The following is a 144,179-nucleotide window of genomic DNA, read 5'->3' as shown; positions in this document are numbered from 1 at the left end:
TGCAGGAGTGGCTTCGGGACAAGGCTATGACTGTCCATGAGTGGCCCAGCCAGAGCCCGGACTTGAACCCAAATGAACATCGCTGGAGAGACCTGAAAAGAGCTGTGCAGCAACACTCCCCATGCAACCAGACAGAACTTGTGAGGATCTGCAGAGAAGAAAGGGAGAAACTCCCCAAATAGAGGTAGGCCAAGCTTGTAGCGTCATACCCAAGAAGAGTTGAGGTTGTAATCACTGCCAAAGGTGCTTCAACAAAGTACTGCGAAAAGGAAATGAATACTTATGTAAAAGTGATATTTATGTTTTTATATTTTATAAATTAGCAAACATTTATAAAATCCTGTTTTTGTTTTGTCATTATGGGGTATTGTGTGTAGATTCATGAGGGGGAAAAACAATTTAATATATTTTAGAATAAGGCTGTAACCTACTGTACCAAAATGTGGAAAACGTGAAGGGGTCTGAATACTTTCTGAAGCCACTGTATATTGTAAAAACAAAGAAGGCTATTTAAATAAATACAAATGTTCTAGCATAATGTGTGACCCTCAGTTTTATGGCTTTGGTGTTATCACATTGAAAATCACTGATTACAAAGATATACAAGGACCTAGAACATTCTCTGCAGTGGCAACCTGTTATCGGGGTAGGGGTCTTCATTAAAGAAAATAGTTAGCCAATAATTTAGTATGTCATCATTTTAGCATGTCGTCAATTTGATGATTCCATTGATAATTTGTTGAGTCTAAATCCAACTTGTAAATTGGTCTTAATTCATTTAATGAAGGGAAATAACATTGTGAGCAAATTATTAATAATCACTTTAGTAAAATATTTAAAAATTATTGACTACCTTAGATTTGAACATCAGTTCCCTCCATTTGAGAAAATCCTGAAATAGGGGTTTAAGAACAATGTGGCATGTAAATGTAAAGTTATGCATTGGTTTATTTGAAGACTGCTCTCACCTTAAAGTCTGGCATCTTGTGATATCTTAACCTGTTTATATTTCTGCACCTGATTATCATAATGTCAATATTAGTACTGTACACATTTCAGTGAGGGTATTTTTCTTTATCTTGACGTGACCTTTCCTCGTGATATTGTACCATAGACATACTTTAATCTTATTGTGCGATACGTGGCATAGCCTATATATTTGAGGAGTTTCATTCCAAAATGCTCTGTGTTAATTTTCTGAAATGTTGATAAATTAACTTTAATTGTTTAAAGAAATTATGTGTTTTTTCACTATCTTCTGAGGCAGGGTAGCTTAGTGGTTAGAGCGTTGGACTAGTAACCGGAAGGTTGCAAATTAAAATCCCAGAGCTGACAAGGTACAAATCTGTCGTTCGGCCCCTGAACAGGCAGTTAACCCACTATTCCTAGGCCATCATTGAAAATAAGAATTTGTTTTTAACTGACTTGCCTAGTTAAATAAAGGTTCAAATATATATATATATATAATAATCATGGTATGGGGTTGTTAAATATGTTTGTTTGAAACATATCACTTGATGGTTTCATTTCAGAGAATCAAATAATCATGTGTTTTGCTAGATGCTACATATCCACATGACTCTCAGAGAAATACGTAGTAGTGCCAGGTATTACACTATCATCTGGTGAACAGCAGGAAATCATCCAGATAGTACCACAGCACACGGACTACACTCTGACTATATACTGACTACACAAAACATTAAGAACACCTGCTCTTTCCATGACAAAGACTGATCAGGTGAATCCAGGTGAAAGCTATGATCCCTTATTGATGTTACTTGTTAAATCTACTTCAATCAGTATAGATGAAGGGAAGGAGACAGGTTAAAGAAGGATTTTCCTGAGACAATTGAGACATGTATTGCGTATGTGTGCCACTTAGAAGGTGAATGGGCAAGACAAAAGATTAAAGTGCCTTTGAACAGGGTATGGTAGTAGATGCCAGGCGCACCGGTTTGTATGGGTCAAGAACTGCAACGCTGCTGTTTTTTTCATGCTCAACTGTGTCCTGTGTGTATCAAGAATGGTCCACCACCCAAAGGACATTCAGCCAACTTGACACAACTGTGGGAAGCATAAGAGTCAACTTGCAACACCTTGTAGAGTCCATGCCCCCCAACGAATTGAGGATGTTCTGAGGGTAAAAGAGGGTGCAACTCAATATTAGGAAGGTGTTCCTTATGTTTTGTACACTCAGTGTATAGCATTTTGCAAGAAAACACATTTTCATACACATCTAAAATCTATGAATAAAAAATCTAAGAACAGTAATATTTTACACATACATGAAGGTACGCATAAGCAATCATTTCTGATGAAAAAACAAATGTGAAAAATGTGTGGATACAGCGTGTTGGAAATAAACTTTTCATTTACCGGTGGTGCATAATTAGTATTCAAGAAAGATGAATATTGTATGATGTATAACACACTTCATAGATCTTGGTATTGACTTTTCTCATCCAAGTGATTATACTAATTGCAGAATCACTCAAGTAGTGTGTAGATCGGAGTCTAACATGGTCCTGCAAATGCAGTGTTGGTGTTGCTAAGCAATGGGGGGGCCACATCTGTGTGAATAATGCATCTGCTCCTATTCATATTGTAATTGCACAGTTAGAAATGTACTGTAGCAACAGTCTTCGCACAATTTACAAGTGAAAGAGCACTGTCTGGGGAAGGACACAGAAGTCCAATCCTACACTACCATTCAAAGGTTTGGGGTCACTTAGAAATATCCTTGATTTTGAAAGAAAAGCACATTTTTGGTCCATTAAAATAACATCAATTGATCAGAAGTACAGTGTAGACGTTGTTAATGTTGTAAATTAGTATTGTAGCTGGAAACGGCAGATTTTTTATGGAATATCTAAATATCACACAGAGGCCCTTTATCAGCAACTATCACTCCTGTGTTCCAATGGCACATTGTGTTAGCTAATCCAAGTTTATCATTTTAAAAAGTCTAATTGATCATTAGAAAAACCTTTTGCAATTATGTTAGCACAGCTGAAAACTGTTGGTCTGATTAAAGAAGCAATAAAACTGGCCTTCCTGAGACGAGTTGAGTATCTGGAGCATCAGCATTTGTGTGTTTGATTTCAGGCTCAAAAGGGCCAGAAACAAAGAACTTTCCTCTGAAACTCGTCAGTCTATTCTTGTTTTGTGAAATTACGGATATTCCATGTGAGAAATTGCCAAGAAACTGAAGAACTCGTACAACGCTGTGTACTACTCCCTTCACAGAACAGCGCAAACTGGCTCTAACCAGAATCGAAAGAGGAGTGGGAGGCCCCGGTGCACAACTGAGCAAGAGGACAAGTACATTAGTTTCTAGTTTGAGAAACAGACCCATAACAGGTCCTCAACTGGCATCTTCATTAAATAGTACCCACAAAACACCAGTCTCAACATCAACAGTGAAGAGGTGACTCCGGGATGCTGGCCTTCTAGGCAGAGTTCCTCTGTCCAGCGTCTGTGTTCTTTTGCCCATCTTAATCTTTTTTTTTATTGGCCAGTCTGAGATATGGCTTTTTCTTTGCAACTCTGCCTAGAATGCCAGAATCCCGGAGTCACCTCTTCACTGTTGATGTTGACACTGGTGTTTTGCGGGTAACGTGCCATTGGAACACAGGAGTGATGGATTCTGATAATGGGCCTCTGTACACCTATATACATATTACATTTTAAAAATCTGCCTTTTCCAGCTACAATAGTCATTTACAACATGAACAATGTCTACACTTTATTTATTATTATTGTTTATTTATTAATTATTTATTACTGATCGATTTGTTGTTATTTTAATGGACTCAAAAATGTGCTTTTCTTTCAAAAACAAGGACATTTCTAAGTGACCCCAAACTTTTGAAAGGTAGTGTACAGTGGGGCAAAAAAAGTATTTAGTCAGCCACTAATTGTGCAAGTTCTCCCGCTTAAAAAGATGAGAGAGGCCTGTAATTTTCATCATAGGTACACTTCAACTATGACAGACAAAATTAGAAAAAAAATCCAGAAAATGACATAGGATTTTTAATGAATTTATTTGCAAATGATGGTGGAAAATAAGTATTTGGTCAATAACAAAAGTTTATCTTAATACTTTGTTATATACCCTTTGTTGGCAATGACAGAGGTCAAATGTTTTCTGTAAGTCTTCACAAGTTTTTCACACACTGTTGCTGGTATTTTGGCCCATTCTTCCATGCAGATCTCCTCTAGAGCAGTGATGTTTGGGGGCTGTTGCTGGGCAACACAGACTTTCAACTCCCTCCAAAGATTTTCTATGGGGTTGAGATCTGGAGACTGGCTAGGCCACTCCAGGACCTTGAAATGCTTCTTACGAAGCCACTCCTTTGTTGCCCGGGCGGTGTGTTTGGGATCATTGTCATGCTGAAGGACCCAGCCACATTTCATCTCCAATGCCCTTGTTGATGGAAGGAGGTTTTCACTCAAAATCTCACGATACATGGCCCCATTCATTCTTTCCTTTACACATTTCAGTCGTCCTGGTCTCTTTGCAGAAAAACAGCCCCAAAGCATGATGTTTCCACCCGCATGCTTCACAGTAGGTATAATGGTCTTTGGATGCAACTCAGCATTCTTTGTCCTCCAAACACGACGAGTTGAGTTTTTACCAAAGAGTTATATTTTGGTTTCATCTGACCATATGACATTCTCCCAATCTTCTTCTGGATCATCCAAATGCTCTCTAACAAACTTCAGATGGGCTTGGACATGTACCTGCTTAAGCAGGGGGACACATCTGGCACTGCAGGATTTGAGTCCCTGGCGGCGTAGTGTGTTACTGATGGTAGGCTTTGTTACTTTGGTCCCAGCTCTCTGCAGGTCATTCACTAGGTCCCCCCGTGTGGTTCTGGGATTTTTGCTCACCGTTCTTGTGATCATTTTGACCCCACAGGGTGAGAACTTGCGTGGAGCCCCAGATCGAGGGAGATTATCAGTGGTCTTGTATGTCTTCCATTTCCTAATAATTGCTCCCACAGATTTCTCCAAACCAAGCTGCTTACCTATTGCAGATTCAGTCTTCCCAGCCTGGTGCAGGTCTACAATTTTGTTTCTGGTGTCCTTTGACAGTTCTTCAGTCTTGGCCACAGTGGAGTTTGGAGTGTGACTGTTTGAGGTTGTGGACAGGTGTCTTTTATACTGATAACAAGTTCAAACAGGTGCCATTAATACAGGTAATGAGTGGAGGACAGAGGAGCCTCTTGAAGAAGAAGTTACAGGTCTGTGAGAGCCAGAAATCTTCCTTGTTTGTAGGTGACCAAATACTTATTTTCCACCATAATTTGCAAATAAATAAATTAAGAATCCTACAATGTGATTTTCTGGATTTCTTTCTCATTTTGTCTGTCATAGTTGAAGTGTACCTATGATGAAAATTACAGGCCTCTCTCATCTTTTTAAGTGGGAGAACTTGCACAATTGGTGGATGACTAAACACCTTTTTGCCCCACTGTATATGTAAGTGGATACCTCTTAAAAATGGACGCTCTGTGTACCAGACGGGTGCACATGTCTCATTGATGACATGTATCGGTGTGAGCAAGAGAGGAATAAATGAAAGAGAGAGGAGAGAAAGGAAAGGAAGAGAAAGACAGCGAAGGCCCATGTCCATAATGTTTGATCGGTAGATAGTGTGCCACAGGGCTACAGTTGTTTGCATGGCCACTGCAGGATAACACACCCAACATGGGGGAAGTGGGTGAGGAGTGTGTGGTGGTCTGTCTGACTGAGGGAAACCTTACATGTCCACACGTAGCCCCTGTATCCTGAACTCGCAGTCTGCTGGCCTGCCCTTTGTGGCCTTGTCTATGGGATCAGTTTATGTAACAAGGATGTCTCAACGTTATCTTGAATTCACATACTAATGTTAACCCACTCCCATATCCAGGGTTGCCACCCATGGGGCATGAGCGATGGTGTCATTAACTAACTTTCAATGACAGCCTAGGAACAGTGGGTTAACTGCCTGTTCAGGGGCAGAATGACAGATTTGTACCTTGTCGGCTCGGAGATTTGAACTAGTCCAACGCTCTAACCACTAGGCTACCCTGCCGCCCCGTCATAATGAAACAATGAGTATATATTTGGCGGATCTCTTAAAGTTATTGTGCCACTTGGCAAGAAGAGATATTATGGAATAAATAGGACATGAATGCATTTTCTTAGAGTACATATCAGATTGACTCTATCTTTTACATTCAAAGTTAAGTAAAATGCCAGACTAATCTTGAAAAAGTAAAACCTTTGAACACAGGACAAGCCATTTTAGGGAACTTTTCTCTCCTTTGTTAACTCAATTTCTGATAGTAAAATACATAATACTCTTGAGACCTAGAACTGACCTCTTTAAAGGCCCAGTGCAGTCAACGACATGATTTTGCTGTGTTTTATATACATTTCCACACTATGGAATAATACTGTGAAATTGTGAAAATGCAGCTAGCTCTCACAGACTCACGTCAGAATTAGACGTTCATATAGATATATATATCTCAAACATCACATATCGAAGTTGTTGGAAATGTCAAATTTCAAAGTGTATAACGTTACGGTCATGCATTAACTCCGAATGGTTAAGGTAAGGGTTAAGGTTTGGGGTAGGCTTACAACAAAAATCTCAACATATACTTTCTATCGCTTGATTTGAACTTGCAGCCTTTGGTATCAGAGGCAGACTGTGCACAGTAACTCCGAAGGGTTAAGGTTTGGGATAGGCTTACAAAATATATATTTTTAAATCATTTCTATCCCTCGATTCAAATTTGCAGCCTTTAGAATCAGAGGCAGATGGTTAAGGTTTGGGATAGGCTTAAAACAATAATCTCCAAAACAACTTTCTATTGCTCAATTCGAATTTGCAACCTTTGGAATCAGAGGCAGACTGTTAACAGTAACTCCGAAGGGTTAAGGTTTGGGATAAGCTTAAAACAAAAATCAAAATAACAACTTAATATCGCTCGTTTCGAAATTGCAACCTTTTGAATCAGAGGCAGATGGTTACGTCCCTAGTGGCTGGTTTCCACGTCATCTCCCGACGTCCTCAGAAAATTATGCTAATGCCCTTTAATGTAAAAGTTGCTTGGAAAGACCAACATTTCAGTCTGTTGTGGTGGGATGGAGTTTTGGCCTGCTTGGTTACATCATCAGGCGGTAAATTAGTTAATAGACCAATAAGAAAGACGGTTCCTCTGCCAACAACAGCTAGTTTTCAGTTTTCACCTCCCCACTCAAGACCACTCCCAGACAGTCCTAGCAAAATTCTTGTTTGTCAAATAACTCTTTGTTAGGGAACCATTTTAGTTCATGAAATGCATTAACTACCTCTTAGAGGCTGCATGGTTATGTAATATGTAGAATATGCTATTAATCTCTATTACCTTTTGGGCTCTAGATGAATTTCATCGTGAGAACCCCTAAAACACATCTACTTTAGATACAGCACCCTTACAGTATATTCCAAATTACAGCTACTCCTATAGGAAAGCTGACCTCTCTCAATGACGGATGATCTTCCCCTGTTTTCACTGTACTGTAACGTATTTTAGCTCCCTTGGTGAGGAGGTGCTTACAGTCAGTGCAATGCTTTCATAACAGTTTATATTTCTGACATCGTAAAAGCTACAGATCACACTACTGGGTCTAGGGAGACATAGTTGAGATAGATTGTAAACCATCAACTGCCAGTCTGGAACAACAGTAAGGTCACTGAGAGGTCATTGAGAGGTAGAATATGTTTGAACATTGTTTTAGCTGGAGTATATCATCTCTGGACAGCCAAGGGAATACATTTCCCAGAACATGGGGCAATTACAGTACGATCACACAGAAATTACTTGGCTTCTAAGTGTCAGCCCCATGTTACATAATGGCCTCCAATTTAGGCCTTATTATGTTGATAAATCAGAACTATTACCAGATACGCTTCTTCTTCATCTGTTTCTGCATGGATGGATCACTTGATGTGAAAGATAAGAAAGATTACTTCACAGTAATTCACGGTATCTGATCAATCCAACCCAGTACCACTCTTCAAATTTCTGCCCGTGTACAGTAGCATATGTCATCTTCGCAACCATGTGTGTGGATCAACCTCTTGTATTAACATTGGCTGATTTATTGTCGTTACCTGCTAATGTCATCACCTTCAAAAGCACTCAGAGCAGGTGATGATTTCCCCAAGGTTGTAGGGTTCAACTCAACTAGCCTAATTAATTTCACAATTAATATCTGCATGAACAACTAGGATTAATATGGTTTATGGTGCATGTTGGAACAAGCCCTGTAAGCTTTTATAGTGGGGACACGTAATGTTTACATTCTGTCAAGGTTGTTGATAGTAGGAATAACATCATGTAAAGATGACAGAATAGAGTAGAATGTTGAAGCCGATTGAGTTCTGTAGAAAGGAACATTATGGGTGACCACTGGTCAGAGGCAGTAAATCACAGGAAGTCTCCAGCTGTATAGGCTCAGAGTAATATTCGTGTCTGGTGATCTGGTGAGCGGCCCAACCAGGAACAGATGTGTGGACCCTGACCCCTATCAAACCCATACCACACCCCCTCATCAGCTGCACACTGCAGCCTCTGCCACCAGCGTCACATTCATGGGCCCTGTGAGATTGCAGCACAACAATCCAATTTCCTGTGAAATCACAAGAGGATAATGGTTTAAAGGACTGTATAGTAGGAACTGAGAAATGGTTGAAAAGAACAAAAAAGCACTTAATCAAGTTTAAAGTAGATCATATTCATTTTCTGTGAATTGATCATCTGTTCCGCCATGCACAGAATACAGAATGAATAATACAGCTGCAAGAGACAACTGGGATCCAAGGTAAACACATGCAAAAACCACAGGCTGTTTGTGACTAACTGTACTCTTCAAGTCTTCGTTACCCAGTATGTTTACTTGGCAACCAGGTCCAATGGGTCTGTGAATGATGATCATATTAGAATACATTTACTTGCCTTAACTGAGATCTGATGCTGTAAAAAAATATATAGTACTATTATCTAGCAGACCTACTATAGTCCCAGCTAACTGTTGTGCTGTAAAGCTATTAAGTTATGTCTTTAAACTGGTCATCTGTAAAGCAGGTCACAACCATGCCTCTGGAGAACGCCTGGCATGTATCCTAGAATGAAGATAGAACGGATAGAAATGAACATACGCATTCATAAAGATGTATGAAGTCACTAAGAATTGGTGAGAAACACAGGAATATGATGAGGAGAGGAATGGGTGATTACTAGTCCACAACTGGGAATCTTGATAGGGATGAATGGTTGATTATAACTAGATATTGGATAGACATGTCTGTAAAATTAGGGTACAAAACCAGTGTTAAGTTTATAAATTACATTGCAGCTATACCTGCAAGCTACACCACAAATCTGTTGTTTACAGTGGAACAATAATCCTGTTATTGCAGGTCCTGTGAAAAGTTTTTTCCCACTTCTTCGACTCATGATGAAATATGAACCTGCAGTTGCCATAGCTACCATCTTCACTGAGCCATGTTGGTGAAAGTGTGTGATTGATAGAGAGAGGGGGGGGGGAGAAAGAGAGAGAACGAGAGAGGGAGAGAAAGAGAGAGAGAGAGAGAGAGAGAGAGAGAGAGAGAGAGAGAGAGAGAGAGAGAGAGAGAGAGAGAGATAAAGAGCGAGAGCACAGCGGGGAGGGGTTATGGAGGGCATTTGTCATCTGCCTTGCTCGGGGGTCTTTCTTGTCCATCAATCCATCCATCATGCTGAATGTGGTCAAGTGTGTTGATTTACAGTGACACTCTCAGGGCATCCCAGTGCCAGCCAGGCTTGGAGAGCAGGGCAGACAGACAGAATGACAGAGGCCCCATCAATGCTCCTTTTATTGTCTGACAAAGGCTCACACAACCACAGTGTTCTTCTAATGAGGGATCCTCTCCTTCTGGGCCATCCAAAGGGAATTCTTCCTGAGCACCCTGCCAACTCTAAAGAGAGAGAGACTATAATTCACATACTGTAGAGCAAGGGAACTCTCTCAGCTCCCCACCAAAACTCCAAATGGTTTGCTATTCCAAAAGGTCCCTATCATCTTGAAGATAATGCAGAATTTGTATTATTAGGATAATACCTTATGATGTTATTGGACGGTGCTACAATAATGTGTGCTGTTGTGTAGGATAATGTAATGATGACGCTTGCACATGCATTACACAACAACAAGTAGAATACACATCACCTAACCCTCCCCTGTGTCCAGGCACAGAGGGATTTCGGTTAAAAACAATTCAGTTTCAAACCCCACGGAAGCTTATTAGCTAAAACACAGTCTTTTGCTTGTTGTCTATGTTGTTGATTTGGTATGTTTATTTGTAAAAAAGACAAATCTTGTGGTTCATTAGAAGCTAATTTTGAGTACAGGACCAGGTGTGAAGTGATGTTTGTCAGCGTTTCAAACACACCTCTCTCAGGGGCATGCATGAAGTCAATGGCTGCAGTGGAAAATAAAGGGAATGACATTTCCATTCCAATGGGCTAACTATGTGCCTGTTTCAGTGTCGTTACTTCTGATAATCTAACATTTTGACATGAAATCAGAGCTTGTTCGTTTTGTTAAAAATATATTCAAACCAGTTGCATTTGGCAGAGTTTGGTAGAGTTTGGTAGAGTTAAAGTACTAGTCTCACTAGCCATGCTCCCTCTCCCCATGCTCCCACTCCCCATGCTCCCTCTCCCCATGCTCCCACTCCCCATGCTCCCTCTCCCCATGCTCCCTCTCCCCATGCTCCCTCTCCCCATGCTCCCTCTCCCCATGCTCCCACTCCCCATGCTTCCTCTCCCCATGCTCCCTCTCCCCAATGCTCCCGCTCCCCATGCTCCCTCTCCTCATGCTCCCTCTCCCCATGCTCCCACTCCCCATGCTCCCTCTCCCCATGCTCCCTCTCCCCATGCTCCCACTCCCCATGCTCCCTCTCCCCATGCTCCCTCTCCCCATGCTCCCACTCCCCATGCTCCCTCTCCCCATGCTCCCTCTCCCCATGCTCCCACTCCCCATGCTCCCTCTCCCCATGCTCCCTCTCCCCAGGCTCCCACTCCCCATGCTCCCACTCCCCATGCTCCCTCTCCCCATGCTCCCTCTCCCCATGCTCCCACTCCCCATGCTCCCTCTCCCCATGCTCCCTCTCCCCATGCTCCCACTCCCCATGCTCCCTCTCCCCATGCTCCCTCTCCCCATGCTCCCACTCCCCATGCTCCCTCTCCCCATGCTCCCTCTCCCCATGCTCCCTCTCCCCAGGCTCCCACTCCCCATGCTCCCACTCCCCATGCTCCCTCTCCCCATGCTCCCTCTCCCCATGCTCCCACTCCCCCAGTCAGCTGATAACACTGGCTTCTCTGTAATAATGTTCTAAGAACCTCCCTCTCTTTACACCATGGCAGAGAGGAGATTAGAGTAGAGAGGAGACCCCACCCTCTGACTCAGCCAGACCTGATAGACTGAGAGGCAGGCAGACTGAGGTCAGGTCTAAAGGGTCAGGGGAGGAGAGATGCCATCTTCACCATGTATTGCATTTTTCAAAAATGTACACTTGTTAACTCTGCATGGGAATGGAGGTAGGCATGTCCTCAGGTAGTCAGGAAATAGCAATGAACTTAAACTTAGAATATTGAGTCATGAGTTGTCACTTTTTAATGCATCTCATACACAAAAATACTTGTTAGTTGAAAGAGTTACATGTGGTATGTGACTTTAGGAGGCTGTGCTCAAGACAGTGACTGTGACCTCTAAATAAGAGAGTAAGCCACTTTCAGCTATACACAAAACAGTAAGGTCCTGCATTTGTTTATTTTCTAAATAGGGAATTTATATGGCCCCTTTAGAGCTGCATTTTACTTCCCTTCAAAGTTGATGACCTTCATCCAAAGGACACACAATATTGTAACATTTCTCCAAGGGTTCTTTGTATTCCAAGCTCAGCACATTGGTGAAGCTTGAATAAGCGTATAAGCTTAAGACAGGAAAACCTGTAATATATTGTCAATGTGTTCTGACTTATCCCACATATGATTTCTGATGACTGTTGAAACAGGCTGCAGCGGCAATATTTCTGTAACCAATTTGTGTAGTAGACATCTGGACCAGGGCCGCCAGCAAACGTATGGCGAGCAGGCATTTGCCTCAGTACTTTTCAGCAGGGATGTTTTTTTTTATTTGATTTTATTGTCACAAAAACATTAAAAAGATAGTCAAAGTACTGTTTTTTTTTGACGGACTTGTCTTGCCTCATGATTCGTTAGCTTGTGCAAAATTAGTAGCCTATGTCATTCTCATCGGCGTGCTGCAGGGTTTTGGTTAGATGGAGTACAGTTACGGTCAATAGTGATTTTACGTAGCAGGTTAGGAGAATTAACGAAATAGATGAGGCTAATTAGGTTAAGGTTAGGAAAGTGGTAGGTGAGCTAAAATGCCACATGCTAAAAATCTACTGCTTTTGCAACGGCCCAGTGTAGCTCTTATGTTAGCCTACTGGAATTCTTTGCAGTTTGGATGTTTTTAGTTTAAAAAATCCCCTGCCTAATGGGGAAACCACAGACAGAGCAGACTCAACTTGCCAGGCTGCCATAAATGCTATGAATTGTCTGTCTTACACTTAAACAATGGGGGTGTAAAATATCAGTTTTAGGCTCACTGGAATTCTTTACAATTTAATTGTAAAACCCGACTGCTCAGTTCACTTGCACCAGACAGTAGGTAAACAATTATGGTCCCATCAGGAGAAAAAAAAGTCACCCACCACTTTGGGACCTGGTGTGCCAGCCTAATATTGTAAATGTAAATCTGGTACAGGCCCAAATCCCCATCATTTGCATGAAGAAAAGAAAGAAGGGAAAGAGAATGCAGATCGAATCTGTAGGCTAGCGAGTAAACTCCCACTGCCATCCGTCCTACTTGCAAACATGCAATCATTGGAAAATAAAATTGACGACGTCGTCCCCACAGTGACCGTACATACATATCCCAACCAGAAGCCATGCAACATCCTCATCGAGCTAAAGGCTAGAGCTGCCGCTTTCAAGGAACGGGACACTAACCTGGACTCTTATAAGAAATCTCACTATGCCCTCAGACGAACCATTAAACAAGCAGTGTGTCAATACAGGATTAAGATTGAATCCTACTACACCGGCTCTGACGCTCATTGGATGTGGCAGGGAAAGAGAATGCAGAGAGAATATTTTCCAATGATTGCATTTTCGCAAGTAGGACGGATGGCAGTGGGAGTTTACTCGCTAGCCTACAGATTCTCAGGACGGATGGCAGGGGGAGTTTACTGGCTAGCCTACAGATTCTCAGGACGGATGGCAGTGGGAGTTTACTCGCTAGCCTACAGATTCTCAGGACGGATGGCAGGGGGAGTTTACTCGCTAGCCTACAGATTCTCAGGACGGATGGCAGGGGGAGTTTACTCGCTAGCCTACAGATTCTCAGGACGGATGGCAGGGGGAGTTTACTCGCTAGCCTACAGATTCTCAGAAGGCAGCCCGATCTGCATTCTCTTTTCCTTCTTTCTTCTCTTCTTGCAAATGATGGGGATTTGGGCCTGGTCCCGGGAGAGCAGTATATCCTTCTTGTCGGACTCGTTAAAAGAAAAAGCTTCTTCCAGTTCGTGGTAAGTAATCGCTGTTCTGATGTCCAGAAGTTATTTTTGGTCATAATAGACGGTAGCAGCAACATTATGTGCAAAATAAGTTAAAAAATAGATTACAAACAATGGAAAAAAAATAACAAAATAGCACAATTGGTAAGGAGCATGTAAAACGTTAGCCATCTTCTCCGGCGCCATCTTGACAATGCACCTTTTCCTCTCTACCCTGATTTCATGAGGGCAATAAAGACAGAAACAGCTTGAGAGGCGGAATCTCTATACTATCTCAACTTTCAGTGCTTACTACCCACATGTAACGGTTCTCTTGTGGTGAAGGAGAGTCGGACCAAAATGCAGCGTGTAGATTGCGATCCATGTTTTAATAAACAAACGTAACACGAATCTAAATACAAACACTGCAAAAAACAATAAACGTAACGAAAACCGAAACAGCCTATACTTGTGTACACTAACACATAGACAGGAACAAGGACACTAAGGACAATCACCCACGACAAACTCAAAGAATATGGCTGCCTAAATATGGTTCCCAATCAGAGACAACGATAAACACCTGCTTCTGATTGAGAACCACTCCAGACAGCCATAGACTTTGCTAGATCACCCCACTGGCTACAATCCCAATATATACACACCACATACAAAAACCCATGCCACACCCTGGCCTGACCCAATACATGAAGATAAACACAAAATACTTCGACCAGGGCGTGACACCACAAACTTGAGCCTCAGTTTAGATACAACGGCTCTGACGCTCATTGGATGTGGCAGGGTTTGAAAACTATTACGGATTACAAACATAAACGCAGATGCGAGCTGCCCTGTGACACGAGCCAACCAGACGAGCTAAATGCCTTTTATTTAAAAAAAAATGTGAGGTAAGCAAGACTGAAGCATGCACGAGAGCACCAGCTATTCTGAATGACTGTGTGATAATGCTCTCAGTAGCCGATGTAAGCAAGACCTTTAAACTTTCACAAAATCGCAAGGCCAGATGGGTTACCAGGACATGTACTCAAAGCATGCGCGGACCAACTGGCAAATGTCTTCAATGATATCTTCAACCTCTCCCGGACTGAGTCTGTAATACCTACATGTTTCAAGCAGACCACCATAGTCCCTGTGCCCAAGGAAGTGAAGGTAACCTGCCTAAATGATTACCGCCCCGTAGCACTCATGTGAGTAGCCATATTTAATTTTTATTTACATTTTTTTTATTTCACCTTTATTTAACCAGGTAGGCTAGTTGAGAACAAGTTCTCATTTGCAACTGCAACCTGGCCAAGATAAAGCATAGCAGTGTGAACAGACAACACAGAGTTACACATGGAGTAAACAATTAACAAGTCAATAACACAGTAGAAAAAAGGGGGAGTCTATATACAATGTGTGCAAAAGGCATGAGGTAGGCGAATAATTACAATTTTGCAGATTAGCACTGGAGTGATAAATGATCAGATGGTCATGTACAGGTAGAGATATTGGTGTGCAAAAGAGCAGAAAAGTAAATAAATAAAAACAGTATAAAAACAGTATGGGAATGAGGTAGGTGAAAATGGGTGGGCTATTTACCAATAGACTATGTACAGCAGCAGCGATCGGTTAGCTGCTCAGATAGCTGATGTTTGAAGTTGGTGAGGGAGATAAAAGTCTCCAACTTCAGCGATTTTTGCAATTCGTTCCAGTCACAGGCAGCAGAGTACTGAACGAAAGGCGGCCAAATGAGGTATTGGCTTTAGGGATGATCAGTGAGATACACCTGCTGGAGCGCGTGCTACGGATGGGTGTTGCCATCGTGACCAGTGAACTGAGATAAGGCGGAGCTTTACCTAGCATGGACTTGTAGATGACCTGGAGCCAGTGGGTCTGGCGACGAATATGTAGCGAGGGCCAGCCGACTAGAGCATACAAGTCGCAGTGGTGGGTGGTATAAGGTGCTTTAGTGACAAAATGGATGGCACTGTGATAGACTGCATCCAGTTTGCTGAGTAGAGTGTTGGAAGCCATTTTGTAGATGACCTCGCCAAAGTCGGGGATCGGTAGGATAGTCAGTTTTACTAGGGTAAGCTTGGCGGCGTGAGTGAAGGAGGCTTTGTTGTGGAATAGAAAGCCGACTCTTGATTTGATTTTCGATTGGAGATGTTTGATATGAGTCTGGAAGGAGAGTTTGCAGTCGAGCCAGACACCTAGGTACTTATAGATGTCCACATATTCAAGGTCGGAACCATCCAGGGTGGTGATGCTAGTCGGGCATGCGGGTGCAGGCAGCGATCGGTTGAAAAGCATGCATTTGGTTTTACTAGCGTTTAAGAGCAGTTGGAGGCCACGGAAGGAGTGTTGTATGGCATTGAAGCTCGTTTGGAGGTTAGATAGCACAGTGTCCAATGACGGGCCGAAAGTATATAGAATGGTGTCGTCTGCGTAGAGGTGGATCAGGGAATCGCCCGCAGCAAGAGCAACATCATTGATATATACAGAGAAAAGAGTCGGCCCGAGAATTGAACCCTGTGGCACCCCATAGAGACTGCCAGAGGACCGGACAGCATGCCCTCCGATTTGACACACTGAACTCTGTCTGCAAAGTAATTGGTGAACCAGGCAAGGCAGTCATCCGAAAAACCGAGGCTACTGAGTCTGCCGATAAGAATATGGTGATTGACAGAGTCGAAGGCCTTGGCAAGGTCGATGAAGACGGCTGCACAGTACTGTCTTTTATCGATGGCGGTTATGATATCGTTTAGTACCTTGACTGTGGCTGAGGTGCACCCGTGACCGGCTCGGAAACCAGATTGCACAGCGGAGAAGGTACAGTGGGATTCGAGATGGTCAGTGACCTGTTTGTTGACTTGGCTTTCGAAGACCTTAGATAGGCAGGGCAGGATGGATATAGGTCTGTAACAGTTTGGGTCCAGGGTGTCCCCCATTTGAAGAGGGGGATGACTGCGGCAGCTTTCCAATCCTTGGGGATCTCAGACGATATGAAAGAGAGGTTGAACAGGCTGGTAATAGGGGTTGCGACAATGGCGGCGGATAGTTTCAGAAATAGAGGGTCCAGATTGTCAAGCCCAGCTGATTTGTACGGGTCCAGGTTTTGCAGCTCTTTCAGAACGTCTGCTATCTGGATTTGGGTAAAGGAGAACCTGGAGAGGCTTGGGCGAGGAGCTGCGGGGGGGGGGGCGGAGCTGTTGGCCGAGGTTGGAGTAGCCAGGCGGAAGGCATGGCCAGCCGTTGAGAAATGCTTATTGAAGTTTTCGATAATCATGGATTTATCGGTGGTGACCGTGTTACCTAGCCTCAGTGCAGTGGGCAGCTGGGAGTAGGTGCTCTTGTTCTCCATGGACTTCACAGTGTCCCAGAACATTTTGGAGTTGGAGCTACAGGATGCAAACTTCTGCCTGAAGTAGCTGGCCTTAGCGTTCCTGACTTCCCTGAACAGTTGCATATCGCGGGGACTATTCGATGCTATTGTAGTCCGCCACAGGATGTTTTTGTGCTGGTCGAGGGCAGTCAGGTCTGGAGTGAACCAAGGGCTGTATCTGTTCTTGGTTCTGTATTTTTTGAACGGAGCATGCTTATCTAAAATGGTGAGGAAGTTACTTTTAAAGAATGACCAGGCATCCTTACCTGATGGGATGAGGTCAATGTCCTTCCAGGATACCCGGGCCAGGTCGATTAGAAAGGCCTGCTCACAGAAGTGTTTTAGGGAGCGTTTGACAGTGATGAGGGGTGGTCGTTTGACTGCGGCTCCGTGGGCGGATACAGGCAATGAGGCAGTGATCGCTGAGATCCTGGTTGAAGACAGCGGAGGTGTATTTGGAGGGCCAGTTGGTCAGGATGACGTCTATGAGGGTACCCTTGTTTACAGAGTTAGGGTTGTACCTGGTGGGTTCCTTGATGATTTGTGTGAGATTGAGGGCATCTAGCTTAGATTGTAGGACTGCCGGGGTGTTAAGCATATCCCAGTTTAGGTCACCTAACAGAACAAACTCTGAAGCTAGATGGGGGGGCGATCAATTCACAAATGGTGTCCAGGGCACAGCTGGGAGCTGAGGGGGGTCGGTAGCAGGCGGCAACAGTGAGAGACTTATTTCTGGAGAGAGTAATTTTCAAAATTAGTAGTTCGAACTGTTTGGGTATGGACCTGGAAAGTATGACATTACTTTGCAGGCTATCTCTGCAGTAGACTGCAACTCCCCCCCTTTGGCAGTTCTATCTTGACGGAAGATGTTATAGTTGGGTATGGAAATCTCAGAATTTTTGGTGGCCTTCCTGAGCCAGGATTCAGACACGGCAAGGACATCAGGGTTAGCAGAGTGTGCTAAAGCAGTGAGTAAAACAAACTTAGGGAGGAGGCTTCTGATGTTGACATGCATGAAACCAAGGCTTTTTCGATCACAGAAGTCAACAAATGAGGGTGCCTGGGGACATGCAGGGCCTGGGTTTACCTCCACATTACCCGCGGAGCAGAGAAGGAGTAGTATGAGGGTGTGGCTGAAGTCTATCAAAACTGGTCGCCTAGAGCGTTGGGGACAGAGAATAAGAGGAGCAGGTTTCTGGGCATGGTAGAATATATTCAGGGCATAATGCGCAGACAGGGGTATGGTGGGGTGCGGGTACAGCGGAGGTAAGCCCAGGCACTGGGTGATGATGAGAGAGGTTGTGTCTCTGGACATGCTGGTTGTAATGGGTGAGGTCACCGCATAATATAATAATAATAATAATATATGCCATTTAGCAGACGCTTTTATCCAAAGCGACTTACAGTCATGTGTGCATACATGTGTGGGAGGTGGGACAAAGGAGGTAACAGGGGTATGAAGAGTGGAACTAGGGGCTCCATTGTGAACTAAAACAATGATCACTAAACTGAACAACAGTATACAAGGCATATTGACATATGAGAGAGACATACAGCGAGGCATACAGTAATCACAGGTGTTGAATTGGGAAAGCTAGCTAAAACAGTAGGTGAGACAGCAACAGCTAGTCAGCTAGCGGGAACAAACAGCAGGTAAAATGGCGTTGACTAGGCAACGGGGCCGACAGATAAAACAAACAAGCAGAATGGAGTACCGTGATTAATGGACAGTCCAGCGTGCATCAGCTATGTAGCCAAGAGATCAGTGTCCAGGGGGCAGCGGTGGATGGGCAGGGAAGCTGGACTGGCGAGTGTTATCCAGGTTTAAAAAAAACTAACAATGACTAAATAGCTTGTAGCTAGTTAGCTGGTAAGCGTCTGGAGGTTCTTGAGTGTGTTCTAAAAAATTAAAAATAATAACGATTCCGTATCACAATGGGTGAGGCAGGTTTCCGGAACGTATAAACAATTTAAAAATCAAAAAGGGATAGAAAGTAAATATGGGTCCAGAGAGTGTTTGGGACGCGGCGATTCAGACGGTTAGCGGGCCTGTGCTAACATGCTAACAGTTCGTAGGCCCAGGCTAGACAGGGCAGCAGGGGTGTGCTACAGGTGCTCTGACCGGGCTAGCTTCAAGCTAAGTGGGTGGAAACGCTAGCCAGGGGTAATCATCCGGGGTTGCAGTTTAGCTAGATAGCTAGTTGTGAAGATCCAGCTGAAAAATGTTCCGTTTGCGGTGGGAATCCGGGGATGAAAAATAAATAGGTCCGTTATGCTCTGGTTAGAGTCGCGTTGTTCGAACTGGCGAGAGCTTTCCGGGCTAAAGGTTAGCTGATGACCGGTTAGCTGAAGACCGCTAGCATAGCTGGTGGATTAGCTGGCTAGCTTCAGTTGAGGGGTTTCGGTTCCGAAGTAAATATAAATACTTTAGGAAAAATAGCTACATTGGGTGAGGCGGGTTGCAGGAGAGTATTTGGTAGCTTAGATTTAGCAAAATGTTTTTAAAGAGGTATGCAAAGAAAAATATGTAAAAAAACTAAAAAGACGCGATATATACAGGGGACAGGACGACAAGGCGACTTACTGCTACGCCATCTTGGAAATATAGTGCTTTGAAAGGCTGGTCATGGCTCACATCAACAGCGTCCTCCCGGATACCCTAGACCCACTCTAATTCGCATACCACCCCAACAGATCCACAGATGATGCAATCTCAATCGCACTCCACACTGCCCTTTCCCACCTGGACAAAAGGAACACCTATGTGAGAATGCTGTTCATTGACTACAGCTCAGCGTTCAACACCATAGTGCCCTCGAAGCTCATGCCTAAGCTAAGGACCCTCCCTCTGCAACTGGATCCTGAATTTCCTGACGGGCCACCCCCAGGTGGTAAGGGTAGGCAACAACATGTCTGCCACACTGATGCTCAACACAGGGGCCCCTCAGGGGTATGTACATATTCCCCTCCTGTACTCCCTGTTCACCCATGACTGCATGGCCAGACACGACTCCAACACCATCATTAAGTTTGCTGATGACACAACAGTGGTAGGCCTGATCACCAACAATGATGAGACAGCCTATAGGGAGGAGGTCAGAGACCTGGCCAGGACAACAACCTCTCCCTCAATGTGAGCAATACAACGGAGCTGATTGTGGACTAACGGAAGAGGCGGGCCGATCATGCCCCTATTAATATCGACGCAGATGTAGTGGAGCAGGTCAAGAGTTTCAAGTTCCTTGATGTTCACAATACCAACTAATTATCATGGTCCAAACACTCCTGCATCCAGGACCTATATAATAGGAGGTGTCAGAGGGAAGCCCATAAAATTGCCAGAGACTCCAGTCACCAAAGTCATAGACTGTTTTCTCTGCTACCGCACGGCAAGCGGTACAGGAGGGCCACTTTAGGACCAAAAGGCTCCTTAACAGCTTCTACCCCCAAGCCATAAGACTGCTGGACAATTAATCAAATGGCCACCAGACTACTACATTGACCCCCTACGCGCTATTCATTATCTATGCATAGTCACTTCACCCCTACCTACTGTACATGTACAAATTACCTCAACTAACCTGTATCCCCGCATACTGACTCAGTACCGGTACCTCCTGTATATAGCCTCGTTATTGTTTACTTTTTATTATTTTGTATTATTTTATATTTAGTTTATTTGGTAAATATTTGCTTAACTCTTCTTGAACTGCACTGTTGGTTAGGGCTTAGATCCCACTACCGGGATCGATATGACAACAGCCAGTGAAAGTGCAGGGCACCAAATTCAAAAATCAGAGATCTCATAATTAAAATTTCTCAAACATACAAGTATTTTACACCATTTGAAAGAACCCACTACATAAATAGTCATATTAAACATTCATGAAAATACAAGTGTCTCACATGATTCGAAAGCCTAGAATCTTGCTAATCCAACTGCGTTGTCAGATTTTAAAAAGGATTTACTGCGAAAGAATACGACGCGATTATCTGAGGATAGAGCCCCATAAAAAACAACTATTTCAACCAGCACAGGCGTAACAAAATAACAAACTGCAATGAATGGTATTTTGTTGAGGGGAGGGCAGGCCCACAACAATGGCCAAAGTGAAATGGAGACAGTAGATACAGCTGGTCTGTTGTAATATAATAGAGACAGTAGATCTAGCTGAAATGTCATAATATAAAATAGACAGTAGATCTAGCTGGTCTGTCATAATATAAATGAGACTGTAGATCTAGCAAGTCTATAATAATATATTCAACATTATGTTCCCTGTACTCTATAGATATCTGTTTATCATACCTGTTGATACAGGGCTCATATGTGAAACATTTTCTTTCACAGTGACACGGACTCCGAATGGGAGCCCCCAGTTCCAAGGTGTCCATCCCCCACTGAAGCTGGTTCATCCAGATCCTGCCAGAAGTGGTGTTCATCTGCCCAAATCTATTTCTACAGGCATGGATGTGCCTCAGAGCCAAAAGGGCACAGCATGGAGGTGTTGCTGTGTTCTTTGCTAAATGAAGTCCCCCATTACCTGCACCACATGCTTGGTGACCCTCTGCTTTACAGCAGAAAGAGACTGCTATGGCACCTGGCATCAGCAGCACACTATTGAATAGAGGACTGAGGGTCTTCCAAATATTGAAAGTGTTATTTTATAAATGTATATATTTTTTTCATGTTTTTTCTCCATTTTTTGGGGGGGTGGGTGTGTTAGAATACCATTTTGGTATTTTGTATATAGTTATTCCATTCAAAATGTATAACTTCACCAATTTGGCCACTTGGGTACATTTGGGCAACTTGTGTGGGACACCTGGGTGACTTCATGATAAATGTCATGTAGCACACTCATTTTGAAAGTTATCATTCTGAAACTTTGCACAAGTACTGTTGCCCTCTTATGTGTTTCACTGAAATTGCCCCCATCATTCTATCTGAATGTTTGTGTTGTCTTGTTCATTTTAAAAATGATGATACAACAATAAAAATGAAAAAAACGTATGTTTTTTTCATTGTATTATCTAAACCAGATCTATTGTGTTATATTCTCCTACATTCAATTCACATTTACACAAACGTCAGAGTGTTGTCAAATTTCAAATTAAATCAAGAATATGCATATCCTTGGTTCTGAGCCTGAGCTACAGGCAGTTAGATTTGGGTATGTCTTCAGGCGGAAATTGTAAAAAGGTGTGGGTAGCTGTAAGAGGTTAATCCCACCACAGTGACCGATTTCAAAAAGGCTTTACGACGAAAGCACACCAAACGATTATGTTAGGTCAGTACCTAGTCACAGAAAAACACAGCCATTTTTCCAGCCAAAAAGAGGAGTCACAAAAAGCAGAAATAGAGATAAAATGACACACTAACCTTTGCTGATCTTCATCAGATGACACTCATAGGACTTCATGTTACACAATACATGTATGTTTTGTTCAATAAAGTTCATATTTATATCTAAAAATCTCAGTTTACATTGGCGCTGTCAGAGTCGTGTGTATAGGTGGCAGGGAAGTCAGGTGCAGGATAATCAAACTGAGTCTAATGGAGTATTTAATAACAAATAAACTAAACATACTCCAAACATTAAATGTAACAATAAACAAAGTGGGTACGACGACCCGTCGCACACCACTACAAAAACACCAGAACACTGAAAAACAAACAATCTCTGACAAAGACATGAGGAGAAACAGAGGGTTAAATACACAACAGGTAATGAATGGGATTGAAACCAGGTGTGTAGGAAGACAAGACAAAACCAATGGAAAATGAAAAATGGATCAATGATGGCTAGAAGACCGGTGACGTCGACAGCCGAGTACCGCCCGAACAAGGAGAGGCTTCGACTTCGGCAGGCGCATTACGTTCAGTAATTTTGGTGATTTTGCAGAGAGCCACATCAATTTACAGAAATACTCATCATAAATGTTGATGAAAATACAAGTGTTATGAATGGAACTTTAGATAAACTTCTCCTTAATGCAACCTCTGTATCGGATTTCAAAAAAGCTTTTCCCGAAAAAGCACACCATGCTTTTTCTGAGTACGGCGCTCAGACACAAAAACAAGCCATACAGATATCCGCCATGTTGTGGAGTCAGTGAAAGTCATAAATAGCTTTATAAATATTCACTTACCTTTGATGATCTTCGTCAGAATGCACTCCCAGGAATCCCAATCTTCAATAATGTTTCAACCGGAGAATTCCTTTTGTCTTTAGAAATGCAATGGAACGTAGCTACCTCTCACGGAAGCACACCTGATTGAGCTCATGGCACTCTGCCAGACACCTGACTCAATCAGCTCTCATTCCCCCCTCCTTCACAGTAGAAGCCTCAAACAAGGTACTAAAGACTGTTGACATCTATTGGAAGCCTTAGGAAGTGCAATCGGACCAAATTTACACTGTATCTCGGATAGGCAAAGAGTTGAAAAACTACAAACCTCAGATTTCCCACTTCCTGGTTGGATTTTTTTCTCAGGTTTTTGCCTGCCATATGAGTTATGTTATACTCACAGACATCATTCAAACAGTTTTAGAAACTTCAGAGTGTTTATATCCAAATCATATACTAATACAAATTATATACTTATATAATTATATAATTAATTATATTATTATTATAATTATATACATTTATTATATTAATTATTATATTATATATACAAAATTATATACTAATAATATGCATATATTAGCAACTGGGCCTGAGTAGCAGGCAGTTTACTCTGGGCACCTTATTCATCCAAGCTACTCAATACTGCCACCCAGACATAACAAGTTTTTAAGGGCTTCACGTTAAGGTCTACACTTGTATTCGGCACAAGTGACAAATAATGTTTGATTTGAAAACCTTGAAATCTCTTTTTATCTGCCAATTCCTATTTTAGGTTCTGCATTCACACTTACCCAATTTTCTCATTTTATCCATACTGTCTGACACTCTTCTATCTCTTGATTTCAAATATATTCTCTACGCTTTATTCTCTCAATGATTCCATTTACTCTCTCTCCTCTATTCCTTCTATTCCCCCCCTCCTCCTCCCTTCCCCAACACCACTCCTCTTATCTCTACATTTCTGTTCTCTGGGAAGCATTCTCATCCTCATTCCTCTACACAGAGACAGATTTAATTTCACCAGCTCGAATGTTGTAAACGAATCAATGTGGAGACAGGTACATTACTAGTAATAAACCATGATGCAATTGGTGCACACAGATCATTTCCGTTATGGACGGTCAAAAATAATTTGTATATTCATTGCATATATTATTTTGTTGTGGTTGTACCAGTCAAAAATGTGGACACACCTACTCATTCAAGGGTTTTTCTTTATTCTTACAATTTTCTATATTGTAAAATAAAAGTGAATCAAATCAAATCTAATCACATTTATTTATATAGCCTTTCGTACATCAGCTGATATCTCAAAGTGCTGTACAGAAACCCAGCCTAAAACACCAAACAGCACGCAATGAAGCACGTTGGCTAGGAAAAACTCCCTAGAAAGGCCAAAACCAAGGAAGAAACCTAGAGAGGAACCAGGCTATGAGGGGTGGCCAGTCCTCTTCTGGCTGTGCCGGGTGGAGATTATAACAGAACATGGCCAAGATGTTCAAATGTTCATAAATGACCAGCATTGTCAAATAATAGGTCTGGGACAGGTAGCATATCAAAACTATGAAATACCACATGTGGAATCATGTATTAAGCAAAAAAGTGTTCAATAAATCAAAATATATTTTATATTTGATATTCTTCAAAGTAGCCACCATTTGCCTTGATGACAGCTTTGCACACTCTTGGCATTATACAGCTTTACCTGGAATGCTTTTCCAACAATCGTGAAGTTCTTTCGTGAAGTTCGTGAAGTTTTTTTTTCTTTTTGGTATCCTTTAGTAGTGGTTTCTTTGCAGCAATATGACCATTGAAGCCTGATTCACGCAGTCTCCTCTGAACAGTTGATGTTGAGATGTGTATGTTACTTGAACTCTGTGAAGCATTTATTTGGGCTGCAAGTTAACTTGCAGTTAACTCTAATGAACTTATCTTCTGCAGCAGAGGTAACTCTGGGTCTTCCTTTCCTGTGGCGGTCCTCATGAGAGCTAGTTTCAAAGTTCTTGACATTTTCTGTATTGACTGACCTTCATGTCTTAAAGTAATGATGGACTGTAATTTCTCTTTGCTTATTTGAGCTGTTCTTGCCATAATATGGGCTTGATCTTTTACCAAATCGGTTATCTTCTGTGTACCAACCATACCTTGACACAACACAATTGATTGGCTCAAATGCATTAAGAAGGAAAGACATTTCGCAAATTAACTTTTAACAAGGCACACCTGTTAATTGAAATGCATTCTAGATGACTACCTCATGAAGCTGGTTGAGAGAATGTCAAGAGTGTGCAAAGCTGTCATCAGGGCAAAGGGTGGCTACTTTGAAGAATCTCAAATATAAAATATATTTTGATTTGTTTAACACTTTTTTGGTTACTACATGATTCCATATGTGTAATTTCATAGTTATGATGTCTTCACTATTATTCTACAATGCAGAAAATAGTACAAATAAAGAAAAACTCTTGAATGAGTAGGTGTGTCCAAACTTTTGACTGGTACTGTAATTATTAACTGATATTGAATTACCAACCTGAAACTTGGTCTCAAAAATGATTTACAGAAATGGCGTTACCAGAGCTCCACAATCTTAAAGTGGGCTTTTGCACCTTCCATCAGAGCATGGATGGGGCGATGAGCTGACTGTACCTATAATGATCCAGAGAAATTCACTGACAAAGGGTGCCTGCCTGGCAAAGGCACCCACAAACACAGAACGGCTTACATAAGCATGAACATAGACAACAAGCAATCAGCCATGACTCAAAGCAGTAATGAGATGTGAACTGGCATCCAACTCTTCTGTCATCGCTGCGGCAGTGGCAGACAAAGAAGTGTTTACTTCTTTTCCTTTTTTCTTTCCTTCGAATTTGAGTTTGACTATAACCCTCACTCGGACAGTATTGACGTAAAATACAAAAGAACAGAGGAAATAGTCATTATATAGGTCTCTTATTGACATAAAGGCATTCATTTTGAAGTGAATGTTGTTTGTACCACACAACTTGATTGATGAACCAAAGGTAAATAGTCCCATGTTAAGGGCACATGACTGCAAAAGAGACCTGCTATCTGTACTTAAAATAGGGATGTCTGACCATCAACAGTGGGGTCTCTGTCTCCCTATCTGGATAAGGCTGATCCCACACAGCTTACATTTCTGTAGTGTGGTCATTCAATATATCTAAAATATTGCAAATAAACACAGGATGCACATGTAGGTACAGGTATGCCATTTATTTCACTGCTCAAATTCCCATCCATCAAATTTGACATGAACGAATCACACAAACCTTACATTCCCATTTTTACAATAATTATACGCAAGGCTTAAAAATCATTCCAGGTATTTCCAAAAACATTTAAAACATACTTCAAGATTTAATTTTTCAAGATAACATTTATTTAAAAAAAAATAAAACACACATTACTCTAGTCCTTCAGTCAATGATTTCTTTCAATGGATGGACTTGGATGATATGACATCTCACACAACATCTTCTTTCACTCTCATGATTTTAAGACACAATGTTAATGCACTGGGGTAGGTAGTAAGTTATGAGTCTTTAAAAAAATAATCACTTGAATTGGATCTCTTCTTTTCAGTATTGACCTGTAATCTAAAGTAAAAACACTGATGACGATTTAGAGACACAATCCAAAAATGGAAGGCATGTAAATTCAAGATTCCATCTCTCCTTGTGCGTATTGAGAGTAGAAGCCCAGTAGTATTATACTATAAAAGGCCTCTATCTCTGACTGGCTGACTGACTGAGTCAGTCGTCTGTTATTGCAGTGACAGGCAGCTAAATGACGTTAATCTGGGGTGATCCTGAGGTTTATCGTCAGGGATTACAGGAGGGGCAGGCAGGCCAGGCGTATAAAGTGCTGTCCATCCATATCGGCGCAATAATCTCATCTACACTGGCTCTTGTTATTAAACTGCATTGGTTTAGGTTTAGGTTTCCTTTCTGTTTTCTGATTACTGATTGTATTGTCTATAGGGTTAACAATCTGCAGATTCTGATAGCAATGCATATAAAATGGCACACAATATATATATAATCTAGGGGAAAGGTTGGGGATCGGCAATTGTGGGATGGGGGATGGCGTGATGCATAGCTGTTTACTTGAAGGACCGGCGGACCTTGCGTCCCTTGAGAGGCTGAGGGGGCCGGTAGTTGTCCTGCATGCAGCAAGGTGCCTCTCCATCACCACTGAACATTAAGCTGCGGAATTTACCCATCTGTCAGGAGACAGAGAGAGAGAGAGAGAGAGAGAGAGAGAGAGAGAGAGAGAGAGATAAAGAGAGAGAGAAAGAGAGAAAGAGAGAGTGAGAGAGACAGAGAGAGAGAGAGAGAGACAGAGAGACCAAAAATAGAATGGTTAGAATCATAGTGTCTCGGTGCAACTGTGGTCTGTGGCTCATGTTAAAGGAGTGTCTGTGACCTACTGTGTTCCAGTATTTACATCCCATATTTAGATCACTCAATGAGCAGGATGTGAACTGTTATCCCTAAAGCAATACCAATTTAGTACCAATGTTAATATAGAGGTCTAACTGATCATAATGTAGAGTGAAGTTTTAAATGAATTAATATAGAGAGTACAGGACACAATCAGAGAGAGGAGAAGGTAATGGTGTGTGCAACAACACAGGCGTGTAGCGGGTGCATACCTCTCTGGTCAGTAATTCACCTGAGCCTCGTTGTAAACCATGTGGTTCTCGCATTGTCCTGCACAGCCACATGCAATGGCATAAGAACAACCCCCCACAATACCCACAATTGGGAGCAATGGCTCCCCATCAACATCGATGGTCAGCCATAAGCAAGCATAGAGAGTGTAAATGACTGTTGCTATAATAAGCATGAAACATGTCTTCTCTAATTTACTATTAATATGCATGACCGGCTCCATCATTTCAGTGATCTTTAGACATTCAAGACGCTGTACAGTCTTATTTCCAAAGTTCAAAATAGGTTTAGAGTAACAGTATCAATTGACACACTGTTCAACTTAGTTCTCATATTTAACGTGAGAACTGAAACACTTCATTTCCTTCATTCTATAATCTCACAATCTGCAAAAGAACAACCACAAAGGCTTTCTGAGGTTGCTAACACTCACAGATCTATACATGGGTCCTACTGCATGTAGGTGAAAGGCTTTTCCAACACAACATTGCATCAGTTCTCAGTCAGAACAGTAAACTCTCTCCACCCACTTTATTGCTGCCTTGCACTACTGCTTAACTTATCTTAACAATGCATATGGTTGGAGGTAGCCCTCCCTAAATTGACACTTTCTTTTCGTCATGACATATAGGGGACAGTGCCTTCGACTGCAGCTTTCACTAAACAAGCATCCTTGGGGTCCCATTTAAACGCTGGCTGGTGAAATTGGACTCGGGGATTTGATATCCCCAAAGGCTCAGCATGGAAAATCAATAATAAGGGGATGTGTCAGCTGTGTACAGTAGCTTATAATAGCTATGTACTGTTGTTTGTGTACGTTTGGTTGTTATTTTATGGTAGGACAAATCATTTTCTGTGTGAATTATTTACAGACAGTCACAGAAACTTCTGAGACAACATAGAGAAATAAAAACGTATTTAGTCCATGACCTATACTTAAGTAACAAGAACGTTTCCCAGGACATAGACATATCTGGTATTGACAGATATCTTAAATTCTTGTTAATCTAACTGCACTAATTTACAGTAGCTATTACAGTGAAAGAATGCCATGCTATTGCTTGAGGAGAGTGCACAGTTATGAACTTGAAAAGGTATTAATAAACTAATTAGGCACATTTGGGCAGTCTTGATACAAAGTTTTGAACAGAAATGCAATGGTTAATTGGATCAGTCTAAAACGTTGCACATACACTGCAAAATATAAATTGCGCCTGGGCTGGAATAATACATTATAGCCTTTCTCTTGCATTTCAAAGATGATGGCAAAAAAAACATGTTTTTTTCTTTGTATTATCTTTTACCAGATCTAACGTGTTGTATTGTCCTACATTAATTTCACATTACCACAAAATGCAAAGTGTTTCCTTTCAAATGGTATCAAGATTATGCATATCCTTGCTTCAGGTCCTGAGCTACAGGCAGTTAGATTTGGGTATGTAATTTTAGGCGAAAAAGTGAAGAAAAGGGGGCGGATCCAAAAGAGGTTAATGTGGGTGTAGGCTGCTTTCGTTGGAAGAGACAAGCTTCCCAAATATGATACTAGCAGGAGTTACTAAATAAGCGTTATGGGCCACTCAGATAATGTAATCTAAAGTGACAGGCAACAGTCTTGACCCTCCCTGTTTTGAGTGAATGGCTGAAACTTCTACTAAAAAACGTGGTTGGTACTTGCTTGGTAAACACAAACTTTGTAGCAATGCTCACCAAGACTAGATGGAAAGCAGAAACCTACTGTACCCACAAACATGTCATTTCTACTGTATTCTACTGCCAAGAAAGCATTTTATTTTTAGTACCCGCACATACAGTACTTCTAGCTTCATAAAAATTGTATTATTTTCCAAAAGATGTCCTATAACGTCTGACCTCAAACTGACCTCTTTCAATTAACTGGGCCTGATGAAACTGATTAGTGAAAGGAGAACACATTTCCTTGTTATGAAGATACTGTATAAAATGATTGTACCTGGGTAGGGCTGACACTGATTGGTTCCTTCAGGACGATCCAGGTGACACTCTCCAGCAGAGGGGGAGTGGTCAGGGAGCCATCATATGTCCAGTAGTCCAGTGAGCAAGGCAACAGAGTTTTGGCATCAAAGTTGGAAAATGTAGTTTGCTTTCCCTAAAGAACGCACAAATTGTGATTGAATACACAATAAATCAACAAAGTCTTACTTCAACATTCCCAACCAATTCTAGTCGAGGCAAGATTTCTAAATACCATTTAAGATCAATTTGATTTCACCTTTGATTTGATGGCCCCCAGAGCATCGAGAACCTTCTGCAGTCTGGGGTTTGCAGCACCAATCTATAAAGAAACAAGAATTCACACAGCCATCCAAGGGAATCAGGCTACTTTCAGAATGCACTTAGAGGGAAACAAATAAACAGTGTATGAACAAACATATAAATCATATTAGATCTGCACCTTCAGAAACACTCCAACCACAGCGAGTCCATCGGGTTCACTAGCGGCCTCGCCAAAGCTAGGGTACTTGGTGTTCCAGTGCACCAGATGGAGCTTGAAAAAACAAAGTCAGGTTTAACTCAGGTAGCCAATGAAAAGTCTGATCTGAATCCATAGGGCTTGTCCCGTTGCATAATCTAGGTCTAGGACTGCCTACCTCACAGGGGAACTTGATTCCATTGACGGTGTGCTCAGAGCCCCTGTCGTCACTGGCGCCCCAGTGGAAGTGGAACTGCTTCAGCCTGTATATGCCGGTGATGGGGCCTCCGGTCAGTGCTGTGGATAGGAACACGCACACACAAACTTTTAATGTTGCTTTTCAAAATGAACTACGTTTATGAGCATCTGCGTGTGTCCAAATGCAGTCAAATGACATGATTACTGCCATCACGTAATGATAGGGTAGGGTAGGAAACATTCATGTTTAACAATGTAGTCTGCAGATTGATGTGCTTGCTCCCAGCACCACAACAAAAGACAACGACCTGACAACTAGCGTACTTCAGCCCAACGATAGTAAAACCTTCAGAATGAACACCTACCAGCCTGCTCTAACGTCACCTATCATCAATGTTATCTACTGTACAGCAGCCTATGTGCACAATGGACAAAGACAGTGCATCAAGGAAATTAATTCACCACTGTGTTTGATATTTGTTTTAAGCAAAGCCACTGAAGTTAACATGTAACCAGTTTGCCGCAACACTCGTTCTCTTGTTGACGCTTCCCCTTTCTATTTCACTCCTCCCTTTACTAAATGCTCAGCTCAGAACCTATGTGAGAAATGGAGATGATAATGTATTGACATATTAGCTGTATATCATTATATATTAATTAAAAGGCTTACTTGAACTGTCAACATCATCCACAAAGCCAACTTGGAAGGAATGGCCATTGTTCAGAATGTCTGTGGAGTTGGATGGGTTATAGTTCAGTTTGAGGGGCTTCAAGGTAGAATCGTAGGAGGTTTGACCAGGAATGATATCAATAGGAGACTGCCTGGGTCCATTAGCAACAGGAAAGCCATCACACCACTTGTCAGGTCCTATGATGGAAAAAGACCACGGGACAGAGTCAAACAGAACAAAAACACAAATGTATCATATTCACTCTATTCCAAACAGTCCGGTGATATCTGTGTTCTCACAGATACATGTATAAATGTATGATAATAACCTAATAATGTAGGGCTAATTATGCATTCCTTAACAGTAGCATATCAGAAAATATTAACACTTATTTACAGAAGTTATTTTGATCCGATAAGAAATGTAGTGAGTTATTCATGCAACAAAATCACGCAACTGTTGAAATGTACAGTTTCAACTAGTAGTTCCAAAAGTGGAGTCAGCATCAGATGACAATGTAGAATAGATTCTAGAATGCCTCACCATCAGATGGTCCATATCCCCAGCTGTGAGACATGATTATTGACTTGTGTTCCTATGCGAATATAATCCCTTTCAATTGTAAAACCAAGATACAAGGATCCAGTTTGTGCTAACCTTGAAATAACAATTGTCAGGGTTTATATAGACTTCCCCTCCTGACCGTAGCGGCCTACATCAAGTGGGTGGGTTTGGCCTCTTGGTTTTAGCGCAGTCCAGTCATCACAGCAGGAGGTGTTCAAGCACCCATCAATAGACGATCCGAGTCACACCTCCATGTTCATATGGTCCCATTCACTGTGGAGCGCATCGCTCTATCGGTCGACCTTCTATCCGGTGGTGAGAATGAAGCAGACCCTGCTGAGAGCTCCAAAACGTGTGCATTCCAGACAATATAGTCTTGCCAGAAGATTTGGCGTTCGTAGACTAACATTACACACATGTTAGGTACGGTTTCTTCACCATGGTGTCCCTTAACGTTTTATAGTGACATCCCGAAATATATGTTTTTTTCTTCTGAGAGCAAGGCATGCCAGATTCACTGACCTTGGGTTCTTCCAACGTAGCCTGCGTCTGTAGTAGAAGTAGGCTACTGTATAGCATGTGTGATGTGCAAATGGAAACTGTGTTTCGTTCTAGGAACAGAATGGACAAGAATGGACAAGAAGGAAAGCAAGGATACAAATCCAAACGTGATGCATTGTAGGCTATATTTTTCCTTGAACTGCCCATGTCACTTTGCAGCCTGCGTCAGCGTAAAAACCTAATATTTTAAACGCAATCGCCCCTTCCTCTCGATTGCATAATTTTAAAGGGGCCACGACAATAGACTGCACTGTGCTGTTAGTCACCAGCAGGGTAGTACAGCTGACTAGATTTGCCCAGATTGCATGAATAAATAGGAAAAGCGTTTTATTATGCACCGACCAGTTTATTGGTCACTTTAGGCTAATAAGAGATGTGGTTTGGAATGAGTGGATTTAAATCAAACATGTGCTGATGAATTATGGATTACATTTTGTTGCTAATGTGATGCATAGTTTTTGGTAATACAAAATATTCCTTAGAATTCTATTTTTCAAGGTTTGGATATTTAATTCATTAATGGATGTGGATAATGGCATAAAGCAAACTGCTACAAGTCCAAGAAAATGCTATGTGCATCTGCTTCCATCTACTGGTACAATGAAGAAAGCTAACACAGACATTTACATTTTTTTAAATTTTACCAGGCAAGTCAGTTAAGAACAAATTCTTATTTTCAATGACGGCCTAGGAACAGTGGGTTAACTGCCTGTTCAGGGGCAGGATGACAGATTTGTACCTTGTCAGCTCGGGGATTCGAACTTGCAACCTTTCGGTTACTAGTCCAACGCTCTAAACACTAGGCTACCCTGCCGCTTGCATCTACTGGTACAATGAAGAAAGCTAACACAGACATTTGCTTCCATCTACTGGTACAATGAAGGAAGCTAACACAGACATTTGCTTCAATCTACTGGTACAATGAAGAAAGCTAACACAGTCATTTGCTTCCGTCTACTGGTACAATGAAGGAAGCTAACACAGACATTTGCTTCCATCTACTGGTACAATGAAGGAAGCTAACACAGACATTTGCTTCCATCTACTGGTACAATGAAGAAAGCTAACACAGACATTTGCTTCCATCTACTGGTACAATGAAGGAAGCTGACACAGACATTTGCTTCCATCTACTGGTACAATGAAGGAAGCTAACACAGACATTTGCTTCCATCTACTGGTACAATGAAGGAAGCTGACACAGACATTTGCTTCCATCTACTGGTACAATGAAGGAAGCTAACACAGACATTTGCTTCCATCTACTGGTACAATGAAGGAAGCTAACACAGACATTTGCTTTCATCTACTGGTACAATGAAGAAAGCTTACACAGACATTTGCTTCCATCTACTGGTACAATGAAGGAAGCTGACACAGACATTTGCTTCCATCTACTGGTACAATGAAGGAAGCTAACACAGACATTTGCTTCCATCTACTGGTACAATGAAGGAAGCTAACACAGACATTTGCTTCCATCTACTGGTACAATGAAGGAAGCTGACACAGACATTTGCTTCCATCTACTGGTACAATGAAGGAAGCTAACACAGACATTTGCTTCCATCTACTGGTACAATGAAGGAAGCTAACACAGACATTTGCCTCCATCTACTGGTACAATGAAGGAAGCTAACACAGACATTTGCTTTCCAATACCATTTTCTTACAAATGACTACACCATGTGGCAGTTGGTGGGTATTGATTCTTGATTCAGATAATTCCTCCCAAACTTGAACAAGATGGTGCGGGTAAATTAAATAGTCATGAATAGGCTATATGGGATAATGTTTGGGATTTTACCAGTTGTGCAGTAAGCATATAGATTGGAGATGTACCTCTCCGTGTCATTTCTATACCAGAAAAACTCAATCAGAAAGTAAATAAAGCATTGCATATAATTTTAATAATAACCAATTTACTTAAATGAGCATTTTCATCATATTTTGACAAAATCATACATCTGCCCAGCTAGTTCTTTATTTATAAACACATTGATGTGTTTTATGTAAGCCCTGATTGGATCCCCATATTTGACAGTTGCTTCTCAACATTTTATGTAAGCCCTGATTGGATCCCCATATTTGACAGTTGCTTCTCAACATTTTATGTAAGCCCTGATTGGATCCCCATATTTGACAGTTGCTTCTCAACATTTTATGTAAGCCCTGATTGGATCCCCATATTTGACAGTTGCTTCTCAACATTTATATCGTTTTTCATTACTGGCCCACACATCCCTTTGTGCATTGTGATTTGCAAAGGCTGGATGAGATGATCCATGATTCACACAGTACAGAACATCTTGGAAGGAGGAAGTAGAATGTATATTTTAAGATCATACTATTTTAATTATGCTTCAGTATTCTTCAACTGTTTTTTTTGCCACACTTTTTCACTGCAAAGGGCACATAATACAGACACTTCTGTTGGAGTGCGGCACAGAGGAGTAGAAGGTTCAGCAATTGTCGATATTTTTAATTGTACAGTCAGTATCATGTACATCGTTAAGTCATAATACGTGCAAATCATACTGCGACTCATCTTCTTCAGACAAATAAACAAAAGGCCTGCATAAGGCCTAACCTTCCGTCCTAAGAAAGGCAGCAGTAGTCAAAGGCTGAGTGAATACATTAACATACAAGAGAGACTCTCCTCTGTAATTAGTTGTACTTGTATTGATATGACCTCCACACACTTCAGCCCTCCAGTTGAGTAAATGCCCTGAAGCTACTCAGAACTATTAGACAAAGTCTCAGTGAAAAGAAGATAACTCATTATCGCCACAGAAAGAATGGCTTAATTTCGAATTATATACTCCACATTGATTTAGGGAAGTATTCACAACTATTAGCAAGGGGTCAAATGACAATGCTTTATTGGCTTTATAGTGGGAGAGAGGATGGGGTAGCATCAATCAGATAACTAAAATAAAATAAATGTGATTTTCAGATGACTGGGACAAAGATCTTACTATGCAGGTGCCCATAGACTGTAAAGATAACATAGTAAACAAAACCTAGTTAAGGTTGAATAGAATGAAAATAAAATGGCATAAAATGGCATTGCAGAGTGAGTGCACCTATAACTGCAAATACAATATTCAGTAGTGAGTATAGCCTACTTCTCTTTCCATTTTTCATGCAGCCATTTGATGATACAATTTTACTTACACTGAATGAGCATGATTTCATTTTAAGGATATCAAATACATATTTATCTTCATTTCATCCATTCAGCTACTGCATGCTTTTTTTTATCTTACCAAAAAACACCTAATCTGAGGAACAAAATCGTTCAGGAAGAATGTCAGCTCTGACCGGGGTGTGAATTAGCCTCTTTTCATGCCAGATGTGTGTTTTTGTCCACAGTTTCAGATGGAAGAGTAAGCCTGCGTATGGAAAATGGAGCAGGAGGCACGGTGGGGTGGGATGGTGAGCTTTAGGGATCCCCATACCAATATAAAGGTATTATCATTAGATAGTATGTGAATGTGTCATAAGCCATGGCAACATGTTTAGAATTAAAGGAAACTAGCTTTATTACAAACAGAATATTTTGCTCTCTGACCCACGGCAAAAGGTGTAGCGCTGCAAGAAGTGAGCGGTTTTCCCCAAAATATATTCGATTCCTACTCTGATTTCTCTGACTTGCAAGAAATGGCATCAGCAGTCTAACAAAAGATGAATAGTTTGACCTTCACAGACAGCTAAGTGGAACGCTTTCCCTCTCATGTTTTAAGTTTCTTTACAACGATCCCAAAAAATACAGTTCCAGTCAAAAGTTTGGACACACCTACTCATTCAAGGGTTTTTCTTTATTTTTACTATTTTCTACATTGTAGAATAATAGTGAAGACATGAAAACTATGAAATAACACATAATCATGCAGTAACCTTGATGACAGCTTTGCACACTTGGCATTCTCTCAACTAGCTTCATCAGAAATGCTTTTCCAACAGTCTTGAAGGAGTTCTCACATATACTAAGCACTTGTTGGCTGCTTTTCCTTCACTCTGCAGTCCAACTCATCCCAAACCATCTCAATTGGGTTGAGGTCAGGTGATTGTGGAGGCCAGGTAATCTGATGCAGCCCTCCATCACTCTCCTTCTTGGTCAAATAGAGCTTACACATCCTGGAGGTGTGTTGCGTCATTGTTCAAAACCAGATGGGATGGTGTATCGCTGGAGAATGCTGTGGTAGCCATGCTGGTTAAGTGTGCCTTGAATTCTAAATAAATCACAGACAGTGTCACCAGCAAAGCACCCCCACGCCATCACACCTCTTCCTCCATGCTTCAATGGTAGGAACCACACATGCAGAGACAATCCGTTCACCTACTCTGCGTCTCACAAAGACAAGGCGGTTGGAAACATAAATCTCAAATTTGGACTCACCACACCAAAGGACAGATTTCCACTGGTCTAATGTCCATTGCTCGTGTTTCTTGGCACAAGCCAGTATCTTATTATTATTGGTGTCCTTTAGTAGTGGTTTCGTCACAGCAGTTTGACCATGAAGGCCTGATTCATGCAGTCTCCTCTGAACAGATGATGCTACGATGTGTCTGTTACTTGAACTCTGTGAAGCATTTATTTGGGCTGTAATTTCTGAGGCTGGTAACTCTAATGAACTTATCCTCTGCAGCAGAGGTAACTCTGGGTCTTCCTTTCCTGTGGCGGTCCTCATGAGAGACAGTTTCATCATAGCGCTTGATGGTTTTTGTGACTGCACTTGAAGAAACTTTCAACTTGACATTTTCCCATTGACTGACCTTCAAGTAATGATGGACTGTCATTTCTCTTTGCTTATTTTAGCTGTCATTGCCATAATATATATATATATATGTTAATATATATATATATATATATATATATATATATATATATATATATTAACATTTATTTAACTAAAGTCAGTTAAGAATAAATTCTTATTTTCAATGATGGCCTAGGAACAGTGGGTTAACTGGCTGTTCAGGGGCAGAACGACAAATGTGTACCTTGTCAGCTCAGGGGTTTGAATTTGCAACCTTCCAGTTACTAGTCCAATGCTCTAACCACTAGGCTACCCTAATATGGACTTGATCTTTTACCAAATAGGGCTATCTTCTGTATACCCCCCCTACCTTATAACAACACAACTGATTGGCTCAAATGCATTCAGAAGGAAAGAAACTCCACAAATTAACTTTTAACAAGGCATACCTGTTAAATGAAATGCATTCCAGGTGACTACCTCATGAAACTGGTTGAGAGAGTACCAAGAGTGTGCAAAGCTGTCATCAAGGCAAAGGGTGGCTACTTTTTGGTTACTACATGATTCCATATGTGTTATTTCATCGTTTTGATGTCTTCACTATTATTCTACAATGTTGAAAATAGTCAAAATAAAGAAAAACCCTTGAATGAGTAGGTGTGTACAAACTTTTGACTGGTACTGTGGATCCATGTCATTTATTTTTATATCAGGACATTTTTAGATCCAAAGTGCATTATAGCATAATCTGTCAGTTCATACAAAATGAACACCCATCTCTCGAAAAAGCAAGATTTTATTTCACTGTCTTCAGGCCCAAACTTAAAAACTTTATTACATCATCTTCACAAACTAGTTTGCTGTCGTTCCTCACAGTTTTGGCTGATCAGCAGATTTTTTTGGCAAACTAAATTGCATCTGTCATGGGTTTTCTTCATGTCCCCCTCTGTTTGTTGTGACAGCAGCGTAGCTAATGAGCCACAGTTGTGGACAAGACCACTCTGTTTTCAAAGCAGATGCCAGTTCTCATTTGATCTTCACTGAATAACCTGCATTCTCCTCTCCTCCACTCCTCCACTCCACTCCCCCACAATCCCTACAATACCTCACAGGATGGGAGAGTCTCTTATTGTTTAGTATTGCTATGATAGGCCAACCCACAGTAGGTTGAGCTGTGTGAGCATAGTAAAGTTATAGTATGTGATGTTTCTTTATAAAAATGTGTGAGATATAAGACAGGTAAAGATATAGCACAGATTGTACATTAACACTAAAGAATGTTTGTATTATACTTTTATGTCAGTATTTCTCTACTTTCAATACTGTAAAACATTTAGGGCTGGAGGACACTGAGTTTAGTATTCCTGAATTGTCCTGATAGTCCTGAACGTAATCCATCTCTGCATTTCACTTTAGCAAGTTAAAATGACTTTCAATAACACAATCATTGCCACATTAGTTACTAACACAGCTACACGGTGTGTGAGATAATTCGAATATTGATATGAAAAATTAGACACAATTGTTTGGAATTATTTTATTTTATAAGGGCCCCTAACACGCAATATACTGCTCCTCTCTTCCTGTAATGCTGGATTATTGGCAATGAAGGGAAAAATCTGTTGTTGCTTTTTAGGGATCATGTTGACCAAAACTCTAGGAATTGCTGAATAATTAGGCTATTAATAGCCCGTACCCAATTGCATTTGTTATGTGTATATGTATGCTGTACATAAACCTGTTTTGGCACAAGTATTTATATCTCTGACTTCAAATGCCATTTTTTTTACCAGTTCAAAAATAACGTTTGAAAATATGACAGAGCAAATAATTGTTATTAAGTCTGTTTTATGTCTCTTGTTATGCACTGAAGGAGAATGCACATTTTATAATGACATATTTTAATTTATAATATATAACTATATTCTATTCTATAAAATTATAGTCTATTCCTAACGCAATCGTCTCTATTGCAACAGAGCACCAGCTTAAATTGTTTCCCTCTCCTTAGTCCTTATCCACGCCGGGTCTTATTGGCATCCTCATTTTTCCAGTATGTGGGTTTTCGTCCTCTCTGCGCTGCAGCAACAGAGCGAGCTGTCATGTGCATGGAACAGAGGCTCGTGCGGTTTGATACCCAGCTATACAGCCACCACCAGTCGCTCTTTCTTATTATTTCTCATAAAAAAATATCGTTTCATTTAGGATTTATCGAATGTCACTCCACTCATGAATTCTGACTTGAGAAGACTGAAGGTAAGCTTTCAATATTTTCCCTACATGCTGCATGTTTTCCTCCATAGCAATAGCGAGTGGTTGATTGGTACATTTTTCCAATACTGATGCTGAGGAACGAACCACATCATTAGCCTACTATTATCTGCCTTATTTGATAATTGTTTGTTGACCGAAAGCCATTGTTTTCAATGAGCCTACATTGTAACCACCCAGATGACGGTTGTCTCAGACAGACTTGCATCACACTAGATGTGAAATAACATCAATCTATCGCCGATACAGCAGCCCACATCAGTTGCACACAGCATCGCACCATAGGACGCTTGATGAAGACAAAAGACAATCCCTACTTACTGCTCTTTCACATGTCGTGAATAGTCTGTGTGCTATTCGAGATCAACCTATTGATGAATGCAGTCCTATTTTCCTTAATACAGTATTATATTATTTCCTGGTGATGGAATGCGGTGCATGATGCGGTCAATATATCGTGAATCATCTAAGTTCAAACAAGTTGTAGCAGATTTAGCTATTGTCATTGTAGTGTTTTCAATTAAACGACAGTTTCTGCCATGAGCACATATCAAATAACCTACCATTCATATGACACATTTAGTATTAAATAAACGGATACTGTTGCTCAATGTGCGCAGCAGTGTTCAATGTTATAGAGAGATAGACGTTTATCATCATTCTGACAAAGAGAGAAGAGAACATGTTGCAGATATATCTATTTAACTAAGCAGGTATCGGGGGTTTTTGCCTTCCGAATTTTACATTTTAGTAGTCAGGGTTAAGTGCCTTGCTCAAAGATATATCTGAATATTTCTTCACCTAGTTTGCTCAGGGATTTAAACCAGCAACTTTCCAGTTACTGGCCCAACACTTAACTGCTAGGCTACCTGCGGTTACCTAAATATTTAGTACCTAAATACTAAATACTATTGATGTTTTTCATGGAGCTAAGCTGATATTATTGGAATCATAGGTACAGTTGGCTATATGTTGTTACATATGTTACATATTCCACTTGCAGAACTTTAAAAAATATTTTATTTGAACCTTATCCTCTTTGTTAAACTTAAGAAAGTATGACAAAGCACTGTCACTACAATAGCCTACACTCCTTTTACTGTGACAGGACAAAATAAGTATGCTATTTAGATTTGTGCATCTCACTCATCGGCTGTATGTCACAGTGCCTTTATCTTTGCTCAGAAATGTACTTTCTCTCGATTTCTCTCTCTCTCTCTCTCTCAGAGGCATTGGAGCAATAATTTGTCATACAGTAACTGGAATGTATTGTCTGAGACGGTCCTCTTCCAGTCTTGGATTGGTGTTTGTTTGAGAGGTGACAAAAGGCACTAAATCTGATTAAAGGTCCAAATTGGTCCAGACACAAATACTTCATATCGATGTTGACTTAACTACCTTCTGTCAGACTGCCATTTTCTGCCATTTTCTTTATAGTTTGTACATCTACCAAGATGTCACAATTATTTTATGTTGAAAGAAAGACCTTAAATATGTTAGGCTTGGCTACTATCATCCTCGGTCACTTTTGAGCCCTTTATCAATTTCACTGGATCAGTATGCCCATTTATGTCTTGTTATTTGGCAGCAGCAGTAGTAAACACTGGGTTAATTAATTTAGAGACATTTTTAGAGACTTCGTTGTGCCACACACTCTGGGGGGAGATACTGTATTTCAATTGAGTTAGGACCAAAAATATACTGTTTGTATTCCTAAACATTTGTTTTATATAGTTTGTAGATAAAGTAGCAGTGTCAATGTGTCTTAACATCAAGGGCTGCAGTATCACAGTATCACATAGTGGAACCAGTCGTCAAGTGCCAAGCATCCTCCGCATCACAGTCCCCCCTCTCACTGTGTCAGAACTATAACAGGATTACAGAGATGTCATTTCTATGTAAAAGATAGAGCATATGTATGTACATACTCTACCCCCACAACAAATATGCTCTTTTAGATGTTGCTTCATCCTACCACAGACTGCCACTGCTGAAAATGAGATGTTTCGATGTTTCATTCAGATAAACTTGAAGGAAATGTGACATCTATAAATATAGCACGTCTGACTTGTACTCTCTCTAATGTCATCACAATTGCGTACAAAGGAGAGGAGGTTTAGGCTAACATTTAGTCTGACTAGTACTCTGACGTCATCACCATGGGTAAAAGATAGAGGAGGCTTAACATTTGGTCTGGCTGCCGAATGCCTGTCAGTGTAGGCTGGTCAGTTTGTTTCAGCCAGTGGTTCGTCATCATCATGCAGTGGGGATAGATGACAACCGAGTCCTGAGGAGGAGGGAGGAGAGAGGCCAGTCCAACTGCGGAGGAGGGTGCATAATCAGATTCATTAGAGCACAGCTAGTCCACTGTGTCAAGTGAACTGGCGCTATGTCATTTCATCTCTGAACAGCGTCAGCTCCACACAGCCAGAAATAGCCTCCAGCCGTGGCTTTGCTTTTAGAACTGCAGCCAGCTCTGTCTCTACCACTATAAAATACATGGGATTCTATTATATAGGGCTGGAGCAGAAACGGAAAATAGTCTAAATCAGGAGTTGAATCAGTGTGGTGTTTTATGTTGTCATTTGTTATTGAGACAATACATTTCCTCTGATTAAAGCTGAGGTTCAATTGGAATGAGGCGTGATAGCTAACAGGAAGCTGGGTACTCTGTAGTAGACTCTGTGGTAGACCTTTGTCTGGGACTGAGTGACACTATCTGCGGTCTTCCAGACAGATTTCTGTATGGATCTAAAGGACAAACACTCCTGGAACACATACTGCTGTACACACTCAGTTTTGTATTCTTGTTACAATCACTGCCTGGTAGAATCTTGAACAAACTCAATAGACAGGTAATAATAGTGGTGTATATCCTCCTCGTGATAGCTAGCGTTGGTTTATCTGTCAGCCCAACAATGGCCTATTCCTCTCAAACGTCCTCCTGCTCCACTAGTCCCCAGAGAGTCCTTCCAATGGCTTATCATCTAAACCATTCAACCACTGGGGAACATCATACTACATTAGGTCAGGTGTAAACCAAAATCTCTCAGGACAGTTTGACCCTTGTCACACTTCTAATCCAAGCCAAGCCAAAGCAAGCTGTGCTGTGCTGTCCTGGTTACCCATCCACCATAGTTGCTGGAACCCTGCTAGAAAGAACCATGTGAAACGAAAATAAGCAAGCAAGCATAGTGTTTCAGATCTGCACTAAAAGGGTGTGAAAAGGGTATTTAATTGACTGCCCCCAAAGTGGTCTGTTTACCTGTCCCAGATTTGACCTTTCAATAGAGTGCATCTCTATAAATAGGAACTGCTTGTATAGAAGAATAGCCATCTTTGCCATAATATTTGACTATTTCATAAAGTATGTAACAACAAACATACAAATCATGTGTGGAATAGTATAAAATGTTTTTGTGAAAAGTTTACCTGCAACACAGTGTTTTCAAAATGATGAATGATTTCCCCCTGCTTGTGTTGGACTATACACCCACCACCCACATTCACTCTGTGCTGCTGAACCTTTGACACAGTTTTCTCTGAGGATGGGCCTGGTGGTCTGGGTGGAATAATTTTGGATTAACAGAGACTAAAACGTGATGATGTTTTCAAATGTGGGTAATGCCGGTGTCAAAAAAATAATGTAATGTACCTGAAGTGAAAGTATCCTTTGATTTAAGTGGAAAATTCATCAAACCGGCTAAATAGCTTAGATTGAGACGTACAGTATTTGCTTGAGGATTAAGAAAATATGTAAATACATTCAGAACGTTTTACAACAGACCTGCATAATCCTCAGCCATTTTGAATGTTGATTGTGAGATTGGTTGGTTGATGCATTCTACACATTGCACTGTACACTCCAAAAGAGTTCTTGGCTGTCCCCACAGGATAACCCTTTTTGGTTCTAGGTAGAACCCTTTTTGATTCCAGGTAGAACTATTTTGGGTTCCATGTAGAACCACTGTGGAACCAAAAAGGGTTCTTCAAAGGGTTCTCCTATGGGGACAGCCGAAGAACCATTTTAGTATCTAGATAGCACCTTTTTGTGTGTGGTGCAGTTTCCACGGTTACCAGGCGTACTGTTGACCCTATGCAGGAATAATAGACCATTGCATTGATTGCAGGGAGTCTGGGGAAACATCATGATATGTGGTATAGCACTGTTTCCCAAACTCGGTCCGCTGAACCCCAAGGGGTGCACGTATTGTTTTTTGCCCTAGCACTACACAGCAGATTTCAAATAATTAAAGGTTGATGATTAGTGGATTATTTGAATCAGCTGTCTAGTGCTAGGGAAAAAAACAAAATGTGCACCCCTCGGGGCCCCTAGGACCGAGTTTGGGAAACACTGTGGTATAGCAAGCTGTGATATATCAAGCTTTGCATCCCATAGGATAGAAATTGAATAATAGACTTGCATTGAGTGCAGAAGGTCCATAGGGCTGTGAGGGAATCAGGGGGAATATCATGGTATGTTGTCTAACATGCTTTGCATCCGGATCTCACCCCATAAGAAGTGGATCGAAATTGAACACCTTGTCATGTTTCACGTTTAACAAACTACTATCATGAAACGGATCTGCTTGTGCATGGAAAATGTTAATGACCATTTCTCTGTATTAAGTCACACTGCTGCGTGGCTTTCAAAGACATGGATGAGTCATATTGCACTGAAGAGAACTATTCAAGGCACTCCCCTAAGTATGATATATTTAAGCAATAAGGCCCGAGGGGGTGGGGTATATGGCCAATATACCACTGCTAAGGGCTGTTTTTATGCACGACGCTACGGAACCCTCGAGGTGCCTTATTGCAATTTTAAAATGGTTACCAACGTAATTAGAACAGCAGAAAGAACTGTTTTGTCAAACCCGTGGTTTACGGTCTGATATACCACGGCTTTCTGCCAATCAACATTCAGGGCTCGAACCACCCAGTTTATAATATAATGTAAAGTATGCTAAATATGTTATTACACTTCACAGCACCAATTGTGATGATCATTTCAAGGAATTTCAATATTTCGAAAATTATCGTTTTTTGGCTCATTAATAAATATGTAATTTGAATTGAAATGACCACAACCTGCGTTAATAAAAAACAAAAGCGTTTTGAGTCATAATTTATTCACACCCCGATGTCTGAATCATAGTTTATTAATGTGTCTTAGTAAAACTACTTTCCCCACTGCACTGCATGCCTTCATCTTTACTTTGTAATTGGATGTGCCAAAGGCATGGCCTGAATCCTTCTCCTGGTCCCTACACGCCACACTAGTTGATCTGCCAGGCAGGAACCGACTTACCACTGGGACTTGCTTTGCTTTTCATTAATAGCTGGACTTTTGCCAGTGTATGACTTCACACTGTTCATTGGCACCCTGCCAAGTTGCCTTTCTCCATCAGGTGTCTTGTTAATGTTTTACGTTGCTATTCTTTTTTTTAGGCGTGTGAGGGGGTGTAGATCAGTTTTAATGTTGTAGATAGATTGTGGCTCCCATCAATGTAATTGTCTGCATCATTTCCAATTAACCATATGTTTTCTGTAAATATACAGTGCATTCGGAAAGTATTCAGACCCCTTCTCATCCTGTTTCCATTGATCATCCTTCAATGGACTCCAATCCAAGTTGTTTAAACATCTCGGATTGGAGTCCACCTGTGGTAAATTCAATTGATTGGACATGATTTGGAAAGGCACACACCTGTCTGTATAAGGTCCCAGTGCATGTCAGAGCAAAAACCAAGGCATGAGGTTGAAGGAATTGTCTGTAGAGCTCCGACACAGGATTGTGTCGAGGTACAGATCTGGGGAAGATTACCAAAACATTTCTTGGGGACCCAAGAACACAGTGGCCTCCATCATTCTTAAATGGAAGAAGTTTTGGAACCACCAAGACTTTTCCTAGAGCTGGCTGCCCGGCCTAACTGAGTAATCGGGGGAAAGAGCTTTGGTCAGGGAGGTGACTAAGAACCTGGTGGTCACTCTGACAAAGTTCCAAGAGTTCCTCTGTGGAGATGGAAGAACCTTCCAGAAGGACAACCGTCTCTGCAGCACTCCACTAATCAGGCCTGTATGGTAGAGTGGCCAGACAGAAGCCACTCCTCAGTAAAACACACATGACAGCCAACTTGGAGTTTGCCAAAAGTCACCTAAATGACTCTCAGACCATAAGAAACAAGATTCTCTGGTCTAATGAAACCAAGATTGAACTCTTTGGCCTGAATACCAAGCGTCACATCTGGAGGAAACCTGGCACATTGAAGCATGGTGGAGGCAGTATCATGCTGTGGGGATGTTTTTTCAGCGGCAGGGACTGGGGTCTGAGACTAGTCAGGATCAAGGGAAAGATAGACAGAGCAAAGTACAGAGAGAGATCCTTGATCCTTGATGAAAACCTGCTCCAGAGTGCTCAGGACCTCACACTGGGACGAAGGTTCACCTAACAGGACAACGACCTTAAGCGCACAGCCAAGACAAAGCAGGAGTGGCTTCGGGACAAGTCTCTCAATGTCCTTGAGTGGCCCAGCTTTAGCCAGGACTTGAACCTGATCGAGCATCTCTGGAGAGACCTGAAAATAACTGTGCAGCAATACTCCCCGTCCAACCTGACAGAACTTGAGAGGATGTGCATAGAAAAATGGGAGAACCTCCCCAAATACAGGTGTGCCAAGCTTGTAGCGTCATACCCAAGAAGACTTGAGGCTGTAATTGCTGCCAAAGGTGTTTCAACAAAGTACTGAGTAAAGGGTCTGAATACTTATGTAAATGTTATTTTCAGTTTTGTATTTTTTATACATTTGCAAAATATTAAAGAATTATGTTTATGCTTTGTTGGGTATTGTGGGTAGATTGATGTGGGGAAAAAAACAATGTAATACATTTGAGATAAGGCTGTAACGTAAACAAATGCTGAAAAAGTAGTGTTTGAATACTTTCCGAATGAACTGTATAGATTTCTTTGATATATTTTCCTTTATTATTTTCCCCTAGCCCTACCATCTCTCCCCAAAATGGAGTAAACTAATGGACAGCTACTCTTAGGCTTCCACTTCCAGCCTATACACACTATATATATTTTATAGACACAGCACATGTCACGTCCTTCAGCTCCACTCAACCATCCCCATCTATCTCTGAACACCACCCAGTTTAGATTTCTATTTGCCAAACTTTTGACTGGTACTTTATATGCCAGTTATTTGATTGTACGACCGCATTATGTCCCCTATCAACAAATAGGTTTTTTTTTTGGTGCCAGCGAGAACAACATAAGAAAGTAGTCAAGGCAAGTAGCTTGATTGAGTCTCCGCCATGTATATCTCACTAGGACAGGATATTTAAGCCTCCATCTATCCACTAGTTCCATTATATCTATGATATTCGTGACCCCAACCAAAGAGAAAGAGCACTGTAGGTGGAGGGATTAGATCATTATGTCATTATCTTAGCTTCAGCAATGGTGACTATAACCTGTTTATCAGGACTTGGGGAACTGTGTGCTCTGACACACATAATCAACAGGACATGCTGAGGAACCCAAGTGACTAAATACTGTACCCTGGTTAGGGCTGGTTAAAGACCTCTGTGGTGACACAACAGTAGCCTATGTGAGGAACTGAAACCCAATCTCCAAATAAAACAGAATTAACAGAATTACGCCATGGCGTGACGTTTTAATTACGCCATGTGGTACCGTATTTTAGCTGTCATCAAAAGTTAAACCAAAACATATGTTTAGGCATTAATTCCGAGTAGTTAAATTAAGGGGAAAAAAGAGTTCTTAGCACTGGGGTTGAACACGCGACCTTCGGAGCCGGAGGCTGTGGTTTAAATGCCCATCCACATCCACACCTCCACACCCACACCTCCTGGCGTATTCCATAAGAGAATAAACCGAATTAGAAGATATTCATATTGATTTCAAACAGATGGTGGCAAATTGACTGGGCAGAATCTGTTAATTTTATTTAAAATACCAGTCATTCACTGTAGTGGTCAATTTGCGATCTACAGTACCAGTCCAAAGTTTGGACACACCTACTCATTCAAGGGTTTTTCCTTATTTTTACTATTTTCTACATTGTAGAATAATCGTGAAGACATCAAAACTAGGAAATAACACATATGGAATCATGTAGTAACCAAAAATGTGTTAATCAAATAAAAAATATACTTTAGATTCTTCAAAGTAGCCACCTTGATGACCTTCTTCAAAGTAACCACCTTGATGACAGCTTTGCACACTCTTGGCATTCTCTCAACCAGATTCACCTGCAATGCTTTTCCAACAGTTTTGAAGGAGTTCCCTCAATATGTGGGAACTCACAAAGAGATGGCGGTTGGAACCAAAAATGTCAAATTTGGACTCATCAGACCAAAATATGGATTTCCACTGGTCTAATGTCCATTGAACATGTTTCTTGGCACAAGCAAGTCTCTTCTTCTTTTTGTGTCCTTTAGTAGTGGTTTTGTCGCAACAATTCGACTATGAATGCCTGATTCCCGCAGTCTCCTCTGAACATTTGATGTTGAGATGTGTCTGTTACTTGAACTCTGTGAAGCATTTATTTGGGCTTTATTTTCTGAGGCTGGTAACTCTAATGAACTTATCCTCTGCAGCAGAGGTAACTCTGGGTCTTCCTTTCTTGTGGCGGTCCTCATGAGAGCCAGTTTCATCATAGCGCTTGATGGTTTTTGCTACTGCGCTTGAAGAAACTCAGAGTTCTTGACACTTTCCGAATTGACTGACCTTCATATCTTAAAGTAATAATGGACTGTTATTCCTCTTTGCTTATTTGAGCATTTCTTACCATAATATGGGCTTGGTCTTTTACCAAATAGGGCTATCTTCTGTATACCACCCCAACCTTGTCACAACACAACTGATTGGCTCAAATGCATTAAGAAGGAATGAAATCCCACAAATTAACTTTTAACCATGCACACATTATAATTGAAATGCATTCCAGGTGACTACCTCATGAAGCTGGTTGAGAGAATACCAAGTGCTGTCATCAAGACAAAGGGTGGCTACTTTGAAGCGTCTCAAATATAAAATATATTTGGATTTGTATAACCCTTTTTGGTTACTACATGATTCTATATGTGTTTTTTCATAGTTTTGATGTCTTCCCTATTATTCAACAATGTAGAAAATAGTCCAAATAAATAAAAATCTTTGAATGAATAGGTGTGTCCAAACGTTTGACTGGTACTGTATTTCAAGCTTTCAGTGTATTCGTTTTTAATATGTAAACATTACATACATCTGTGGAGAGGTTTTCCTTGTTTCAGGAGAAACCAATAGTTCTGACACATTGAAGTGTTTCAGCATGCATTATTGTTTCAAATGTACTGTAATGTAAACTTCTGTCACATTCTTCGTATTGAAGAGACCAAGGCGCAGCGTGGTAAGCGTGACATTCTTCTTTTAATGAAGGAAAAACACTAAACAAACTACCAAAGAACCAAAACGCTATATCCCACAAGTGCTTACATGCAACTACACATAGACAATATCCCACAAAACCAAAATGGAAAATGGCAACATAAATAGGATCCCCAATCAGAGACAATGATAAACAGCTGCCTCTGAATGGGAACCAATTCATGCCACCATAGACCTACATTACCTAGACATACAAAAAAACATAGAATTACAAGAACCCTAGACAGGACAAAAAACACATACCCACCCTCGTCACACCCTGACCTGACCAAAATAATACATAAAACATAGATAATGGGAAGGAAATATAAATCCAAGACATTTCTCACTTGATTTTTTAAAACAAATTGGGTCTTAATTAACGGCAGTTGAATAGATTGATTTCATTATTTGATATGTGTACTTTATTAGTTTGAGATGACGAACACATGTAGACTTTGAAATGATCAGATTTGCCAAAAGGTATTTCTCACATTGCTATTCTCGCTGTGTCTATATTAAATGATCCTTTTATTGATCTACTTCTTTGACATTCTTTAATCTGTGTACTATGAGATATTGTTCCATAATGGATTATACATTTTTCACATTTCTTGAATCCTCATCTCTGTAGCAGTTAGCCTTCATTTTCCTCGCTTTGCTCAGCACTCCTCTCCGTTGCGGAAACCTTTTAGAGAATGCTCACATAGTACCATGCTGTGTTAATTATGGATGGATGTACAGTTCAGTAGGTTAGTGTCCCAGCTCACAAGCTATTTCTATATATATATATGCTGTGTTAATTATGGATATACTGTTAAGTGTTCAGATTTGTGACACTGGTTTGGTTTCTGTAGGATGTGGGCGATGTGGGTGGTGGTGTGGTTGTGGTAGCCTTACACTAATAGATAGTACAACGAGGCTGTGAAAGATCCACTTTTAGGGTGAACAAGTTTTCCCCATGCACTCCCCACTGTGTTTATGTCTACCTACTGGAAGAAGAATGTAGCCATGTAAAGTGCAGACGTCAAAATGATAAACAGTGAAACGCATGAATATACAGTATCGTGCAGAGACGTTAGCAAGAGCCTGCTTCAATGTTTCTTTTATCACTTTGGTGCAATTTTCATAAGTACGTGTTACATTTTCACAAAGCTTAGGACAAAACTCAAAACAGATCACCAAGCAGATCAGCAGTTGTTTCAAAACCATAAGCACATTATAAATTGACTAAGTACAGTTGAAGTCGAAAGTTTACATACACCTTAGCCAAATACATTTAAACTCAGTATTTCACAATTCCTAACATTTAATCCTAGTAAGAATTCCCTGTCTTAGGTCAGTTAGGATCACCACTTTATTTTAAGAATGTGAAATAATAGTAGAGAGAATGATTTCTTTCGGCTTTTATTTCTTTCATCACATTCCCAGTGGGTCAGAAGTTTACATACACTCAATTAGTATTTGGTAGCATTGCCTTTAAATTGTTTAACTTGGGTCAAACGTTTCAGGTAGCTTTCCACTAGCTTCCCACAATAAGATGGGTGAATTTTGGCCCACTCCTGACAGAGCTATACCATCCTGATTGATGTCTTGAGATGTTGCTTCAATATATCCACATAATTTTCCCTCCTTCATGATGCCATCTATTTTGTGAAGTGCACCAGTCCCTCCTGCAGCAAAGCACCCCCACAACATGATGCTCCACCCCTGCTTCCCAGGTTGGGATGGTGTTCTTCGGCTTACAAGCCTCCCCCTTTTTTCTCCAAACATAACAATGGTCATTATGGCCAAACAGTTCTATTTTTGTTTAATCAGACCAGAGGACATTTCACCAAAAAGTACGATCTTTGTCCCCATGTGCAGTTGCAAACCGTAGTCTGGATTTTTTTTATGGCAGTTTTGTAACAGTGGCTTCTTCCTTGCTGAGCGGCCTTTCAGGTTATGTCGATATAGGACTCGTTTTACTGTGAATGTAGATACTTTTGTACCTGTTTCCTCCAGCATCTTCACAAGGTCCTTTGCTGTTGATTTGCACTTTTCGCACCAAAGTATGTTCATCTCTAGGAGATAGAACGCGTCTCCTTCCTGAGCGGTATGACGGCTGCGTGGTCCCATGGTGTTTATACTTGCTATTGTTTATAGAGATGAACGTGGTACCTTCAGGCGTTTGGAAATTGCTCCCAAGGATGAACCAGACTTGTGGAGGTCTACCATTTTTTTTCTGAGGTCTTGGCTGATTTATTTAGATTTTCCCATGATGTCAAGCAAAGAGGCACTGAGTTTGAAGGTAGGCCTTGAAATACATCCACAGGTACACCTCCAATTGGCTCAAATTATGCCAATTAGCCTTTCCAAATCTTCTAAAGCCATGACATCATTTTCTGGAATTTTCCAAGCTGTTTAAAGGCACAGTCAACTTAGTGTATGTAAACTTCTGACCCACTGGAATTGTGATACAGTGAATTATAAGTGAAATAATCTGTCTGTAAGCAATTGTTGGAAAAATGACTTGTGTCATGCACAAACTAGATGTCCTAACCGCCTTGCCAAAACGATTGTTTGTTAGCAAGAAATGTGTGGAGTAGTTGAAAAAGGAGTTTTAATGACTCCAACCTAAGTGTATGTAAACTTCCGACTTCAACTGTATAACACACAAAATCATACAGACACTTTTTCACCACACTTAGTCAATGTTTAATCTAGAAATGCATGTTTAAAGTAAGTATAAAGTAAGTGCTTTTCACAATGCAATGCTCACATTATGTTTGATATGATTGTCATTTCATGCCAGCAGCATAACATCCCAGCATCCCACTGCTGTCTTGCCTCTGAAGCGAAGCAGGATTGGTCCCTGGATGGGAGACCAGATGCTGCTGGATGTGGTGTTGGAGGGCCCGTAGGAGGCACTCTTTCTATAATAATATCCCAATTCCCCAGTGCAGTGATTGCCCTGTGTAGGGTGCTGTCTTCTGGTTGGGATGTTAAATGGGTATCCTGACTCTCTGTGGTCACTGGCTAAATTCTGGTGTCCTGGCTAAATTCCCAATATGGCCCTCATACCATCATCCCAAGCCTCCAATTGGCTCATTCATCTCCCCTGTAACTATTCCCCAGGTTGTTGCTGTAAATGAGAATGTGTTTTCAATTAATTTACCTGGTAAAAAATACATATATTTTACTATTACTTAATCCGACTACTCTTAGTTGATAATCACTTACCGTTTGGTAAGCCTATAGATTTTTAAATGGTTAGTCTACTACAGATTTAGAGAACTAAATAATGAATATGTATGCAAGTATAAACATGTAAAGTATGATATATACTGTAATGTGTTATTATGATACTATTACGATTTTACTTTACGGTAATCATTTTTTGAGGGGATATTGACAAGATCAGAGATGTACCAGAGGAGACTGGTGGGAGGAGCTATAGGAGGACGGGCTCATTGTCATGGCTGGAATGGAATAAATGGAACGTATCAAACATATGGAAACCACATGTTTTGTTCTGGTCCATGATTCCATTTCAGCCATTACAATGAGCCCATTCTCTTATAGCTCCTCCCACCAGCATCCACTACAATGTACTGTATGTAAAAAATGCATTCCCTTATACAGAAATCATGTATCCACTATTAAGTTGCTAGGGTATTTTTGTTGGGGGTAGCAGATGCTGTGAGTCCGATGATGCTGTGACACACCAGCCCAGACCATGACAGACCCTCCACCTGCAAATCGATCCCGCTTCAGAGTAAAGGCCTCGGTGTAACGCTCATTCCTTCGACGATAAACGTGAATCTGACCATCACCCCTGGTGAGACAAAACCGCTGCTCGTCAGTGAAGAGCACTTTTTGCAAGTCCTGTCTGGTCCAGCGATGGTGGGTTTGTGCCCATAGGCAACGTTTTTGCCGGTGATGTCTGGTGAGGTCCTGCCTTACAACAGGCCTACAAGCCCTCAGTCCAGCCTCTTTCAGCTTATTGTGGACAGTCTGTGCACTGATGGAGGGATTGTGCGTTCCTTGTGTAACTCAGGCAGTTGTTGTTGCCATCCTGCACCTGTCCCGCAAGTGTGACGTTTGGATATGCCTATCCTGTGCAGGTGTTGTTACACGTGGTCTGCCACTGCGAGGACGATCAGCTGTCCATCCTGTCTCCCTGTAGCGCTGTCTTAGCCGTCTAACAGTACGGACATTGCAATTTATTGCCCTAGCACTTCTGCAGTCCTCATGCCTCCTTGCAGCATGCCTAAGGCACATTCACGCAGATGAGCAGGGACCCTGGGCGTCTTTCTTTTGAGTCAGTAGAAAGGCCTCTTTAGTGTCCTAAGTTTTCATAACTGTGACCTTAATTGCCTACCGTCTGTAAGCTGTTAGTGTCTTAACAACCGTTCCACAGGTGCATGTTCATTAACTGTTTATGGTTCATTGAACACGCAAGTTTAAACCCTTTGCAATGAAGACCTGTGAAGTTATTTCGATTTTTACAAATCTTTGACAGACATGGTCCTGAAAAAGGGACATTTCTTTTTTTGCTGAGTTTATATACATATATACACATCCACACTTTTTTAGAATATACATTCCTTTATTATTCCCCGCAAACCCTTCCAACCCCTCCCCCAACTGAAGTAAATGAATAAACAATAACACGTAGGCTTCTACTTCCAGATTATACATACTATACACATTCTACAGACAATCTATTTTTACAATAGTTATATTTAGTTTGTTTTTAGTCCTTGACCTTCCTTTATTCCTGATGTCCATCCAGTTTGATTTCTATTTGCCATATATTTGTAACTGCTATTTCACAGTCCTGAACCTATATACATTTTACAGACCCATTATAGTCCCATCCTTCAGCTCCATTCAACCCCTACAATCTATCTCTTTAACACCATCCATTTTGGATTTCTATTTGCCATATTTTTCAACTGTGCTGTGCTGCTTCACAAAAGTACACGTTCATCTTTCCCTCGATCCTGACTAGTCTCCCAGTCCCTTTCGCTGAAAAACATCCCGACAGCATGATGCTGCCACCACCATGCTTCATCATAGGGATGTTTCCAGATTTCAACTAGATGTGACACTTGGCAGTCAGGCCAAATAGTTCAATCTTGGTTTCATCAGTCCAGAGAATCTTGTTTCTCCCATCTCCACAGAGAATTCTGGAGCTCTGTCAGAGTGACCATTGGGTTCTTGGTCACCTCCCTGACCAAGGCCACAACTCTAGGAAGAGTCTTGGTAGTTCCAAACATCTTACATTTAATAATAATGGAAGCCACTGTGTTCTTGGGGACCTCCAATGCTGCACACATTTTTTGGTACCTTTCCCCAGATCTGTGCCTCAACACAATCCTGTCTCGAAGCTCTACGGAGAATTCCTTCAACCTCATGACTTAGTTTTTGCTCTGACATGCACTGTCAACTGTGTGACCTTATATAGACAGATGTGTGCCTTTCCAAATCATGTCCAATCAATTGAATTTGCCACAAGTGGACACCAAGTTGTAGAAACATCTCAAGGATGATCAATGGAAGCAGGATGTACCTGAGCTCAATTTCAAGTCTCATAGCAAAGGGTCTGAATAAAGTATTTCTGTTTTACATTTTTAATACATTTGCAACCATTTCTAAAAAAACTGTTTTCGCTTTGTCATTATGGGGTATTGTGTGTATATTGCTGAGTATTTAGAAAAACATGTTGTAACGTCACAAAGTGTGGAAAAAGGGGGTCAAGGGGTCTGAAATCTTTCCAACGGCAATGTATATCAGGCTTGGATTCGCCTTGCCAAAAGGTTATTCCCCAGGTGCATGAATAGTGATGACATTTACTGCGATGTCGATGGGAACCTATGGCCAAATGCTCAAGACAGTCTTGAGTCAAACTAGTACCTGCTCAACATTAAATGTTTTTTTTTTTTTTTTATTGATTACAGTAAAACTTTGTTGTAATTATATCTGATCAATACATTTCTTTTTTGGCATCAATGATTGTAAAAGATGTGAAAGATGTCTTCAATGATCACACCTTTGATCACACATGGCATAGAAATGATGGAAATTTGATTTTCTGTCAAATTTCATGTGTAGTGCAAGTGTATTGCCTAATATGAAAACAGTGTAGTGTACTGTCATTTCAAAAGGCAATTTTGAAACATATATCTTTTTTTGGCTATTGGATTAAAACAACTAAATTGAGAAGGTGTCACAATGTGTTTTGGTGATTAAATCAATGTTCTCATGGTATTTCACAGTTAAATTATATTTTGGATCAATGGTTGTGTGGTGAAAGATGTCTCTGAACAAAATCAATGTACCATAAAAGGTTTTGAATTTAAGACTTGCAGCATTACATGTGTTACCAGTTTTATACTAAACGTTTTGACAATTCACCACATACTTGTGAAAATAGCACCAAAGCAATTGATTTTTTTTAAAGCAAACTTGCCAACGCAGCTCCTTCTTATCTTCTAATTGGAAGTGGGATCTGTTAAAACACCACTGTGTATTGTTGGAGAGTAAGGTCCTGTGTGTAGCGTTAGAAGAAAGTGTGTGTGAATGTGTGTGTGTGTTTGTAAGCATGCATGTGTGTATGCTCTATATGGGTGGAGTAGGGCTGTTATGGTGACCATATTACTGCCACACCGGCGGTCACGAGACATGACCACAGTCAAATTCGACATGACCGTGTAGTCACGGTAACTAGACATCTCCAAGCTCTGATGCTGCTGATGGTCATTAGTAGCCCACCAAACTTGCTAACTGCCTGGTACTCAGCACTCTATTGTCCGTCTAATCACTCAGACATCAATGCAAATGTAATCAAAAATCTAATCAAACACTTCATTTCAGCCCATGAGCTTATGTTGCGCACCATTTCTATAGGAAATGCAATTGTGTGAGAAAACAGAGGTTTGACAGCCTCTACTGATGGCCTCAGCTTTCTATAAGCTAGGCCTACTCTATTTATTCCTATACATTCCTAATATTAAGCACATTGCTTCTCTTTACAAAAGGAGTATAGACTACCTGGCGGGCATGAAAATGAATCCATTCGCTATTTAAGTGCATAGATTACGTGTATTTTTTTCCCCCTTCCCCTGTTTCGTGACTGATGCATGATAATGGTACATTCTAAATCAAAACAAATTTCACACATATATTATTTAGTACAGTGCATTCGGAAAGTATTCAGACCCCTTGACCTTTCCACATTTTGTTACGTTGAAGCCTTATTTGAAAATGGTTCAAATAAAATAAAAATCCTGAACCTACACACAATACCCCATAATGACAAAGCGAAAACAGTTTTTTTTAACCATTTTTTGCTCATTTATAAAATATTTAAAACAGACACCTTAAATACTTAAGTATTCAGACACTTTGCAATGAGATTCGAAATTGAGCTCAGGTGCATCCTTTTTTCCATTGATCATCCTTGAGATGTTTCTACAACTTGGAGTCCACCTGTGGTAAATCCAATTGATTGGACATGACAATGAAAGGCACACACCTGTCCATAGGTCACACAGTTGACAATGCATGTCAGAGCAAAAACCAAGCAATAAGGTGGAAGGAATTGTCCGTAGAGCTCCGAGACAGGATTATGTCGAGGCACAGATCTGGGGAAGGGTACCAAAGAAGTTCTGCAGCATTGAAGGTCCCCAAAGAACACAGAGGCCTCCATCATTCTTAAATGTAATGCGTTTAGAACCACCAAGACTCTTCCTAAAGCTGGGACCTTGGTCAGTGAGGTGACCAAGAACCCGATGGTCACTCTGACAGAGCTCCAGAGTTCCTCTGTGGAGAAGGGAGAACCTTCCAGAAGGACAAAAATCTCTGCAGCACTCCACCAATCAGGCTTTTATGGTAGAGTGGCCAAATGAAAGCCACTCCTCAGTAAAAGGCACAGGACAGCACACAGGAAGTTTGCCAAAAGGCACCTAAAGGATTCTCAGACCATGATAAACAAGATTCTCTGGTTTGATGAAACCAAGATTGAACTCTTTGGCCTGAATGCCAAGTGTCACGTCTGGAGGAAACCTGTCACCATCCCTACGGTGAAGCATGGTGGTGATAGCATCAGAGAGATCCTTGATGAAAACCTGCTCCAGAGCGCTCAGGACCTCAGAATGGGGTGAAGGTTCACCTTCCAACAGGACAACAACTCTAAGCACACAGCAAAGACAACGCAGGAGTGGCTTCAGGACAAGTATCTGAATGTCCTTGAGTTGCCCAGTCATAGCCCGGACTTGAACCCGATCGAACATCTCTGGAGAGACCTGAAAATAGCTGTGAAGAGACACTCCCCATCCAACCTGACAGAGCATGATAGGATCTGCAGAGAAGATTGGGAGAAACTCCCCAAATACAGGTGTGACAAGCTTGTAGCAATCATACCCAAGAAAACTTGAGGCTGCCAAAGATGATTCAACAAAGTACTGAGTAAAGGGTCTGAATACTTATGTGATATTTAAGTTTTTTATTTGTAATAAATTAGCACATTTTTCTAATATCCTGTTTTTGCTTTGTCATTATGGGGACTTGTGTGTAGATTGATGAGGGAAAAAAATAATTTAATCTATTTTAGAATAAGGCTGTAACGTAACAAAATGTGGAAAGATTCAAGGGGTCTGAATACTTTCCGAAGGCACTGTATATGTAAAGACAATATTAAATCCAGAATAGTCGGATGGGTGGCAATATTTGTCTATCACTTATTATATATGAAATTTGTATTATCACTTGTGAATGATGCTCAGCTTGTGTGCTGTAAGGCAAGAAACAGAGGAGGCTTTTTTTGCAACTTTTTCAAATCATAGTCACACACCTCATGTAGCCCAGTCCCTAAGGCCTATGTTTTGATAAGGTTTGTATCACAACTAAAATGGACAAATAACTTCTTAAAACTAAGCACAATAATTCACTTTACAACAGGTGTAGAGCCTAACTGGCATATATACAGTGGGGCAAAAAAGTATTTAGTCAGCCACCAATTGTGCAAGTTCTCCCACTTAAAAAGATGAGAGAGGCCTGTAATTTTCATCATAGGTACACTTCAACTATGACAGACAAAATGAGAAAAAAAATCCAGAAAATCACATTGTAGGATTTTTTATTAATTTTATTTGCAAATTATGGTGGAAAAGTTTATCTCAATACTTTGTTATATACCCTTTGTTGGCAATGACAGAGGTCAAATGTTTTCTGTAAGTCTTCGCAAGGTTTTCACACACTGTTGCTGGTATTTTGGCCCATTCCTCCATGCAGATCTCCTCTAGAGCAGTGATGTTTTGGGGCTGGGCAAAAACTAAGCAGCCTTTCATGCAACCTTTTTCAAATCATCATTAGAGTCGCATCATGCAGCCTTCAAATGTATTAAATATCAAAACATATAGCCCAATGTTTGTATCACAACTCAAGTTGCATAAATAACTCCAAATTAAGCATATAGGAGGACCTGTTTCCTCCTATATGAATAGCCGTATGCATGCACTCCCTCAAATCATTGGGAGAAAATATCCTTTCTATTTTATTCAGCGACGTTTAATTGTATTCTTCATACTATAAAATAATGCCAGGGAATTCTAAGCCAATCTTGTCAGCTAAATGAACTTGTGTAGCCCACAGCCATATGGCATAGCCAGATCAGGGCCTAACATACGGACATCTCAGAGTATGCTATTCTGTTCTTCTGAGATAGAGTACATTTTCTTCATATCATGTTTCTTTAGACCTATGTAAAATAAATTATGCATTTATTGTGATGGTGTTGGCTATATTAAATGTATTTATTACACGTTTTAAATTGTAGATGTTCCAAAGGTCTGCATCAGTGGTTTGTGTTGAAGCCAGGAGATGCTAAATGTGTTTATTTGAATTACATTTTAATTTCACCTTTATTTGACCAGGTAGGCCCGTTGAGAACAAGTTCTCATTTACAACTGCGACCTGGCCAAGATAAAGCAAAGCAGTGCGACAAAAACAACACAGTGACACATGGGATAAACAAACATACAGTCAATAACAAAATAGAAAAACCTATATATGGTGTGTGCAAATGAAGTTAGGAGGTAAGGCAATAAATAGGCCAATAGTGGCGGAGTAATTACAATTTAGCAATTTACACTGGAGTTGTTAATGTTTATTAACGGTCAATTACCGTGAGACGACAGGTGTTTGCTTGAAATTCACCGATTGAAGGAGAAAGTGCAGTGACTGCAGTCAGACCACTTTGGACAAGAACATGGGCTTAAACACACACACAGATCACAAGTGGTTACAGTCCTCACAAAAGGCAGTGAAAATGCATGGGAACGCAGTGATGTCAGAGGAATAATCCGTTAACCGTATCTGGGCCACTGCAGCTAGGGGTGGAGGAACAGAGGAACCTCAGCTACAAAGGGAGCTAGGCTCTGTCACAATGGATGGCTGAGTGGGAAGGAAGAACTGAGAAGAGGAGGGATAGGAGGGGGGAGGAAGAGGAAAGAGGAGAAAGGAGGAGGGGGTTGGATTGCCGTCACCACATTAGTTGTAGTTCTGACTAACTGAGAGAATGGCTATGCCAACAGCAGCGTTGACTTGAATCACTCCAGCTGACACCGAGAATTCTTTGCATCCTAGAAAAAAGGTTTAGTCCCCAGCCCGGCAACAAGGTTATGTCTTAGTCTGTGTCCCAAATAACATATGAATAGGGTGCCATTTGGGACACACCCTGAGACGACCATTAATCAGATCCGTCACCCTCCTAGCCTCTAGTGACTCCCCATCCCGCATGAGGGAGCGTAATCATCGACTGACACTGATTAGCATAACGCAACGGACATAAATATTCCTAGGAAATATTCCTATTCATGAAAATCACTGGTGAAATATATTGAGACACAGTTTACAGCCTTTTGTTAATCACCCTGTCATCTCAGATTTTCAAAATATGCTTTACAGCCAAAGCTAGACAAGCATTTGTGTAAGTTTATCGATAGCCTAGCATAGCATTTTGTCCAGCTAGCAGCAGGTAACTTGGTCACGGAAATCAGAAAAGCAATCAAATTAAATCGTTTACCTTTGATGAGCGTCGGATGTTTTCACTCACGAGACTCCCAGTTAGATAGCCAATGTTCCTTTTTTCCAAAAATATTATTTTTGTAGGCGAAATAGCTCCGTTTGTTCTTCACATTTGGCTGAGAAATTGGCCGGAAATTGCAGTCACGAAAACTCAGACAGAAACATGGCAAACGTTGTTTATAATCAATCCTCAAGGTTTTCAAATATCTATTCGATAATATATCCACCGGGACAATTCGTTTTTCAGTAGGACCGATTGGAATAATGGCTACCTCTGTATTTTACGCGAGAATCTCTCTGGGAGCATCAGGTGACCACTTGCGCAATGTAGCCGCTTACGGGTATTCTTCAACATAAATGCGTAAAACTAATAATAATAATATAATAATATATGCCATTTAGCAGACGCTTTTATCCAAAGCGACTTACAGTCATGTGTGCATACATTCTACGTATGGGTGGTCCCGGGGATCGAACCCACTACCCTGGCATTACAAGCGCCATGCTCTACCAACTGAGCTACAGAAGGACCACTAAACTACGTCACAATGCTGTAGACCCCTTGGGGAATACGGAGAAAAAGTAATCTGAGCGCTTTCAAAACACGAGGCACTTCCGGATTGGATTTTTCTCAGGCTTTCGCCTGCAACATCAGTTCTGTTATACTCACAGTGTTTTCTATCCTAAGCTGTCAATTATATGCATATTCTAGAATCTTGTCCTGACAAAATATCCCGTTTACTACGGGCACGTTATTTTTCCAAAAATGAAAATACTGCCCCCAGTCACAAAAGGCTAGTGAATATGAACAGGAAGTCAAGCTGCAGTGAACAACCTGAGATGATACAGGGAGAGGGCCTCAGTACAGTATGTACTGCAGACAGTAGCTGTTCACTCTCAGCTGGTGAAAACGGAGAGAAAGATCCCTAAAGCTCCAAATCTGATCAGTTTAGCGCAGAGAGGGAGGAAAGTTGGACGGTTGCAGCATGCTTAGTACAGAGCTTTGGAGAGTTTATAGGAATATGCATGGTGTCACGACTCCCACCGAAGGTGGCTCCCCTGCCTGTTCGGGCGGCGCTCGGCGGTTGTCGTCGCCTGTCTACTAGCCGCCACTGATCCCCTTTTCCTTTTCTGTTTGTTTGGTCTTATTGGTTGCACCTGTCTCTTATTTAGTTTTTTGATTCAGTCTATTCAAGCCTGTTAGGCCCGCCTGTTTTTGTGCGGGCTTGTTTTTCTGTTAGTCAGGTTGTGCGTGTTGTGTTCCTGTCCGTTTGTGCCCTGTGTTGGGTTGGACAATTTTGTGTCGATTTTCGCCTGTTGTTTTGGGCGTTCGCTTTGGAAACCTAATAAAGTCGGTTTCCCCAGTATCCTCTGCTCTCTGCATTGGACTCCGCACCCACCACTCCAGGCCTGGTGACACATGGGCTGATCTGAGGAACATACAGACATAAGTAAACGTTAGATGCATGTTAATCTGTGTTTCAGATTTCTTGTAAAGATGAATAAAAAATAAAAAAGAATACTTTGCCCCAACAAGTGATTTAACATTATGTTTCTTTAATCAACAGATTGCCAACAGAGGGAAATGTAAATTCCTTAGGCCGAGTGATAACAGACAAATCTGCATCAATATATAATGCATGATGTCATTTGATCTAAAAAACTGTGATTGAATAATACCAGTTTTACAAGTAAAATTAACAGTTTCTTGGGACATTGACACAGGACAGATTCCAATTTGCATGTTTAAGGCACTCTTAATCCTAATCTAGGATTAAATATGTGATTCTAGGATCAGATCCAGGAGTTTGAAACAATCAGTTTGGCTTTTACGCATTTATTTTATAAAGCATGTGCTCCAGACATCAACAGTTGTTACAAATGAAGGTGGGGAGCTTTCAGTTTTTAGATAGGGTTTGGGCAGCTGAAAACTCTACACTATGACATCACCTCATCGGGAGAGTAGGGATCTGTGACATTTACTGATTCTATGCTCAAAGGTCATAGTCAGAGACTAATCATACAGTATTATTACCTACAGTTTCACTAGGGTGATGGGAGGTGTTGGGTTTGCGCCAGACATAGCGTTTTCCTTGATGGCCAAAAAGCTCAATTTTAGTGTCATCTGACCAGAATACATTCTTCCATATGTTTGGGGAGTTTCCCACATCACTTTTGGATAATATCAAACGTGTTTGCTTATTTTTTTCTTTAAGCAATGGCTTTTTTTCTGGCCACTCTTCCGTAAAGCCCAGCTCTGTGGAGTGTACGGCTTAAAGTCGTCCTATGGAGAGATACTCCAATCTCCGCTGTGGAGTTTTGCAGCTCCTTCAGGGTTATCTTTGGTCTCTTTGATGCCTCTCTGATTAATGCCCTTGCCTGGTCTGTGAGTTTTGGTGGGCGGCACTCTCTTGGCAGGTTTGTTATGGTGCCATATTATTTCCATTTTTTAATAATGGATTTAATGGTGCTCCATGGGATGTTCAAATTGTTTGATATTTTTTCTAACCCAACCCTAATCTGTACATGGTGGTGCCCCTTGCTTTGTGGTGTTGCAGACTTTGGGGGCTTTCAGAACAGGTGTATATATATTCAGATCATGTGACACTTAGATTGCATACAGGTGGACTTTATTTAACTAATTATGTGACTTCTGAAGGTAATTGGTTGTACCAGATCTTATTTAGGTGCTTCATAGCAAAGGGGGTGAAAAAAGTACTTTTTAAAATTTCACCAATTTGGACTATTTTGTGTATGTCCATTACATGAAATCCAAATAAAAATCTATTTAAATTACAGGTTGTAATGCAACAAAATAGGAAAAATGCCAAGGGGGATGAATACTTTTGCAAGGCACTGTAGAGGGATGGCCACCCTACCTACTAGTTGTGCAGTATTGTCTGGTCACTGCTGCGTTTTACACACTGAAATGATATCTACCAGTCAAGACAATTCTACAATTCTACTGAAAACATGACCTTGTGAATAATTTCTTATTTATATATACACACTGTGTACTTCACTATTCTGGGTTTAATGTGGTGATACAAAGGAATAAAAAATATTAATATCTGCAAAGCTTTTTTAAATCCCCCCATGAAAAAAATAAATGTAGTGTATTTAATCTTTCTATGACGTCAGACACTCCCACGCTGGGGACTGCTATTCATTTTAGGCTGCAAAGTGAGGCCCTGCGTAAATGTAACTGATGATGCATGTTGTATTTCCTTAATAATACAGTATTGCCAGTGTGGGAGTAATGTCTTATTGCACATAGTCGAAGACCAGCTATACAGTTGAAGACCAGCTCAGTCAAAAAAATGGACTATCCACAGGCCTTCCTAGTCCTATAAGAGTGTATATCCTACATTTCAATTTTCTAGTTTTAATGTCACCCATGCACAAGTACAGTGAAATGCCTTTCTTGCAAGCTCTAAACCCAACAATGCAATAATCAATAACAATGTAATACAACAAATAATATAAGGTCGAACAAAAACTAACAAGAAATAAAAAATATCCTTGTATCGTGATGAAAGTTAATTATTCTACAAAGACCAAGAGATCTTCATGTGACTCATCGTTTAATATTTGTCTATGTTGAGGAGAGAATCTATTGGCTCATCCACAGACAGGCAGGTATGTGAGGTAATGGAGTGTCCCACATATGGCAGCAGGCAGGCTCAGGTTAGAGCTGATGTGATTAATCTAGTCTATTACAAGGGTGTAACTCTATGTCCAGTTTGTCTGGAGAGATAAGAGATAGTGGGGAGAAACCTTTCAGATTTTAATTTAGGCTACACTCTTAGAAAAAAGGGTTCCAAAAGGGTTCTTCAGCCCTCTGTTAATGGGTTCTACATGGAACCCAAAAGGTTTCTGCCTGAAAAACCCTATTAGGTTAGCATAGCATATTTTTTTCTAAGCGAGAATGTTCTCTTAATATTCTATTGGGGAATAACAGCTCAACTATGAGATGCAAAGATCTTGTGACCCATCCTAATTAAAAAGATGAATGTGTTTAAACTAATAAGTACTAAGGGAGTGAGAAGCATTATGAATTAGTCTTTGGGGACTGGGGGGGTCCTTAGTTTCCTTTGGGATAGCTCTAACCACAACTGACTCTTTAAACTTGGAGAGGGAATTTTATTTGATGGCCGTGGATTACGGAAAATTCCTTACGGAGGTGGGAAGTATGTCTATGTGGAAGTGATAGAGTCTGCATAATTTCCTCAGTGCTTGTCTCTCTGTGGTGGATCAGAGAGCGAGCGAGAGAGCGAGCTGCTACCTCTCAGGGGAGCGTCTCAGTCACCATTCATGTTCTCTTCCTCTCTCTTATTTTTGGATACAGCGTGTTTGCATAAAGTCAGAGAACTAGGCTACAGCTGCATCACGTTCTGTATTTGTCATTATTTAACTTAATGAGTCTTCACCATGTAGCCTAGCTAGACAATGCTTTCAGGTGTTAAGTTTCGTTCTTGGTCCTGGAGTTGGTTGAAGGAAAGGACGGATTATGGTATTAGCTGCTCAAGGGTCAAAGGAGCTACAGGCAAATTCTTCCGCAAAGTAAACCTTGCTTTCGGACTCAGTTGTAAGGCTATACGTTTTTCTGACATTGGATATTGCATGGCAGATCTCATGAATTTTCTGTTGATGTTGCATGTCAATATTTGGGAAATGTATGTCAGGAAGCGGCAGTATGGTCGGGCTGCTCAGTTTACAGACTCCCTAAATGTAGTAAACTATTGATAGTCTGCCAGCCTGACTGCCTTCTAAGTGTCAAAGCCCACCCTCAGTTTCTAACAGTTACGGTGGTGAAACCATCCCCATCACCCAGACTATGACATCCCCAGGAGAGACACCTATTCTCTCTCACTCTTAGTCATCCAGCAGAGACTAAGAGACCTATTGATCCTGAATTCACAGTGCACTTCCCCATTGGGTCCTTGAGGGACAGCTTTCTGACAGATCTTCTCCGGATGTTCAGTAAACGCCCAACCTAACCCCACATAAACTCCCCCCACTGAATAAACAGCTGTCAGAGAGAAAGTACATAGCTGTGTGTTCTCATTCCCACATTCTTCTCCTGCTGGTACTGAACCATATCATCAATGTGCAGTGCGCATCGAGCTAGCAGATATGTGTTTTGGGTTTGGACGCTGGATGTAACATTTTGTTGGGGTTATTTAGTATGTTGTGGAACTTGTGGGGCAAGAATCCCTTTTCATTAGTGTCTATAGTTCGCAGGTAGCTCACCTTGTGTCCTTCAAAGGCTAGCATTCACATTTTACAGACTGACCTATTGCATGTTACTTCTGTCTGATATTGACTAATTGTATTGTTTATGGGATGATTAACAAACCCACTAATGATGTATGTGATGTCTTACCTCCATGAATGATGTTAATTGCATCAGTAATTGCTACATGAATCATGAACATTCATTAGCAAAAGGTGGTTGGAAGTGCCTGTAGAGCAGAGTACGGGGAAAGGGATTAGAATCACTGACACAGGATAGAGATACAGTTCGGAATACCTTTTCACCATTGTATTTCAACAATATCCGATAACCACATTCTACTATATCCGATAACCACATTTTACTATATCCGAGAACCACATTCTACTATATCCGAGAACCACATTCTACTATATCCGAGAACCACATTCTACTATATCCGAGAACCACATTCTACTATATCCGAGAACCACATTCTACTATATGATAACCACATTCTACTATATCACATTCTACTATATCCGATAACCACATTCTACTATATCCGAGAACCACATTCTACTATATCCGATAACCACATTCTACTATATCCGATAACCACATATCCGTCGCTGTTGTTCATTCACAAAGCTTATCAAGGAAATGTACAGTTGAAGTTGGAAGTGTACATACACTTTAGGTTGGAGTCATTAAAACTTGTTTTTCAACCACTCCACAAATGTCTTGTAAACAAACAATAGTTTTGGCAAGGCGGTTAGGACATCTACTTTGTGCGTGACACAAGTCATTTTTCTAACAATTGTTTACAGACAGATTATTTCACTTATAATTCACTGTATCACAATTCCAGTGAGTCTGAAGTTTACATACACTAAGTTGACTGTGCCTTTAAACAGCTTGGAAAATTCTAGAAAATTATTTCATGGCTTTAGAAGCTTCTGATTGGCTAATTGATATAATTTCAGTCAATCGGAGGTGTACCTGTGGATGTATTTCAAGGCCTACCTTCAAACTCAGTGCCTCTTTGCTTGACATCATGGGAAAATCAAAAGAAATCAGCCAAGACCTCAGAAAGAAAATTGTAGACCTCCACAAGTCTGGTTCATCCTTGGGAGCAATTTCCAAACACCTGAAGATACCACGTTCATCTGTACAAACAATAGTATGCAAGTCCAAACACCATGTGTCTCCTAGAGATTAATGTAGGTTGGTGCAAAAAGTGCAAATCATTCTCAGAACAACAGCAAAGGACCTCATGAAGATGCTGGAGGAAACAGGTACAAAAGCATCTATATCCACAGTAAAAACAAGTCCTATATCGCCATAACCTGAAAGACCGCTCAGCAAGGAAGAAGCCACTGCTCCAAAACCGCCATAAAAAAATCCAGACTATGGTTTGCAACTGCACATGGGGACAAAGATCATACTTTTTGGAGAAATGTCCTCTGGTCTGATGAAACAAAAATAGAACTGTTTGGCCATAATGACCATCGTTTTGTTTGAAGGAACAACGGGGAGGCTTGCAAGCCGAAGAACACCATCCCAACCGTGAAGCACGGGGGTGACAGAATCAGGTAAATTATAGGCAGAAAGATTTGCATTCGACATGCAAACTCATTCTTAGTGTGTGTTTGTCAGGGTGGTTGGATAAGCCAATTTCAAGTAAGCAACTTTGACTCTTATTGTTTCGATTGCAAAAGACTCTCTTTTTTTGCCAGTCAAGAGTGACAAATTAACTCTGACAAACAAATTAGTTTGTGAAACAACAGTGCCACAAATCACTCGTGTGCAGATGATGAAGTGCTGCCTGTAATATCAACCCTGAGGAGAGAGAGACCATTATCAACATCTGACTACTTTCAGCACAACGATTATCAGCAGCTGCAATATGCTTGCATTCAGTTCCGTTCTGCTTTAAACTGCTCTGCCTGCCGCATTGCTCTCTCTCTGCCTCCTTTCTCCTCGCCAGCTAATAGCCTAAAATTACATTTTAATTAACTTTGAATGTTACCCACCTTATGCTTTCCTGAGGCCATTGCTAAGCTGTTCTTTAAACCGCCGCCGCCACGGGAGGTTTAATTTCAAACACTTCCCAACAACCGACATACCGAGGCTTCGGTGTGATTTCACATTCACTCAGATTGTCACATAACACAGAAGCGAAAGCACAGAGGATAAGTGTTACGAGACGGCCATATTGGAACAGCTTAAAGCAGGAGGCCAATCAGGGCAGAGAACAAGTGGATGAATCTCCTTCCGCTTCCCTTCTCGTGTTCTGACATAGCACACAACAAGAGCTTCTATTACTACTACCTCCAAAGTCTATCTGAAGTTTACTTTTAAACACAACCCCAATCTCTTCACCTTACAACACCCTCATCCATTCTTTCCTGTGCCATAGTAGCAGACCTTCAATCTCCCAGTGAAATTCAACCCGTGTCCCTTCAAATCTGAACATATTGCATTATCCACCCGCAGTCATTTGTTCCCCCAGCCCCTTAGGCAGTGGCATACATTAAGGGCCCTGGCTGCTCTGCTCTACTCCTCACCGATCCTCTGCTGTATCTTCTCATACTGGTTTAATATTCCCCAGCTTATTCCAGGGTCCTGGTGACTGAGGCTGAGGCTGCAGCAGAGGGAGAGAGGGAGGGAGGGGAGGGGGAGAGAGAGAGAGAGAGAGAGAGAGAGAGAGAGGTAATTGATAGAGGCTCATAACTCATCCTCATCAATCATAGAGCCTTGATGCTGGCAATCAGGCATAACAATAAGGGCTGCAAATGGCTGACAATTGAATTAGCCATCTGCTCTATATGCATTTTGACAGCCAGTGAAAAGAGAGAGATAGGGAGTCTACTTCCCACCTTGTCAAACATGATTTTTTACATTAAGTATGAATTGAATAAATGAAGTGTGGTAGAATAGATCTGGTCAAAGCACGACATGAGACGGTAGGTTGGAGGTGTGGGTGGAATGTTGCAGAGATAAAAGGTTTTATATACATTTTAATTATAGGTATACACAGTTTCTGAGTTTTCGTATGCACTATTTTGCACAGCATAACGATAGATATAGAACATGAGTGAACAAAACATTAGGAACACCTTCCAAGTGTTGAGCTGCCCCCTCTTCTGCCCTAAGAACAGCCTCAATTCATCGGGGCATGGACTCTACAAGGTGTCAAAAGCATTCCACAGGGTCATATGGATCATATGAATCCCACAGTTTTGTATTTAACTAGGCAAGTCAGTTAAGAACAAATTCTTATTTACAATGATGGCCTTCCGGGGAACAGTGGGTTGTTCAGGGGTAGAATGACAGATCTTTACCTTGTCAGCTCTGGGATTTGATCCAGCAACCTTTCTGTTACTGGCCCAATGCTCTAACCACTAGGCTACCTGCTCCCCCTGAATGTCCTTTGGGTGGTGGACTATTCTTGATACACACAGGAAACTGTTGAGCTTAAAAAACTCAGCAGCGTTGCAGTTCTTGACACACTCAAACCGCTGCACCTGGCACCTACTACCATACCCCGTTCAAAGGCACATAAATCTTTTGTCTTGCCCAATCACTCTCTGAATGGCACACACACAATCCATGTCTCAATATTTATTTTACCTGTCTCCTCCCCTGCATCTACACTGATTGAGGTGGATTTAACAGGTGACATCAAAAAGGGATCATAGCTTTCACCTGGATTCACCTGGTCAGTCTATGTCATGGAAAGAGAAAGTGTTCTTAATGTTTCGTACACTCAGTGTAAAGCTCTACGGGCATAACCATGTGACCTCCATGTGCTGCACTCAAGCACCTGGTCTTTAGCCTATTATAATCGCTTGATGGCAGCAAAGTAGTTTGCACTAGCACACTCCACTGTATAATGCACTCAGTAAACCCAGGATGGTAGTACAATGATTTGACATGCACATATGCACACATCCAAAGCTATTTGCTATTTCATGAGATGCAGCTGGAATCTAAGTTGTCCTAAGTATGTGCGTGTACATATACGTTTGAGTGTGTGTGGTGTGTGTGGTGGTGGTGGGGGGGATTGGGAATAGAAAGAATCACAGCACACACCATAATTTTGGCTCATCTGAGAAATCAACACTGCATTCAAAGTCATTACATCCTCTTTTTGCTGGCAGTTTACGAGTTTCTGTTATGGAGTCTCATCAAAGATAACATCTAATGATCAAAGCCAATGATGCTTGTCTGTGTGAATAACGATGTTGCCAGAACAGCGAGTGCTGTGTTACTTCCTAGGGCTAGGGGGACTGGCGATGTGTAATCAGGGAAATGTTCTTTTTTGACCTTGGGTTGAAACTGGAGCTTATCTCAAATTGTGCTCATAGCTCCTTCTTCAGATCAAAGGGCTGTGCAGGACAGTTGAAAAAGCCATTTCACTGTGGTATCTCTGTATGAACTACTGTAATGTAGCTGGCCAAATGAGCGTGAAGGAATTCAAGTGTCAGAGTGTTTACTGTAGCTATGACTTCAGGATTTCTGATTGCACAACTTGCTCGCTGTGACCCCTGTGGCATCTGAACTGAAAATAACCTGAATTGATTGAACTTTATAAAATGGAAAAATAGACAGTGCATTGTTTGATGAGACACCTCTAATAAATCTTAATGAAATGACCCTTTTTGTTTGTTTTCTTTTGTCCTTTCCAGTGGACTGTATTGGTGTGAAGGCTAACACACAGGGATTCCAATGCCTTCCAGACAACAATCTAAGATGGGGAATTGAAGAGGGTGAGTAGGATTATGAACGGTTAATCCAATGTTTGCTTTGCTTTTATTGACATGCCTACAGAAATCTATACTGCCCTACAAAGGAAAAATGCAGTAACTACGCCAACAGTGAAACTGACAAATGGCTTTACATTTTTTTTGTAACCAGTCATGTATGTTGTAGGTAGATAAGTTATAATGCACTGGTGTATCATCTTATTATGAAGTCATTTTAATGCACATTGAACTTGACCACTGATTTGACCTATGAACCCTAAAATGCAGATACAAAGCTCTGCCATTGTATGACCTTAAACAACTACAGTGCATTTGGAAATTATTCAGACCCCTTGACTTTTCCCACATTTTGTTACGTTATAGCCTTATTCTAAAATGGTTTAAATAACACATGTTCCTCAATCTACACACAATATCCCATAATGACAAAGCAAAAACAGGTTTTTAGAAATTTTAGCAAATGTATTAAAAATAAAAACAGACATACCTTATTTACATAAGTATTCAGGCCCCTTTACTATCAGAGTCGAAATTGAGCACAGGTGCATCCTGTTTCCATTGATCATCCTTGAGATGTTTCTACAACTTGATTGGGGCACCTGTGGTAAATTCAATTGATTAGACATGAGTTGGAATGGCACACACCTGTCTATATAATGTCCCACAGTTGACAGTTTATGTCATAGCAAAAACCAAGCCATGAGGTCAAAAGAATTGTCCGTAGAGCTACGAGACAGGATTGTCTCTAGACATATATCTGGGGAAGGGTACCAAAAAATGTATGCAGCATTGAAGGTCCCTAAGAACAGAGTGGCCTCCATCATTCTTAAATGGAAGAAGTTTGGAACCACCAAGACCCTTCCTAGACCTGGCCGCCCGGCCAAACTGAGCAATCAGGAGAGAAGGGCCTTGGTCACTCTGACAGAGCTCCAGAGTTCCTCTGTAGAGATGGTAGAAGCTTCCAGAAGGACAACCATCTCTAAAGCACTCCACCAATTAAGTATTTTTGGTAGAGTGGCCAGACAGAAGCCACTCTTCAGTAAAAGGCACATGACAGCCCACTTGGAGTTTGCCAGAAGGCACCTAAAGGACTCTCAGACCATGAGAAACAAGATTCTTTGGTCTGATGAAACCAAGATCGAAGTCTTTGGCCTGAATGCCAAGCGTCATGTCTGGAGGAAACCTGAGACCACACCCTACATTGAAGCATGGTGGTGGCAGAATCATGCTGTGGGGATGTTTTTCAGCAGCAGGGACTGGGAGACTAGTCAGGATCCAGGGAAAGATGAACAGAGCAAAGTACAGAGAGATCCTTGATGAAAACCTGCTCCAGAGCGCTCAGGACTCAGACTGGGGCGAGGGTTCACCTTCCAACAGGACAACAACCCTAAGCACACAGCCAAGACAACGCAGGTGTGGCTTTAGGACAAGTCTCTGAATGTCCTTGAGTGGCCCAGCCAGAGCCCGGACTTGAAACCGATCGAACATCTCTGGAGAGACCTGAAAATAGCTGCGCAGCGATGCTCCCCATCCAACCTGGCAGAGCTTGAGAGGATCTGCAGAGAATAATGGGAGAAACTCCCCAAATACAGGTGTGCCAAGATTGTAGCATCATACCCAAGAAGACTCAAGGCTGTAATTGCTGCCAAAGAAGCTTCAACAAAGTACTGAGTTAAGGGTCTGATGTGTTTTTGCTATGTCATTATGGGCTATTGTGTGTAGATTGATGAGGGGAGATAAACAATTGAATTAATTTTAGAATAAGGCTGTAACATAACACAATGTGGAAAAAGTCAAGAGTTCTGAATACTTTCTGAATGCACTGTATATGGGTAATTCAAAGGCAAAGTACAGTGTCTACAATCTAAATGTGTTTATCCAAATTTCTTGTTGTTTTTCTGTTTGATGGAAACAGTTTGTGAGTTCTAAATACACTCCAACTGTATTTAATGGTTTCATGTAGTTATGTGTTCATGTTTTGAGGGTTGTATTGTTGTAACCCTCATTAATTTTTTCACCATAAGGTAAGGACTATTTCATCACGCATAATGTATATACTTAAAAAGTAATATTTCATTTTGTGAAGTATCTACAATCTGTTAATGTGTTCATCCAACTTTCTTATTGTTTTTCTGTTTGACTTTGTATAGTCATTTATTTGACTTAGTGGTCATAGGTCACATCAGTGCTCATGCTTGATAGGCATAAAACATGACTTCATAATAAGATGATACATCAGTGCATTCTCACTTGTCTGCCTACAACATATTTGGCTGGACAGTAAATAAACTTTAAAGCAATTTTTCTGTTTCACTGTTTCAATAGTTACTTAGTTACTTATCTTATGCCAGAGAGGGTAACTGCAGTCAAAACATAGTGGAACATAGCCTTGGTTTTTACTTAGATTTTGTAGTTACTGCAAATCTCACACTGAAAATAATTGATGGTGATATCGAATCGTTTCACCTTACTGTCCAAAAGCATTGTATGCAGCCGGCAATACACTCGTATCCGCTTTGGACCGGTTCATACCTAGAACATTTTCCATTTAGTCCTGAAGGTTGTGTATCGCTTTCAGCCAATCATGTTGCAGCAAATTAAATTAAATTAAATCAAATCATATCATTTTTTATTGGTCACATACACATGGTTAGCAGATGTTATTGCAAGTGTAGCGAAATGCTTATGCTTCTAGATCCAACAGTGAAGCGGTATCTAACAGAAAATATATAACAATTCGACAACAAAACCTAATATCTAACAAATTCCACAACAAAACCTAATACATACAATCTAGTAGAGGAATGGGATAAGAATTGACAGTTGAAGTCGGAAGTTTACATACACCTTAGCCAAATACATTTAAACTCAGTTTTTCACAATTCCTGACATTTAATCCAAGTAAAAATTCCCGGCCTTAGGTCAGATAGGATCACCACTTTATTTTAAGAATGTGAAATGTCAGAATAATAATAGAGAGAATGATTTATTTCAGCTTTTATTTCTTTCATCGCATTCCCAGTGGGTCAGAAGTTTACATACACTCAATTAGTATTTGGTAGCATTGCCTTTAAATTGTTTAACTTGGGCCAAACGTTTCAGGTAGCCTTCCACAAGCTTCCCACAATAAGTTGGGTGGTTTTGGCCCATTCCTCCTGACAGAGCTGGTGTAACTGAGTCAGGTTTGTAGTCCTCTTTGCTCGCATACTCTTTTTTAGTTCAGCCCACACATTTTCTATAGGATGGAGGTCAGGGCTTTGTGATGGCCACTCCAATACCTTGACTTTGTTGTCCTTAAGCCATGTTGCCACAACTTTGGAAGTATGCTTGGGTTCATTGTCCATTTGGAAGACACATTTGCTACCAAGCTTTAACATCCTGACTGTTGTCTTGAGATGTTGCTTCAATATATCCACATAATTTTCCTGCCTCAAGATGTCATCTATTTTGTGAAGTGCACCAGTCTCTCCTGCAGCAAAGCACCCCCACAACATGATGCTGCCACACCGTGCTTCACGGTTGGGATGGTTTTCTTCGGTTTCCAAGCCTCCCCCTTTTTCCTCCAACAATAACGATGGTCATTATGGCCAAACAGTTCTATTTTTGTTTCATCAGACCAGAGGACATTTCTCCAAAAAGCACGATCTTTGTCCTCATGTGCAGTTGCAAACCGTAGTCTGGCTTTTTATGGTGGTTTTGAGGTAGTCTGGCTCCCGCCTTTTATGTCTGTGGTTTTCAGCCCAGAGGCGCGGAGCCCCTCAGCCCAGAGGCGCCAGGCCCCTGTCCTCTGTCCAGAGCCCCTGTCCTCTGTCCAGAGCCCCTGTCCCTCTGTCCAGAGCTTCTGCCCTCTGTCCCGAGCTGCCCCTCTGTCCAGTGGGGTCATTGAGAGGGGGTTGCCATGGTGAGAAAGCCACGGAGGCGGACAATAAGGCGGACAAAGACAATGGTGAAGTGGGGTCCGCGTCCCGCGCCAGAACCGCCACCGCGGACAGATGCCCACCCAGACCCTCCCCTATAGGGACTCCGCACCTTTTACTGTGTTCTGACCTTTATTTCCTGTGTTTTTGTATTTATACATGGTCAGGGCGGGCAAAATGTTTGTTTTTCTATGTTGTGGTTATTTTAGTCAGCCACAGGTGTCAAGTTGTCTCTGATTGAGAATCAAGTTTTCCTGTGTGTTTGTGGGTGACTTGCAAAAGGATGTTTTTTGAGTTTTCACATTTCTTGTTTTGTTAGTTTGTTCATGTGTACCTTATAGCATTAAAAAGTACCATGGAAAATTACCACGCCGCGTATTGGTCCTCTGATCCGTTTCGCCTCTCCTCTTCGGAAGAAGAGGAGGAAACTCATTACACTATAACAGACAAAATGAGGAAAAGAAATCCAGAAAATCACATTGTAGGATTTTTTATGAATTTATTTGCAAATTATGGTGGAAAATAAGTATTTGGTCAATAACAAAAGTTTATCTCAATACTTTGTTATATACCCTTTGTTGGCAATGACAGAGGTCAAACGTTTGCTGTAAGTCTTCACAAGATTTTCACACGCTGGTATTTTGGCCCATTCCTCCATACAGACCTCCTCTAGAGCAGTGATGTTTTGGGGCTGTTGATGGGCAACATGGACTTTCAACTCCCTCCAAAGATTTTCTATGGGGTTGAGATCTGGAGACTGGCTAGGCCACTCCAGGACCTTGAAATGCTTCTTACGAAGCCACTCCTTTGTTGCCCGGGCGGTGTGTTTGGGATCATTGTCATGCTGAAAGACCCAGCCACATTTCATCTTCAATGCCCTTGCTGATGGAAGGAGGTTTTCATTCTTCCGTTACACGGATCAGTCGTCCTGGTCCCTTTGCAGAAAAACAGCCCCAAAGCTGTAGATACTTTTGTACCTGTTTCCTCCAGCATCTTCACAAGGTTCTTTGCTGTGTTTCTGGGATTGATTCGCACTTTTCGCACCAAACTATGTTCATTTCTAGGAGACAGAACGCACCCCCTTCCTGAGCGGTATAACGGCTACATGGTCCCATGGTGTTTATACTTGCGCACTATTGTTTGTACAGATGAACGCGGTTCCTTCAGGTGTTTGGAAATTGCTCCCAAGGATGAACCAGACTTGTGGAGGTCTACAATTTCCTTTCTGAGGTCTTGGCTGATTTCTTTTGATTTTCCCATGATGTCAAGCAAAGAGGCACTGAGTTTGAAGGTAGGCCTTGAAATACATCCACAGGTATGTATTGACTGAAATGATGTCAATTAGCCTATCCGAAGCTTCTAAAGCAATGACATAATTTTCTGGAATCTTCCAAGCTGTTTAAAGGCACAGTCAACTTAGAGTATGTAAACTGTATTAGTATAAAATATATGGATGAGCAGTGACAGAGCTGCTAAGATGCAATAGATAGTGAAGAACAGATAGTGAAGGATACAGTATACAGTATATATATATATATATATATATATATATATATATATATATGAGATGAGTAATGTGAGATATGTAAACATTCTTCAAGTGGCATTATTAAAGTGACTAGTGTAACACATGTGAGTGAGAGACAACAGACAGACAACAGGAGCAAAGTGACGCACAGGGGCTCTGCAGCAGGATGGGACAGCCTGGTCAACAGTAGTGCACTAAGTAGGGAATAGGGTGCTATTTAGGACACAGGCAGGGAGAGAGGCCAGTGACCTCACACTGCACATGTGTCTGGATGATCTTCTTCTACGTGCAGTATTGAGCTCTCATTTCACCGCAACCAATGTCATGAGAATATGAAATATGATGTTTTGTTTTGAAGGGAAAGCCTGCAGCTAAACAACAAATAGTAGCTGTTGATGAAATGGAGATCATGATACCCCGGGATTAGGAACAAACTAAATTGGAAACAAATCTGCAACAACATGGAGTAACATGGAGTAAAGAAACAAGCTTTGATCCCTGACACACTGACACAAAGCTGGAGAGCTCGAGAGGAGAGGAGGGGTGGGGGGGTGTAAGTACTCAAAGGCTGTCTGATCAGAACCACAGCAGGGCAGCATTCTCTAGTCAGTTTGAAGAATATAGTGGTGCGGACCCATAAGTGAACATCAGAGGGCTTTTCCACTGTCCACTGTCCACTGGAGGGGGGGGGGGTAGTATATGGTTAAAAAACGAAAGTAGGAAAATAAAGCTCTTGCTTCCAGCATTTTCAGCTGGGATTTTTTTGTCTAAGTGCACCAGAAGGTAAGATACGTGGTGCGAAAGGAATCTGTGCTCCATTTGCCCCTGGCGGAAACACTGCTCATTAAATTTTAAGAGTCATTTTTGGTCTTCTAGTGGTGTTGTTGGGGGGAGGGGCAGAGATCTGATTGTATAGTAGATAGTGGATGAGATGAGAAGGAAGCATGAACAACATTTATTATTGGATTATACACGCTGGAAATCTAGGGGTTTTGGGCTAGTAGTGTATTTACAGTAGACTTGAGGTAGAGGTAGAAGCAATGAGGAGTGTGAGTGGAAGCATTCAATTGTAACCTGCCTCTAACACAATTCCAAAACTGTACTCAAGTACTATAGCTTTAAGGTACTGAGGCTAGGACACCAGTCTCAAGACATATTGGTTTGACATGTTGATGACAAGCATAATATGTTACAACTGATTCTGCTCACTTGACTTCCTCAATCTTTCATACTGGTAAATATTGATTGAAGGCTGCCTATTGAATACATTAAGAGATTCATAAAAAGTGATTAGTGTCTTCTGTACATGTTGTCTTCTGTACATGGTGTCTTCTGTTCATGGATGACCGCATACAGTATATGAACCTGTGACATGCTCTAATTCTAGTACACTCACTGGAGATTAGCAGGAAGACAAGGATGGGAATCAGCTACCCAGGTAAGGTACTGTACCTCATCTCACAGCTGTGGTGTGACTGTGAAAGCCAACGGGGCTGCTTAGAGATGTCTGGCACTGCGGTTAATAAGCGGTGAGGTGTGGATAAATCAGCTCGGTATGATCATTCATCCAGCTGAAAGGCTTTGTCTGCACACCCAAATGACACCCTTCCCTGGGTCGTTCCACAAAAAGAGTCCCTTTTGATATTTGAAGTAGATATATTAAAAGCCTGCTCTTTAATATAGAATTCAATAAATCAGTTTTTTATATATGAATAAAGAGTTGCTAAAGTGTCCCTCACATGTCCCTCACATGCTGACTAGACCGGGCACACACGTGCGTCTGCGCGCACCTTCGCACGCATGTTGATTTTGTCCATCCACACCAAACGCGATCAAGACACGCAGGTTGAAATATCAAAACGAACTCTGAACCAACTATATTAACAGGTTGAAATGCATGAAACATTCATGGCAATTTAACTTGCTGTTGCTAGCTAATTTGTCCTGGGATATAAACATTGGGTTGTTATTTTACCTGAAATGCACAAGGTCCTCTACTCCGACAACGAATCCACAGATAAAAGGGTTAAACTAGTTATCCACGTGGGTATATGCTCCTAAAAACCAATGAGGAGATGGTACAGGCGGGACTTGCAGGTCATGTCATGGGTCAAAAATAGAACCAAAAAACATTTATTTTGCAACGCTCCCGTCACTTCTAAAAAGATTTTAACCAAATTAACTCCAACATTTCACCACGTTTTACTATCATTGTAAAGCCCTATTTATTTTGTTGCTTTGACAAAGTCATTTTTGAAGATTATAATTTAATTAATGATTAGTGATTCATTTACGTCTGTCCCTCATTTTAAGGTCAACCCTGTTACGTGAAGTGAACTCTCATTTTAACATGGTGAAACTATTATTTTCTTTCCCTTTTTTTCAAAAGAAAAACTTATCATCTGATAGTCAAATCATCAGTGTTGTATTACTTGAGACCGGTCTCGAGTGTCTCGGTCTCGAGTGTCTCGGTCTCGAGTGTCTCGGTCTTGACTCGGTCTCATACAGTGAGGACTCGTAATTTCTTCCCATAGACCAGCCGAGACCAGTGGAGTAAAAAAATCATAATTAGCAGCTTCCATTCAGTCAGCGCATAAAACCGCTTCGCCAGGCCAAATATATACACTCCTGCCTTTAAACATTATCTTTAACTATTTTAGACATGTTTGCGCAGTGGCGAACCAATAGGCCTTCAGGGTGTGACACTCTCATGTCGGAGAGTGCACTTTTTGTAAACCCAAAGGACCAGTGGTGTAGTGGAGAGTATACACATGTATAAACCGTATACCCACTTGTTCTTCAGTGGGCATTGCGTATACTCGCTTCTTAATCCCTACTGATGTGTATCAAAGTAATGGAGTGGAGGTATACGACTTATCAATTATGTAGTACAATAGAAAAAGCGTGCACAAAGTAGCCTACACAATCGCAAAGCAAGTCAAATATATGCATGTGCACATAGCCTAGTTTTAACGAAATATAATCTGCAGGCAGCAAGACTTTGCAGCTCTCAACTGGTTTTAGAATGGAGCAGCTCACAGAAGAATACATCTGTAGACTGTAGGGTAGGAAATACGTTTCAATTCATGATGTCTACCAGTAAATGCTAACAAAGGCAACAATGGGTATGCAACCAGGTATTGAAAAAGTTTATTCCTAAGTGTTGGTTAGTAGGCTATTTGTGATGTGCAATTACCATCATGCACAGTTTGTATCAGGGGCGTAGATATGGATGGGCCTGGTTGGACAAAGGCCCACCCACTGGGGAGCCAGGCCTTGACAGACCCACCCAATCAGATTGATGTCGTGTAAGCGTTGTTGTGGATTTAGACCCTCAAATATTTGTAATTTTTTTTCTATTTTATTTGAGAGTGAAAATCAGAAAAAATCTATAGGAAAACAAATAAAAATGATTTTCCATCGCTGAGCGGGCTGTTTGGGAAAACTAGAGTATACCTACTTCTCCAGGCAACACTACACCACTGCATAGGGCCGATAGAAAGACAGCAGTCACACACAGCATGATGTTAACTTCTTTGGGCTCATTGGGACGCTAGCGTCCCACCTCGACAAATCCGGTGAAATTGCAGAGTGCCAAATTCAAATTACAAAAATAATTATAATAAAAATTCATGAAAATACATGTGTTATACATCGGTTAAAAGATTAACTTCTTGTTAATCCAGCCGCTTTGTCAGATTTAAAGAAGGCTTTACAGCGAAAGCATACCATGCAATTATCTGAGGACAGCGGCACCATACAAAAGCGTACAAACGTTTTCCAACCGAGCAGAGTCAGAAATAGCAATAAAATAAATCACTTACCTTTTGAAGATCTTCCTCTGTTGACAATCCAAAGGGTCCCAGCTACACAATAAATGGGCATTTTGTTCGACAAAGTCCCTCTTTATATCCCAAAAACTCTATTTTGTTGGCTGTTTTGTTCAGTAATCCACTGGCTCAAAGGCGGTCAAAACATGCAGAAGAATACACCCTAATAGGACCGCTATAGTTTGTTGAAACATGTCAAACGATGTTTATAATTAATCCTCAAGTTGTCAATTATCTAAATAATGGCTAAAATTTCAACCGGACAATAGTGTATTCAATACAAAGGAAAAGAACGAAGAGCACGCACACAGGCACAGGCACAAACCAGTACTGCATGATTCAATAGACCCCTTACCAAAAGGTGTTATTCTTCGTCGTTTTTTAGAAAACAAGCCTGAAACCATGTCTAAAGACTGTTGACATCTAGTGGAAGCCATATGAACTGAAATCTGGGCCCTAAACCCTTTATATAGTCAATAGGCTTTCAATGGAAAACCGCTCACATCAATAACAAAAAAAAAATCCTGGATGGATTTTCCTCTGGTTTTTGCCTGCCATATCTGTTCTGTTATACTCACAGACATTATTTTAACAGTTTTAGAAACTGTTTTCAATCCAATGCTTCCAATTATATGCATATCCTAGCTTCTGGACCTGAGTAACAGGCAGTTTACTTTGGGCATGTCAGTCATCCGAAATTCCGGATACTGCCCCCTAGCCCAAAAAGGTTAAACAATAAATAGTCCATAAACTCAGACATAATAAGCTAGTAGGTCCCAATCATTAGAATACAAAAACACAATCATTAAACATTTCCCAATCGAAATGTACATCTACTACTTCCATTTGCAAAAAGCATTTCACGTTTAAAGTAACCTGTGACCTAAAGCTTGAAGTGGGAACTGACAGTGTTTTAACTACTTTGCAGATATGAAACATACAGACAATCATATCAGTAACAAATATCAAATGTATGCTATAATATTTTTTTTAAATAGGTTATATTTGAATCAATGTTCCATGACGTACACAAAGGCATTGTTAGCAGAATAGATGGATGCAGGTCAATGCATGATTAATATCATTTACCAATATATTTCTTGGAAGTCCAAAAAATATTGCTATCAGGTTGTAAATCACAGGTGGCCTGGTACATTGTTTGCTGCCTCTGACTGACTGACTTTTCCCCCTCATATTGTTTTTAGGTGACTATGCACAGCTATAGATGCATGTATCATTTGGTTAGCTAGCAAGAACTTGAACGACTGTTATCCAGTTAGCATATCTTTTGCGTTCGCAAATTCTACTACGATTTCAGAGCACTCTCGCCTGAGTGTGCCACAGCGCAGAAAAGCTGATGAATTTACGAACGCGCAACACCTGCTGAATATGACCGGTGTCAGTCAATTTTGCCAAAAAAAGTAATAGTCAAGAACACTCCAGACAACATTTAAACAGCCTAACCAGCTCTGCTACGGCGAGTAAAATGGTCAGAGTGAGGTGTTCTCTCATTTGCGTCTGGAAGTAGATAGCTAGCAAGCTAGACAACTTTAGATTTTTAGCTTGGGTGCTTGGTTGGGACAAGCATGCATTGGCAGGCATGCTGCTGATTTTGGACAGCCAACTAGCTGAAAAAGTTTGAGGGTTTATCTAATGTTCCTTCATTAGATTTTAGCTCATCTTGCTCTGTCTAACATTAGTTGTTGATCTTGTTGTTGTTGATGTGCATAACTGAGGGAGAGAGAGCCTACCTTTTCAAGGTTGTTTGATCAATAGGACTGTACAGTAACCAAATGTAAGAGGACTACCGTGGTGTTTACATATTTGCAATGTATTTTGTGGCTATTGGCAAATGCATTCTAATGATCTAACGTTGCGATGTTGCAACTGCCTGTAAACACACCGTAAGGTACAAAGTGAATGATGGCAGGTCTATGTGGCAAATGGCTTGTTTGTATAAAGGCCTACTGTAGCTCTGATTGGCTATAGCGCACCGGTCTGTGTAGATTCCAGTCCTGCACAAGACATGTTTTTATTCAGTTTTATTTACTGCAGTGTCTTATTAATTGTTCAAAAGCATCACTGCTTTCCCATTCTATATTGCTATAGAGTTTTCACAAATGCCTTAGTATACGTAATTCCCAATCCCTCTAAGAATTTATGAAAATGTGAAAATGACCATATCTAAGTGGTTGCTTGTCCAAAAATGTTTTTCAAAAGTGTCATATTCTTCCTGGGGGAGTATATGAACAGATTTTAATAATAATGTCATGATGCTAAAATGCTGTCAGTTCCACTTAAAATGCTTCACACACACGTTATTTTCAAAGAGATGGCTAACAACAGCAACCGCGCTGCAATAAAAAACACAGTTCCACTCACCAGATGATGATCATTTGAAACTTAACTTCTTCTTGAAAGTTATTCTTGAAAAGGTAGAAGCTAACAAATGAACAACATCCTCTTTGATAACAGCTTCTGCAAACTAGCCAACTAAGTTTTTGTAAAAACAGTCCCACCCATTAAGTCAAAATGTGATTGATTGATTTCACTGTCACTCAAACATTTTGCCCAAATAAAGTTGAATGGCAGATGCCTTGATCGAGCTTCTGATGGCTTAGCCAATGGCTGACTTAGCTAGCAAGATTTATCTCCCCTGAGACAGCAAAGAAAAATCCTGATTGGATATGTTAACCCTTTCCTTTCCCCAAGAAACTGAAGAGATTAAATAAGAAAATAATTGAAAATAATAATATTATTATTATATTGTTATTATCATCACTATTTTATAAATTTCTTAGCCCTTCTCTGAAGGTGTAGAAGGCCCATTGTTCCCCACTGTGTTTGGGTTAGTAATAATTTGCATTTGTTTATCTATTCTGAATTTCAAAAGAAACCATATGTCGTTCTGAAATGTGAACCCAGAAAAACTGGACATTTTGAACTCTTATTATGGTGGTGATTTGACAAAAATACACTCATGGTCTTGAATTGGACTTTTCTGGTCTCGGTCTTGACTCAGTCTCGGACCCCATGTCCCCCTCCCTGTCTCGGTCTTAACTCAGTCTTGACCCCCAATCCAGTCTTGCTCTTGACTCAGACTCGATTTGCTCTGGTCTTGGTCTTGAATAGGTTGTGATTTATGTTGTCTAGAACACAACACTGCAAATCATAGTGTAACAGTAGGTGAGCTGGTTCTACTCTTTCTGGTCACTTTCTGGTGTTTTGTGGTGGAAAACTGAGTGTGTTGAGCATAACATGTCAACCCACAGATAGACAAGCTAGAAAGATTTTAACAATTATTTTTTAATGAGGCTTGCATTCAATTGCCCCTCCCTGTTGCACACAACAAGCTTCCATTCCCTCTGTCACAATGGGATTCATGGCTGATTTAAAATTAAATCCTCAACCCTCTTACTTTATTTGCCACTTAATAGGCACTTACTATAGTCATTTTTTCATTTTACCCCCCAAAAATGATGGCCCCCCCTACATAGTGCACTACTTTAGACCAGAACCCTATGGTCCCTGGTCAAAAGTAGTGCACTATATGTTTTTACATAACCTTTATCTAACTAGGCAAGTCAGTTAAGAACAAATTCTTATTTACAAGAGTCCATTCTACAGAGCTGCACAGTATTCAGCAAACGGATTAATCTAAAACCCTGGGCGAGTAGGTAGATGCAGAGCTAAATAAACATGTGACGTGGAGACTATTGCTTTGTTACAGCACTTCTACAGAGCCACCATGGTTCATTCCAAACATGAATTCATGGTAGCCAGGTTTCTCCGACGTTTAGAGCCACCTGCAGTGCTCTGAACAGGGGGATAAAACTGGAGGAGTGGATCGTTGTGGATCCACAGGGAACAAACAAGCCTTTTGATGAAGAAATGTTTCCCATAGTAATTAAGATGTGACTCATACTTTTAGGGTCGAGCAGCAGGATTCTTAGTGTGCACGTGAGTTCCTTAGCTAGCAGTAATTAACAAGCAGGGTGCTGCTCAGAGGCCAGATTAACTCAGACTTTGAAGACTAAAAACCAGAAAGGCTTCTTCCCCCCACCTCTCAGCTTGGTCTCTCTTCTCTCTCTTCACCCAGAGTGATTTCACATTTCCTATATATGTGTTCTTCCTTATTTAAATGTGCCTCGTCCGCTAGCTAGGCTATATCTAGCCAGAGGATATGCTAATGGTGTGCTGACCCTTTCAGGATTAAAACATGGCTGGGTGCACTGAACAATTAGCTGCAGTATATTCATCATTAAGTTACTTTTTTAGACTGTTCAGTGGATTTTCACAACTAATGTTTTTTCTGTTTGTTTTTACCAAGTGCAGTTATGACGCGGAGTGAAATTACTATTCTCAATATGATTTCCAGGTCTCTGACCTCCTCCCTATAGGCTGCCTCGTTGTTGTCGGTGATCAGGCCTACCATTGTTGTGTCATCGGCAAATGTAATGATGCTGTTGAAGTTGTACCTGGCCATGCAGTCATGAGTGAACAGGGAGTACAGGAGGGGGCTGAGCACGCACCCCTGAGGGGCCCCTGTGTTGAGGATCAGCGTAGCAGATGTGTTGTTACCTACCCTTACCACCTGGGGGCGGCCCGTCAGGAAGTCCAGGATCCAGTTGCAGAGGGAGGTGTTTAGTCCCAGGGTCCTTAGCTTAGTGATGAGCTTTGAGGGCATTATGATGTTGAATGCTGAGCTGTAGTTAATGAATTGCATTCTCACATAGGTGTTCCTTTTGTCCAGGTGGGAAAGGGCAGTGTGGAGTGCAATAGAGACTGCATCATCTGTGGATCTGTTGGGGCAGTATGCAAATTGAAGTGGGTCTAGAGTTTCTGGGTTAATGGTGTTGATGTGAGCCATGACCAGCCTTTCAAAGCACTTCATGGCTACAGACGTAAGTGCTACGGGTCGGTAGTCATTTAGGCCGGTTACCTTAGTGTTCATGGGCACACGCACTATGGCGGTCTGCTTAAAACATGTTATTACAGACTTGGACAGGGAGAGGTTTAAAATGTCAGTGAAGACACTTGCTCGTTGGTCAGTGCATGCTCGCAGTACACGTCCTGGTAATCCGTCTGCACCTGCGGCCTTGCGAATGTTGACCTGTCTAAAGGTCTTACTCACATCGGCTACGGAGAGCGTGATGAGAGAAACTACTGGTAATCCTTGTATAAAGTCTCGTTATTGTTATTTTATTGTGTTACTATTTCCTTTGACATTTTTTGTAAAGTTTTCTAACTTTTTAACTCTGCATTGTTGGGAACATGGCTCGTGAGAAATCAATCCACTGTAAAGTATACACGTGGTATTCGGCGTATGTGACAAATATAATATGATTTGATTTGATTTGATTTAGAGAAATGCTGTATTGTTTTTAGAGCAAATTATGGACCAAGGACATCTATGTCTTCAATTTGGGTTTTCTTTCCATGCCTCTAGTGTTTGTGCTCTTTCAGGAAATGTAAACCAAGTCGGATAGCTAGCACATTTTCCAAGTTAATAAATATGTTAGCACTACAGGCTTTTGATATTTGCTTGCTCTTTGTTTGGTGAGGAGGGAAAGTACAGAAGCACTTTAATGATAGTGCATGCCTTTAGGACGTGTTTTCATGTGGAACACAAATGGTGAATCTCGCTTTCTTGAAATTTAACTGGAACTCATTTACAACCTACATAGCACGAAGACTCAAGGGAGTGTTGTTTGGTTGGTTGGTTGGTTGGTTGGTTGGTTGGTTGGTTGGTTGGTAGGAATTAAAGCTTGTTGCTGGAAATATAGTTTTGGTTTCCAATGTAAATAAGTGTTGAGGACAACTTTCAAATGATGGAATTTGATTTTCATCTTTTTGAAATTAATAAAAGCTTTTCATAAGTGGATAATGTATGGAGTTGATGGAGTTGTTACCTACACAGTATGAATGTCTTTATATTCTGTTTTCCTGTCCATTCCCTTTCCTCCCATATCCTTCAACTGTGGTGTGTTAATGCGTGGTGATTTAATTGAATTGCAATGGTAGATCCAATATGTTTTAATCTATATATCAAAATCTATAGACTCAGCCAGCCAACATTCTGTTCCATGGCCAGAAATGGGAATAAAAAATGATGTTTGTATTCACATTGATGCTCAGCTGATAAGAGACTATTCGACGTGACAGAGGGATTACATATAGAATGTATTTCTGTGTTCAATCTTTACTTCAAATGTATTTTGTCCAGATACTCATCTTTGCATTTTCCGATTCCTCTCAGCATCAGCATCAACACCTTCCCTCCACCATCCCCCCATCCACATAGCTATTCCTCCCATTTGAATATATGCATATTCATATCTTATATGAGCAACATTTAGCATTGGGTGTAGAAACAGATGGAGGTTCCTCCAGAACAGAATTGCAGGGGAAAGAGGGTTGGAGCTGGCTGTTTTCTGTGTGAGAGAGAAAGCAGGCTGAGCCCACGCTCTGTGCAGGCTGGGATGAATCATAAGAGTGAGTGGGCGGGAAACGCGTTTCTTTCCTCAGAAAGGCAGAGATTCTGCTCTGACGTATACCCCTGGCGTACTGGAGAATAAAGCCTCCAGGAAGTTTTTTTTCTGACATTTTTTTTCTTGCACTTTCTCATTTTAATGCGACTGTATGTATTATGGGTGTCTGTACTCAAATGGGATGACATCATCGTTGACCTCTGACAACAGACAGGAAGTGTATATGCATACATTACAAACACCTGTGTCATAGAAATACACAACCTCCAAACAGTACCAAACCATTTCTTATCACTCGGTGCTAGACTGGACAAAGAAGCTGTAAGTGTCCGGTAAATATTGATTGAATGCCTGCAACAGATAATAATTGAGTCTCTCCATCAACCCATGGACTCATATTGACCTGTTCAGACTTGTAATGTACAGGTCATATACTGTAATGGGATAGAGGAGGGTGTAAGACAGTGTGTACACATGGGTCATGTACTCCCGGAATGTCATCCCAGAGCCAGATTAATGAATGAATGAGGTCAGTGTGCAGAAGACAAGTGATACCGATCTGGAGAGCACATGAGCGGGGTCCTCATGCCGTTGTCTGCTTTGATTAATGGTGCTGCCATCAGAGCGTCTGCTTCCACTGCCAGCTGGGTGATCATCAGTACTCTCCCTCCTGAACACAAGTAGCATTGCCTCCTCTGGTATGCCCTTACAGGAACATGGACCTGCTGACTGGATAACAGTGGACTATACCTAGGTTCAGGAGAACAACTTAACTATAACGGACTTGGTAGTACACTATAGGACCAAAATAGATATCCTTACTCTGTGTTGCAAAGGTGTTAGCTTTGAGGGTTTCCCTTGGCAAAGTAATGTAAGAGTTGAGTTTGTCTTTTCTCCCAATGCTGTGATTTAAAGATTGTTAAAGATACCATTAGAAAATACTGTTTGAATAGAAATAGTCTGTCTGGAACCTATTTGCCTATCAGTGAGTATCCCACTGATGTGCTGGCATCTGAACCTTTGATTAACTGGCATTTTGTCATAAATCAGAGAATTTGGCTTGGCCAGGAAATAGTCCCTTACTTTGGGGAGCAAAATTATATTATTGTCACCAGGGTTCATTTGGAGGGTACCATATTAGCCTTGAGGGTGTTCAATCAGATATATGTTTTCTTCGAGTGCACACCTTATAGTGTGTGTCAGTTATGAACTGTGTTATTCAATGTCTTGGAGCGTCAGCCTCGAAACCACCATTACATTGATGCCCCATATTATTCAATGTCTTAAGAAACAGCCCAGCAGCACTTCATTTACAATGTTGACCAACGAGAGCCCCTTAGCTCATTTTCAAGATTCTCTGTCTTGCTACTGTGAAAATTATAGTTTTCTATTGTAGATCTACTGTAATACTAAGATTAGATAAGAGATATGTCTGTCTTGCTGCTTCAGGGGTGGCTTTTGCACATCTAGCCTGCCTGCTTGACAGTGATTCTCACAGACAAGCCAGGCATGGGAACACAACGCAGTGTAAATTGTTAGTTTCCGATGAATTAGCTTTGAATGTTCAATCGCTGCTTTTTTACTCCAAATTCAAAAATGATTGGTCTTGGTAGTGGATATGAGCCCAGTGATATCGTCACAGAGCCATGAGACTGAGCATTTTAGAATGCACTATTTACTATTCCAGAAAACGTATCTTCCCTGGCTTTGCTTTTCCATCCACTTACTCAGCAGCTTTCCTCTTTCAAACATGAGTTCAGCAAAACGTGTTGTTATGAACAGATCAACTTCAAAGACAGTAGTCAATACAGAAAAAACACACGGCTCACATTCTAAGCACATAGGGGATGCCTCTAGTTCCCACTAAGTTTGTGATTTTAAACTCTGTTAATAGTGGGGCTGCTTACCTGAAAAATCTGAAAGAGTTGTGCATTTTGTGATAAAAGCATCAGAGGTAGATTTATATAACCTGAAAAGGTTTAGATTGGGAGCAACCCAGATTTGTCCCCTCTGGGCATAGTAGAATTATTTTAAATGTCCACCAGTAGTACCATTATTTTACATTTCAGAAGGACTGTTTTGAGATGATGGCACCAAATTTGGAACAGAAATAGATTTATAGACTCTGAGAAGATGTAGAAGTCCCAGATTTGGCCCCTGTGGGCTGAGGTGGCCATCTTGTAAAATGGCTGACTACGGTAAGACTATTTTACAGTTCAGAAGTGCTGTTTTGAGATAAGCACACCAAATTTGGCACAGAGGTAGATTTATGTACCCTTGAAAGACTTTAATATGGAGCCACCACAGATTTGGCACCTAGGGGCCTTGGCAGTCATTTTACAGAATTGCCACAGACGGTAATGCAATTTTACAGTTCAGAAGGCTTTTTTCTTTTTATAAACACAACAAAAATGGCACAGAGGTACACTACCGTTCAAAGGTTTGGGGTCACTTAAAAATGTCCTTGTTTTTGAAAGAAAAACTCATTTTTTGCCCATTGAAATAACAGCAAATTGATAAGAAATACAGTGTAGACATTGTTAATGTTGTAAATGACTATTGTAGCTGGATTTTTTAATGGAATATCTATATAGGCATACAGAGGCCATTATCAGCAACCATCACTCCTGTGTTCCAATGGCACATTGTGTTAGCTAATCCGAGTTTATAATTTTAAAAGGCAACTTGATCATTAGAAAACCATTTTCCATTTATGTTAGCACAGCTGAAAACGGTTGTGCTGATTAAAGAAGCAATACTACTGGCCTTCTTTAGACTAGTTGAGGATCTGGAGCATCAGCATTCATAGGTTTGATTACAGGCTCAAAATGGCCAGAAACAAAGAACTTTCTTCTGAAACTCATCCGTCTATTCTTGTTCTGAGAAATGAAGGCTATTCCATGTGAAAAATTGACAAGAAACTGAAGATCTCATAAAACGGTGTGCTCTACTCCCTTCACAGAACAACACAAACTGGCTCTAACCAGAGTAGAAAGAGGAGTGGGAGGCCCCAGTGCCATTACTGAGCAAGAGGACAAGTACATTAGAGTGTCTTGTTTGAGAAACATCCTTCTAGGCAGGGTTGCAAAGAAAGAGCTATATCTCAGACTGGCCAATAAAAAGAAAATATTAAAATGGGCAAAATAACACAGACACTGGACAGAGGAAGATTGGAAAAAAGTGTTATGGACAGACGAATCTAAGTTTGAGGTGTTCGGATCACAAAGAAGAATATTTGTGAGACGCAGAAAAATGAAAAGATGCTGTAGGAGTGCGTGACACCATCTTTCAAGCATGGTGGAGGCAAAGTAGGAGATTTGTACAGGGTAAAAGGGGTCTTGAAGAAGGAAGGCTATCACTCCATTTTGCAACGCCATGTCATGCCCTGTGGATGGCGCTTAATTGGAGCCAATTTCCTCCTACAACAGAACGATGACCCAAAGCACAGCTCCAAACTATGCAAGAACTATTTAGGGAAGAAGCAGTCAGCTGGTATTCTGTCTATAATGGAGTGGCCAGCACAGTCACCGGATCTCAACCCTATTGAGCTGTTGTGGGAGCAGCTTGACTGTATGGTACGTAAGAAGTGCCCATCAAGCCAATCCAATTTGTGGGAGGTGCTTCAGGAAGCAAGGGGTGAAATCTCTTCAGATTACCTCAACAAATTGACAACTAGAATGCAAAAGGTCTGCAAGGCTGTAATTTCTGCAAATGGAGGATTCTTTGATGAGAGCAAAGGAGAAAATTATTATTTAAATTAATCATTAATAAATCATTATTTATAACCTTGTCAAATTGTTGACTATATTTCCTAACTCATTTCATTTAAGTTTTCATGGAAAAAAAGGACATTTCTAAGTGACCCCAAACTTTTGAACTGTAGTGTAGATTTGGGTTCCCCTAAAAAGATTAAGTTATGGAGCCACCACAGATTTGCCCCCTGGGGACCATGGCAGCCATTGTACTAAAATGATGCAGACAGTACCACTATTTTACAAACTTCTAATCCACAAAAAGAAGTGGCCTATACTTCCTCAGATTTGTTTATGTCATGGCCTATACTTCTTGCCCGGGATCTCCCAAAAACCAAAAGGTTCAACAGTAACACACAGTATAATACAATGAGTACAGATGGAAACACAGCATTCGTGTTGGCCAAATTGTAGAAAAGTGTAGTGGAGGTGAGTTAGAATGCTCGTGATGAGGTAGCCCTGCCTGCATCTTAAAACTACCTTCAGCCCAAGACGTCTAATGGATAAGACGTTGGGTTCTGAAACGGGAGACCAGGGTCCACATCCTACCTTTTACTTGAACATGAAAATAAATGGCTACTAAAGCTACTTTGCAATGTCCTAATCAGGAGCAATTTCAGACTTAACTACAGCTGTATCTGGGAAACAGGACAATTCTCTCAAGCTGTGCTTTAGTCAGAGCTGTGCCTGACACACAGAATATTTTGCTTTCAACCAGTTCATGAACAAAAGTATTCCACTAATTTAATATAATATTCTGCAATTTGAACAAATTAAAGGCTATGTCACATTTTAGTATGCCTTGGGATTTTGGTGGTGACGGTTGATCTGGAACAGCATCTGATAAAGGTGTACTTCCTGCACCCTAAGGCACCTCCAAAATCATCATTCAGAATTAGTCATTTTTGGGTCAGTGGAGGCAAACACACTCACAGACTCGAACGAGATACGTAAGTCGAGCATCAAAAGCCCTGGAACTAACTATCTAATTTACTAGTGGCTACTAATCAAAAGGAACTCACCTGACCTGACACCCTCAATTCAAGTGTATGGTCAACCAATGCTGTCTATCAGCCAGTGGCAGCCATGTTACAAAAATGTTAGATGTACACGAGGGTCTCTACAGTATAACATACAGTATAACATCTAGCCTAATTGGGGTTGAAGGCATTTTGTTAGACGGCTCCCACAGCCCCCATTGGCCAAAGCTGTGTAGCTTCCATATCTACATATTTTTGGGGTACATTAATCGACCTCTGTGCCACATTTTGTGCATTTATCTCAAAAAAGGCCTTCGGACAGATGCCACGGAACCCAGGGGCCAGCTCTGGGTCCATAAATCTAGCTCTGTGACAAACTTGGAGCCTTTATCTTGAAATAGTCCTTCTGAATTGTAAAAAGATAAAGATAGCTGCCATAGCCCCTGGGGACAAATCTGTGGTGATGTTACATATGACTGTCTATTATCTACTATCTAAGTATGTAGTATCCATCTTGCATGTTGAGCCAATAGTAGAGCGGTATCTGTTGTTAGTGGCAGAGTGAGCCAGGACTCCATGCCTTTATTGATATTAACCAGTGTATTTATTGATAACATCCAAAGATGGCAATACCACTGTTGGCTATTTTTAATTTCAGCCATGTGCAAAGCTGTTATTGAAAATATCAGATACATTTGCAGCAATTTTGCAACAGGGTTTATAGTTTTAAAATACATATTGTTTCCATGGTGGCATGTCCTGTCCTTCCTTTTCTTCAGCGATATTCCCTGAAGCAAGATGCACGTGTTTGCTTACATATACACACATGCCATACTTTGACAACCCATATTAACACCCCAAACTAAATGCCATGAAAATGTGAAAACATATTACAATAAATGCCTCCTTTTCTGTAAACCACTTGAAATAGACCTGTATCAACTGTAAATGGTGCAGTAGTGTGTTGATATCCTTTTAGTATACTTGATAGAGCCTTTCACAGCCTTGTTCAGATCCATTAACGTCACACGGTTACGCCCTTGTCAAGCTTGCTCCGCATGGTGAAATCCATTTGTCAGGGATGCATAGTTACACTGTCTGGGCTGTGGTGGCTTCTGGTTTTCGTGCCTTGCTTAGTAACTAATTCAGACCTGGGAATTCAAGAGTGTTAATATATCTTCCTGATGTATTACCTTACTGGAAAAGAATCCAATCAGATGAGACAACCATCAACAGTCTGGTCCATGCAACATTCTGGTTCTTATTATTTCAGCTATAAAATGTATTATTAGTAAATTACCAGTAAACCACATAATAGCTGTGTTATTTTTAAGCAGTAAGGCACGAGGAGGTGTGCCTAGATATAGCCTTTAGCCGTGATATATATTGGCCATATACCACAAACCCTGAGGTGCCTTATTGCTATTATAAACTGGTTACCAAGGTAATTAGAGCAGTAAAAATAAATGTTTTGTCATACCCGTGGTATACGGTCTGATATACCATATAGTCTATAATCACATTATAAACTAACATCTAAATTGTTGAATCGTTACAGAGAGAAAAAACATAACATGGGCCCCGAGGGGCCCTCAGTAACAGATGACTTCAAATGTGTCAAACTGATCTCATTTATTGATCAAGATTAGTACTGTAACATGTCGGTCAGTTTGTCCTAATATACAAAATAATTTCACATCTGAGGTACATGTAATGGAAATGTGTTAGTTCCATAGGTTATGCATATTAGGGTTGAACCAATGAGTGTTCACATACAGTACAGGAGAGCATCCAATGATGACACATGTTCTTATGATTAATGTCCTACTGAGCAACACACAACCCATAAAGAAAGCGCCATATAGTGAGAAATGTAGAGTCTATGTGGACTCTCAATAGTGTTGGCATGTATTTCTGTGACTCAGGCTTTTGTTTGCCGGCTTCCTTAAAGCCTAAAATAACCTCATCTGAGCAGATTCTCTCTCCTCCTACACAGAATTCAAACGCTTGGCACAGGCGCTTTGAAAAAGATCGTTGAGAGGTTTTAGCTGTCAATCTGATGGATTTTTCTGTTTCCATCCCTCCTTTAGAGAATGCAGTTTGTCCAACATTTATATATGTTTCCTTAGTGATGGCAGGTAGCCTAGTGGTTGGAGCGTTGGGGCAGTAACCGAGAGGCTGCTGGATCTAATCCCCGAGCTGACAAGGTCAAATCTGTCGTTCCGCCCCTGAACAAGGCCATTAACCCACTGTTCCCCGGTAGGCTGTCATTGTAAATAATAATTGCCTAGTTAAATGAAGGTTAAATGTATCATTATTATTGTATTTTTTGTGATTTTTTTAACATTCATATCTTGTATATGCTATTGTGTTTCAATTGAGTTGTTTTTGCCAATCCTGAAAGCACTACAATGCACAGGCCTAATGGGTATTCTATTTATGTCTCTATTCTTCCTGTCGGCCTGATATAAGCAGCTTGGGTCCTTTCAAATCAAATGAACCAAATCATACATCATTTCAGAAAAGCCTTAGACAAATAATATGCTGCTGCAGTGTTCGTACATTGTATACAATGATGTTACTATTGCAGCGGTGTGTTCATCATTTGTCCACATTTTTCTATTTCCCAAACTTTGCGGGTAAAACCAGTTAAAGGCCCAGTCTTTACAACAGGCTCATTCACGTACCTTCCCAAACCACTCAACAAACAGGACTACATGTGTAGATGCAGTGTAGCTCATGGTCCTTTAGTTTAGTCATCAAATGAACAAAAGAGAAGAACTTAACCAGATTAATCCAATAACAGTTCCATTCATAAAGACAGGTCTACATGCTGCTCATGCAATTAATGTCCCTAACCCTAAGCTAACCCTGGCATCTACAGTGAACTCAAAAAGCATTGCGACTGTGACTTTTATTGTAAATAAGAATATGTTTCTAGGCACTTCTACAATAATGTGGATGCTACCATGATCACGGATAGTCCTGAATGAATCATGAATAATGATGAGTGAGAAAAAGCTAGACACACAAATATCATACACACCAAAAAATGCTAACCTCCCCTGTTATTGTAATGGTGAGAGGTTAGCATACCTTGGAGGTATGGTATTTGTGTGTCTAACTTTCTCACTCATCATTATTATCCACATTAAAATAGAAGTGTTCAGAAGCATATTCTATTCTTATTTATAATAAAAGTGACTCCAAAATGACACAAGACATTATTTGCCATTCATTTCTATTGGGCACAAAATAATCTGAAACACAACCAAAACAAACAGCAAAAACATCCAACAAGTTTGTAGATTCACAAGCCTGATTTAATTATTGCGTGCTAGGAATATGGTACCAAATACTAAACTTTTGACGACACATATAAATGAATTTGTCCCAATACTTTTGGTTCCCGGAATTGGGAGGACTATGTACAAAATTGTTCCAAACGGTTCACCCAGTATGGATGAAAATACCCTTCAAATGAAAGCTGACAGTCTGTACTTTAACCCCACAGTCATGTATACTTTCAAAGTGCTGGAGTACAGAGCCAGAACAACAAAATGTTTGTCTCCGACCCAATACTTTTGAAGCTCACGGTATATCAGGATGGCTTCCCAATGCTTTTCTATCTTGGAGTGGTGATGAATGATAGTCAAAGCAAAGTCCAGCCAGGCTTTCACTCACAACCTGACAGCACTGAGAATGGGAGACTTTTGAAGGCCTTTGACATCAGTGTGTTTCAGTGTGTCACCCTGGCCCAGGAAGCATCAGAATAGGTCAAAGCAGGGCTGTAGTGACAGGCAGACGGGTGGAGAAGAGGCCCTCTCATTACAGACCGGTAGAGCTGTGGACCTTTAAAGGGTTGGCAGAGGATTGTCAGGAGACATCATATGATGGATCTCTGCACTTCAGATATAATATTATTATTATTATTATTATTATTATTATTATTATTATTATTATTATATTATTATATTATTATATTATTATATTATTATTATTATTATTATTATTATATTATTACAATAGCAAGATATTGAACCCTCAGTGGCCTGTCACTCCTATTGTACAAGACACCTGAAATATCATGATTCATATCATAACCCAGCAAGAAAGTTTGTTATTGTTGTTGAATTACCTTTTTAGAGAGGGCCAATACCCAGGAAATAGTTACAGAGAGTAGGTCGTTGTTTGATTGGTTACAGACGTTGATACCTTATTTTTGTTCTTTTCGTTATTTTACATTTTTAGGGTGAGTGGATATTGCAAATAGACTGTGGTTTCTATCAATGTAATTGTCTGCATCATTTCCCATCCCCCATATATACATATATTAGTATTTATTTTCCTTTATACATACAGCTTATATGTACTAAATACATTTCATGGACACAGTATATTTTACATTAGTTATCTTTTGTTTGTTTTTAAGTCCCGTCCTTCAGCTGCCCTCAACCCCTCCCGTCTCTCTCTGAAGACCACCCAGTTTTGATGTATATTTGTCATATCTTTTTCAACTGTGCTGTGATTGTTTCACAAAAGTTCTGAACGTATATACATTTTACGGACACAGTATACTTTACATTAGTTCTCGTTTATTTGTTGTTTTTAGTCCCACCCTTCAGCTCCCCTCAACCCCTCCTGTCTATCTCTGAACACCATCCAGTTTTGATTTATATTTGTCACATATGTTTCAACCGTGCTGTGATGTTTCACAAAAGTTCTGATCCTTTCTATTCTCATAGTTTATACGGATTGTAAATTAAAGATAACATTATTTGCTAAGAGTATTATTATATTATTGATTGATTGCTCCAAAACCTCCATAAAAAAGCCAGACTATGGTTTGCAACTAAACATGGGGACAAATATCATACTTTTTGGAGAAATGTCCTCTGGTCTGATGAAACAAAAATAGAACTGTTTGGCCATAACGACCATCGTTATGTTTGGAGGGAAAGGGGGAGGCTTGCAAGCCGAAGAACACCATCCCAACCATGAAGCACAGGGGTGGCAGCATCATGTTGAGGGGGCCTACAAACCTGACTCAGTTACACCAGCTCTGTCAGGAGGAATGGGCCAAAATTCACCCAACTTATTGTGGGAAGCTTGTTGAAGGCTACCCGAAACGTTTGACCCAAGTTAAACAATTTAAAGGCAATGCTACCAAATACGAATTGAGTGTTTGTAAACTTCTGACCCACTAGGAATGTGATGATAGAAATAAAAGCTGAAATCATTCTCTCTACTATTATTCTGACATTTCATATTCTTAAAATAAAGTGATGATCCTAACTGACCTAAAACAGGGAATTTTTACTAGGATTAAATGTCAGGAATTGTGAGAAACTGAGTTTAAATTTATTTGGCTAAGGTGTACATAAACTTCTGACTTCAACTGTATAACATTCTATTGGTTGCAAGACTTTTGTATAATCAATTTAATTGAAAAACGACGTTTTGAATCCGGCGTTTTGTGTGTCAGTTCATAAACCATGTGCCTTGGAATTGGTACATCGCAAATCTCCTCCCAAGCAATCTGTATGGCACAGAGGTCAATTATTTGGTCCTTAAATGAAACTGGTATATTTTTTATTTCTCACAATTTTCTTTAACCAATTGTGGCATTTAATGCAGGGCTAACAGACACGTTCCTTACTTTCTTCCTCTTACACTTGCCTCGTCCATTTTTGCGGTAATGCTGCAATTAGCCGGTTGTAATGTTGGATAGTTGTTACCTTATTGGTAATTAGGAACACTTCAAAACCTAATCTGTGTCCCATCATATTACCTATATAGATAGTGCACTACTTTTGTCAATGGCTCTGGTCAAAATCAGTGCACCATTTGGGACGTAACCCTAGTGTTGAAGTATTTGGTATGTTCAGATTATGAACCCGGAATGCAAAGGCAATATGTGAAACAATTGTGTAATGTCAGGATTGTAAATGTGAATGCTTTTGAGTAATGCTGTCACTGTATGGTTCTTTATCTCAGTTGTTCAGGTTGTCAAGGTTACGCTGCTGGCTCTGAAAAGACATTAGAAAAAAGAGAAAAGCAGTAGAGGACAACTGATCAAAGGAGAGAGCGGAATCCCACTCTCCTTTGGACATGGTCTGTTTGTCGACAGCACTCTGATACTGTCTAGCAGGAACTTCTCTCTGTGTGTCTGTCAGATTATTGCCTTGAATTACAATAATCTATTTATCTGTTTGTTAGGAAAAATGATTCTCAGTGGTGATTCAAATGCTTGACGGTATGCTTGGGAATGGGATAGCTAGCTACCATATCTTTCTATGCCCTCTTCACACTCTCTCTCGCCCTCTTTCTCTCCCCCCTTCTCTCTCTCTTTCCTATCGCTGTGTCTCTCTCTCTACCCTTTGTTCCATCTGCTCTACTTGCCTCTGTGTAATGACCCTTTTCCCTCAGAGACCAATTACTCACTAACCGTAACCACTCTCATTAATATTTACTGTATGAAACATACTGATGGATAGTTTTCATGCAACACTATTGTAATTACACATATAGTTAGCTATTCTGTGATTGGTGATTGTGACATCCAAACCACTGTTTCCACATCTTTGAACAGAACCTTAATATTATTGGACACTCTTTAACATAGAATGTGAAGTATCTAGGATAACGTTGAGTTGGAAATAATGAGTTCTTCTTTTTCCACCAGGAAACTTCAATCAGTCAATCAATCAAATGTATTTATAAAAAGGCCTTTTTTACATCAGCCGATGTCACAAAGTGCTATACTGAAACCCAGCCTAAAACCCCAAACAGCAAGCAATGCAGACATAAGAGGTGTGGTGACGAGGAAAAACTCCCTAGAAAGGCAGGAACCTATGAAGAAACCTAAAGAGGAACTGAAGGCTCTGAGGGGTGGCCAATATCAGATATGTCCATGTCCTGGGAAATGTTCTTGTTACTTAGAACCTCATGCTAATCACATTAGCGCACGTTAGCTCAACCATCCTGTGGGGGGGATCCTGTAGAGGATAAGCAGCCTGCTGTCTGTGGAAGGCCAAGTATGTCAGGGAAGCCAGCATCACATTTTCCCCATGCAGTGGATGGTCCTCTGTGGAGTCAGAGGTGCTGCATACTGTACTTCAGATGTCCTTTGGGAGTTTTCTCTCTGAATGTGTTGAAGAGACCACCTTCCAGACTCACACACTGTCTGTGTTCCAAATGACCCACAGGGCTCTGGTCAAAAGGAGTGCACTATGTAGGGCGACAGGTGGTTAGAGCATTGGACTTGTAACCGAAAGGTTGCAAGATCAAATCCCCGAGCTGACAAGGTAAACATCTGTAGTTTCTGCCCCTGAACAAGGCAGTTAACCCACTGTTCCTAGGCCGTCATTGAAGATAAGAATTTGTTCTTAACTGACTTGCCTAGTCAAATAAATAGATAATAGGGTGCCATTTCTGAAACAGACACTGTAAAACTTCAGATAATTTCTGTTCCTCTCTAGACAATGGCAGAGCAGATATAAATATATGTATGTGTTACAGCTCTTTCCAATTATTCAGATCTTTATACAGTATCAGTCAAATGTTTGGACACACCTACTTTTATTTAACCTTTATTTAACTAGGCAAGTCATTCATGTTTTTTAAAACTATTTTCCACATTGTGGAATAACAGTGAAGACATCAAAACTATCATGTTGTAACCAAAAAAGTGTTAAACAAATCTTTTGAGATTCTTCAAAGCAGCCACCCTTTGCCTTGATGAGAACTTTGCACACTCTTGGCATTCTCTCAACCAACTTAACCTGGAATGCTTTTCCAACAGTCTTGAAGGAGTTGCCACATATGCTGAGCACTTGTTGGCTGCTTTTCCTTCACTCTGCGGTCCAACTCATCCCAAACCATTTCAATTGGGTTGAGTTCAGGTCACCTGATGCAGCACTCAATCACTCTCCTTCTTCGTCAAATAGCCCTTACACAGCCTGGATGTGTTTTGGGTCATTGTCCTGTTGAAAAACAAATCATAGTCCCACTAAGCACAAACCAGATGGGATGGCATATCGCTGCAGAATGCTGTGGTAGTGTGACATGAATTCTAAATAAATCACAGACAGTGTCACCAGCTAAGCACCCCCACACCATCACACCTCCTCCTCCATGCTTCACGGTGGGAATCACATATGCAGAGACCATCCGTTCACCTACTCTGCGTCTCACAAAGACACGGCGGTTGGAACCAAAAATCTCAAATTTGGACTCATCAGACCAAAGTACAGATTTCCACTGGTCTAATGCCCATTGCTCGTGTCTCTTTGCCAAAGCAAGTCTTTTCTTATTATTGGTGTCCTTTAGTAATGGTTTCTTTGCAGCAATTCAACTATGAAGGCCTCATCTCAAACAGTTGTTGAGATGTGTCTGTTACTTGAACTCTGTGAAGCATTTGTTTGGGCTGCAATTTCTGAGGTGCAGTTAACTCTACTGAACCTATCCTCTGTAGCAGAGGTAAATCTGAGTCTTCCTTTCCTGTGGCGGTCCTCATGAGAGCCAGTTTCATCATAGCTCTTGATGGTTTTTGAGCCTGCACTTTCAAACTTCTTGAAATGTTCTGGATTGACTGACCTTCATGTCTTAAATGATGGACTATCATTTCTCTTTGTTTATTTACCTGACATGATGACTCCTTGCTGTCCCCAGTCCACCTGACCGTGCTGCTACTCCAGTTTCAACTGTTCTGCCTTATTATTATACGACCATGCTGGTCATTTATGAACATTTGAACATCTTGGCCATGTTCTGTTATAATCTCCACCCGGCACAGCCAGAAGAGGACTGGCCACCCCACATAGCCTGGTTCCTCTCTAGGTTTCTTCCTAGGTTTTGGCCTTTCTAGGGAGTTTTTCCTAGCCACCGTGCTTCTACACCTGCATTGCTTGCTGTTTGGGGTTTTAGGCTGGGTTTCTGTACAGCACTTTGAGATATCAGCTGATGTACGAAGGGCTATATAAATACATTTGATTTGATTTTGATTTTGATTTGATTTGATTTGAGCTGTTCTTGCCATAATATGGACTTGGTCTTTTACCAAATAGGGCTATCTTCTGTATATCACCTCTACCTTGTCACAACACAACTGATTGACTCAAATGCGTTAAGAAGGACATAAATTCCACAAGGCACACCTGTTAATTGAAATGCAATCCAGATGATTACCTCATTAGGGTGGTTTAGGGAATGCAAAAAGTGTGCAAAGCTGTCATCAAGGCAAAAGGGGGCTTCTTAGAAGAATATAAAATATATTTAGTTTTGTTTACCCCTTTTTTTGGGGGGGGGGGAGATTCCATGTTTTATTTCATAGTTTTGATGTCTTCACTATTATTCTACAATGTAGAAAATAGTAAAAATAAAGAAAAAACCATTGAATGAGTAGCTGTGACCATATCTTGCCATTTCCACTCCACAAGCGTAATTTGTGTTAATTATAGACATGATGGCTGCATCAAATACTTATAAATCATTACCGTGTGGGTTGTCATTATGTGTTTCCAAAACTCCCATTCCTTGGCAGCAGCTAATGGGGATCCCTAATAAATACAAATATAAATACAAAACTATCTCTCTCTCCCACCACAGAGAGTGATATCAGGAACATGGGGTGGGTTGGGGGCTGAAGCAGCGGTTCAACCCCCAGTACCATTAGAGGATCACAGTGGCCAATAATAGCCCAATAATAACATGGCTGGCTGCTCACTCTCTGCCACCCGTTGAGCCCTCTTCCTTCCTGCTGTGTGTGGTGCCATGTGGCCCGGTGTGTGCTGCTTCCTGTCCTGAAGGACGTCACACAATTAACACAGCTGAATGAAGAGCCCCTCCGCCTGCTGCAATTACTCTGATGCGCCTTGCATGTCAAATAAATTAATCGAGCCGATGTTTGTGCTCTCGTGTCTTTGATATATATTTCAAGACGTGTGATTCAAAATACTGCCTCATTGTTAAGTATGTGGTTATGATCTGTTCTATTGTACATTGCAACCAGAAGAAGACAGTTAACATATTGTCACACCCTGACCATAGTTTGCTTTGTATGTTTCTATGTTTTGGTTGGTCAGGGTGTGATCTGAGTGGGCATTCTATGTTGGATGTCTTGTTTGTCTATTTTTATGTCTGGCCTGATATGGTTCTCAATCAGAGGCAGGTGTTAGTCATTGTCTCTGATTGGGAACCATATTTAGGTAGCCTGGGTTTCACTGTGTGTTTGTGGGTGATTGTTCCTGTCTCTGTGTTTTGCACCAGATAGGGCTGTTTTAAGTTTTCGCACGTTTGTTGTTTTGTTAGTTTATTCGTGTACAGTTTCTTTATTAAAGTACAATGAATAACAATCACGCTGCATTTTGGTCCGCCTCTACTTCACCTAAAGAAAGCCGTTACACATTCTTGTTGTCAGTGTTGGTTGGTGAAGAGGAGGCTTTTCTATTGTCTTTTTTTTAACATTTTCTTCAGATGGGGTAGAGGTTAAAAAAAAAGAGTCAAAGAAATATGTACTAAGATAACCCCAACCCATTCCCCCCTCAGTCCCCATCCACCCACCTGCATCCTCCCCACCCGGAAACCATGTTATAATATTAAATGTTTTCGCAGCAGTGCTGCCTGCCAGCAGTGATCTTCTCTGAGTGATTCAGAGATGCAAGGGGCTATCATTGTTAAGTAACATAATAGATGCAAAGCATTTAATATTTTAATTCATGCACTTTGAAAATGCAGGGCACTCCCTCGTCATATGGAGGAATGTGTCTACCTGATTTAGGGGACACAGTGAACAGTTGGGAGTTTGGGACAATCTCCTCATAAAACATTTCCTTGGTGTTATGTACAGTCTGTGAACAAACTGAAAATGTATAAATTGATGGTTCGGATTATGAGATGACAAGGTCATATTTTTTCCATATTCTGTTCCATTTGAAGAGTTGTTCAGATTCAATCCGATCTGTGGACCTTACTTTTTTAATGGCTAGCTCAGAATATGAACTTTCCAAAGGTTGTTTATATATTGAAGAGATCAGTCCTTTTGGGAGCCCAGATAATGTTTTTATAAATCCCGTCATTGGATGGTTCAAGTCTCAATATCCTTGAGTGGCCCAGCCAGATACCGGACTTGAACCCGATGTAACATCTTTGGAGAGACCTGAAAATAGCTGTGCAGTGACGCTCCCCATCCAACCTGACAGAGCTTGTGGGGATCTGCAGAGAAGATCTACCCTTACACATAATGGTCTACCCTCACACATTACAAGGGGGTAGGATGCCGCTCCTTTGATATTCATGGAGATTCACTCATGACTAGCACATAAAAATACCAGACAGCCAGTCAAAAACGTGGGCCATGAGAAACAAGCTAGTGTCGCAGAGGAAATAAATCACAGCTGAACTGTGGCGGAATTCTTGAAGTTAAGCTTTTTACTCTTTGACATACCCTCTGTGTCTGTCATTCTCAATGCTAGGAACCCAATACTCCTCTGGTTTTGAGAGTGTTTAAATCAAAATAACCTCTCAGAGACTAATGCTTTACTGACAAAGTAGATGGTGTATGTGTTAAAAAATACTGATTTTGGATCTCAGCTCTCCCCACCACAATCCTAACCTTCATACTTATTAGAGTAGATATGAGAGATAATTATTAGAGTGCATTGTTTTTGGGAGTATAAAAGCGCATGAACAGAAGGACAATACAATGTCTACATTTTCATTTCTTCTAACATTTTGTTGTTGTTTCTCCACCTCTGTCTTTACAGCTCCTATCAGGAACATCATCTGCAGTGGTTCCCTGGTTGGCCCACTGTCTGTGGACTGAACAGACACCATGAAGGGTCTATCAAGCAGCCGCAGCCACCACCATTTGGTCACCTGTGACCCTGGTTCCTATGATGCCCTAGGCCATGGCCACCACCCTGACCGCAAGCCCTACCTGATCAACCAGATGGACATGCCCATGTCCCACCCCTCTGACCATGCCTACTACACCCAGGTCCAGAGCCAGCATAACCAGAAGAACCACACTGCCTTCCCCTCAGACAGTAGTGTGGTGCCCTATGGGACCTTCCCCAGACGACACTACAGCAGCTCACACCACGAGCTGAAGGATCGGGTGGGGGTGGATGAGTGTGCTGTGGTGCCCTATGGTGTGGGTGTTGGTGTGGGTAACATGCTTCCCAACAAGGGCGTCAACATCCGCCTGCCAGTCAACCTGCTGGACCAGTTTGAGAGGCAGCCGTCATTCACCCGGGACGGCTACCACACGCTGCAGTACAAGAGGACGGCACTGGAGCAGCGCAACGACAGCCCCGGACGCATCCGCCACCTGGTCCACTCCGTCCAGAAACTCTTCGCAAAGTCCCACTCCTTGGAGGGGCCAAACTCCAAGCAGGGAAGCATCAATGGCAGCAGGAACAGCCCCGAGAGCGAGACGCCCCCCACGCAGAAGCACCGCAAACGTAGCAAGAGCAGGGAGCGCTGCAAGTCAGCTGAGCCCAAGCACAGGAGCCCCACCTCGGGGTACTGGAGCTCAGACGACATGCTGGATGACCGAGACGTCTGTCACAGCCTGTTGCACAGCCCCACTGGAGTCATGACCATGGGCCGCCACCCGGACAAGTCCCAGTCGCAGTACTTTATGGAGGCCTACAACACCATCAGTGAACACGCCCTGAAAACGTCGCGCAGTAATAACGACGTAGTAAAACACACCTGTGTCCCCTCCCATATCCCCATAAGCATGGATGCCCAGCTCATGAAGAAGAGCTTATGGTCGTCCAGTCTAACGGTGAGCAGGGCTCGCCAAGTCTACCAGAAGGCCTCAGTAAATTTAGATCATAAAGCGCTAGTGAAATCTGAGGCTTGTCAGCAGGAGCGCTCATGCCAGTTCTTGCAGGTATGCAATTCTTTAAATTCACCCCTAAACCCAAACCCCCCCTTGCCCACCTACCTACCCCACTGGAGAGGACCTACCCCCTCTCCACTTTCATTTGATTTGAAGAGAGAAGTAAGTGCAAACCAGTAGTGGCCTTACTTCCTTTAGTAGGCTTTTTTCTTTTAAACCCATCAGTGACTGGCATTATTTCCTGTTTATAAACCTCTTAATTTCATAGATTTCCCAGTTTTTGGGTTCTTTAATTATTACCTAATAATTTTGTGTGTGTGTGTGTGTGTGTGTGTGTGTGTGTGTGTGTGTGTGTGTGTGTGTGTGTGTGTGTGTGTGTGTGTGTGTGTAAGCATGCGTGTGTACTGTGTGAATATTCTCCGGAAGTTGTACACAAAGATTACATTGCCAAAACCATCACCTGTGAAATTCCACTCACGAGACACAGTTTGCACAACAAGAGCACAAATAGCACATCTCTAAATTGATCTAAACACTCAATTTCAAGTCAGTTTATTTGCAGAAATATCCAAATACTGATTAGGAATTATTATGTTAATGTAAATGTTGTTCTCAACAATAGTTCATCTCCTCTCTTTCTCACAATCACTTGTCCTACACTGAATGTATATTCTAATCACTGAATATCATAATGTATACCAGACATGTAGGAGTGGTTTTATGTATAATAGGCTAATAGAAGACATTGAGACACAGTCAGCAACACTGTGAACCAGCACATTAGTGGATGTTTCCCATGTACTCCTTCATGTCCTGCAACAGGTGAAGGATCTTAATTTGATTACCCTGTTGCAGAAGAACATTACTGCGATGCAGGATATTTGAAACTTGTAGTGTATTTGAGGTTTAAACAGGCTTCTGAAGTTAGTCATTTCCACTGTGAAATTTCAGACATGATTTTCCCTTACGAAAAATCTATCAACCACTAAATAAATGACCATTAATTATAATCCACATAATAATTCACATTTTCTTCTTTAGCAAACAGGTTCAAATTAAGATCCTGTATCTCTTTCTGCCGTATATAGTAACTCTGTTACCATAGAAACACCCACCAACAATAATGACAGGATTGATTCGAAAGTTGGGATAGGATAGTGGTAGCTGTGTTATTAGTACAAATGGAGACCAATTACCTATATGTCTGTGAGTCGAGTGCCATGTGAGGAAAGATGGCAAAGATTTTATGCAGCTTTTTGAAATTATGTTAAAAAATATATATACATAAATAAAACTGGAGCCAAGCATTTTGATTTCTCAAATCTCAGATCTAAACTTCTAAATTCGTGTAGTTATTAGGGATGTTGTGTTGTGAGTAGACTTGTTATGTATTTTAAAGTATTATTGATACTGTATTGTGTACATGAATATCCAACAGGGAAGACCCCAGTGACAAATACACATGCACAGTACCCAATTACTTAGCCATTACAACATTTAGATCTCCACATATTCAGCTCCACACTGTGTACAGTGAACGGTTAGCCGCAGTAAATAAAAATAACCGAAGCTGTTATAGGGGAGTTGTCACAACAACAAAGTGCTGAACACATAAAGTACGGTATTTAAGATACAGCACATGATAGTTCTGTGTGAACTTGTGAAGATAGGCCTATTTCTGTGGCGAGCATGTTATACTGTGTTCTACAGATGTAGGATCTTCATTTGAGACAGTTTTCTACAGCAGGAAAATATTCCTGCAGCAACAGGAAAGGTGAATTATTATGTGGATTATAATTCATGAAAAGTTTGTGGTCATATGCACATGCTTAAAAACATAGGTGTTGGGCTAATAAATAATACTAGTAAAGAGAAGGAAGGCCCGCTGTTACGCTCTTTGATGGAAGGATCGGACCAAGGTGCAGCGTGGTAGGCGTACGTCTTACTTTATTCAATGAACACCGAAAAAACAACAAATACAAACGAAACGTAAAGTTTAGTAGGGCTAAACAGCACAGTACCAAAACAAAATCCCACAAACTACAGGTGGGAAATAGCTGCCTAAGTATGATCCCCAATCAGAGACAACGATAGACTCTGATTGGGAACCATACCTGACCAACAAAGAAATAGAAGACATAGATTGCCCACCCTAGTCACACCCTGACCTAACCAAATAGAGAATTAAATGGATCTCTAAGGTCAGGGCGTGACACCCGCACACTGTTTATGCTCCCAATTCACCACTTTATTGACAATGTTTAGAACCGAAACGGATCTTCATCAGGTCAAATCCCCCCTCACATGACCATTACACACATGATGCATGGTGGGTATGGAAACAATTCAAATCACTTTGCGCATCGTCAGTCATAATTAATCACAGAGGTACATACGGTCATTAGGGATTATATACAAATCGGTCCAAGTTAAAAACCTAGGCAGCAGTAAAAAAGATTACGTTGGAAACTGTTGGAATACCCGCCTAGGGGTGGAGATACTGATCATCTATTACTGAGAAGAGAATTGTATTGGATTCACCATTTGTCTGCCATGTCTCCAAAAGGTCTCAACCAAGAGTTTAATATCAGACCATTTGTTCCGTGAATATGTTATGTTGATTTGTCCTGCCATCCAGGACTCCACTTGGTCATTTTGTATATTTGTATATATTAGATCTTCTGTAATTACTACATGTGCCCATCTCATTGATATCAAATGATTAGAGTTGTTTTTGAAATAGGTCAGTGTAATTATATCAATAGCCACCATGCGTCCTGCGCATAATGGTCATATGGGCAGGTATTCCATATGTTTCCAACGTAATCTTTTTTATTGTTGCCTAGATTTAAATTTGGACCGGTATGTATTTATTTATGTAGGTAGGTAGGTAGGTAGGTGTGTGTGTGTGTGTGTGTGTGTGTGTGTGTGTGTGTGTGTGTGTGTGTGTGTGTGTGTGTGTGTGTGTGTGTGTGTGTGTGTGTGTGTGTGTGTGTGTAATGTGTGTGTGTGTGTGTGTGTGTGGTATGGTATGTATGTATGTAATCCTTTATGTGATTGACTATGTGCAAAAGTAAATTGTTTCCACACCCACCATGTGTCATGTTCATAATGGTCATGTGAGGTGAAATGTGTATATTTTGGGATGTGAGTGCTCAGTCTGTTTGACCTGACGAAGATCCGTTTCGGATCAAAACGTTATCAATAGTGCAGTGAATTGGGAGCATAAACAGTGTGCAGGCCTTCCTGTTCTTTACGATTATAATTAATGGACATTTTTCTAGGGGTTGATGCATTTTTAGTTAAGGAAAATCAAGTCTGAAATTTCAAAATGGAAATTACAGAAGCCTTTTTAACCCTTTACAGTTGTGTGATTTGGGCTTATTGGGCTTATTGGGCTTATTGGAGAAGAAATATGGAACGTATATGCATAAGGGAACAGTTTGGAGATTATGGGAAAATTATTAGATAAATACTGAATCCAAAACTTAAAATACACTGTTGATTTTAGGTGCATTTTACATTTACTGTACTTTTTGCTGCATTTGTTGTTAACGAAATCTGAAAATACTCTGGATTCATTCAGTAACATGATAAGAATATTATTAAGGTGCAACATAATACCAAAAAATGTAAAGCGTTTGAGTCTAACTGGTGTTTCCAAGGGGCCACATACCTCTTCAAAGAAATTGAAATGAACTTTTATGACTCAAAGGAGTGTTGTTGTTTACACAATCCAAAAACGGTCCATTATAAATCACAATCTGGGTAAGGTGGGCATAATTTGAAAGCTTGTTCTATTGACTAGCTAAAATATAAAATTCGATCTTACAGTGTTAGGATTTCACTAGGCAATTCAGTGAAGCAGGTCTTAATTTTAGTGCGCGTTGAATGGCGGCATGAGTGCATTCAGATGTGTGCACCGCAGCACATTTTCTTCAAAACGCAACAAACATAGGCTCATTCTGGTCAGGGAAACCCAGGATGGAACATCTTGTCATCTTGTAACTGTACATCAAACATAGTGATCATAAATGTTGACACTGTGTATGACATGAGTTTTATGATATGGAAATGTCTCATCTTTCAAAATACATTGAGTCCTCGTAATTTGCAGCATTTCCCTTACTCAGACAATAAAACATTTGCTAAATTTCCCCAATAACTGGAGGGGTGGGGGCAACTTCTTGTTGCGCGTGTTGCTCATGTTCAGAATGGCTGTCAGTCAAAACCCATACAGTGCTGTGAAGTGGAGACCCTGTGCTCTGACATCAGGTAGAGCATTTTATTGTATAGCCACTGCGTTCTCATTTAAGCACTTATCAGTGTCCAAATCTGCTATTTTCAGCCCGTATACAGGAACGAGTGTAAAAGGCTACACCTCAAATACACTACAAGTTTTACATTTCTCCTGCAACAGGGTGACCAAATTAAGATCTTACATCTGTAGTATGTGGGCATGCAGCCGCTCAGCGGTAATAGAGTAACTCTGCCTCCACAGCCTCCTTTTATATTCAACCTGCTAATTTCTGCTCTGACGACAAAAGCCCTAGTAGCCTAGCCTGCCCAGCTCTGGCTGTCTCCCTAGTTACCAAGGCTCCTCTCCCTTTGCAGATTCATGTAACTACTAAGTCTTCGGAGGAGTGGGATTCTCTCTCCTCCAGCATCAACTTCGTCTCCAAAGTATTTTTGAATGCAATATGGTAACTTCCCAAATTGGGTATATCACTGGAAGATGAATAGATCTTCTCTGGTAACACATTCTTTCACTGTTTCTGAATGAACCTTTTAGAGAAGGGGCACCATAATCCCTCTCTGTATGGACATAGTAGTATTCCTATTAGTAGTATTCCGATGAACTATTATTATACAATAAAGAATAGTTTGGAAGTTCAGGTTGTGCTATTGCTTGTGCCCTAGTTTTACTCATTTGTTCAACACATATTTATGGCTACCTCATTGTGTTTCTCCTTCAATCCATGATCTCCCTTCACACCTATACAAAGCCTTAACATACTTTGTTTCAGGCTAGCTCAAATGTTGTACCACCCCGATGATGTTGTTTGAGCTCAGATAGACACCCTAGTTCTTTGTGAACATCCTCTTGATAAGTCTTTGTGTGCCCTTAGGAGGACACCACACTAGCGGATGCCCAGGTTGTCGGGAAGATGTTTTTAGTGTAATCATGTGAACTCATACCAGCCTCTTCCTTAATCACTTGTTTATTACCTTCAATGCTCAGTATGAGAGATAGAGAGAGGTAGGGGTCTGACTGTGCGTTGGATGTTGTTGTGACACTGCGTTGGCAGGACCGGACCAGCTAGATGTGGGTTCATGGCGCCATACAGTCATCCGTGGAGGTGCCTGATGCCCTGTTGTCACCTCCCCCGTCCCCACAGGTGCCACAGGACGAGTGGAGTGGCTTCTCGCCTCTGGGGGGTAAGGAGGATGACATCCCATGTCGACGCATGCGCAGCGGGAGCTATGTGAAGGCTATGGCCGAGGAAGAAGACAGCGAAGACTCTGAGGGAAGTCCAAAGCCATCGCCAAAGGTCCAGGCCCAAGGTCGACGGGCCAGCTATATCAAAGCCACCCAGCCATCACTGACTGAAATGACCACCTTAAAGTAAGACTCTGCGCTATGACATTTTAAAGTGACTTTGACTTAATTTCATTATCATAGTCCTTATGATTTTACATTCTTTGGAGCATGATGTGTGTACTTAAATGACCCATTTACTGCAGTGGGGGAGAAGCATAGCATGAAGAAATCAGACAACCGTTTAGGATAAGGTCCTCCGACCCCCAGCTTTATTGGTACCGTTATATAGAGAGGTTGCTCGTAGCTTTCAGTATCACTCTGGCACATCTGGGACTTCCAGCTAGAATTTGTGAATTCATTAAAGCAGCATCCAATCCAAGAGACAGCCAAGCCCGGCACCTGTGCATTTCCCCCCGCATGCCGTTCCACTCAGTGAGTAACGAGTATTAATGTTTCAAACACCAGGGGAAATGACTGGAAGATTCTCCTGACTGTAGATGAAGTGAGAAGCTATTTAAAAAATGAACGTTTCGGTTGAAAAAGTACAGTATATTCTAAGTTATATAATTATGCTCTTATCGGTTTATTATAATCTTCACAATGAACAAATATGTCAATCCCTAAGCATGGCAAGCATCTCTCAATTTATTTTTTTTGAATTATGAAAGGATCTTTGACAAAAGTTGAGCTAAAGGCACTAGGATTGTGAGAAAAGCATCCCGAACCGTGACTGTGATCCGTGTTCTAAATCAGCTTGTATTTCTGTCTGAAGCTCTGCATGCCTCATGACCTTTGATAGTGTACTGTGCCTCTCCTGGTTCTGTTGTTCATGTTATGAACTCCACTAGGTGTCTGAAACCGTTTGGCAGGCACTAAGTGATCCTTAGATTACCACATCTGTTGCCCGATGGTTACTGTACTGTATGTGGGCCATGCAGATGTACTACTGAACTTACTGTGGAGTAATGATGTGATCATCTACACTGATAAATCACCTTCCCAGTCAATAAGAACAACATTGATTTATTACACAAAAAGGAATGCATTTAATGTTTTAGGAGATAGATCAGTGTAATAGTTTTACACTTTTGTTTCATTTTCTCTCTTTGACGCCAGCCTACAGTAGCTAATAGGCTCCATAGACTTTGCACTAACAGCAGGGATATGATTACGTTCTCCCCAGAAACACCCCAGGCCTGTCTCTGTCTCTAATTAAGTGCCCACACTGCTAGAGAAGGTATGCTGAGCCTGGGGACTTCTCTTTAAAAGTGCTGTACTCACAGATTGGAACTTCATTGCTGTGCTGTTTGAGATGAATTACAGGCAGAGGGTATGTGTCATCATTAATGATATATTCATTTTGATTCAGTTATCATATAGGCCCGTTTGGATTTTTTTATTATGGTGTTATGGTAATGTTTAATAGCAGTCGATATAATGTATGTGTCCCACATTTCTATGTGCATGTGTGTACATATTCTTGACATTTATCTGTCTTCGTTTACTGCTTGTTAGATAATATTGGAAACATATCGGTTTATTCCACACCAATGACATCATGCATAACCAAATTCCTTAACATCCCAACACTGAGGCAGCCGCAGCTCTTGCTTCACCCTTCAAGCACTTCAGGTTCCATCTTCTTCCATTTCTTTTATTCTGGATGTAGTCGGAGTCCAGCTCCCAGCAAGCCTTCTGGGAGCTGGACTCCGACTACATCCAGAACAAAAGAAATGGAAGAAGATAGAATTTCAGTAGGAGCTTCTGATCCAAAAGAACCATGCTGCAGCAGCAGTTTAGACATGGAGTTTAGACAGAGTTTCTCAGGTGCCAGCCCAACCCAACCCAGCACTGTCCTAGATGTCTATTCTGCGTGGCTTCCCTCACTGCTGCTGCTTAGCCGAGGTGTCTGTCAGCACGGCAGGCGAGAAAGATTTGCGTGGGCAGCCTTAAGTGAATTTAGCTGTTTCTCCTCAGCGCTGTGGTCGCTGGCTGGCCCGAACTGCTTTATGGGAGAATGCATAATGTATGATCCCTTATTGATGTCACTTGTTGAATCCACTTCAATCATTGTAGATGAAGGGTAGGAGACAGGTTAAAGAAGGATATTTAAGCCTTGGGACAACTGAGACATGCATTTTGTGCCATTCAGAGGGTGACTGGGCAAGACAAAAGACTTAAGTGACTTAAAGACTTAGGTGCCAGGCGCACCAGTTTGAGTGTGGTTAAGAACTGCAACGCTGCTGGGTTTGTCACTCTCAACAGTTTCCCGTGGGTGTCAAGAATGGTCCACCACCCAAAGCACATTCAGCCACCTTGACACAACTGTTGGAATGCTCCTTTGATTTAATGACATTAATTGTTGACCAGTTGAAGAAGGATTTTATTGAAATGAATAACACGATTAAAGACGAACGCACAACTCTACAAATAGCTGTTAATGGTGATGGCATATTCAATGAACTGATGAAAACTAACCAAGCGCTCCAGGACAAGTTGTCTACAGAAATAAACTTAAAATCAAAAAATTCAACCAAGACAAAAAACACAAGGCCGAGGATAGAGTCTACTTCTGGAGAAACCCTGACAGGGGAGGTCCTGCTCCTCCTCTCCATGGCAGACGCAGGGGGGATGCCGCAGACTTCGATCCACCCCCGTCTGATCAACGCTCTACAACCAGCGCCTCATCGGCTTCCAGTGGTACTGTTGTGGTACTTTTTTATTCAACGAGAGACTGGACGGACGGAAGGGCGGAGGAGGCCGGAGGCACGCGCATCGACGAGATGCCGCACCCGACGGGGTAAGAAGAAACGACCATCGGAGGCAGAGGAGACCGTTCACACGGTCCCAGAATCCACGGGACTGAGTGTCTTTAATTTATCAAGCAAGATATTGAGCCCTGCCCATGTCTCTTTGCTTAATAAAGGGTTATATTTTGTGCCTACAACCCAGTGCAACGATTTTGATGTTAAGGTAGACAAGTTTTTTAGAAACATCCGTTTAAGGGAATACTTTAGCCCCCCTAATTCTGACACTTCCATAGAACCAGTAGGTTGCTCTCCTGCACATACTCTGTCTGACTCCTTTTAGAAGCATGCGTTATTTTATACCTCCAGCCAATCGCAAAAATATTCCACATGAGGGCAGTATTGAAGCTATGGGACATTTTCTTCTGCAACGTGACCCTAACGAACTACCTTCCAGTGACTGCATTATAACATTGGCTGAAATAGTACTCACACATAACTATTTCATGTTTCTAAGTGATTTCTTTATTCAGACGAAGGGTACTGCTATGGGATCCCCCATGGCTCCTAACTATGCTCATTTGTATGTGGGTTACATGGAGAAACAGTCTATTTTCAATCCTCTCAACGGTGTTTTCTTGCCTCACATCATTATTTGGAAACGGTATATTGATGATATTTTTGTTCTATGGAGGGGTGATGCAAAACAGCTCCAGGCGTTCCATGCTTTTCTTAACTCCTGTTCTGATCATTTGAGATTTACTATGCAATCTGACACACGTCAAATCAGTTTTCTTGATATTCTGATCTTGTGTGAAGATAATGTTCTATACACTGATCTTTATAGGAAGCCTGCTGATTGTAACAGTTTGTTGAGGGCTGATAGTTGTCACCCACTTCCCTTGAAAAATAGTTTGCCCTACAGCCAATTCTGTCAAATCAAAAGAATTTGCAAAAAACAATCAGATTTCGACAGAAATATGGCTGAGACGCAAAGAATGTTCATAGAGAGGGGCTACAAAAATGATCAGATTAATATTGCCATTGAGAAATTTCTAAACAAAACGAGACATGACCTTTTTCAAGGTCAGTCTCGCAAAAATACGCATTCTTGTGTTCTAACTACCCGCTATTCAAAGTGCTCTGAACAAATTAAGGAAATTGTTCACAAACATTGGCACATTCTCAAATCTGATGATAGTCTCGGTAATGTGTTTTCAGACCTTCCCTTGGTCGTATTCTCGCGGGGCAGAAATCTCAGAGACCAATTGGTACACTCTGATTTACCAACCCAAGATATTCCTGAACAACGTTTATTTGCGCCCCTACTGGATGGAAATTACAAATGTAATGGCTGTGCTCAATGCAATGGCACTTATAAATGTAGATCGTTCAAACACCCACAAACAGGGAAAGCAATTCCAATCAAAGGTGTTATTACGTGCTCCACTAAGGCAGTTATTTATCTTATTTATCACCGTAGCACCTTGTGGTAAAAATTATGTGGGTAAAACAAAGCGCAAATTAAAGGTGTAAAAACTTTACTTACCCAGTTGCCGCCCACATCTTGGAGGCAGGCCACTCAATTTCGTCTCTTCGTCTCGATTTCATCTCCCTCCCTAGGAGAGGGGGTGACCTTGATAATTTATTGTTAAAACGAGAGGCTGCCTGGATCTTTAACTTAAAGACCCTTGCTCCCTTCGGTCTCAACGTAGACTTTGATCTGAAGTCATTCTTGTGATTATTGTGACTTTGCCATTGTAATTGTTTGTAAGCTTGTGTAGTCAAATGTATTTATGATCGTATGCTATCCATTTGTTGTTTGTATGCTGTTCTTTGTATGCCATTTTAATATTTGATAATTAACCAATGATATTAGGCCACTCTTGGCCATGATTACAGACACCTGTGTCTTTTGACACTACATAAACTAGTCATCCCGCAGTGTTTGTGATTATACCCTGATGAAGACAGCTTGGCTGTCGAAACGTTGGTAATTACATTTGTGCATCTGAGCTCCTAGAGTGTGCGGCTCTCTGTTATTTTCAAGGAAGCATTGGAGTCGACGTGGGCCAGCATCCCTGTGGAATGCTTTTGACACCTTGTAGAGTCCATGCCCCGACAAATTGAGGCAAAGGGGGGTGCAAATGAATAATAGAGAGGTGTTTCTAATGTTTTTTACACTCAGTGTATAATGAATGCAAGGAGCAGAGTGGACAAACATGGAGTCAATGAATTAAGAGATCTTGTTGGACGTACTTTAAAAAAAAATGTTTTACCTTTATTTCACTACACAAGTCAGTTAAGAACAAATTCTTATTTTCAATGACTGCCTAGGAACAGTGGGTTAACTGCCTGTTCAGGGGCAGAACGACAGATTTGTACCTTGTCAGCTCGGAGATTTGAAGTTGCAACCTTGCGGTTACTAGTCCAACGCTCTCACCACTGGCCTACCCTGCCGCTCAACTTACCATAGTCAGCATTAAGGAAATCTGATGTGAATGTGCACTGAGGATGTACATCTTGTTGTGATCTATTTTCATCTGGTTTGTTTGTTTTTCCTCCCCAATTTCGATCTTGTTTTATCGCTGCCAACTCCCTAACGGGCTCGGGATGCGAAGGTCGAGTCATGCGTCCCCCGAAATGTGACCTGCCAAACAGCGCTTCTTAACACCCGCCCACCTAACCCGGAAGCCAGCCACACCAATGTGTCGGAGGAAACACTGTTCAACTAATGACGAGGTCAGCCTGCAGGCCCCCAGCCCGCCACAAGGAGTCGCTAGAATGCGATGAGCAAAGTAAATCCCCAAGTAAAGCCCCCCCGAACCCAGGTCTGTGGTGACGCCTCTCGCACTGCAGTGCCTTAACCCGCTGCTCCACTCGGAAGGCCCTTGATTATGTTTTGATGGTGAAAATTAGACACAGCGTGTTATCGAACCAAAATAGACTATACCTCTCAATTGTAGTCTGAAAAAAGATTTGTATAATTTAATGTTCCAGTGTGATGATCCATGGAGCTATAATTGTGACTACTGTACAGCTTGGCAGTTCCCCAGGAACGTCTCTCTTTGATCTGTCCATCTGACGTCACTACAGCTAACAGTACCATACCTTTGACTGATGGTCAGAGTGAAGTGGACTACAACTCACATGCATCACTAGATGATGATGACATGCTTATTTGTCATAAGAGCCCATGACATCAGAGAGTAGCCTGATACCAGATCTCAGTACAAAATGGCGCCGACAGAGAGGGTCGCCTCGCTTTGAGTTCTTAGGAAGCTATGCAGTATTTTGTTTTTTTATGTATTACTTCTTACATTGTTACCCAAGGAAATCTTAAGTCTTATTACACACAGCTGGGAAGAACTATTGGATATAAGACCAACGTCATCTTACCAACATTACAACCAGGAATATGACTTTCCCGAAGTGGATCCTCTGATCGGACCACCACCCAGGACAATGGATCTAATCCCAGTAGTCGATCCAAAACAACGGTGCCACAGAAGGCAACAAGGTAGATGAAATTCGAGCAAGGGTTGGCTTCCAGAGAGACATCAAAGATTGTAACATTCTCTGTTTCACAGAAACATGGCTCTCTCGGGATATGTTGTCAGAATCGGTTAAGCCACCGGGATTCTCCATGCATCGTGCCAACAGAGATAAACACCTCTCTGGGAAGAGGAAGGGCGGGGTGTATGCTTTATGATTAACGACTCATACAGGAATTCAAGTCCTTCTGCTCACCCGACCTAGAATTCTTTACGATCAAATGCCAACCATTTTACCTACCAAGAGAATTCTCGTCATTTATAGTCACAGCTGTGTACATTCCCCCTCAAGCGAACACCAAGACAGCCCTCAAGGAAATTCACTGGACCCTATGTAAACTGGAAACTATATATCCAGAGCCTGCATTTATTGTAGCTGGGGATTTTAACAAAGCAAATTTGAGAACAAGGCTACCTAAATTCTATCAGCATATTGATTCCACGACACGCAGGGCTAATACTCTCGACCACTGCTACTCTAACTTCCGTGATGCATACAAGGCCCACCCCGCCCTCCCTTTGGCAAATCTGACCATGACGCAATCTTGCTCATTCCGTGTTATAGCCAGAAACTCAAGCAGGATGTAACAGTGAGAAGAACCATTCAACACTGGTCTAACCAATCGGAAGCCACGCTTCAAGATTGTTTTGGTTACACGGACTGGAATATGTTCCGGTCAATCCCAGAGAAAAACATTGACCTATACGGTGACTCGGTGAGTGTGTTTATAAAGAAGTGCATTGGAGATGTTGTACCCACTGTGACTATTAAAACCTACCCTATCAGAAACCGTGGATGGATGGTGGGATTCGCGCAAAACTGAAAGCTCGATCCACTGCATTTAACCATGGAAAGATGACTGGAAATATGGCTGAATATAAGCAGTGTAGTTATTATCTCCGCAAGGCAATCAAACAAGCAAAATGCCAGTACAGAGACAAGGTGGAGTCGCAATTCAACAGCTCAGACACGGTACGTATATGGCAGGGTCTAGAGGAAATCACGGACTACAAAAACACAAACAGCCACGACACGAACACCGACGTCACGCTTCCAGTCAAACTAAACACCTTCTTAGCCCGCTTTGAGGATAATACAGTGCCACCGTCAACACCATAGTACCCTCCAAGCTCATCATCAAGCTGGAGGCCCTGGGACTCAACCCCGCCTTGTGCAACTGGGTCCTGGACTTTCTGACTGGCCGCCCCCAGGTGGTGTATCTAGGAAACAACATCTCCACTCTGCTGACAATCAACACTGGGGCCCCACAAGGGTTTGTGCTCAGCCCTCTCCTGTACTCTCTGTTCACCCATGACTGCGTCTCCATGCACGCCTCCAACTCAATCATCAAGTTTGCAGACGACACAACAGTAGTGGGCTTGATCATCAACAACGACGAGACAGCATACAGGGAGGAGGTGAGGGCACTCAGAGTGTGGTGTCAGGAAAATAACCTCTCACTCAACGTCAACAAAACAAGGGAGATGATCGTGGACTTCAGCAAACAGCAGAAGGAGCCCCCCCCCCTATCCACATCGAAAGGACCGCAGTGGAGAAGGTGGATCACAGCCTTGTACAGCAACAGCACCACCCTCAACCGCAAGGCTCTCCAGAGGGTGCTGCGGTCTGCACAACTCATCACCGGGGACAAAGTACCTGCCCTCCGTGACACCTACAGCACCCGATGTCACAGGAAGGCCAAAAAGATCATCAAGGACAACAACCACCCGAGCCACTGCCTGTTCACACCGCTTCCATCCAGAAGGCGAGGTCAGTACAGGTGCGTCAAAGCTGGGACCGAGAGATTGAAAAACAGCTTCTATCTCAAGGCCATCAAACTGCTAAACTGCAATCACTAACTCAGAGAGGCTGCTGCCTACATTGAGACCCAATCACTGGACAGTTTAATAAATGGATCACTAGTCACTTTAAACTATGCCACTTTACATAATGGAACTTTAATAATGTTTACATATTTTACATTACTCATATCACATGTATATACTGTATTTTATACCATCTATTGCATCTTGCCTATGCCGCTCGGCCATCGTTCATCCATATACTTATATGTGCATATTCTCATTCACCTTTTGGATTTGTGCGTATTAGGTAGTTGTTGGGGAATTGTTCGATTACTTGTTAGATATTACTTGCCTGTCAGAACTAGAAGCACAAGCATTTCGCTACCCTCGCATTAACATCTGCTAACCATGTGTATGTGACCAATAACATTTGATTTGACTTTGTGCTGTCTTGCCAACTCCTTGTCAATGAGTGATCATGTTAACGTTAGTAGGCATTATTATTAACACCTGTTTGTTGACTTGTCTTCATTGGCAGGATCTCCAACGAACACTCTCCGAAGCTGCAGATCAGGAGCCACAGCTACCTGCGGGCGGTGAGTGAAGTTTCCATCAATAGGAGCCTGGACACCCTGGACCCCAAAGGGCTCCTGGACCCCAAAGCGCTGCTCTCCTCACCCCAATACCGCTCGCGAAACGAGAGTTACATGAGGGCTATGAGCACCATCAGCCAGGTTGGTGCTCCCGGCATTACGTCACCTTCTCTTGGTGCTACGTCTGTGCAAGGGAGGAAAGTCACATCAAGTCAAAGTCAAAGTCAAATCAGCCATGAAATCAGCCACAAATTCATCTCTCCAGCGATGAGATGAATTGTATTTCAAACCAGTTTCAATGTCAATATTCAGCCCTCAACCATCAAGAGTCAACTTAAAGAGAAGTAAAATGAATCTCCCATTCCATTTACCATATCTCCTCTCTAGAGTTTGGAAGAATACACAGCCTTTAAAGCTAGTTGTGTTTTATAGTATTTTGAAGATAGCATAACATAATAAATCATTATAAAAACCCGAAACCATTATCATATTACCTCCATACTGTATGTCATGCACATTACTTCATGTTACTCTTAGCTAAAGAAACATTTAAACATTGATTAAAATATAATAATCAAATTATTGTACAATAATCTATTCCAAGGACATTGTAGATACAAAAGTATTTTCAGAATAAACTAGTCACACAAAATGTTTCTAATGAGTGACCTTTTGCTTTTCATGTCTGTAATTACAAATATAACTCACTGAACAATCATGTTTCAAATCTGTGAAATCTCCCAAACTAAAATGCGATAAAGATTTGGATTAAGGATCAGTATTCACCAACTGTTTCTTGTTTAATACCCACCCTCAGTTATCAGTGAAAATCAGATGGAATTACAAACATCTCAGCATTAGTCTTGCCAAAAGCCCCTCAAGCTCTTGTCTTTTGGAGCTTTAGACCATATCCAAAGCATCCCTATCCCACCCTAACCTACAGTATGTTATTAAACCATCTTAGATGCTCTGGTTTTTGTCTTACCTTTTCTCAATTTGTCTTTTCTCGAAGATCCAAGGTTACTTTTCTGTGTTTTGAAAAGAAGTCGAGGAGAGAGGATAACCGGAATAGAGGAAACACAAGTTGAGAAAGGAATGCCCAACTCCTTGCTTCAATAATGCAGAGCTCTGTTTTAGACCCTAAATTAAATATCCTCATCATCCCAAACAATCGTTTCATTGCACTTGCTTGTTCTCCAATTAACATTGACCCTCACGCTCCCATTCCCCCTGACTCTTCCTCCTGTTGCTACTGCTGCATTGTGGTTCCTCTTTTTCTTCTGTAGTTCTCTTCCTTACCTCTCCTAATGATTTCAGATGTGTTTACTCTGCCCCTCAGCATTGAATGTGCACGGCTATTAAACTCTAGGTAAGTGGCTCTTCTATGGTGCGTTCTCCAGGTTAGGGTACTGATATTTGGATGTCCGGTTGTGCTGCACCCCCTCTCTCCCCCATCGTCCCCGACACCTCGCCCCCTTGCAGGTGAGTGAGGTGGAGGTGAACGGGCAGATAGAGCAGGTGTGTGAGCAGGTGTACAGTGAGATGGAGTCGCAGGCCATGGATGCGTTGGACCTGCCCATGCCGAGCTGCTTCCGCATGCGTAGAAACAGCTACGTGAGGGCCATGGACCAGGGCTGCTCAGAGGATGACGGGATGTCCCTGCTGCCCTCCTCACCCCCCAGGACCACCACCACCACCGTCAGGACCATCCAGAGCAGCACAGGTCAGTCGGTTTATCACTCTTCGAATACACACGGACTAGTCACAGGCCAGTCTAGATCTGTTGATCTGTTTATCTGGCGAGTCAAAATATGCACTGCTCACCCATACCACTGTCCACGGTAGAAAATGTCAGTGTCTTCTCAATCACCCTTTAAATCACCTCCAGCAGGAGTAAATGTCTACTGGCTAGCAAAAACCAATGCTGCTGCACAGACCAATAAAGGTCAATGTCTCCACTGGATCACCATTAATACACACCACCATCACTATGGAAACCCTCAAGAGCACCACAGTTTGGTGTGTTTATCCCTTTCACAACACATATTGATCTACTGTACCAACACTGTCAGGGAACCACATACCAGCAAAGGTCAATGCCAAGAAAGACTCTCCACAGCAGCACAGTATGTTCACCTGACTCCCAAAGCATACACCACACAACACAATGTCATAGCAGCACTAAGCCTGAGGAACATTGCTGTGTTTGTAAGCAGGAGGATGAAGCAGGAGGATCTCTTTGATAGATGATTCTTTGAGTGCTATGGACAAAACATGGCTTCTTGCCTGGTCCAGTCCACATGAGCAACATAAGCGTCTCTCCCTGGTATTTTAAACCATTATTATTATATCCAAACATTTCAAATCAGAGCCGGTGTGTGGAATAGGTTTGGAGAAATGTTGCAAATTTCTAAAAATGTGGTTAATTAAGGGATCTGAAGAAATTCCCCTTTTATAATTGGGTTTTAATTCTGGCATTGTGTACATGCTTACAAGGAGGGAAAAAAGAAATGCTCTGTAATGAATAGCATGCTATCTGAGATACACTATGTATTTATATGATAAGGACTCTCTGAAGTTCACTGTTAATCAAGTTATTTATAAAAAATGAAAGCATGTTTTTATAATTTCACTGAAATGCTTCAAGCGTCTTCATCAAACGTAGAGACTGCCCCGTCAGATGAGTCCCAGATGTCAGTGCTGATTTGAGTCGAACTTCCTGCTACTTAGTTTGACTGTTCCTCTGGGAATTCTTAGATTGTTATCCTAGTGGTAATCCACTGACAACAAGGTTCAGTTTGACATCCCAGGATGAAACGTTAAGAGATGTCTCTGTAGTCCCAGAAAATGATCACCTGGACCCTTTACCATATTCTAAATGAAAACAAATGTATTTTGGCAATAATTGTTATATTTATAGATAACCATAAAAGGACAGATACAATGCAGAGGTGGAATGAAATAATAACAGAACTGTAAAGGACCGAACTCTCTAACTGACGTTGAGTTGTGTTGTCTTGTGAAAACAAAAGGAAGGTGTCATTTGCTTATCTTCAGGTTTATCTCTTGAAACTGAGAACACTTGAGTACTGGAGCAACAAATAAGCTAGGCACAATCTTCTGAAACACATAAATAATAAAGGCAGTATTTGACTTCCCCTTCAACTCTTTGCTGGTGCTGCATGTCTGAATGAAGATTGCCACTTTCCGTCCTGCTGCTCTCTGCGCCCGGGGCTAGTCGAGGCAGACATATGGGCTGGACCCACAGGAGAGCTGCTTGGGCAAGTGGAGAAAAGAGAGGAAAAGAAAACAAGGGACATGGGATGAGAGAACGTGTGGAGGGAAGTTTCTGGACTAGTTCATCTTTCATGATGGCCGTTGGGTCATGAGTGAAAACATCAAGCTGGCATTTGCGTTCCGTCCCGACTCTGCCGTCAGCGCTCTCCACAATAACTCGAGATATTGAGCCGTGTGGGGGATCAGAGGCTGCTCTCATCAGTTGGATGCCCAGATCTAGTTTGCATGTTAGAAGAATGGGCCTGAGAGTGATACTGTTTTTTATTTTACTGTATTTGGGTACAGAAGCTGTATATGTTTTTGATATACTCTGTTCAGTACAGGTATGTTATTGTTCATGCAACAAACCTTTTCATCTTTATTCCTCTTTAATCTGACCTATGATGTCCTTGTCCATATTAAATAAAAGCCGTCCAAGCAGATTTCTAATGAGGCAGCAGATTAATTAGGCGTTCGGGGAGCATGGCCCTGAAAGAGGTCATCCCCAGTTAAGAGCCAGGCTAAGACATCTAAAGCCCATGCAAATCACTTCCCCTTTCTGGCCCATGCAAATCACTTCCCATTTGCATCTCTGATATCTTATTTTCCCACCATTTATAATTTCCCCAACCATTTCAAAAGGCTCTAAACGCAGACAAGCCATTTTATTTTTAGATAAAGCTGCCTAAGAGTACGTAATTCTATTGATATGAACATCCTTTGTTAACCTTGTGTGTGAATTGAAAACAGCAGCGACAACGTCATGAACTGTTTTTTGTAAGGAGTAGAGGCAGAATAGGGAGTCAGCCTCAGAGTACGGCCCTGACAAAACCTTGCGGTGTTGTGAGGAAAAGGGGTTTGGTCCACAAGGTTGAGTCAGCCAACCTCATCAGAGTGAGGCCCTGACATTGACGTGATGCTTGGTGTGGAGTGGAGGGAGTGGTGTGGTGTGGACAGAGATGGGCAGTATTTCTGTTACATGTATTTGAAATAGTATTTTGTCATTTTTATTAGACTGGGCTGAACTACAATCCAATGTGTTTTGTAACAAGATAACTTCCAGCGCTGTAATTTGTATTTTCAAAATACAAAATACTTTTCTATACCATTTTTCTATTTTTCTATTGTGGTTCTCCATTTTGTGTCCCCCTTTTCACCCTACGTTGGTATCAGAAGTGTGCTGAATGAAGTAAATGTACATGTATATGTACAATTGCAAAGCATGCTGATATTATTATAATGAGCTCCGCACTGAAACAAGGCCAATAATAATAGCTAGTGTGCTTTGCAGATCATTTTGGTATGTTAATTTTCATATACACTACCATTCAAAAGTTTGGGATCACTTAGAAATGTCCTTGTTTTTGAAAGAAAAGCACATTTTTTGTCCATTAAAATAACATCAAATTCATCAGAAATACAGTGTAGACATCGTTATTGTTGTAAATTACTATTGTAGCTGGAAATGGCTGATTTTTAAATATATCTACATAGGCGTACAGAGGCCCATTATCAACAACCATCACTCCTGTGTTCCTGTGTTAGTTAATCCAAGTTGATCATTTTTAAAAAGGCTAATTGATCATTAGAAAACCCTTTTGCAATTATGTTAGCACAGCTGAAAACTGTTGTTCTGATTAAAGAAGCAATAAAATTGGCCTTCTTTAGACTAGTTGAGTATATTGAGCATCAGCATTTGTGGGTTCGATTACAGACTCAAAATTGCCAGAAACAAATAACTTTCTACAAAAACTTGTCAGTCTATTCTTGTTCTGAGAAATGAAGGCATTTCCATGCGAGAAATTACCAAGAAACTGAAGATCTCGTACAACGCTGTGTTAAGTACTACTCCCTTCACAGAACAGCGCAAACTGACTAACCAGACTAAGGGGAGGAGTGGGAGGCCCCGGTGCACAACTGAGCAAGAGGACAAGGTCATTAGAGTGTCTAGTTTGAGAAACAGACGCCTCACAAGTCCTCAACTGGCAGCTTCATTAAATTGTACCTACAAAACGCCAATCTCAACGTCAACAGTGAAGAGGCGACTTCAGAATGCTGGCCTTCTAGGCAGAGTTCCTCTGTTCAGTGTCTGTGTTCTTTTGCCCATATGAATCTTTGATTTTTATTGGCCAGTCTGAGATAAGGCTTTTTCTTTGCAACTCTGCAAGTAATGTTTGGAAAATATTTGGTGAAGTGAAAAAGGAGGATGAAAGCAGTGCCGGCTATGCTGTGTGTGATTGTGAGGCGCTATACAATCTCCACAGTCACAAGACGAGACTTCAAGTAGGCCTGTGGCATGTCAAGGGAAATGTAGTCTACTTTCGATTCGTTAAATGGAAACTGAAAATGTTACATTGACTAACCAGAATAACCTACTGACGGCCTACACCGGCCAAACCTGGACAATGCTGGGCCAATTGTGCGCCGCCCTATGGGACTCCCAATCACGGCCGGTTGTGATACAGCCTGGATTCAAACCAGGGTGTCTGTAGTGACGCCTCCAGCACTGTGATGCAGTGCCTTAGATCGCTTAACTTTTTTTTGTTTTTAAATGCGACGCGAGTGGTGTGGTCAGCATGTTACAACCGGTCAAACTGATGTCATCTGGACATTTTCCACAAAAAATGTATCCCGTTTGTTTTTGCTTTATTGTATTTTCTCCCCAGTCCCAAAACAGCTTTGCTCACCAAAAGATGACTGAGAAAACTTTACAAATGGAAACTAGATTAAAGCATTAATTCTATCGATCTATTACATTATTCTGTTGAGCAATGGTTTATTTAGTCTTCTAGGGTAATATATGACAAAAGAGAAGCTACATGTATCTAATTAGACAAGTTGAATAACAAATAGACTTCCAAATGTCAGAAATTATAAGCAGAAACATATCTACATCAGGCAAAACAAAATCCTGCACCCCCTGTCAAAAAATCATTCTGCAGTATTTGCCTGTAGCCTACAGCGCATTTTCTCCATTTGCTGGTTAGGGTCAGGTGTAGGCCTCAGATTTTTACTTTACCACATATAGTCGGGTGGTTGCGGATGGGTTATTAGCAATTGCTATATATGTATTTCAAATGCATGTAACATAAATACTGCTCTCTTAACTATGGTAGATAAAGAACAACATATTACAGTCATAGCAAGTAAAACGTGTCTGTAACTGTTACTGTGATTTTTGTTGCTGTTCCGGCCGGCTATTTTCAAATGTAATTTCTGTATTTTAAAATACAAAATACATGTATTTTATTAAATACATTTCAAAATACAAGTGTGTTGTATTTCATTTTTTTGTAATTGTATTTTGTCATTTTTGTCTGTCCCTGGGTCTGGAGTGGAGGGAGTGGGCAATCCCAATGATGGCTAATCGCCATGGTGCTGTGGGGGAGATTTATGCATGGCTGTACTGGCGAGAGAGAGAGAGGCTGGCTTGCCAATCGGAATGAGAAATGGAGAGGAGGGACCAATCACTTATGGGAGAGTTTATGGGGAGGAATGTTGGGGCTGACATTCAGAGGGCACCTCTGTCCCTCGTACACGGGTCAGGTCTCTAGGTTAGTTTAGGTGAATGCACTTTACAAGGAAGCCTTGTTGAAGTCAGATACATTTGGTTCTCTTTATCTGACTAAGTAAAAAATAAGCATAGGGGTGACTGAGGTAAGTTGAGACATTTTTTACATTCAGCATCATTCCGTCAAGGGAAATATAGTATTCCTATTAAGAAAGGTACCTACATATATTTCAGGATGTTGTGTATTCCTGGAAATAATCAGAATTCATGTAAACATTACAGTTTTGAAAACATAGCTTGTCCAAAAAAAGTGGTCGCTTGGGGAAAGATGAACAGCAGAACAGGGTCATTTAAGCCGCCTACACATTTCTGTACTAAATGAAATATAACCACTACTTTTTAAAACCAAGTCTATCTTTATTTCCCAAACACAATTCAACACAATCACAATCATTTTCTTTGTATTTTAATCATTTTAAGCATATTTTAACACAGACTTAAGACCTAACAAACACTTTTTTAAAACACTTTTAGAATAGGCCAGGCCCTGTTGTTACCTCATATCCCAGCGATATTGCCTTGCATTATGCCTGTGAAGTAAACACTTCAATTTGCTCAGCTTGCCATTTGCTCAAACATTGGCTCAACTTACCCCAAGGCAAACATTTTGACTGTATTAGCCCACACAGTTACAAGGATGGACTTAAATGATCTACTTCAGTTGAGGGACAAGCATCATGAAATTAATTTGACTTAGTGAAAATCCGTTTTTTCTTTTTACCTAACTTGCATATGACATTTTCTGTGGTTTCTTCCTTCACAGACTCACAGACTTCCTTCACAGACTCCATGAAATGATGATCCCTTCCTGAATATTTGGTCAAATGATACATTTTGTGTATGGTTTCTGCCTCTTTCTGCCTCAGTGGCAATTTGGAACTCTGTAGGGAATGTTACAACTGAGGGCAGACAATTTTTACACGCAATTTTTCTGTGTGCTTGTGTGGCCTACCACTTCGCAGCTGAGCCAATGTTGCTCCTCAACGTTTCCACTTCACGATAACAGCACTTACAGTTGACCGGGGCAGCTCTAGCAGAGCAGAAATCCTAGAAACAAGGGTGGCTCAATTTAACACTTTGGCTGAACTTACCCCACTCTTTCCTAACCATTTCCATGTAATTCTTGATTCTTTTTTATGTCCTATTTTACTAGACTCGCTATGCCATCCTTCCAAGTCTTCTTAGTCATGTGAGGATGCTTGGAAAATGAGGCTATACTTTTATAGCATGACACGATTTAGAGCTTCAGAATCCCATGACACTTTTGAAAGTGTTTTCCATCCATCGTTCCATCGTTAGTAATCTGTGACGGTTGATGTGTGTGAGTGACGTGTTTCCCTAAACAGCTGCGATGATGGGATCCCAAGAGGCCCTTGATGTGTAGCTGTGAGTGGGTGTGGGTGCTGCTGCTGAAAGTAGATGTGTGATTGTACATGACATCCGTGTAATACTGGTGCAAGCTGAGCCCTAGGGCTCTGGCTGGCTCATACATACAGCAGAGGAGAGAGGGAGGAGGAGAGGAGAGGGAGGAGGAGAGGAGAGAGGGATGAGGAGAGGAGAGGAGAGGGAGGAGGAGAGATGAGGAGAGGAGAGAGAGAGGAGAGGAAAGGGAGGAGGAGAGGAGAGGAGAGGGAGGAGGAGAGGAGAGGGAGAGGAGAGAGAGATGAGGAGAGGAGGGGATAATATTACAGCTCAGGAGTTGTGCAATCAGAACTGTTACGAATGGATGTCTCCTGGAGTAGGACAAGAATAGTGTATGTACTGAGTGTACTCAGTGTAGGGATCAGTATTTGGGGAAAGAGAGCACTCTTAACACACTAGATGTTATTGTATTGTGTTTCAGTGACATTTACAGTGTTTCTAGGTGTTTTCTTCAAGAGGCGATGCATTTACGCTGACAAACTACAGTATCTTAAAAATAGTGACCTTCGTCTCCACCAAGACAAGCAAGGCGCTAGAATACAAGTAGCTGCCATCTTACCCTAGACTATTATTTCCTCAGACACTGTTATATAGTGCAAACAACACTAGCTACAGCTGGAGATGCACTACATGTCCAAAAGTATGTGGACACCTGATTGTTGAACGTCTCATTCCAAAATCATGGACATTAATATGGAGTTGGTCCCCACTTTGCTGCTATAACAGCCTACACTCTGCTGGGAAGGCTTTCCACTAGATGTTAGAACATTGCTGCGGGGACCTGCTTCCATTCAGCCACAAGAGCAATAGTGAGGTCGGGAACTGATGTTGGACGATTAGGCCTGGCTTGCATTTGGCATTCCAATTCATTCCAAAGGTATTTGATGGGGTTGAGGTCAGGGCTCTGTGCAGACCAGTCAAGGCCTAGCCCGAACCATGAAAAACAACCCTAGACCATTATTCCTCTTCCACCAAACTTTACAGTTGGCACTATGCATTCGGGTGGGTGGGGTTTTCCGCCAACCCCAGATTCGTCCTCAAACTGCAAAATGGTGAAGCGTGATTCCTCACTCCAGAGAATGCATTTCTACTGCTCCAATGGTGGCGAGCTTTACACCACTTCACCCAACGCTTGGCATTGCATATGGTGGCCTTCGGCTTATGTGCTGCGGCTCGGCCATGGAAACCTATTTCATGAAGCGCCAGACAAATAGTTATTGTGCTGACGTTGCTTCCAGTGGCAGTTTGGAACTCTGTAGGGAATGTTACAACTGAGGGCAGACAATGTTTACACGCAATTTTTCTGTGTGCTTGTGTGGCCTACCACTTCGCAGCTGAGCCAATGTTGCTCCTCAACGTTTCCACTTCACGATAACAGCACTTACAGTTGACCGGGGCACCTCTAGCAGAGCAGAAATCTGACAAACTGACTTGTTGGAAAGGTGTCATCCTATGACGGTGCCACATAGAAAGTCACTAAGCTCTTCAGTAAGGCCATTCTACTGGCAATCTTTGTCTTATGGAGATTGCATGGCTGTGTGCTCAACTTTATGCACTTGTCAGCAACGGGTGTGGCTGAAATAGCCGAATCCACTAATTTGAAGGGGTGTCCACATACTTTTGTGTATATATTGTGTTAGTCATGTGGGTCCTGTCTCTGTGCCTCATTCCCAGAAAGAAGACCACAATGGACTGAGGTCATTCCCAAGGCAGTCTGAGTAGCACTGCTGGTGGACGACCCAGCTGTGTGTTCCAGCTAGGAGGCCTGCTTCACTCAGCGTCCGACCCTGCCCTGGCTCCTGCCTGTCTGTCAACCACTGTTAACCTCCAGCCAAGAAGAGCATGAATGAGGAATCAGTCCAATGGCTACTAACTCTGAGTCTGATAAGCCTGTCCTTCCTTCCGCTGACGCTGCATGTGCCAAATCACACAAGAGGGGCTCTACTTACACTCTGACCCTGTCGAGGAATACTTAAATACTTGGCTGAAACTGTGAATCAGTTGACAGATACTTCCTACTGCGTACTGGAGCAGAGGAGATGCATATGGGAAGAACTGTGATATACACAGTATCATTTTTTTATGAGAAAATTATACATTGTAAGATGGAATGGCATTAGATTCCTGAATTACATGTAACACAGGATAATTTCTATTATGCATGTTTATTAAAGTGGCTTTATGATGCCAAAGCTGATTATTTTGATAGCAGTGGAGATGGGAGCGTGGCAGTGGAGATGGGGGCGTGTTAAATGTTGAAGTCCTTTAGCAGTTTGGAGGTCTTTTAACACTTTGCTCCATGTTTCACATCTCCCCTTTCACAAGGGCTCACACAGACAAGAACGAGTTGACATTGTGGGCAATTAAAAGGAAATGGTTGTCATGGCACTTCTTGTTACAATGGATTTACCTGTCCGCAGGGACCTTCAGCGTGGTTTATACCGTACTTCACCACCTTCATATTTAGCTTTTACTATGATTATAATTACCTCTCTTGAAGTAAGAAAGCGCTGTGTCATACTCACTCAAGGTCTCAATCTGTTCTCTTGGCTCCTTACTCATAGTCTTAATTCTGTACATTCCCACATAGTGCTGGTGACAGAGAATAGCAAAGGTAGAGATTAATCTAAATAACTCAAGCAACAGTGTTTTGTAAGCCGCCATGTCTGTTGTTGTTTTCTATGTAGGACGGTCCTAATTAGAAGACGACTTGGCTAATGAGCTTTCTCTCCCCTGCAACGTATAAACATACAGTACGACACATTTCACATGAGTACATACTTCCACCTACACTGCCTGCTGAGGGATCATGCATGGCTGAATGCAAGAAATGAAGAATTCAACATGGCTCTCATCTCTGTTCTTCTGTAGCAGAGAGGGAGGGAACACACAGCCACTTACTGTAGGGAGGGAACACACAGCCACTTACTGTAGGGAGGGAACACACAGCCACTTACTGTAGGGAGGGAACACACAGCCACTTACTGTAGGGAGGGTACACACAACCACTTACTGTAGGGAGGGAACACACAGCCACTTACTGTAGGGAGGGAACACACAGCCACTTACTGTAGGGAGGGAACACACAGCCACTTACTGTAGGGGGGAGGGAACAAGCCACTTACTGTAGGAGGGAACACACAGCCACTTACTGTAGGGAGGGTACACACAACCACTTACTGTAGGGAGGTACACACAACCACTTACTGTAGGGAGGAACACACAACCACTTACTGTAGGGAGGGTACACACAGCCACTTACTGTAGGGAGGGAACACACAGCCACTTACTGTAGGGAGGGAACACACAGCCACTTACTGTAGGGAGGGAACACACAGCCACTTACTGTAGGGAGGGAACACACAGCCACTTAGGGAGGAACACACAGGGAGAGGAACACACAGCCACTTACTGTAGGGAGGGAACACACAGCCACTTACTGTAGGGGAGCCACTTACTGTAGGGAACACACAGCCACTTACTGTAGGGAGGAACACACAGCCACTTACTGTAGGGAGGGAACACACAGCCCACTTACTGTAGGGAGGGAACACACAGCCACTTACTGTAGGGAGGAACACACAGCCACTTACTGTAGGGAGGAACACACAGCCACTTACTGTAGGGAGGGAACACACAGCCACTTACTGTAGGGAGAGAACACACAGCCACTTACTGTAGGGAGGGAACACACAGCCACTTACTGTAGGGAGGGAACACACAGCCACTTACTGTAGGGAGGGAACACACAACCACTTACCGTAGGGAGGAACACACAGCCACTTACTGTAGGGAGGGTACACACAGTCTTACTGTAGGGAGGGAACACACAGCCACTTACTGTAGGGAGGAACACACAGCCACTTACTGTAGGAGGAGGGAACACACAGCCACTTACCGTTAGGAGGGAACACACAACCACTTACTGTAGGGAGAGAACACACAGCCACTTACTGTAGGGAGGGAACACACAACCACTTACTGTAGGGAGGGAACACACAGCCACTTACTGTAGGGAGGGAACACACAGCCACTTACTGTAGGGAGGAACACACAACCACTTACTGTAGGGAGAGAACACACAGCCACTTACTGTAGGGAGGGAACACACAGCCACTTACTGTAGGGAGGGAACACACAGCCACTTACTGTAGGGAGGGAACACACAGCCACTTACTGTAGGGAGGGAACACACAGCCACTTACTGTAGGGAGGGAACACACAGCCACTTACTGTAGGGAGGGAACACACAGCCACTTACTGTAGGGAGGGAACACACAGCCACTTACTGTAGGGAGGGAACACACAGCCACTTACTGTAGGGAGAGAACACACAACCACTTACTGTAGGGAGAGAACACACAGCCACTTACTGTAGGGAGGGAACACACAGCCACTTACTGTAGGGAGGGAACACACAGCCACTTACTGTAGGGAGGGAACACACAGCCACTTACCGTAGGGAGGGAACACATAGCCACTTACTGTAGGGAGGGAACACACAGCCACTTACTGTAGGGAGGGAACACACAGCCACTTACTGTAGGGAGGGAACACACACACAACCACTTTTTAAAATCATTATTATATATATTTTTTTTTTTAACTGTCTTGTTCAGGGGCAGAATTACATATTTTGTTTTACCTTGTCAGCTCGGGATTCGATCTTGCAACCTTTCGGTTACCAGTCCAACGCTCTAACCACTAGTCTACCTGCCGCCACTTACTTACTGTAGGGAGGGAACACACATATCTCTGCTGCCTGTCCGTGAAATGGAGACTGATTGTGTGGCTGAGATGGATTATCTTCTGGCAGTGTCTGTGTCATTCACCCTGTCCTCTAAGAAAGACCAGGGTTAGTTGGATCTGTTGGGGACCTGTCCTCTAAGAAAGACCAGGGTTAGTTGGATATGTTGGGGACCTGTCCTATAAGAAAGACCAGGGTTAGTTGGATCTGTTGGGGACCTGTCCTCTAAGAAAGACCAGGGTTAGTTGGATCTGTTGGGGACCTGTCCTCTAAGAAAGACCAGGGTTAGTTGGATCTGTTGGGGACCTGTCCTCTAAGAAAGACCAGGGTTAGTTGGATCTGTTGGGGACCTGTCCTCTAAGAAAGACCAGGGTTAGTTGGATCTGTTGGGGACCTGTCCTCTAAGAAAGACCAGGGTTAGTTGGCTCTGTTGGGGACCTGTCCTCTAAGAAAGACCAGGGTTAGTTGGATCTGTTGGGGACCTGTCCTCGAAGAAAGACAAGGGTTAGTTGGATCTGCTAAGGAGGCTGCTCTCTAAGAACAGACCAGGGTTAGTTGGCTCTGCTGAGGACCTGTCTCTCTAAGAAAGACCAGACTTAGTTGGCTCTGTTGGGGACCTGTCCTCGAAGAAAGACCAGGGTTAGTTGGATCTGTTGCGGACTTGTCCTCTAAGAAAGACCAGGGTTAGTTGGATTTGTTGGGGACCTGTCATCTAAGAAAGACCAGGGTTAGTTGGATATGTTGGGGACCTGTCCTCTAAGAAAGACCAGGGTTAGTTGGATCTGTTGGGGACCTGTCCTCTAAGAAAGACCAGGGTTAGTTGGATCTGTTGGGGACCTGTCCTCTAAGAAAGACCAGGGTTAGTTGGATCTGTTGGGGACCTGTCCTCTAAGAAAGACCAGGGTTAGTTGGATCTGTTGGGGACCTGTCCTCTAAGAAAGACCAGGGTTAGTTGGATCTGTTGGGGACCTGTCCTCTAAGAAAGACCAGGGTTAGTTGGATCTGTTGGGGACCTGTCCTCTAAGAAAGACCAGGGTTAGTTGGATCTGTTGGGGACCTGTCCTCTAAGAAAGACCAGGGTTAGTTGGCTCTGTTGGGGACCTGTCCTCTAAGAAAGACCAGGGTTAGTTGGATCTGTTGGGGACCTGTCCTCTAAGAAAGACCAGGGTTAGTTGGATCTGTTGGGGACCTGTCCTCTAAGAAAGACCAGGGTTAGTTGGCTCTGATGGGGACCTGTCCTCTAAGAAAGACCAGGGTTATTTGGCTCTGTTGGGGACCTGTACTCGAAGAAAGACCAGGGTTAGTTGGCTCTGTTGGGGACCTGTCCTCGAAGAAAGACCAGGGTTAGTTGGCTCTTTTGGGGACCTATCCTCTAAGAAAGACCAGGGTTAGTTGGCTCTGTTGGGGACCTGTCCTCGAAGAAAGACAAGGGTTAGTTGGATCTGCTAAGGAGGCTGCTCTCTAAGAACAACCAGGGTTAGTTGGCTCTGCTGAGGAGGCTGCTATCTAAGAAAGACCAGACATAGTTGGCTCTGCTGAGGAGGCTGTTCTCTAAGAAAGACCAGACTTAGTTGGCTCTGTTGGGGACCTGTCCTCGAAGAAAGACCAGGGTTAGTTTGCTCTGTTGGGGACCTGTCCTCTAAGAAAGACCAGGGTTAGTTGGCTCTGTTGGGGACCTGTCCTCGAAGAAAGACCAGACATAGTTGGCTCTGCTGTGGAGGCTGCTCTCTAAGAAAAACCTGGCTCTGGGGAGGCTGCTCTCTAAGAAAGACCAGGGTTAGTTGGCTCTGTTGGGGACCTGTACTCGAAGAAAGACCAGACATAGTTGGCTCTGCTGTGGAGGCTGCTCTAAGAAAGACCCAACCTAGTTGGCTCTGCTGAGGAGGCTGCTCTCGAAGAAAGACCAGACTTAGTTGGCTCTGCTGAGGAGGCTGCTCTCTAAGAAAGACCCAACCTAGTTGGCTTTGCTGAGGAGGCTGCTCTCGAAGAAAGACCAGACTTAGTTGGCTCTGCTGAGGAGGCTGCTCTCTAAGAAAGACCAGACATAGTTGGCTTTGCTGAGGAGGCTGCTCTCCCTCTCCTGGCAACAACAACACAAGGCTACACATCTCATCATACTGATACCCTCTCACACTGCTGAGCTAACCTGAGCTGAGCCAAACTGAGCTGTACTGTACTGGGCTGGTCTGCTTATGCATCCACCGTAGTTGCTTAAACCAAACTCTGTAAAAAATGTAAATGTATAATTGTAAGGCAGCCAGCTGCAATAGGATCGTGAGATTGCTAAGCAAAAATGTTGTTGTGCAAACTCACAACAAAAAGTTTGTGTGTGAACATTTTCTTGGGGAAACTCAAACCTATTGCAGCTGGTTGCCTTACAATTGTACATTGAATCTTGTTTTTTACAGTGTACTGAAAAGGAAAATGTGATAAGAAAATATTGAAGCCACTATCTCCTCCACTGTCAAAGGCCATACACAACCCTGGAGGAACCTTCTACTATTATTAAATATATGTTTTATGTGTGTGGAATATACAGGGAATTGTCATCTTATGGTTGTCAATGTTTACACACATGCACGTACACCACACACACACACACACACAGTCAAGTTGTTACCAACTAGAAAAAGTGCCTCTGTGCTTCTCTACCCATCACATCAAATTCCCATAAACTGACTGTAGACCTCCAATCATGCTTTACATTTTCAGATGATAACAGGAAAATCACTCAGGACTGTGAGACAGTGTTAGTTCCCATTCCAGGCATAGAAACAAGCTGTAGGGCCAGGGGCGTCCCGGGGCCAGAGGGGATCACACTGCGCACACTAATGAGCTCCACAGTCTCAGTCAGAGCAGAGCTGGTGTGTGTCTGTGTGCTCCCTGCCAGCCATCACTTATCAAAAACATCTACAGGGGAACACGCATGGAAAATACAGTAGCTGGCTACCACAGAATCTTTTGCCTCTACTTATAATTATTTCAGATGAGGTTCTTTTGTCTGTCTAATTTAAGAATTTAAGATATGGCATAAAACTGCAGCCGTTGAGATACAGGATGTAGATTTGAAATTAGTTTTATTGTCGTATTTGAAAGAGGAAATGGGATAGATGGAAGACAGTGTTTTGAAAGGAAATTACTGAATATATTAACATTTTGCATAGTTTCAGAACAATCTTGATTTTTTATTTTCCTTGTCAAGGCTAAAGATGAGGCCTACTCTTTTTCACACCATGTTTTAAAATGAAATCCCCAAAATGAGCCAGATTTCTATCATAAAAGTGTGTTCGCTTCAGATGTGGCAATATCAAATGAGTGCGTGTGTCTGTGTATAAGAAGGAAGGAGAGACAAAACAACGGGCAGAGGCCACGATACTACTTATTCAGTCCTGTCAGAGTGTCCGTTTTGAAGTACTTGTCAAAGCAGACAGAACCTGGGGCCAAGACAGAGCAAGAGCTCTTGCTATCGAGGTAACATAAATATCCTGCCACCCTTCATGGATCATTCCTCCACAGACACCTCACTTTCCCAAACCAGAAACCGTGGATTGATGGCAGCATTTGCATGAAACTGAAAGTGCGAACCACTGCTTTTAACTAGGGCAAGGTGACCGGAAACATGACTGAATACAAACAGTGTAGCTATTCCCTCCGCAAGGCAATCAAACAAGCTAAGTGTCAGTATAGAGACAAAGTAGAGTCGCAATTCAACGGCTCAGACACAAGAGGTATGTGGCAGGGTCTACAGTCAATCACGGATTACAAAAAGAAAACCAGTCCCGTCGCGGACCACGATGTCTTGCTCCCAGACAGACTAAATAACTTTTTTGCTCGCTTTGAAGACAATACATTGCCACTGACACGGCCCGCTACCAAAACCTGCGGACTCTCCTTCACTGCAGCCAAAGTCAGTAAAACATTTAAACGTGTTAACCCTCACAAGGCTGCAGGCCCAGACAGCATCCCCAGCCGCGTCCTCAGAGCATGCGCAGACCAGCTGGCTGGCGCAGCAGCGCCTCTTCAACCTCAGGAGGCTGAAGAAATTTGTCTTGTCACCAAAAGCACTCACAAACTTCTACAGATGCACAATCGAGAGCATCCTGTCGGGCTGTATCACCGCCTGGTACGGCAACTGCTCTGCCCACAACCATAAGGCTCTCCAGAGGGTAGTGAGGTCGGCACAACGCATCACTGGGGGCAAACTACCTGCCCTCCAGGACACCTACACCACCCGATGTCACAAGAAGGCCATAAAGATCATCAAGGACAACAACCACCCGAGCCACTGCCTGTTCACCCCGCTATCATCCAGAAGGCGAGGTCAGTACAGGTGCATCAAAGCTGGGACCGAGAGACTGAAAAACAGCTTCTATCTCAAGGCCATCAGACTGTTAAACAGCCACCACTAACATTGAGTAGCTGCTGCCAACATACTGACTCAACTCCAGCCACTTTAATAATGGAAATGGATGGAAATTGATGTAAAAATTTAGCACTAGCCACTTTAAACTATGCCACTTTATGTTTACATACCCTACATTACTCATCTCATATGTATATACTGTACTCTATACCATCTACTGTATCTTGCCTATGCCGTTCTGTACCATCACTCATTCATATATCTTTATGTACATATTCTTTATCCCTTTACACTTCTGTGTATAAGGTAGTAGTTGTGGAATTGTTAGGTTAGATTACTCGTTGGTTATTACTGCATTGTCAGAACTAGAAGCACAAGCATTTCGCTACACTCACATTAACATTTGCTAACCATGTGTATGTGACAAATAAAATGTGATTTGATTTGACTTTGTTAGCTTGCCATGGAATAAAATATCTCATTGGAGATGATCCCAATACTTTTGACAAGTGAAACATACTTTTACGAACTCATTGGAAAAGCATTTTTCTAGTACAGTTGGACCTGTATTGATGTGTTTCACCAGTTACTGTGGATAGAAGTATGGCGTTTGTCTCTGTGATGTAAAGTCAGAACAGATACTGAGTATCTGTCTGCTAATATGTGTCGCACAATTGAACATCCTACAGTTCGGCACTATGGGCGCTGACCTACAGGAGAATGGAACTCCTTGGCTGTTCCCGAACTGTGGTTTATGTTTACCTTTTGGTTGTGTCATTATGAAGAGAAAAATGACTAATACCTCGTTATTTTTGCTGTAATAACACTATTCTGTCTTGTAATGAGCAGGTAACTAACTCTTTGATAGGTTATGTAAGCTATCACAGAAACACGACATCATAAACGTTAAAAACAATATAAAGGTGGAAAGAGAAGACTAAAAAACCCTTGTGTTTTATCCATGTCTTTGTATTAGTTGGCTCACAACATACCTCTACTACTACTACTACTACTACTACTACTACTACTACTACTACTACTACTACTACTACTACTACTACTACTACTTCTTTAGATATTGACATGTTCCCTCTACACCAGTGAGTATAATGGTCCTCTGCTGATCACCCATAGATTTGACTATGTATGAGAACATCAGAACCTGTCCACAGCGGGACAGTAGAATATAGAGTAGAATATACATTCACACTTTGATATACTGCAACTCTGACATACTGTGCATGTTTGTTTATGTGTGTGTGTGTGTGTGTGTTAAATATCCCCCTGCCTCACAAGTACTGTATCTCTCCCATGGTTCCCCACAGTGTCATCATGCATCACCACCTATAAGAAGACCCCTCCCCCGGTGCCGCCCCGCACCACTATCTCCAAACCCTTCATCTCCATCACAGCCCAGAGCAGCACCGAGTCGGCCCAGGATGCCTTCATGGATGGCCATGGCCAGGGGAACAGGGACAGCCACCCCCGGGGAGACATGACCGTCCAGTCAGCCCTGTCCAACTCCACGGAGAGCATCGACAGCATGAAGGCCCTGACGGCAGCCATCGAAGCGGCCAACGCCCAGGTCCACGGCCCCGCCAGTCAGCATGTCTCAAACAGCACCATAACCATCACCACAACCTCTGCCCTGGCCCAGATCACTGAGGACAGCAGGAAGGAGCAGGCCAGGAGGGCCAAGTGCCAGCTGTCCATCGGCATCCAGGTCTGTGGTAGACGCTACCTCACAACAACTTTTAGTTTGATCTGATATGGGAATGATAAGAAATGCATTAGGTGATACAAGAGCCAGGTTTTGAGAGACTGGATCCCCATACCCTTTCTGAGTTGACAGGATGTGGTTCTACTTTTGCTCTATACTGTCCTCTAGTGGTAGATGTTTACATTTACTTCAGCCTGGTGTTCTGTATATCAGTTACCCAACTCCAGTCCTCCACTACCCCCAACAGTACACATTTTAATTGTAGCCCTGAACAAGCACACCAGATTCAACTTGTCAACTAATCATCAAGCCCTGGATGTATTGAATCAGGTATGTTTGTCCCTGGTTACAACAAAAATGTGTTCTGTTGGAGGTACTGGGAACTGGAGTTGGGAAACGCTGTGTCTATATTGTAGTGACTCTGAGAGGTAAATGTATATTTTATTATTTCATTTCTTTCTTTGCTGATTTTATTCCCAGGTGGACGGGCCAGAAGAGGAAACTTTGGAGATGGAGGACCAGTCCAAGTTCCAATCAATTGGTGTCCAGGTGGAGAACGAGAGGGGGTGAGGCTCTCTCTCTCTCTGTCACCCTCTCCCTGTCTCTCTCGCTCTCTCTCTGTCACCCTCTCCCTGTCTCTCTCTCTCTGTCACCCTCTCCCCCTGTCTCTCTCTCTCTCTCTCTGTCACCCTCTCCCTGTCTCTCTCTCTGTCACCTTCTCTCTCTCTGTCACCCTCTCCCTGTCTCTCTCTCTGTCACCTCTCCCTGTCTCTCTGTCTCTCTCTCTGTCACCCTCTCCCTGTCTCTCTCTCTCTCTGTCACCCTCTCCCTGTCTCTCTCTCTCACTGTCATCTTCTCTCTATCTGTCACCCTCTCCCTCTCTCTCTCTCTCTCTCTCTCTCTCTCTCTCTCTCTCTCTCTCTCTCTCTCTCACCCTCTCCCTCTCTCTCTCTCTCTCTCTCTCTCTCTCTGTCACCCTCTCCCTGTCTCTCTCTCTCTCTCTGTCACCTCTCCCTGTCTCTCTTTCTCTGTCACCCTCTCTCTCTGTCACCCTCTCCCTGTCTCTTTCTCTCTCTCTCTCTGTCACCCTCTCCCTGTCTGTCTCTCCCTGTCTCTCTCTCTCTCTCTCTCTCTCTGTCACCCTCTCCCTGTCTCTCTCTCCCTGTCTCTCTCTCTCTCTGTCACCCTCTCCCGTCTCTCTCTCTCTCTCTCTCTGTCACCCTCTCTCTGTCACCCTCTCCCTGTCTCTCTCTCTCTGTCACCCTCTCTCTCTGTCACCCTCTCCCTCTCTCTCTGTCTCTCTGTCTCTCTCTCTCTCTCTGTTACCCTCTCTCTGTCTCTCTGTCTCTCTCTCTCCTCTGTCTCCCTGTCTCTCTCTCTCTTTCTCTCTCTCTCTCTCTGTCACTGTCCTCTCCCTGTCACCCTCTCCCTCTCTCTCTCTCTCTCTCTCTCTCTGTCACCCTCTCCCTGTCTCTCTCTCTCTCTCTGTCACCTCTCCCTGTCTCTCTCTCTGTCACCCTCTCTGTCACTCTCTCTCTCTCTCTCTCTCTCTCTCTCTCTGTCACCCTCTCCCTGTCTCTCTCTCTGTCTGTCACCTCTCCCTCTCTCTGTCACCGTCTCTCTCTCTCTCTCTCTCTCTCTCTCTCTCTCTCTCTCTCTCTCTCTCTCTCTCTCTCTCTCTCTCTCTCTCCCTGTCTCTCTCTCTCTCTGTCTCTCTCTCTCACCCTCTCTCTCTCTCTCTCTCTCTCTCTCTGTCACCCTCTCCCTGTCTCTCTCTCTATGTCACCCTCTCCCTGTCTCTCTCTCTGTGTCACCCTCTCCCTGTCTCTCTCTCCCTGTCTCTCTCTCTCTCCCTCTCCCTCTCTCTCTCTCTCTCTGTCACCCTCTCCCTGTCTCTCTCTCTCTGTCACCCTCTCCCTGTCTCTCTCTCTCTGTCACCCTCTCCCTGTCTCTCTCTCTGTGTCACCCTCTCCCTCTCTCTCTCTCTCTCTCTCCTCTCAGTCAGGTCAGAATGTCAGTCACTCACTGTTTCTTGCCTTCAAGACCTTTTGTGGGAATGTCCAGAGAAAGGCATCCGTTTACAAATGAAGGCCATTATCAAGGGAGTCATGGGGGTTTCTGGGGGACGAAGCCTGAGCCTAGGGTTTTGAATGCAGTGGAACAGCTGTGCTAGTGAAACAGACATTTGGAACTATGGCATTTCCTGCCCCCTTCCTCTTTAAGGAAAATAGTGAGGGAGTTGTGTTTGTCTGTTGGACTCGCCAGTGACACCTCTTCAGTGACTTCAGCTGCGTCCTCTCCAGCTGACCTGCAATTGCAGTCTGACGAGGCAAATTAAAACGCCTACACTCTCTACACTTTTTTTGTTCTATAACGGAGATAGAAGTTAGATAAATAATGCTGGAATACTTTAAAGTAGCTGACTGCTGCAGCTGGTGTCTCAACTTCTGTTAATGAGGATCACTGACCGCCCACTATGGCAGCCTGGTCATACTAGACTGTAGGAGTTTTAATATGAATCAGAGGGAAATTATTCATTTAATAAACCTTATTGTATATTTCTTCCTGGTTCCTACGTGTGTTCTGCTCCACCCTAAGTGTTGTACAGGACAAATATAGCATCAACAGTCATCGGCATGGTGAGGCTGTTCTTGTACAGCTCTGCTGTGTGTCTGTAGTGTAGGGTGCTCCCTCTAAAGGAATGGTCATGGCTGGTGGGTGGTGTTTCACAGTAGTAGCCTGCTTCATGATGACTGCAGCCTAGGGCCCATTCCCTTCCCTCACTCTGTCTCTGTGCACCTCCCACACTACCTCTCTATGTGGGATGTTCATTCATGGTGCCATGGATTGTCTCAAAATGTGGTAAAATACAACTTCTGTCCATCAGAATGGATTAAATTCAGGGCCTGAGGTTTGTCTGACCACATGATCTGAACCGGAAAAACTCTGGGCCCTATATAGGCTTAAACTGGGGTTCAGAGTTTTTCCTGGTCAGGTCACCTCAGACTGGGCACTGATGTCTGTCTCCCCCTGTTGGCAGATACCGGCGGCTCACCCGCTCCAACAGTGTAACAGCCGCAGTACAGGCTGACCTGGACATGCCTGACATGTTAGACAGCGCCCTGGACTCCCCAGAGACAGACCTGCCCTCCTCAGTCTCTGTGTCACGCCAGTACTCGCGCGACGCTGCCACCTCTCCAGCCTCCACCGTCAGCATCCAGGGCTCGGGGAACCACTACCACGCCTGTACCTCAGACGACTACGATGACGTGGGCTTCGACCCGTCCATCCTGCCCCCGCCCGATCCCTGGATCGACAGCTTGACCGAAGACCCCCTGGAGGGGGTCCAGAGGTCCGTGTGTCAGCGGGATGGGCGCTGGTTCCTCAAGCTGCTGCAGGCTGAGACAGACCGCATGGAGGGCTGGTGCAGACAGATGGAGCAGGATGAACAGGAGAACGAGCTGCCTGATGACGGTGAGTCTGCCCAGTCCAAAGGCTCTTATACCACTACCTATCACAAATGTGGGTGTGTGTCAGTGGAGGCTGGTGCTGCGTACCTGTGTGTCATTGTACTTGTGCAAGGTACAATTAGGTGGGCTCATTCCGGCCATTACACTGAGCCAGTCGTCTGAGTTCTTCCTCCACCAGCCTCCACTGGTGTGTGTGCTATCTGTTCTGTGTTTACATGATCTTCCTCTCCACAGTCTTGGGGAAAATAAGGCTTGCCGTGGGAAGTGCTCAGCTCCTGATGTCACAGAAGTTCCAGCAGTTCCGGGAGCTTTGTGAGGAGAACCTGGTGAGTGACTCTTCTGGTTCTCCAGCTTCCTTTGTCCCTCTCCCCCTGTTCTTCACATTAAAGCTGAGATAAAACTCTGTTTTGTTCTTCCCCTCTTTACTGATCTGTCACCAGAAGCCCAATGCCCAACCGCGGCCCATCTCTCAGGACCTGGCTGGTTTCTGGGACATGCTCCAGCTGTCCATCGAGAACATCAGCCTGAAATTTGACGAGCTGCACCAGCTGAAGGCCAACAGCTGGAAGCACCTGGACCCCCCGGAGAGAAAGGTAGAAGAGGCATCCAGAACCAGCTAGTGTCTGTCTGTGTATGACACAGAGTACATCATGATACCGACCAGCCGAGACACACTCATCATGCCGAAACAAATCAGTAGCTTTGTAACTCATCGCATGGTCTAGTATCGCTGTTGTCACTTCACTATTCTTTTATATTAACATACTGTATCAATGTTTTTTGGGGGGTTTGGCATCAACTGACGTTTGTCTAGATGGTGAGGGTTTATTAGATGTACCCCATACCTTATTAAGCGCTTTACATGGCATGAGTCACACATTACAACATATACACTACTCCCACTGACAGCCTTTTCCCTGTGCGTCAAAGACGTGGATGTTGATTAAGGCAGCCCTCCGCACCTCTCTGATTCAGAGGGGTTGGGTTAAATACAGAAGACACATTTCAGTTGAATGCAATTCAGTTGCACAAATGACTAGGAATGCCCTTTCCCTTCCCAATAGTTTTGAACACAATCATATTTTAATACCGAGAAAAACCTCACACCCGAAAGATGTTGAATGTTGCCATTTTCCTGTCATGTGTTGCATATAAGTCAGTGGAGTTGTGTTTACTGTACTGTATCATGGCTGTTGCTTTTTATACTCTTGATTTTCTGACCGCTTCTCCATGTTTTTGTTTTGTTGTTCTTGTCGACAGTGAGCTGGTTTTGAGAAGTCATTCCATCTGCCACGCGCCACGAGGCCTGACCTCGCTGGGCCACCGTACTTCATGCGCTGCATCGCGTGTGGTTGTCTATCTGTAACGCTAGCCGTGTGCTGCTATAGGTGTGCAAATGCTGTCTGCGCTCCTGTCCCCGTCCCCCCTGGGAGGCGGCTAACTGACTATTTGTCGTCCCTGTTCAGGAGAAACGGATCCCTCCTCCTGTGCCAAAGAAACCCCCAAAAGGTCAGCCTCCCCTGGCCCGAGATAGGTCCCTGGAGAGCTCTGAGAAGCAGAGGCTGGATGCGCGAAAGCGCTTGATGGCTGCCAAGCGAGCTGCGTCGGTACGGCAGAACTCAGCCACTGAGAGCGCAGACAGCATCGAGATCTATATCCCCGAGGCCCAAACCAGGCTATGAGCACCATGGCAAGCACATCTTCACCACTACACACAAACCCTGGCTCACACACACACACACACACACACACACACACACACACACAGATTCACTTACAGTATACCTCACACACCGCTAGAACACAAACACACAGGTAAACACACACAAGCTTTTAAAAGTATGGTTCCTGTGGACACAAACACAGAGACCTACTCCCACTGATAGGTAAGTGCAGGGTATTTGTAATATAATCACACTATTCTGTCCGTAATGGGAAGAGAAATGCCACCGGTATAGTTGTTTCTCTTACATATTATTATCTGTCTCTCACAAATTTGATCCTGGTCTTGTTTCTATCTATGTAACATGGATCCTCGCCTGAAGAGGACCGCTTCTTGATCCTTCTTTTAAAAAGTTGAGCACTTTTACCCACACCTGTGTAACATACACCATGATCTTGTGAAATGTATAGCATTCTTAATCAATGTAGACAGCTGTTGATATCCTAACAGGAAGCAAATAATAATTATCTTTGAGCATTTGGTTTCTTTAGCTCTTTGTACTTTCACCTAAGCATGGGCCAAACAGAATGCCTTGCTTCATGTCCCATTCAAACCTCTGAATCTTTTTTCTTTGATTGTGACATGATTGGCAAACAAACAGGGTATATTATGCATAAGCAATATTTGTTTGAAATCAGATGAAGTAAATGTGTAAAACAAATGAACACTTTGATTTTGAAATCCCATCTGTGAAGATCAGAGTTGAGACAAAAACATTTTTCTGTAGCCAGTTCTGTTGGTTTGTTATGCTGAAGCTGTCTATTGTAAAGACATAGTTGCTTAGTCTAGAGAAATATCTGTTTAAACGTTTTAGAAATTCTTGGTACAAGGACAACTAATCCTGCTTTCCCTTTTGTAAAGTCTGATGTGTGTCTAAAGTGGATTTATGACAGCTGAGGATATTTGCAATGATGAGCCACCCAATATGAAATACCCTAAAAACAGAGGGACACTAAGAATGCAAGTCGTTTTATTTCTTAACAATGTTTTTCCAGTAGCAAGTTCGGTGGTTTACTTTTATTAGTAAACTGTTTCTGGGTATATTAGTTAAATCCCAAGTGGGCCAGTGTGATGCTCCAGCAGGCTTAGCTCTGTGTTATTTCTCAGGAAGAGATGGAAATTCAGTCTGTCAAATCAGGGTCTCCTAGTGCTGGTGGTGTGTGTGTGTGTGTGTGTTATTGACATGTGCGTGTGTTTGTGCGTGCGTGCGTGCATGCCAGTATGTGGGTGTGGGTGTGCGTGTCGTTTTGTGTGCATCAGTGTTTAGAGGTGAGTGTGTGTGTGGTTGTGGGTCTCTTAAAGTGCTTCCTGATTTCCTCGGTTGACATGTTGGCCTTTCTTCAATACGGTCAAGTAGCCTCATGAACATTTTGTACATAGTCAAAACACCACTTGTACTTGAAAATAACCATTTGTGTGTTTGTACAGAAGTGATACATGAGGATGTTCCAGTAAGCATGCAGACACAATATTAGTATTATAAAATCTATACCTAATTCATCTGTTTATTTATCAAACTATTTATTTATTGATGATTTCATTTTTTTGTTTTTTACTGTTTCTGTTCAGTGGTCTGTCATGCTACTCTGATCTTATGTTGTATTGTATAGAGAGTATATGTGCATACATATGATAAACACAGAATAAAATAATTATCAACTCTGTTCTCAGTCTTGACCAGTATTCATTTCAATTGACTGATTCAATTTTTCGGTCAGCCTGATGTGCTTTTCCTATTTTAACCACTGGGTGGCACTGATGTATTTTGAGATTTTCTTCGTGATGCCTTAGCATTTATGATCCATTATTGGACCAAAAAACTGCAATGTATCTGCAAAATTGTAACTAAAAAATATATATATACCATGTATAGATCATTTAAAAAAGATGCCCAAAAGGTGGAGGAAATGGGATGCATGCTATTGTCTTGACATGCAAACAGGTGTGTAACGCCTGCACATTATGATGACATCCGTCTTGACCACCATGAGTCCTCAATGGCAGGAAACAACAGTGGCTTGTTCCTAGAAAACATTACCGAATGCTCAGATTAAAATATATTGCTAGAACAGACACTTTTCTGTTGTGAAACCGACACTCATAGAAACCGTTGATATGAGTTTTTCCCTATAGGATGACCCTTTTTGGTTCCAGGTAGAACCCTTTGATGGTGAAAAAGGTTCTACTTAGAAACTTGTATTAGGGAAAGGGTTCTACTTGGAACCAAAAAGTGTTATTTTAGAGGGTTCTATGGGGACAATTGAATAACCTTTTCTGGTTCTAGGTAGCACCTTTTTTTCTGAGTGTAGATTAAAAATCATCAGCTTTCACATTAAATTTCTATCTGCAGCTTTACTAGGTGCATCCCACAAATGGCTTACTACATTTTGATTTAAATTACTTCATCCAAAGGAACTATACCTCAAAACTATATGTTTGTGTAAAACTTAAAT

At 41.9% G+C, this 144,179-nt stretch overlaps 2 protein-coding genes across 6 annotated transcripts; one reads left to right on the top strand and one right to left on the bottom strand.

Annotated features, from left to right (window-relative positions):
* Positions 1 to 26,392: 26,392 nt before the first annotated feature.
* cahz (carbonic anhydrase) lies at positions 26,393 to 31,907 on the bottom strand. The gene is made up of 7 exons (XM_035799967.2): positions 31,733 to 31,907; positions 31,189 to 31,386; positions 30,499 to 30,617; positions 30,303 to 30,395; positions 30,120 to 30,182; positions 29,841 to 29,996; positions 26,393 to 27,420 (listed from the first exon to the last, which is right to left on the bottom strand). Exons 1-7 carry the CDS (start codon positions 31,764 to 31,766, stop codon positions 27,301 to 27,303), a joined length of 783 nt encoding a protein of 260 aa, XP_035655860.1. The 5' UTR covers positions 31,767 to 31,907; the 3' UTR covers positions 26,393 to 27,300.
* Positions 31,908 to 39,161: 7,254 nt separating this feature from the next.
* On the top strand, positions 39,162 to 143,390 carry LOC118402082 (disks large-associated protein 1-like). 5 transcript variants are annotated; one of them, XM_035799964.2, is made up of 12 exons: positions 39,162 to 39,333; positions 69,767 to 69,847; positions 102,108 to 103,135; positions 108,592 to 108,818; positions 117,380 to 117,575; positions 118,917 to 119,157; positions 136,139 to 136,536; positions 137,014 to 137,099; positions 139,574 to 140,007; positions 140,238 to 140,329; positions 140,444 to 140,596; positions 141,470 to 143,390. In XM_035799964.2, the coding sequence occupies exons 3-12, from the start codon at positions 102,176 to 102,178 to the stop codon at positions 141,683 to 141,685; spliced, it is 3,003 nt and encodes a 1,000-aa protein (XP_035655857.1). In that variant the 5' UTR covers positions 39,162 to 39,333; positions 69,767 to 69,847; positions 102,108 to 102,175; the 3' UTR covers positions 141,686 to 143,390. The 5 variants fall into 5 exon arrangements, with proteins under 5 accessions (XP_035655857.1, XP_035655858.1, XP_035655856.1 ...); XM_035799965.2 differs by having other exon boundaries at positions 102,108 to 103,243; positions 117,380 to 117,437; XM_035799963.2 differs by having other exon boundaries at positions 102,108 to 103,243; positions 140,447 to 140,596.
* The last annotated feature ends 789 nt before the right edge of the window (positions 143,391 to 144,179 follow it).

The sequence above is a fragment of the Oncorhynchus keta genome, chromosome 23 (genome assembly GCF_023373465.1).
Source record: "Oncorhynchus keta strain PuntledgeMale-10-30-2019 chromosome 23, Oket_V2, whole genome shotgun sequence".
NCBI lineage: Eukaryota > Metazoa > Chordata > Actinopteri > Salmoniformes > Salmonidae > Oncorhynchus > Oncorhynchus keta.
This window is presented reverse-complemented; position numbering and strand designations above follow the sequence as displayed.

Bases quoted from the DNA above. Each gene is read 5' to 3' on its own strand.
- cahz (XM_035799967.2), bottom strand. From the start codon at position 31,766: ATGTCTCACAGCTGGGGATATGGACCATCTGATG. The intron at 31,387-31,732 runs GTGAGGCATTCT...TTTCCATCATAG, and splicing joins GGGATATGGACCATCTGATG to GACCTGACAAGTGGTGTGAT. The intron at 30,618-31,188 runs GTAAGCCTTTTA...TCCTATCCACAG, and splicing joins GGATGATGTTGACAGTTCAA to CACTGACCGGAGGCCCCATC.
- LOC118402082 (XM_035799962.2), top strand. From the start codon at position 102,176: ATGAAGGGTCTATCAAGCAGCCGCAGCCACCACCATTTGGTCACCTGT. The intron at 119,158-136,138 runs GTCAGTCGGTTT...GGTTCCCCACAG, and splicing joins GACCATCCAGAGCAGCACAG to TGTCATCATGCATCACCACC. The intron at 140,330-140,443 runs GTGAGTGACTCT...ATCTGTCACCAG, and splicing joins AGCTTTGTGAGGAGAACCTG to AAGCCCAATGCCCAACCGCG.